The 142,147-nt window shown below is 49.9% G+C and overlaps 2 protein-coding genes, 4 long non-coding RNA genes and 1 other non-coding gene across 8 annotated transcripts; 4 read left to right on the forward strand and 3 right to left on the reverse strand.

Annotated features, from left to right (window-relative positions):
• Positions 1-206: 206 nt before the first annotated feature.
• On the forward strand, positions 207-16,859 carry RTRAF (RNA transcription, translation and transport factor). Its single transcript, XM_070630389.1, has 8 exons — positions 207-2,301; positions 3,044-3,168; positions 5,495-5,594; positions 10,949-11,035; positions 11,897-11,985; positions 13,887-13,955; positions 16,403-16,451; positions 16,571-16,859. The coding sequence occupies exons 1-8, from the start codon at positions 1,212-1,214 to the stop codon at positions 16,723-16,725; spliced, it is 1,764 nt and encodes a 587-aa protein (XP_070486490.1). The 5' UTR covers positions 207-1,211; the 3' UTR covers positions 16,726-16,859.
• Positions 16,860-16,976: 117 nt separating this feature from the next.
• Positions 16,977-62,589, reverse strand: NID2 (nidogen 2). The gene is made up of 21 exons (XM_070630382.1): positions 62,271-62,589; positions 61,520-61,825; positions 53,694-53,926; positions 48,310-49,028; positions 42,679-42,825; positions 42,026-42,271; positions 40,778-40,978; positions 39,288-39,518; positions 35,313-35,456; positions 34,508-34,636; positions 33,182-33,322; positions 28,070-28,189; positions 27,424-27,654; positions 24,770-24,991; positions 24,061-24,230; positions 22,294-22,423; positions 21,728-21,899; positions 20,811-20,968; positions 19,080-19,203; positions 17,885-17,997; positions 16,977-17,631 (listed from the first exon to the last, which is right to left on the reverse strand). Exons 1-21 carry the CDS (start codon positions 62,487-62,489, stop codon positions 17,621-17,623), a joined length of 4,167 nt encoding a protein of 1,388 aa, XP_070486483.1. The 5' UTR covers positions 62,490-62,589; the 3' UTR covers positions 16,977-17,620.
• A 22,733-nt stretch (positions 62,590-85,322) lies between these two features.
• On the reverse strand, positions 85,323-97,136 carry LOC103566676 (uncharacterized). 2 transcript variants are annotated; one of them, XR_011542994.1, is made up of 4 exons: positions 96,966-97,136; positions 95,547-95,713; positions 90,474-91,294; positions 85,323-87,022 (listed from the first exon to the last, which is right to left on the reverse strand). It is a non-coding gene; the product is annotated as an uncharacterized lncRNA (long non-coding RNA). The 2 variants fall into 2 exon arrangements; XR_548555.2 differs by lacking the exon at positions 95,547-95,713 and having other exon boundaries at positions 96,966-97,110.
• Positions 94,928-95,035, forward strand: LOC139078352 (U6 spliceosomal RNA). The gene has a single exon (XR_011531288.1). It is a non-coding gene; the product is annotated as a U6 spliceosomal RNA (small nuclear RNA).
• On the forward strand, positions 97,055-100,504 carry LOC139085027 (uncharacterized). Its single transcript, XR_011542998.1, has 2 exons — positions 97,055-97,189; positions 97,846-100,504. It is a non-coding gene; the product is annotated as an uncharacterized lncRNA (long non-coding RNA).
• On the reverse strand, positions 97,586-101,309 carry LOC139085025 (uncharacterized). The gene is made up of 2 exons (XR_011542997.1): positions 100,665-101,309; positions 97,586-97,968 (listed from the first exon to the last, which is right to left on the reverse strand). It is a non-coding gene; the product is annotated as an uncharacterized lncRNA (long non-coding RNA).
• A 13,043-nt stretch (positions 101,310-114,352) lies between these two features.
• LOC139083205 (uncharacterized) lies at positions 114,353-117,633 on the forward strand. Its single transcript, XR_011539744.1, has 3 exons — positions 114,353-114,778; positions 115,004-115,475; positions 116,927-117,633. It is a non-coding gene; the product is annotated as an uncharacterized lncRNA (long non-coding RNA).
• Positions 117,634-142,147: the final 24,514 nt, after the last annotated feature.

Here is a 142,147-nt window from a genome sequence, read left to right on the forward strand (position 1 = left end):
AAGCCTGGCGTGTAGTGGGCTGTACCATCCAGGTCTGTGTAAGTCACCCTGTGACGTTCATACGATGATGAAATCACCTAAGGATGCACCTCTCAGAACGTGTCCCCGTCATTAAGTGACACGTGACCATATTCTTCCTTTGATTTTTCAACTCTTTTTTTTTTAAAGATTGGCACCTGAGCTAACAACTGTTGCCAATCTTTTTTTTTTCTGCTTTTTTCCTCCCCAGATCCCCCCACTATATAGCTGTATATTTTAGCTGTGGCATGTGGGAAGCCGCCTCACTGTGGCATGACGAGTGGTGCCATGTCCACACCAGGATCCGAACCAGCGAAACCCTGGGCCGCAGAAGCAGATCGCGAGAACTTAACCACTTGGCCACGGGGCCGGCCCCCGATTTTTCAACTATTTAAAAATATATAAACCGTTCCTCTCTCTCATCTGCACTGAGCACTCTGTCTAGCACTGTCTTCCCCGTTTATTCACAGGGCTAATTCTTGACCTCCTTCACGTCTCTACATTTCACCTTCCCAATGAGGTCTGACAGGCCCATCCTGCACCATTTCCCACTGCCCCCACGTCCACTCCTCATTCACCTGACCTCGTTATGATTTTCCCACAGGACTTATCATCTTCCAAAGTACTAAATAACTTAGTTATAATGATACTGTTTCTCTTCCCTTGCCAGATGGCAGTCTCTCCCAGGGCTTGGTTTTGCGTCTAGGTTCACAGATGCGTCCAGGGCGCCTAGAAGATGGCCTCGCAGGCAGAGGACAGTTTTAACAACTTTGCTGAACAAACAGGTGGACTAATGACCCAGCAAACCTCGATCAACTATTAGACTGGAGAGCAGTTCGTTTGATGATAAAAGTTGGTTTTCCCTTCTGCAAGTGCATTCAGATACTTCATTTAAGACAGGCCAAAGGACTCCTTCAAATGTGCGCGGAAAAAGACAAAAAGACTTCCAAATAAAAAGAGGTTGAATGCTTACAACCTCCTGTACTTCTTTTCCAAAAGTAGCTTCGTCCTCTGCTCAGGTCTGGTGGGTCCCTCTCCCTACTTGGGGTGGCCATGGCTGGTGACCAGACAGTCTCAAGTGGCTACACCTTAGGGCCTGAAGAAGGGAGACAAGGTCAACTTAGTGTTTTGCATTAAAGGATCAATTCCAGAAAACAAGATTTAAAAGCTGCTTTTCCAAGCTTTGGGAAGAAATGCGTGACGCGCAGTTGCATATCCGTGTCCCTTTATCACCTCCCTTCCGTGGGCAGCTTGTTTCCTCCTTCCTTTCGGCGGGTCCTCCATCAATTGCCGGCCTACCGAGCCACCGCGTGCGGTCACGGCAGCGCCCCCAGAGCCGGGCCTCTCGTGCTCCGCGGCCTCTGGACGGGAGGCCGCAACGTGACCGCACACGCGGCCTTGTGCGACCCGGCGCCCTGGCCCCACACCACCGTCCGCCGTCGCCCCGGGACCCCCGGGCTCGCCCGCACCTGCGGCGCGCGGACGCGGACACGTGCGCGGCTACACGTGGGAGCGGCCCCTGGGCGCCCGCAGCCCGCCGCCCGGCCAGGCGCGCTCCGGCGCGTCCCTCCGCCCTCCCCCGCCTGTGCCCCCGGCCCAGCCCCGCGGCGCGCCCGCCCCGCCCGCACTCCGGGAGGAGGTCTTCAGCCGGCCACGCTCGCCTCCATCTAGAAGGCCCGGGACGGAGCGCCGGCCGCCGGGGCGGCGCGTGTGGAGGGGCAGGAGCGCGCGCCCGTGTCGGTGTGCGCGTGTCCGTGTCTTGCGCGCGCAGCCGGGGGAGGCCGCGGTCCCGGGACCCTCCGACTGGTCCGCGGGAAGCCCGGGCCTCGCGCCGCCAGCCAGGCCCCCGTGGCCCCGGAGCCGACGACGAGCGCGCCGGAGCCCGGGACCGCGACCCCGGCCAGGCGGAGGCGCCGGCCGCGCGCAGCGCCCACGGCGAGCACGTGGCACCCGCCCCGCCGCGTCTGTTTCTGCGCGACCAGGAAGCGCACAATAAAATTTGCTTGAGCGTCGACGTGCGCGACGTGGCCCCGCCTCCCTGGCCCGAGCCGCGATTGGTCGGCGTCCGCGGCGGCGGCCGGCCGGGAGCCACGATTGGCGGAAGCCACCGTCACTCCGGGGTGCCCCGCGCCGGCCCGCCCTCCGGCCGCGTCGCCCACGCCTGCGCGCGTCCCGCTCGCCTCCCGGTCCCGGCGGAGCCCGGGCCCGAGCGCAGCGGCACCATGTTCCGGCGCAAGCTGACGGCCCTGGACTACCACAACCCAGCGGGCTTCAACTGCCGGGGTGAGCGCGCCCGGCCCCGGCCTCGGCCCGCCCGGCCCCCGACCTCCGGCCCGCCCTGACCCCGGACCTCCGGCCTCCGGTCCCCAGACTCTGCGGCCCCCGGCCCCCCACCCACCCCGACCCCCGGCCTCCCCGGCCCCCGACCCTTCCGCCTCCGGTGCCCAGACTCTTTGGCCCCCGGCCCCGACCCTTCGGCCTCCAGTCCCTCCGCCCCTGGTCTCCGCCCGACCGCGGCGGCGCCGTCTGGGCCCGGGCTTCGTCCGCCCCGCCGTGCGCTGTGGGCGGCCCGGGAGTCGGGGTCCAGGCCGGCGGGGCGGACGGGGCGGCCCTCGGCCTCGCCCCGGAGGTGTGCTGCGTGGACGGCGGCGTGTCGGTCCCCTCCGGGCGGAGCGCTGCGGCGTGTCTGGTTCGGCCAGGTGTCCGCGCGCGGACGTTCCCCCGTGACTCCTCTCCGCCCGGGGAGCCGGGCCGCGCGGGCGCCGTTTCTCGCCGTTTCCCCGTCGCTGTCGGCCGCCCTCCCCGCAGCGCGCGGCCCCGCGGCCCCGACTGTCGCCTGGACGCGAGGCGCAGCAGGTGCCGCCCGCGGCCGCCCGCCGGGCCGGGGCTTGGGCTCGGGCCGCGGTGTGGACGCGGTTTCGGCTCCGCTGGGGGCCGCGCGGTCACCCGCTGTCGGGGGTTCGGTCCCGCAAAGGCGGCGTGCGGTCCCGCGCTTCGAGCGACGCGTGTCCTGTGCTTGTTGCAGATGAGACGGAGTTTAGGAACTTCATCGTGTGGCTTGAAGACCAGAAGATCAGACACTACAAAATCGAAGATAGAGGGAACTTAAGGAACATCCACAGCAGCGACTGGCCCAAGTTCTTTGAAAAGGTAACGGCACGGAGAGCTGTCCCGAAAGTCATATGGAGACGAGCTTGGAATTACTTTGTTGTTTGAAAATAAATGAAAATGGTAATGATCCGTGTCAGAAAAGCTGCATTTCAGGGATTTAACTTTTTCTTAGCGTGTTTCTCTGTTTTTAAAGCAAATTATTTACCAAACTTCCAGTACTAGATAGAAATAGTTTCGTACAGAAACACTGCGAGGTTTCAACAGTGACACACATTCTACAAATGGTAAAAATGGCCCAAATTAGAATTTTTACATTAGAATAAAAACGTGGCAGTAACACAGTTAGAGTATTATATTAACGTAGGACGTTACTGACGTGCTTGAGAATTAAGATGATGTCTTGTTGATGTCTCGTTATGCTTACGTAAGATACACAGATGTCACGTGTTGTGTACAATACAAATAATCTAAATAAAAAAAAGGTCTGTATGTGTGACTTATTGTGGCCAGAATAGTTGTCCCATTGATGTAGTTTAATTTTGGGAACATTTTTAGAATTATTTTCAAATTAGAATAAAAATCGATATTTTACAGTATCATTATTTACATTAAACATTTTCATTGCCTATGTTTGTTACTTTGATGAGTAAGGTATTTCGTTTTAAAAATATGAAAAGCAACTAAATTTTTCATTTGCTGGAGCAAAGCGATTAGGTACTTGACTTTCTCCTTAGAATCAGAGATTTTATGAATTAGAGAATTGTGTAAGTTACACACTAGCCCTGTGACCACGGGCGGGTTTACTACCCTTTCTGTGTCTCAGTGATGTTGTCAGTAAATGGGGTAATACCATACCTGTGTTGGGTGGCGTGTGCTGTTGGTGAGTGAGGCGCACCTGTTCACAGAGCTCGTGCTGTGTGCTCGTTGCTGCCATCGCCTCTACCACCACCGTTGCTACCCTGGCTTATTTTCCTTTGCTTTTAAAAAGTATTTTTGAAGTTTTTGATAGTCATCTTAAGACGAAATATATTGTTAGGATTTTATATTTGTTTATAGCAATCGTATCTTACTTATGGTTCATTCACGTGTACCAGACAGTGTAAATTTCCACGTGTGGAAGGGTATTTGAAGAATGTAAACACTCTCTGATGGGAACGCCAGAAGCAAGTTGCAGGATGCTGAGAGATGTTGGCACTTGCCGTGCAGACAGGCATTCTCCTGCACGTGGGCTCTTGGAATGATGACAGCGTTGCTCAAAGCGTATTTGGAACTTCTTCTAGAGTAACTTTTAGCTCATGAGACATCTTTTGAATACCCTTGATGTTGACAGTTTTCACACTTGGAAGGTGGACTTGGGTTTTGCATCGTGACCAAATCTTGTGTATGGGGTGTTGTTTTTAAAGCAAGGGGATACAATTTTTGTTTAAAAAATTAGTTACAGCTAAAAAGTGCTGGTTCTTTAACTATTTCCAAAGAGGAGTTCCAGCAGTTTTGAGTGATAGCATTGTTGCTAGAGTCAGATTTTAAACTCCTCGGAGACTCATGTGAAGGACGGTGCTCATTTGGATATGCAGCTTCGGCTTTTAGTATAACACTTGGTTGCATTCCACGCATGTGTCACGCGGCTTGCTGTGTTCAGTGGCATTCCGTGATGCAAAAGCTAAGGTTTAGGTAATAGTTGGTTTCTTTGTATGTCCTCTTTTCTAAAGTCCTTTCCATTTAATTGCTCTGCGTGCATCGAGACCTGATCAGGAAGTCTGGGTTCAGGCCCAGGTCCAGGTTGTGCTACATCGGCAGGGGTGAACCTATGGGCCCCAGTTTTCTGTGAGATGAGGAAGTTGTTCTGGGTCTGCAGTGCCCTACCTTGGAATCTGCAAAAGTAGAAATTTTAAAAAGCATGATGGAAGTGCTTAATTTTTTCTTAAGTGGTACACTGAAACGTTCCCTTCCTTTGGGTTATACACTTACATCAAAAGTTTAGTAATGTGAGGGCTGGCCTGGTGACGTAGTGGTTAAGTTCTCGTGCTCTGCTTTGGCGGCCTGGGGTTCCCTGGTTTGGATCCCTGGTGTGGACCTATGCACCGCTCATCAAGCCATGCTGTGGAGGTATCCCACATAGAAAGTAGAGGAAGATGGGCACAGATGTTAGCTCAGGGCCAGTCTTTCTCAGCAAAAACAGGAGGGTTGGCGGTGGATGTTAGCTCAGGGCTAATCTTCCTCGCCAAAAAATAAAAGTAAAAAAGTAAGTTTAGTAACGTATATGTTAAAAGAAATCCATAGAGATCCAAAGGTGTCATTCAGCTCTACCGTGTTGCGATTCTTTGTCTTTATAGTAATAATGAAACCAGATTTTCTTTCCTCACAGTACCTCAGAGATGTTAACTGTCCTTTCAAGATTCAAGATCGACAGGAAGCAATTGACTGGCTTCTTGGTTTAGCTGTTAGACTTGAATATGGAGATAACGGTATGTTTTGTGGGGAGTGTGTACTTACAGAGAGGGAGAGGAATGATGTGAAGGGGGAGTGGAAAATGGAGGAAACTAGCCAGTTTGTGTTTCTTTGTCCTGCATTTTATCCTTGTTCTTGTTAAGTTTCATACATCGTCATCTCCCTTTTCAGCATCCATTTAAAAGTTTACTTTTTGTTCATAACCGTTCTACTGTGTCCAGCTCCAAACCCCCAACGCCCGAATCGTCTAGGAAGGAATGTTCTTTTCTAAAATTAGAGTCTCTCTATTATCATCAGATGTTAATAGAAGTCCTGTCTCACCGGTGCTTCGATTGTTCTTTTAGGACTTGGAAACGGTGTCTTCTCACACAATAACCTCACTTCAGGTTTGCTGTCTCCCATAGTCTGCACCTTAGCTTTTCAGGTTAGATGTTGTTTGTGTCCCTGAACTGATAGGATTTCAGAGTGTTGGTTGCAGCAGGTAATTTTACAAGAGGCTAAAACACACATCTAACACCAATATGCACTATGGGCCAAACTGTATTTATTATGTTTAATGTTGTTTTTACAGACACTTGTACTGGAAGCTTTTGAGCATTGGTATCTTTGGTAAAAGGAATTTCCCAGTAAACTCATTGCCTCTCATTAGGCCGTTTCATTTTGAAAGGCCTGGCACCATCTGAGTGAAGATCCGACTGCCTTATCTTAGCTCCGTCCCCTGCGTTTGTCCGTTCTCTTAGGGGGCTCTCAGTTCCAGTCCTCTTGATCATTTGCTTTTGAAGCCTTTTTGTTTCTTTGCTTCTGCCTGTCCCTCCCGTCCTGTCTTTTCCCATCTCTGGTGTATCTTCTCCCTTCCCACGGTCTGACACCAGTTCAGGCTCTTGTCACTTTCTGCTCGGATTCCTGTGATGTCTTTCAGACTAGTCTCCCTGGCATCACCCTCTGTTCTTTGGCGGCCTGAGCTTGTTTGAAACGTAAATGTGTTAGAATGCTGCGCTTGTTTCCTAAGAACAGCTCCGGTTACGTGCTAGATCTGTTGCTTCCCAGTTCTCTAAAAGGAACTGCGGGCTCCTTAGCCTGGTGTTCAAGGCCTTTGATAGCTGGTGTCCGGTGTTCCTTAACAGACATCCAGCCAGACCGGAACAACGCTGTTTCCCGTGTGCAGCCCTGTTCTCCCCTCGCTGTCTTTGCTTACGCTCTTCCCTTGGCTTGTGTGCCGTCTCCGTCTGTCTCTTCATATCTGAGTCCTGCACGTCCTTGAAGATTCAGCTCAGAGGCCACCCAGCGGCAGTAGTGGTTCTTTCTGAACTTTTTAACTCTATACCCTTTAAGTCAGCCACCACTGTCCGTTTTGCTTACGTCTTACTTACCCCACCACATTGTAGGCTGATGCTCAGCTAGTTTCATCCATGGTACCTGTTAGTTTCCTGCTGCTGCTGTAACAACTCACGCCGCTCAAGGACTCAGAACACCAGTTACTATGTCACAGTTCTGGGGTCAGAAGTCCCACATGTGTCTTTCTGGACTAAGTCGGTTTGTCAGCGGGACTGCTTCCTTGTGGAGTTTGTAGGGGACAGTCCATTTCTTTGTCTTTTCTGCCTTCTAGAGAGGCTGCCTGCATTGTTTGCCGCTGGCCCCTTTATTTTCAGCTCTAGCAGCATACGTCTTCCAGGCTGTGTGCCTCTGCTCCATGGTCATGTCGTCTCCAACTCTGGTCCTCCTGCCTCCCCTCATAAAAACGCTGATTGTGCTGGGCCCATCTGGATAATCTACCAGCATAGTCTTCCAGGCTGTGCGCCTCTGCTCCATGATCATGTTGTCCCCAACTCTGGTCCTCCTGCCTCCACTCGTAAAGATGCTCTGTGCTGGGCCCACCTGGATAATCTAGGGTAGCCCCTGTTTCGAGGTCTTGGGTTTAGTGTGTCTGCAGAGTCTGTTTTGCTGTGTGGGGAGCATGTGAGTAGGGTCCAGGGACTGGGATCTGGACCCCTTTGGGCGGTGGGCGGTCATGGTGCTCGCTGTCCAGTACCTGACATAGCTTCTTTTTTTTTTTTTAAACTTTTTATTAAGATTATGATAGTTTACAATCTTGTGAAATTTCATTTGTACATTATTGTTAGTCATGTTGTAGGTGCACCACTTCATCCTTTGTGCCCTCCCCCCACTCTCCCTTTCCCCTGGCAACCGCCAATCTGACGTAGCTTCTTGATGCAGTAGACAGGCTTGTTGACTTTCATCAGTGTCTGGCAAGTGCTGGGCAGGGACGTTCACATACAGTGACGGGGAGCGTCAGCCAGCTGTTTTCTGCTGGTTCCCGCACGTAAATTTCTGAACCTTATGGCAGAAATCTTAAGGAAAGCTTGAATTTTTCTTTGCTTTCAATTTTAGTTTAAAAAGAAAATACTTGTGATTTGTTCCTTTAGAAATAACGCGTGACAGCGTTAGTTGACTTTTAGGGCCTTTAGCAAAGTTCTCTTCTGTCTGAGTTGGTGGAAACTCTCTGTTAGATGGTTTGTAGCAAAGTATTCTCCAGCTTTTCAAAAGTGTTTTTCAGCTATTCCCAGATAAAGTTTAGTCATGTCTCCATTTATTAATCTTACCTTATTTATTCCACTTGTCCCATTTTTATAATGCTGCAAGTTAGGTTCCCAGGGCACCAGGATCACTCGGTGTTGTGTGGTTGCGTGTCCCTGCGCATGGCTGAGTCTTCAGTGCGTCACTTCTCGGGGACAGCATGGTCCTTTTAGTGAATCAGAAAGACTGAGTTTGTGTCTGAAATATGGTAAATTTTTCGATATTGAAAAATTATATTTGAATTTTACTTGAAATTTTAGTTGAATTATAAGTGAAAAGGAAATGGTATCAGAAGTATATTAGAAGTGTAAACTAGAAGACAAGTTTTTATTTGGTCTCACAACTCAGAATTGCAAGGACAGGCTCCTTTGGAAGAGGGTTGAGGTGATGCTTTCCCTTCAGCAGGAGGCGCTGTCGCTCCTCTGCGGCTTTACCTTAACGCATCGCCTTCTCACCAACTTTTAAGTTACTTTAAAGTTTTATTCTTATTTGGTGAAACCGTTGTGAATTTTTATTATTTGTGCCTTTAACATTTTCTAAAGCCTTTTGCTACCTTGTCAATTAAGGTAACTAAAATCAGACTTAAATTTTTTTCTTATAACTTTTTTGGCATAATTTCAGATTTACAGAAAAATTGCAAGAATAGTACAAAGAACTTTCACATACCTAGATTCTGTAAATGTTAACGTGTGCTTCATTTACCTTACCCTTCTCTCTGTATGTACATACACTACACGGAGCTTTTTTCTAAACATGTGATGCTAAGTTGTGGGTGATTCTCTTTTGCCCTTAAGTCCTCTGTGCACATTTCCTAAAAACTACCTTGTCTTACATCCCTGCAGTACGCTACAGTACACTGTATCAGTACACTATGTACAGTACACTACAGTACAGTGTACCAGTATACTACACTGTATCAGTACAGTACACTATGTACACTACAGTATATCAGTATACTACACTGTATCAGTACAGTACAGCACACTATGTACACTATAGTATATCAGTACACTACACTGTATCAGTACAGTACAGCACACTATGTACACTACAGTATATCAGTACACTACGCTGTATCAGTACAGTACACTACAGTACAGTACACTGTGTATGCTACAGTACAGTGTATCAGTACACTACACTGTATCAGTACAGTACAGCACACTATGTACACTATAGTATATCAGTACACTACACTGTATCAGTACAGTACACTACAGTACAGTACACTGTGTATGCTACAGTACAGTGTATCAGTACACTACACTGTATCAGTACAGTACAGCACACTATGTACACTACAGTACAGTATACTACAGTACAGTGCACAACAGTACATCAGTACAGTACACTGCAGTACAGTACAATAAATTATCAAATCAGGAAGTTCCCTGTGGGGTCAGTACTATTGCTTTAGATCTTGTTCACGTTTCACCAGTTGTCTCACTAATTTTCTTTATAGCAAAACAAACAAAAACCATAAAGCTGGCCTGGGTCGAGCGCTGCGTTCAGTTGTTAACGTCTCTTCCGTCTGCAGTTCTGGACTGGGGCTGTCTTTACTTTGCTTTGTGATGCTGACGTTTATTTTGTAGAGGTCCCTTCGTTTGGGTCCATGCGGTGTTTCCCCACAGTCAGATTCAGGGCTTGTACTTCAGTCAGGAAGACACAGAAGGTACGTTGTTCCTGTGGGTGCCTCGCTGTCCCCAAAGACGGCACGTCCTTGTCACCCAGTCAAGACTTCTCCACCATGGAGTCACCACTCCCCTGCGTAGTAAACGCGTGTCTTGTGGGGAGACACCTGAGATGCTGTCAGTGAGCTCTGCCCTTGACTTGACCCCTGACTTGAGCATCCACTTGATGGTTCTCGCCTGAGTCGGCTGCTGTCTTGATGGCCGCCAGAAGGTTCTTTTGCATCCACCGTCGCTGCGTTCGCTCCTCAGCTTCTGGGTGAGGAGGAGCTGTCCCTGCTCTCCGGTGCACGTCTGTTGTGCATTTAGTCGGTGTGGGACCTGGCTCCTGCTTTACTCGGGCCACAGTCCTTCTTGTCCTCGTGTGTCATGGCGTTCACACTGTCCCGGGAGCTCCTTTAAGCTAACTCCTGTCTGACTTTTTCTGTCTGTCTAAATTTTAATGCTTTTGTTTTCCCTCTTGTTTCATTAGCAAATCATAGAAGCCCTGTAGCTAAAGATGGCATTTTGAGTATTGTTTAGTGAATTATTAAACATTTTTATTTGTAGTCTTTTTAAGTATTAAGTGTCTTTCAAGTAAAAAGAGTAAAGTCTAACCTTGGAATTCTGCATTTCAAGCCTCCATAAAATAAGGTTAGGTTTGTATATGATGGTGTATTTGAAGTGCTGATTTTTTAGAAAACAAAGTTTTTAGATTCCATATACAGCATTCAAAAGAAGATTTGGTAAGAAATTACTTTTTAGTGAGTTTGTATTTAATCTCATGTGACCTAGACTTACACTCCTCCCATCGACCTTAACCAAGTTTCAGAGGAAGCTATAAAAGTGGACTTCCTCTCCTAAAATTTAGATAGTCTTTGAAATGGTTTACTTGTAAAAATGTTAATGAAAAGATACTTAGGTCAGGTATTCCGGTAATCATTTTAGCTTAATCAAAAAGCTACAATCACATTGTCTTCTGTTAAATTTTTTATAGCAAAGTATAATTTTGATTGGATGACTTGTCTTATGCTTATAATCAGTTTGGCTCAGTTAAACTCAGTAAATAAGCCATGTTTGTTTTATTTTAAGTTGCAGTTCTACAAATTATATTTTTGCCTATTTTACAGCTGAAAAGTACAAGGACTTAGTACCTGATAATACAAAAAATGCTGACAATGCGGCTAAAAATGCAGAGCCATTGATTAATTTGGATGGTAAGTGTATGAAAGTGATCCTCAACATCTTTGGTTCCGTAAGTGTTTTTTACTTCCTAGAATGAAGTCTGGGTTTTGGTGAATTAATGATGCTTCCTGCAGACAGCATTTGTGTTAATGTCTTTTGCTGACAGTTATGATATGCCTTCTCCTTTGTCTTGTAGTTGAATAGCTAAATATTAAAAGGTTCTTCTTTGATCTCCTCATAGCAGTTTGGGGTTTTGATTTGTATTTAATCATGGTGGTGATTGTTTGCCATCCTGAGTGTAGAAATATTTTTTTAATCTAATGACACTATGAGACGAGTGGTACAATTTTCCGTTAAGTCCCAGATGTCTTTACGTAATAATTCTTTCTCTTTTTAAAAGCATGGAGATTCTAATAGTGTAGGTGATCATATGTTAAAGCTGCTTTCACTGACGGCACCCCCATGGCCTGTAATTCACGAGCCCCTTTGAGTTGGTACGTGGCTTCGATGCTCGAGACCTGCTGCTTAGAGAAAGGTTTTGGGAAAACTGTCCATTGAAGGATCTGTGTATTAATGTGGATAGTTTGGGGAAGAAATGTTAATTAAAAGTGCTGCATAATTGGGCATTGCAGGAAAAGGAACAGGACAAACCTGTGAGTTAATTTAGTCATTTATTGGATTGTTCCATTTGGCTGATTAATAGGAAAACCATTGATCGAATAGTTTACCTAATTGTTGGTGCCTTCTACACTCCTCTTGTAGCAGCGGTTTTAAGGTTTAAGAGATTTGTTGTTCCTGGAAAATTGAAACGTTTTTGTAAGTTTATGTGTTTACATGTATGTCTGTGTTATATGCTTGCGGGGCTGTACGTTTCCACGTTTAATCTCTCGTAGTCAACAATCCTGACTTTAAGGCTGGCGTGATGGCTCTGGCCAACCTCCTTCAGATCCAGCGTCACGACGACTACCTGGTGATGCTCAAGGTCAGCTCCACGTCCTGACCCCTGACAGAGACTGTGCATCAAACTCTCCATCTTCTGAAAAGTAACATTCATGCTTGAATGACTGACATGTGGAGGAATGTGAGGCGTGAAGTGGATTGTGTGATTCCGTGTGCCTGAGATTATCTGCTGACAGCTGATGCCAGAGTGTGCCCTCTGCGCCTGCCACTGTGCCGAGTCCTTTGGTCCTCCCAGCAGTCCTAGAGGCAGTGCACATCTGTTTTTAAAAACATGTAGATGAGGAAACTGGGACTTAACAGAGAGAGTGCCAGGAGGACTCGGACAGTGGCGGAGCCAGGATTGTGATCTGGGTGCGTCCCTTCCTGCTACATCACCCACTTCTGTTGATCAGTCCTGTTGACATGCTCTGTGGTCATTGAGGTAGGGAGAGGTGCCAAGTCAAGTAACAGTGAATTGGTCGAGAACATACACCCCAAAATCTCCGAGGAGTGAATGTCTCTGTCCTCTGAGTCCCCGTCCTAGACAGGCCCCTCATCTGTGCCTGCACTTCAGGGAAGCCCGTGGTCTGTGGAGCTCTCCTGTGTCTGAGAGGAAGCGTGTGCATGCAGTTGAGAAGAGGGACCACACCAAGAGCGGGTGGTCGTGCAGGGCTGGGGGCCAGTGCAGTGTCCTGGCCGGAGGGTGGTGCTTAAGATGCCAGACTGGGAAGTCACTTCAGAAGTTACTCTTGATCTTATGAGAAGTTAAAGAGCTTTCAGCTACACCCTGTGCATGTAAATCACTTTTCCGTAAACTAACTGAGTAAATAAATTTCACTCTTCTCATAAGAGGTCAAGCCGTGATTTATTCTCTTTTTTTGGAATTGTGTGTGTTCTGTTCCTAGCTTATTACAGCTGTCTAGGCTGAGTCTGAATGTAAACTCAGATTTTCTCAGCTCAGATTGAATACCAAGAGACAAAAGAGTTTTTAGTGAAATTTAGTTCTTTCAAAGGCTTGTTCCTTACTCAGGTGATTATATAAATTGCTTTGGAACAGTACCAGTGGTCATGTCAGCTTTAATCGTAGACTGAGTGAGAAGAGAAACAGACAGTGCTAGCATATTTTGGGTGCTCTCATTAGACTTTAAGAAGCCAATGGGAAAAGAATAAATTAGCTATGATCAAAAGCTTTATAAAATTCTATCCCAGCTCCATGTTTGTCCTTTGAGTTATTTTAAGAAGTGTTCAAATAGTACATGACAATGTGGGAAACATCTCCATAGGTTTGCCAAGTATGAGAATCAATATATTAACTGTTTGGCAGCCGGACTATTTAATATACTTGCAATCAGTGTAAAAGGTTGGTTTAATTATTCTTTTCAAATGTAGCATCCACTTGTGTCTGCCATGATAAAATGCCATGGTGAGGAAGAAAACAAGGGTGTTCTGTGAAAGATCTGAAAACATTTTACTGTAATTAAGTGGAAAAGGGAAGGACAGTGTGTATCATATGCTGCCTTTGTGTCAAGGATCGCACGTGTGTGTGCATGTGCATGAGCACGCTTGTGAGAGAGTGCTGGTGAGAACACGAGGACGGTGACAGTGGGGGTCGCTGGAGGGTGGCTGAGGCTTGGGTAGTACATGGTAGGTACAAACCTACTTTGTACCATGTATCCTCCTCCTTTTTAAAATTTTTTCCATGCACACGAATCACCTATTCAAAAAATGTTTCTATTTCTTGGGACCATCATTCCACATATTAAATACTAAAAGTGAGAACTTTCATTATAATAGCATGTTTAATTTTTAACTTTCTGGGGAGTTTGTTAATGAACTAGGTAATTCTAACGTCATCAGATTGGGCATCCTTATTCTGTAAACTCGGAGAGGAAAGGATGATAAACAGCCAATAAAATGTAAAAACAATATTTTTGGGTTTCCCAGGCAATTCGCATTTTGGTCCAGGAACGCCTGACGCAGGATGCAGTTGCTAAAGCAAATCAGACAAAAGAGGTACGTATCATCTTAGAAACGCTGAGTTAATTATCAGTGAAAGTTTCTTCTGGTATGGTCATGTGTTTAAAGTTTGCATGTATCTGCTTAAGATACGCGTTTGATGTTAGAGCTGCCGGAGAAAGGACAGCTTACTCCAGTGGGGTTGAATTTGATTCTTCAGGAAATCGTATCTAGTTGGTTTTGAGTGAGAGAAGAACTGCATGTGTGTCTAGCTTCTTGCCTTAGAGAAGTGACCGTGAGTGCATCCAGTCTCCCACCACGAGCCACAGTGGGGGCCAGGTGAAGTCTATTTAGAAGAACTTACTCCTGAGGTTCATGGGTTATTCTGACTAATTGCTGGAAATAAGGCAAACCTTCTCTTTGTAACTGATTTTCTTTTTTGACCTAAATCCGGTCCTTGCTATTTTGTTTCTTCAGAGAAATTCCTTCTCATTTTACTCTATTTTCTAGCATAAAACATGAGAAAGTAACTTGCCTAAGGTCACCTAGTTGGTAACTGGTTGAGCTTTGGCAGTTTGATTCAAGATCGTCCAACCTTAGGGTGGATGGGGACAGGGTCCTGTGTGGAGTCTGCACGAGCTGGTTGCCCACCCTGCACCCTTAGGGTGGATGGGGACAGGCTCCTGTGTGGAGTCTACACGAGCTGGTTGAACACTCTGCGCCCTTAGGGTGGATGGGGACAGGGTCCTGTGTGGAGTCTGCCTGGGCAGGTTCTTGGCCAGGTGTTGGGAGGTAGAGGCTGTGTTCATGTCAGGTCCAGGACACAGGTGACTGTGCCTGTCATTCTTAGTCCTGCTCTGTAGGCTCAGAGTTGAATACACCGTAGCTACCTTTTCCTTAACAATCTTGGGATATTTTTAGGTTCACTGTAGCAGAAATCAAATGTCCCTAAAGTCTCTTTGACTCTGCGACAGTGCAGAGCGTGTCCTTAGGGGTTCGCAGCTGCAGGTGTCTGGTAAAGCCCCCGTGGCGTGGACGTCCCTGTGAATGCCTTGGGCACAGCCACCATCCTGGGCTCTGCCCTCCTTCCCTCCCCCGCCTCCCAGTGTCTGCTGTCCTCTGACCTCATCTCCAGTGAGGCCCAGCAGTTTAAAGGTTGTGAATGCTGGGGCAGTGTAGTCCCTGAGAGACACTCGTTTCTTTTCCAGGTTCTCATTGGCTTATTAATTACGTATGAATCAGGCCACTGGACACTGGATTAAAGATCAGCTTATTTCCCCCACACTATAGAACAGACCATAATTGTTCCGGCATAATGAAGTCATTCACTCACTCAGCGAAATTGCCTTTGGTTTGAAGACAGTGCACATAAGGCATAGCCAAATCTTGTTGCTCTTGTTTGCAAGAAAAATTAGGTTTATCTTGAGTGCTCCAATCCTTCTTAATTTTAGCGTCCTCTCAAAGGCCGGCATGCTGTCATAATCCCACGGGGAAGTTTTCCAAGTGCAGGGCTCTGCCCTGTCGTCGTTCCTGACTAGCCCCTGGGCGTGCCGTCTCCTTCAGGGCAGCTGTTCCTGGGTGGTCTGCTGGCGGAAAGGAGGGCGGGGCCTCTGTGCCAGGCGGACGTGGAAAGCCACTCTGCCAGGCCTCTGCTGTTGCTCGCTGGACTTTTACGCCCACTTACTCCTCTCACCACGTGGTCGTTGCCAGCTCTTTAAGGCAGATGGCGCCAAGGGAGGTTTGTATTAATAAACAGGGCAAGAATTAAATCGTGAGAGCCTGGCAGTGTAAAGTTGGAAGGAAGTGACGTTTTACTGGTGATGATTTTACAGTATCACCAGCAGAAATTCTTGATGCCCGTCCTTGTCTTTGTATGATAGTGTGGTGTCGTCACAGCTGCCATCTTGGTAAATCTGAATATAGGTGCTGTCTGGTTAGCTAAGTGGTTTAGATCCTGTTCATTTTCCTAGACTATTTCAAAGTAACTTCCAAATGAACTATTGACAGTTAAATTATATGTAGATAATCTGGGAAACATGCATATTTTAGTAGATTTGTGCAATTTATAAAGACAGATCAGTGTGCTCAGAAGTCAACTTTCTTGAGGAAGGTAGGATTGAGTCCTAGTCCACGTGCCCTGTGCACAGCCGCCTCTGCCGGGAGGGGGCCCAGCCTGCCCGGCCCTCCCGTCCCACGTGCCCTGTGCACGGCTGCAGCCCACCCGGCCACTCCTCCGAGGCCGCCCTGATAGCACTGTTGCAGACAGGAGCCGTTCCTTTGCACACAGGTCATGGAGGACGGGCTGGGTCTGGAACTCGCTCCCCTGTGCGTCCTACTGGCCGTGGTGGGAGAGAAAGACTCCTCAGAAGGCAGGTGTAAAGAGAAGGTTCTCAGTCTCTGCGAGTGCAGCTAAGAGGGATGACACCACACACAGTTTGCTGCTTTTCAGTTTCAGAGGAGAAAAGCATGTTAACTGTGGTCTCATTTTATTCTTCTTTTTAAAGGGCCTGCCTGTTGCTTTAGACAAGCATATTCTTGGCTTTGACACAGGAGGTACGTGACTGTTTTGATTAATTCACACTAGTTTTAGAGACTCGGTGCCTGTTGGGCGGAAATGAGTAGTGGTCTTAAATAGAAAAGTTACTGATTATTGCGTGTTTCTCATGAAACAGATGCGGTTCTGAACGAAGCCGCTCAGATCCTGCGACTGCTACACATCGAGGAGCTGAGGGAGCTACAGACGAAGATCAACGAAGCCATCGTGGCCGTGCAGGCCATCATCGCCGACCCAAAGACAGACCACAGGCTGGGCAAGGTTGGGAGGTGAGCGCCACGGGGCATGGCTGCCCGCCTCGAGGGGCCGTCTGGAGCCAGGCACGCTCTGGCAGAATCCCAGAAAATCGACTGTGTGTAGACATTTACCACCATTGCTTTTTCTTTAATAAAGTTTGGGAAACTGGATTTTCCTTTTGACCGTGCGTTACGTTCACGTATCTGTATAATTAATCTGCTTCCTCCTTTGTGCTTAAGGTTCGTGCCAACCCCAGCTTTGTTACAGAGACAATACAGATCCTCAAATCGTAGGAAAACTTAAAATATTTTATTGGAGTAAACAGCTTATTGGAGAACTGTTACATCTTTGGTATTTATTTATAAATGTAGTAATTTTCTTTGGGTAATTCTAGAGAGGGATCAGAAAACACAAACTGAAACATTTTAGCACCTTTTAATATAAATAGAAATGCAGTGATGCAGAGGTAAAAAAAAAAAAAAAAAGAATTTGTGTTGGGAAACCATAAATGGTCTGTTCTCTCCCGCAAGTTCTGCAGAGCCTTCTCTGACCTTGTCAGGGTTCGCATCTTTAGAGCTGTATTTCTGTACTGGTCGCATGTGCTTTAATTTCTTGGCCAGACAAAATCCATAGCAAACATCAGAGTTAGTGTCTTAACAGTCTTAATTGGTTCTTACTTGAATGAATTTGACCTTTTAAATATCTTTATAAAAAGTTGCTTTAATAAGCAACAATTAAAATTCTATTACACTTTTTAAACTTGCAGTAACTTCGTAAAAATACAGTAGTAAAGGTTGAGGTATAAACTTTTCACAAGATACACTTAGTCGTTTGCGCTGGAAAGGTCCGTCCGCACGCTCGAAACTTGTGACGGCCGCTCCTCCTCCGCTTTCTGCAGTGACTCTGCAGTAAGGTCCTTCCGAGGCCGTGTTTACTTCCTTCCTGCGGGGAGAGGTGGGAGGGTCAGGGCTGCCGCAGCGTCTTGCAAGGGGAAACAGCCTGAGGGCTGGTCTCGGCCGTGCAGCTAAGCTAGGCAGACCTGAGGCAGTAAAGACGAGCCACTCGTGCTTGGCTATTAGCTTCCAGCTCAGTGGCTGTGTGGGGCCGCGGCCAGGATTGGGGCGGGAGGTGGTCTGGCAGTGGACAGACCCCTCTGCTGGCTGACACGGAGCGGCAGCCTGAGTGTGCGGCCTACCTGCTGGGCAGTAGGGGTGGACTGCTGTGATCCCATAGAGGTGGGAGCGCTGCTCCGGGAGGTACTCGTCCGTGAACTGGCCGCTGTCTCTGTCGACTGAGATCACACCGTCCCTGCAAAGCAAGAGGGAGTCTGTGTGATTTCAGGTCAGGGAGAAATGTCAGTTCCAAAGAGAAACCTCTGCCAGCCTCAAGAAGACATTTTTAAATTAATTTAACCAAATGAGTTTTGACTCAGAACCAGATGATTTGTCTCTCTGTGGTTCTCAAAGTGATCCCCAGACCAGCATCGTCCGGCAACTTATTAGAAGTGCAAATTGTTGGGCCCCACCTCACCCACTGAGTCACAAAATCTGAGACAGGGCCCAGCAGCACCTTCTACCAAGCCCTCAGTGATTGATTCCACACTCAGGTCTTAGGCCCACTGGTCCCTGTCCGCAGTTCTCAGTCCCAGCTGCACACTGGACTCAGTTGAGGGTCTCCCGAAGTACAGTGCCTGGGCCTCGTGCAGCCTAGTGAGCTCAACACATCAGGGAAACTAGTCTAAATTACCATATTTTCCATTCTCCCAGGTGGACAACTAAAATGTTCACAGAGTCATTAAAAAAAAATCAACTTATGGGGGCCGGCCCAGTAGCATAGTGGTTAAGTTCACACGCTCTGCTTCAGTGGCCCGAGGTTCATGGGTTCAGGTCCTGGGCATGGACCTACATACCCCTCATCAGCCATGCTGTGGTGGCATCCCACAGACAAAATAGAGGCAGATGGGCACTGATGTTAGCTCAGCGACAGTCTTCCTCAGGTAAAGAGAGGAAGACTGGCAACAGATGTTAGCTCAGGGCCAACCTTCCTCAACGACAACAAAAAAGTCAAATCATATAACTCACGGTAGCACTTAAGGGTACTTGTTTATTCTCTGAAGATCAGATTTAGATTAATTAACATGTTCCTTTTTGGATAGTTTATTACCAAATAGCTCTGCCACTTGTGAGCTACTTGTGAGCCGCAGGATTCCATTTCTGTGACTAAAAGCCTGATGTGAAAAGCAGCAACACTTGAATGATGTTATCTGCTTGTGAAGAGACAATGAAATGAAAACCTCAGCCAGGGCTACTGACTGGTCACCTATGGATGTCTGGTACCCATGGAGCGTCCCCAGGCCAGCGGCCATTCCCGCTGTCCCGCGCCTGGCTCACCTCCTCCAGTCTGTGTGGTAGAAGTGGCCCGCATAGCTGACCAGGCTGAAGGGGTAGTTGAGGCTGCTCTGAATGACACGCCGTCCGGCTCCATTGGGGAGGGTGCACTCCAGTCTTTTGGTTCCTTTTCAAACATCAAAGAAGGAAAGTTAGATACTTTCATACCATGAAGGAAAAAAGCTCCTCTGCCAAAAATAATAGTGTCAGGTCAGTCTCTTCCCAAAATAAACAGAGGTGGGCCAGGAAACAGGACGTTTCATTCCACCACAGGGATACAGATTACAAACTGAAGTTTTCCTGTTCTGTTACCAGTTTCAGTTGGTTTCATAGCATTCTGGTTTTTAACGGAATTTTAAACTCTTAATCCTTTTTTGGAAAAAAGAATCGCATTTACAGAAATCTGGCTAAGCTCCTCCCAAAGTAGGGCATTAGAAATAAATGTTTTTATAACTGATAGATTATAAAAAATCTTATAATTTTTATAACTTGTTTATAACTGATAGAATTTCAAGTGTTAGCTCATCAGTTGTTGTAAACGTGACATCTGGATAAATGCTTGCCCTTTGTAAACAATGGATAATAGCCAAGGCTGCCTTTTCACTAAAATCCTTAAATCTTTTTAAAGACTATTATTTTCTAGGTAGGAATACAAAGTAACTAAAACAGTGACGTGGCTCATATTTTTCAGGGAAAAGGAAGCAGTCTTGAAACTTTTGCAATAGCTAACACGTCAGGAATTTCCAAGTTTCACATTTCTCATGGAAGCCTGGTTTAAATTTCAAATACTTGTCAAAAATGTAACTTGTTTTGGAGAACTGGGCTGTAATAGTGACCATCTGCATCACAGTGCTTTATTGGATGACACAGCCTTTAAGAATAGCCTTGTCCGTGTTCTTTGGTGTATAACTCTACACAGCATCTTTTCTGTTGTGCTAGGAGTGCCATCACAGCAGGAAAACAGCCCGGGTCTTGGCCCCCAAACTCACTGCTGGGGGAGCCACCCCTCTTCAGAGAATGTCCTCCACAGAACAGCATGCTGCCTGGGAGGGCAACGGATCTTTACAAATGTCATACTGATGTCAAAAAGAGAAAAGGAGTAACTGAATAACCTCTTCATTTATCTGCGTTTGTCAAGCCAGCCCTGACGGTCTGGCAGTTAAAGTTCTGTGTGCTCCGCTTTGGCGGCCCAGGTTCGTTTCCTGGTTGTGGAACCACACCACCTGTCTGTCAGTAGCCATGCTGGGGTGGTGGCTCATGTAGAAGAACTAGAACGACTTATAAGTAGGATATACAACCATGCACTGGGGCTTTGTGGAGGGAGAAGAAAAGAGGAGGAAGATTAACAACAGATGTTAGCTTAGGGCAACTCTTCCCCTGCAAAAAAAAAAAAAAAAAAAAAGCCACACCCATATATGTTAAGTTTGTCAGTTCCAACAGTGGGTAATACTTCTCTTTAACTCAAAAAGTATTCCGAGTGCTCATGTGGGGGAAGGGGAGGCCATACAAAAACAAGTGGGACGCAGGACTGGCCCACAAACTTAGCACCTACTTCATGTACCCACGGCCCAAACCCCAGGAAGTTCATTGTAAGAATTGTCACAAATGTTCTTTAAAAAGTCATGTGCTGTACTATTAGAAATTTAAGCCAAAGGATGGAAATGATGGGATTGGGTCTGCTGGAGAGCTCGCGCCCCGTGGCGAGGTGTTCTGTCTGCGTTCCCCTGCGGTTACCTGCGTCTGCCCAGCAGAGCAATTTGGAGAATGCGTCAAAGGTTAGGCCGTTGGGCAGTCCAATGTCTTTATTCACCAGAATCCTCCTGTTTTCGCCCTCCAAAGACGACGTCTCAATTTTAGGAGCTTCTCGGTTCCAGTCTGTCCAGTACAAGTTGCTGTGAATAAATTAAATGGAACAGAGAAATACGTCTTCCTGTGCATAGAACCAGGTTTTGGAACCATCTTTGGAGCTTTTCACTAAGTACTTCTGAGTCAAAAACTCTTTGTTGAAAATTAGAGCTGCAAGTTTTCTTTCCTGATTTGAATGGGTTCTCTGGAATTTCATGCGGTAGAAGCCCCATTAAATACAGCAGGAGTTCCTCGAGGCACTGAGACCCCTCGGCTCTAACAAGGACTGAAACACGGCCCCAGCTGATGACTGCAGCAGCTGTCACGGACACGGAACACTTTTCTCTTGATTTTTGCTACAGTGCAAACGAGGCCAGAGAACTAAGAGGTGGGTGTCTGAGTTTTGGGTACCCACCATTTGACAGAGGTGAGCCCTACCGTCGTCTCAACACGAGTGTCCTCGTGTTCTCAAGGGCCCCCTCGCTCCAGTCTGTGCTCTGCGGGTGGGCCTGCTCCCCTGCTCTGAGCGGCCCGCCCTCCACGCTCTCTGAAGGCTCTGCACCCACACCGCACCGCAGTCCTGCTTAATCGTCAGTTCACCGTCAGCTCCTCCGGGTGGGAAGGAGGCTCCACGAGGGAGTCCATGTCCGGGAGGAGCAGCGCATGGCCCTGCAGACCCTCAGGAAATGCTGTCACACTTGTGCACCTGCGCTCCACGCTCCTGTCCTCCCCTCCCCACACTGCGTCTGAAACCCGAGGACTGCGAGTCGGGAGCTACAGGGGACAGGACAGGGAGCCCGGCTGACCCTCGGATGGGGTCCACGGCGATGGCACGGGGGTTCACCAGGTCCGTGTGGAAGAGGGCCTTGCGCTCGGAGCCATCCAGCCTGGCCCTCTCTATCTTATCCAGGCCACTGTCCGTCCAGTACATGGTTCTGCGCACGTGGTCGATGGCGAGTCCTTCGGGGCTCATCAGACCTGGAAACAGCAAAGGCAGGACTGGAGCATCTGCAGGGGTGAAGGTGGGCCTGGGGCAGAGAGGGAGGCTGTGCCTGAGCAGTGAAGTCCTGCGTCTGCGTCGCAGCACCAGGGATGGAGGGACAGATCCTCCGTCACTTCCTCTGCCACCTCAGTCTGCCCTGGACGACCAACCCCAGCCTCCGGGCACCCACAGCGTCAGCTGCGGCCACAGCATCCTGCTGGAGCCCCAGCACCCAGCAAGGCTCCAGGGGGATGGCTTCTCTCCCCTGCGTACACGAGTCCTATGCTCATGAGGACCTGCCCAGACCTCCACCTCCGAGGGTCAAAGCCAGGTTCCCTGGACGTTGCAGAACCCAGTGGGACAGGAAGCATGCTCCGGGGAAGTGCTGACCTGAGCTGATGATGGTCTCGGGCTCTGCCCCCGGCTCCAGGCTGGCCCGGCTGATCGTCCGTCCGGCAACGTCTGTCCAGTACACCATCCTCTCCCGGCAGTCGTAGTCGATTCCCACAACGATGGAGCCCTGCATGGACCAAACATAGAGTTGGACAAATTAGGACTTGGCATTTCCTGAGCTCACGCTCAGCTGCCTAACCCCTGGGGCACAGCGAGAACCCTGCACCGAGGCTCAGGGCTGCCTGCCTGGGGTTGAGATGTTACCACACTCTTTGGAAGAGCCTTGTAAAACTCACCAACACACAAGATCCACTCCCCTCTCTCCCGTGGAGACGAGGCCGCCCTGCCTGTGCAGCCCGCCTGCCTCTGCCTCGCCCTGCATGTGGCCTCGGCTGTACTCTTAGGTCCAGAAAGGCCGTGCCTGGTGGGCTGGGACTTGGGGATAGTGGTCCCCACCTTGTCTGCCCTCCTCCCTTATAGCTAAGTGACAGCCGAGTCTCCTTCCGAGTGCTCAGTCTGGACGCCCCTTCCACACCTTTAACAGTCCCTGCTTCCTTCCACTTCCAGCCAGACCCCCGACCTGGGAAGCCCACGACGTGCAGAGCCACAGCCAGGGCCACTGGCCGTCCCTGAGGCCGCCCAGCTGCCCGCTCGCCTCACAGGGCCTCGAGGGGCCACCTGATGTGACCCTGGCAGAGGGGCCAGCTCCTGTGGAAGGGGGGACGCGCACAGGCCTTGAAAGGCGAGCACGACTTTACTTGAGAATAGAGGCATGTGTGTCACGCACTCCCATGCGCCCCCACTGGCTATGCCAGACAGCAGCATCTCCTAGAGGAGAGGGTCCCGGTTCAAGCCAGCTTCCCGGAGATGTGCCCATAACCCGCTCCATTTCTCAGCCCCCCATCAGAGGCAGGTTCAGGCGGGCGGGGATGCCCTCTGGGACAGTCAGCGGGAGGGAGACAGTTTCTGAGTTTCCGCCCCTCGCGGAGGAACTCACGAAGCAGCACGCTCGGTTTGCCAAAGCAAAACCCATGGAAAACCTCAAATCTTGAGGAGGAAGAAAGCGCATCTTTCTCTGAACACTAGCTGCCTCAAGACTTGTCTGGAGCCAGGCAGGAGTCAGTTCCTCACAGGAGTCGGTGAAGCTCAGAGACAGATGGGCGAGCTCCCACCCAGTGTCGATGCCTCTCTGAAGCTCCCTTGTCCACTTCAGAGAGGACGTCCCTCCTCTGGGATGGAGTCCCCGACGTGCGGCTGCCGGCTCAGGAAGCAGCGACAGCCCCAGGGAAAGCTGTGTCCACCCCATCCCAGCACCACCCCGCCCCACGTCTCCATCTCTGAAGGTGTCAGAGACGCTCAGAGCAGAGAACCAGTCCACAGAGCCAGTGAGGGCGGCAACAAGGGGCATAGGTGACTGACTTCCACAGGGACGCGGCCGAGCATGAGCCACAGCCTGCAGCCAGCGCTCCTGCAGCTTATTCTCAGGACCTCTGGGGAGGTCAGTGGCCTCGGGTTCAGACTGTGTCAGTCTCCCCGGGGTCACCAGCCTCCTTAGCATCCTGACAACTCCTATTTCCCTTCCAGGGATCCAAGCCTATGAACTGGCTGGAGAAAGCGGCCCTGGCCAGTCAAACAGGGCTCGGCAGCAGAGCCATATGGTGGAGGCATCAGGCTCGGCAGATGCCCCCAGGACCCCCCAGCTCAGGCCCAGCCCACCCAGATCTGTGTCCCCCCTGCAGCCCGCCCCACGGGCATCCACATTACATGCAGCGACAGCAGGGTCCTGGCCGCGTCCTTCTGAAGCCTGGTGCCATTGAGGGGCAGGTGGCCGATCTGCTGGCCCTGGGCGTAGAGCAGGTAGGTGCCCACGGGTGGAGGGGTCACGTCAGGCCGGGGCGTGGGCCGGACCGTGGGGGGAGCGACTGTGGGGACACCTGCGGGGAAGAGGGACAGGAGCAGAGGAAGTGGAGCAGGTGGGCGGGAGAGCAAGGAAGGCCAGCTTCCCACACCTAGCACCTCCAGCACCCGGTTCTTCACCCCCCACAGCTGTGCTCCAGACTGGCCTCATGAGAAGCCCGAACCCTGAGGGTCTTCTCAGGGACCTCTTAGGGAAACCACTGCCAGTTACGAGGACGGAAGACAGAACACCCCCTTCCAACAACAGCAGGTTGGTGTTTTTCTTTTAAGGGAGGAAACCAGGGCCGGTTCTGTGTCGGCTCCCCTCTGGGCCCAGATGACGTGCGTCCTGTCACACTGGGGGGATTAACTGCACATTGAGCTGGACTCCAGATGTCCCATTACAGCGCCTGCTGCTGAGGGCACCAAACATGGATGCAAACGGGGACCTCGGGCGGGCCCAACTCAACCCAGTGGCACGTGACCGACTTCTCCGCGGGACCCACTGCCCCCACCCCCACCCCCACCCCTCCACCACAGCCCCTGGCAGCTGTGGCTGGGAGGGCATCCGGCTTACAGGCGGGGGTGGTGCCTGGCTGGGAGCGGGTGCCCGGCACCTCTCTGCCATCTCGGTCCACACACCAGCAGAAGTCACTCCTGCCGTGGCACTGCAGGGGGGTGAAGTGGCCCCACTCATCGCACTGGGGCACGTACTGGTCGTCCCCGGGCGCGCCCCCGTACAGCTCCAGCAGGGTTTCTCTCCAGCGCTCGCAAACGGTCCGGGGCCTCGGGGTGGGCTCTGAGCAGAGGGGGGACAAACAGCCTTCGGTTGTGAGCCAAGGACACAAGGACGCATGTAGCTCCGGATCCCCACACCCAGCCTCCTGGTCCTCCTCCCCTGTCCATCAGTGAGGCCCCAGCAGCCCGTGGATGCTGGGCCAGAGCAGTGACGGGCTCCAGGAGTCCTCCATGGGCACCAGAGGGTTCCGGGCTCCTGTCCCGGGGACAAGGGGATGGGGACGCAGGCTCCGTGCCTGGAAAGGGACCATCTTGCGCAGGCGCCAGGCCCCACAGACTGCCCCGCCCGGCCTCTGTGAGCGGTGGGGACATTCCCTGGGGACTCGGGGTCCATGTGATGCTTCCAACACTCCTGATCCTCTCCACCTGCTCCAGCGCCAGCGCCAGGCCCTGCTCCCTGTAGGTGGCCCGAGTGCCTTGGGAGGTGCTACTGAAGGCCCACCCTGCAGCCCGCAGTCCACCCCGGAAAACCGTCCTGAGTGGACGTGCCATGACCGGTGTGAGCACCGCAGGGTGGACGTGGACACTGGCTGTTGACACGCCAGCTCCCGCGTCCTCTGCCCACCTGTTCCGGGGATCATCTCACAGCGGATCCCTTTTCTGGGCTTCCCACCACGTTGCTCTGCTCTGGCCCCACTGTTTCCAGCTCTGCCCTCCCCACTGCCCGCCAGGCCCAGTGGCCGACTGGCCCAAGCTTCTGACCCACAGGAGCCGAGGTCTCGCGAAGGCCTCACGGGGAAGGCAAGGCTGGCTCCTCTCCCAGACGTGTCCCAGAGACCTGAGAGGGAGCGCCACCCCCTCCGACACACGCCCCTTGTGGGGCGGGGCTCCTGCAGAAGCACCCAGCACCCCAGCCCCATGTTCCAAACCAGAGGGTCTGTTCTTGGTTCGGGGACCACCCAGCAGGGCGCCCTCTTGTCTGGAACGTGGACCTAGCACCATCAGCTTCTGGGACCCGTGGCTCCTGCACCGTCGCCTTCCTCGCTGTTTGAGGTTGTGTCTCCACCCATCTGGGGCTTATTGCCCTCCTGTTTCTGGGTGGCAGGGCTTTAAACACTTTGAAACCTCAGGCACAGTGCTCTCCCGCTTCAAGCTGCCTCCCTGTGCTGATGAGACTAGTCAGAAACAGCAGCCACGGCCACGCAGCACTGAGCGAGGTCTGGGCCACGGGCGAGTGTGCACGGGGGACGTGCTCCTCCGTCAGTCCTCGCTTCTCATCCTCTCGGTTCCTTGTGAATCACTGTCCTCAACGCACGCGCCCAATAAACTTAACAGGGTCCCCAGCCATCTGATTTCTTCCAGGCCCAGCTGGAGTTAGAGCCCACGTTTCAAAGGGCAGGCACGTGGGAACAGAATTTCTCTGCCTTCTTTTTTGGATGGGTGAAGTCTTCTGAAAACAGGGCGCGGGGAGCCGGGAGCGCCACCGCAGCACCGGGTGTGCGTCTGGACCACGCGTCTCCAGTTTACCCACGTGAGTCAGAGCTGCTAAGGTCCTGGCTGTGACGTTAACATCACTGAGAGGGTCGGCACTTGTGGCAGTTCTCCAGCCTCACACTTCTGCCTTAAAAGCCAAGACTAGGATTTACGGAATCCTTTCAACAGTAAAATGGATCTTTGAACGACAAACTTGTGGATTCAGGAATTATTTTGGCTAAAATGGTATCAATCCAATCCTACATTCTTCATAATGAGGTTCTTCTGTATTTTAGAAAAAAAGTTCTTCCCACCTCTGAACGATTCAGCGAGGAACAGGACCCGCCTCGGCAGCCTGCGGTTGGTGAACTGTGCGCACAGGGTCACCGTGCCCCTGGACAGGGAGGCAGCGGCATCTCAGGTCGCACGGCTCACCAACAGCTCCCTGCCCCTCTCCCGAAGGTGCCTGGGCGACAGCCATCCCACCGACACGCAGGGCCTGGCCGGGGCCGACTCACTGACTTGGAGCAAACCAGCTGGAGCCGCCCACAGGTGTCATTCTTATTTTCCCTACTGACGTTAAAACAACCTCAGACTGTTTCCTGCCATTCAGGAGGCCGAGATGAGTGACGTAAAGTAATGGGGGGCAGTTTTCCTGTTAGACAAAAGGCTGGTCAGGCAGGAGCCTGCAGCTCCCAGGCCCCCCTCCACAGCGTGACAGACCCAGGCCACCTACAGACGCAGCCTCAGCTTGCAGCCCCGCCCTGGACAAGGGTCTGGGAGGCTGGGTCGAGGGGCAGCCGTGGTCGCACACCACGTGCACGTGTCTGTGTCCCCGTAACATGAACGTGCATGCGGGTGTCACTTATCGGCCGAGTCTCCTGGGAGGATGGGGCTGTGGAAGGACGGTGATCGGGCGAGTCAGCGTGATCTGGGCCCAGCTCCGCCCTGCCCCCCAGTCGGCACCTGCTTCTCAAGCTGCAGGCCCGAGCTGGTAGGGGTTCCTTGCTGTGGGCTCACCTGGGGGTCCACAGTGAGGTGGGGCAGAGCCCGGGCGAGTCTGGGAGCCGGGGACTTCATGGCCGTCAGGGTCCACGCACCAGCAGGAGCCAGTGCTGCTGTCACACTGCAGGGGCACGAAGTGGCCGTGCTCGTCACACTGGGGGACGTGGAGCTGGGCGCCTGGGACGGCAAGCTGCGCCTGGGCCTCGTGCTGCTGGCGTTCACAGGGTTTCAGTCCTGAGAGGGGGTCTTCCAGGACCAGGGCAAGGGACAGAAAGGAGGGACAAAAGGCATCATGACCCACCTGCCCTCCGCTGCCAGCCTCAGTCTCTGCCTGGTGCCAGCTGGGTCCTGGAGCTGCCACGGGGCGCCCCTCCCAGCTCAGGGGGCACCCGGCCCGCTGAGTCCACTCGTCTCAGCACGTCCCGTAACTCACACATAGCAGCAAAGCAGACCCCAGGCGGGACCCAGAGCTGCTGTGAGTAGGACGCTGGCGGGCATCCGCGGGCCTCCCCAAACACCACCCAGCAGCTGTCCGCCACCCTGACAGCTGAAGATCCACCAGCCAGGCCTCAGGCCCCACAGCACAGGTGGGTGGAAAGGCCGCAGAGAAACAGCGCCGAGGGGCGGGGGCTTCTGAGCCCGTCTGGCCTCCCGACCTTACCAGGTGCGCACCGGAGGCCGTCCCCATGGTAGCCGGGGCGGCAGCGGCAGGAGAAGGAGCCGGGGGTGTTGTGGCAGGAGGCTGCGGGGTGGCACGGGTCCTGAGAGCACTCGTCCACATCTGTAGAGTGGAGAGGGACGGAGGAGGCATGACCTCATGGTACAGCCCCACCGTGCAGCGCCCCACGCACGCGGGTCTACCCAGAAGGCCCTGGGCCCAGGTAGCCATGCTGTCCCCGAGGTCGAGCCCACAGAACGAGGCCAGGACTGAACGCCAGCGTGGAATCCGTGTGCCGCGTAGTCTAGAGCGTCTCATCCACCGTGCCTCTGGGAAGTCACAGCCTCAAACGAGCGTCTCGAGCGGGAACCGCGAGTCCCTCCCAGGGACACCACAGTGAGTGGACGTGACACTGGTCTCCCCTCGCTGTGGCCCACCTGCCCAGAGCTCTGACTTCAGATAGAAACCCTCACTTTCCCCTTCAGGAGAAACATAGTGTAAGAGAAACACTGTCCGCGGTTTTGGGAGAACACATGGAAGGAAACCTCACACACTCCAGGCCACGCTCCCCCACAGCTGCGAGGGTCAACCCCGCACTTCTCAGAACCACCACGTCGTGGACCTTCAGACAAAGCAACCGCATCCTTTACTTCATTTACTGCCGACAGCACCTGCCGACAGCAGCCAGGCTCCCCCTCCCAGAGAAGAACGAGCCATGCCTGTGGGAGCGCGGAGCCAGACGCCCGGGCTAAGAGCACGAGGAAGGCGAGGCCGGTCCAGCCAGGCCCCACTGAAACAAGACAAACGCCACACCGAGCCACGTCCAAAACGCCTGAACGTGTACACGACAGGAGAAGTCGCGGGAAACCCAGGACACAGGGTCCCAGGGCAGGGAACCTGTCACCTCGGTGCACAAAGCCCACAGCAGACACGCGACCCGGACGCCAGAGTCACGGCCCCGATGGGACGTGGATCACCCAGCCTCCCAGGTGACATCTGTGCCAGGACAGCCCAGGCGACATCATGTGTGCTGTGACCTCACTCCCCCGAGCCCCCAGGCGCCCCTCGCCCAGTGCCAGCTAGTGTCCCCTGCGCAGTGACACGGAGGGCACTCGCTCAGTCTCCTCGCAGTTTAGTCAACACGAGTCAGCTCCCTTAAGCCTGGACAGTCCTGGTGCTCAACACCCCCAGCAAAGGTCACCAGAGGCTTTGCCCCCGGCCCCAGGCCTCTGGCCTGTCCTTCCCACAAAGGCAGGATCCTGGGGGGAACTGTCTGCAGAGCTAGAAGCAAACAAGTGTTTCTGGTGAGCTCCTCAGCTCCCCAAATAAACCAAACAACCCGATTACAGCAGAAGCCTGGTCTCGGCCACACGGGCTTCCCGGTCACACGGGCCTCCTCGAGGTCGGCCGTCTGTCCCTCCAGCTCAGAGCCAGCCAGGAAGGGCTGGCGACTGTCCAGTCCTGGGGCCTGGGAGAAGCTGTGAGACCAAAGCTGTCAAGTGAGCATGCAGCCAAACGCAGGAAACTGAAGCTATTCAGGACACATGCTAAAGCACTCCTCGCGGCCACAGGAGCCCAGCAAGGACGGAAGCAGGAATTCCTGAGACCCGGGCCAGCTTCTAGAACCGTGGGTCAGCTCTCGGGGTTATTTTTGAACAAACAGGGGACTCCCCTGAGCTCCCAAGTTACTTATGTTCTTAGAGCCAAGGGCCTAGGAGTCTGACCAGCCTCCTCCCCACGGACACTGCAGTCGCGGGAGATAGGATGGTCAGGGACAAGCCTGGGAGATGTCCTGGAGAGACAAGAGCATCTGAGCAGGATGGCCCTGTCCCCAGAGAGCCAGAGGCAGCCGAGGCCCCTGCAGAGGAGTCTGGCGCCTAGCGGGCACCAGCAGCACAGCGAGAGGCCTTGTGTCAAGGGCTCTCCTCTGCATCCCAGGATGTCAGGGTCGGGAGACAGAGTGGGGCTGCCGTCAGCCCCGGACAAGGCGGGGCTGCCCTCGCAGCACTGGGGGTCGGGGCTCCGTTATGTCACAATCATAGTCAGGGTGTCTGGCTTCCAGGCCTGAGGTCCAGGCCACAAGGCCCTTGGCCACCCAGGGACGAAAGCCGGCCCAGGCTCGGCATGACTCTCACTCTATCGTCTGTCGAGCTGGTTAAAAACCTGTTTGAAACGCTCTGTTCTGAGCTCCCACGTTGGTGCTTCGACATTCTTCTCTCAGCCCTAACTCTGAGCCCACGCCCAAAACCGCTCAAACACTGAAATCTGCTCAAAACCACCCAGCCGAGTGCATGTGGGCCTGCCAGTGTGGCCGGTGTGGCTGGCGAGACCCTCTCTGGGGTTTAACAGATTTCTTTCATGCCGCTCTCCTCTCCCCCCGGGGCTGCAGCAACTTCATGGTTCCTGACCCGACATCCACATCTCGGAACAGGGACCAGAGAGGACCCTGTAAGCACCTCCTACATCCCTCCTGAGCGACCACAGCTGAGCCACGGGCCCCTGCTCAGCTCACTCCTCCCTGCAGAGCTCCCCACTCGGGATGTGCCAGGGTCACCAGGATCCAAGGCACAGACCCGCCTGGGAGGCATCCGCTCACACTGATCGGGGCCGCCATCCGTCCCGAGGGAGCGAGGCCAGAGGAGACAGCTCGACCTGGATGAGGATTCCCGCTGTGACCCCACTGATCAAGGGCCCACAGCCACGGGCAGCCACTCCAGGGAAGCCGGTTTTGAACAAACTGGCTGGAGGAAAACACACCCGTTTATTGCTGGTTTGATGGAGTAAAAAAGTGTGTGTGTGTATCCTTCAAGAACGCACTTACCACAAAACAGAGCCTTTACTTCTATTTCTCTCTACTTCTCCATTTTCTCTATTTATCCCTACGGTAACTGGGACACATGGATACTGTGGCATGCACACGCGTGTGTGCACGCATACACACACACATTCTACACCTACCTTGCTGCTCACCTTCGCGATTGCCCGGCCTGATGCGTGCACGGCTTAGGTCTTTAGGACGATGACCACCCTTTCTCTACCACCCAGGGCCGGATGTGTGGACGGCAGCCTCGAGAGTACCCCAGAGCTGCCTGTCTCCTGGCATTTGCCGTCCTGTGTACCCCCTTCCCTTGAGCACCTTGTGACCACACCCTGAAGCAGCACTGAGGGGACATCATCTCTGTGACTCTAACTCCATGTCGCTGGCAGACTTTCTGCTCCTGGTGGTGAAGTGAGCCACCCAGCTGGAGGGTCCACGCAGCAGAAGAGGAGGTCACTCCAGGAACAGCCAGCAAGGTCCCGAGGTCCTCAGTACTAGAGGACTGGTCCCTGCCAACAACCACATGTGCATCTTTCCAGCTGGGCCATCGGATGAGACCCCAAGTCTGCCGCACCCCTGGAGAGTCCCGGAGTAGAGGATGCGCTGAGCCAGCCCCTGACACTGATGTGGATCCAGAGAGAATCCCGAAAGCAGAGAACTGGAGATAAGACAGGGACAAGTGAAAATGGCAGAAATCACCAGAGGGCGGAATCACCCAGGATGGCAACACTGTGACTTCCCAACGTGGAAAAGCAGCCACTCTCAGGGTCCTAGCACAACCCCAGACAGGGGCCAGAGTCTGGCGGGACAAGCCGAAGTCAAAGGAGGGAGAGAGCAATTCCAGGAGGGAGGAGGGCCGGAGGTGGCCACCACAGCCCCATTCTGATGACTCACGTCACACACCTGCTCCGCCCTGAGCCAGGGACCGAGGGAGTTAGACACACAGAAGCCGATGTGTGCCAGCCGAGCAGCCAGATATTTGACAGGAGACCCTGCAGATGGGACCATTCTCGGCGCAGTCTCACTTCCTAGAGCCCAGTCATATGCTGAACGGAACTGAATGGAAAGTTCCACAGGTGTGGGCCTAACGGAACCATGAGTCCGCCCTCTGTGCCCAGCTGGCCGAGTGGACAAGCGTGTGAGCCACAGATGCACCTCCGTCTAGGCAGAGAGACACGCTCTGTCTCGGGAAAAACCACGGCTTTGATCGTTTCAGTGTAGACCACGTCTGCAAGGAAGCCACGCAGCAGAGCTTCTGTGCAGCAGAGGGGGAGACACCACCCATCAAGGAGCCGGGTCTAGACAGCAGCCCGCCTGCATGCATGGGCCGCACTGCCCAGCCTCTGCTGCCGGACGCTGGGGGGGCAGGACAGGACCAGACACAGGGTGAGGAGGAGGCCGGTCTGTCCAGACCCTGCGAGGCTCCCAGGGCCACAGGGCTGTTCCCAGCACACCCGCAGTGCCCCGGTGGCCGGGAGAAGACGAGCTACCTCTCGGGCCATGTGCCCCAAACTGACCGTCTCTACTCCAGACCCTCTCCCAGTATCCTCTCCTCTGCGTCTCACTTTACACAATTTGTGTGCATTACTGACAGACAGATGGCATGAAATTGCGTTTCCAATCACGTGTCATTGGGTACTTTGAAAACCTTCAATGGATTATATTATGCAGATTTCCTGAAAAATCTCCATGTTAACATACGGCTAATCCCAGTTTCATGAATGTTTATACCGAGTTATGCCTGGTTTTCCAGGAACGACCTCACACATCATTTCTAATTAATTTTGAACAGCCAGCCCTGCATTCTGGTCTCGTGATTCCATGAAATTCTGTACGAAGTCTTAAAGGAGGCAGATTTCTGGGAGACAAGTGCTGAGCCACTAGGCCGGTGCTAACGTCCTGCTCTGTCTATGGAGGCTCCGCCCCAGGCAGAGCAGGCAGGGAAGGAAGTAGAAGGGTCATAACTAAGTGCAGAGACACTTAACCCATCGCTCCAGCGGGGGAGCGGCTGCCAGAAATCAGCGCAGCAAGCAGGGGATGAGGCTGGTAACCAAAGGGACCGAGGGGACCTTCCTAGGGGAGAGCCGCCTCCCCGGCCCCTGCAGCCCACGGCTTGAGCACCGGTCACCACCGGCCGCACTCTCTGGCCCGGAGCGTCTCCACAAACACCCTGCTCCACCAGCCCAGCCCCTCCCGACCCAGCGGACCCCTTCCCTCTCTGCGCAGTCAGAGGAGGTCCTTTCTGAGGGTCCCGGCCCCACAGGGCCCTCCCGAGTCGCTGGGCCACGCGTACTCACCACTGCACTGGTGCCCATCGCCGCTGTAGCCGGGCAGGCAGGCGCAGCTGAAGGCGCCGCCCCCACGGGGGATGCACTGAGCCTGGCCGGGGGCGCAGGAGTGGCTGCCATCCTCGCAGGGGCTTGGGGGCGGGGCTACCACTGAAAGAGAAGGCCAGGCGTCCAGCTCAGGCCTGCCCGAGCCCTGCTCCTTGCGGCTGACATGCCCGCAGCCTCGGGACATCTGGGCTCACGGGCCACCCCAGAGCCGAAGGTCGGAACCTGATTCTAGAAGGATCTGGGGACTGTCTGTCTGCATATTAACCTTAGGAACGCTGCTCTGGTCTGCGGTGAGAACAGTGGATGTGAGGGTCAGCCCTCAAGACAGGGCTAGATGCAAGCTGTGCCTCCCCAGGACCAGTGCTCCACACACAACAAACGCACACATGCACCCACACACAAATGCACATGTGTGCACACACACATGCATGCATACACACGCACACACCCACACACGTGCATGCACACACATGCACCCCTGCACAGGAGCACACACACGCATATGCACACACACCTGCACATGCACACACACCTGCATACATGTGCACACACCCATATACTTGCACACACACATGCACACGCATATACCCACACATGCACACACAATACACTTGTGCACATGCATACACATGCACACACGCACACAAATGAACGTCTGCACACACCCGCACATGCACACGCACACACAAATGCATGTGCAAACACACCCACACATGTACACACACCCCGCTTGCATGGTCTCTACCGTTGTTGGACTCATCCTGCTGGGTTGAGAAGGGTACTTCTCCATCACCGCCCAGCTCTCCCAATGGGATGAATCTGGAATTCTAGTTTGTTTGGGTCCACCAGTCACAGTGTGTTTCTGGGACCCTAGAAAGGGCATGTGCATTACAGCTGGAGCTCCAAGCTGGCCAAGTGGACACGCGTCTCTGGATTACAAATCCTCTTCATTCTATTAGAGAAACACCTGACTCTCCCCAGAGCTGCTAGACATTATTAGAGGTTCAGTCTCATCATGTGATTGGGCCGGACATCGAGACACACAGCAGTCCTCACTGCAGGGAACACCCTTCAGTGACAACACAGAAACACCCGCCGAGGGGGACGACACAGAACACAAACAGGGCTGAGCGGAGCCAGCGCTTCAGGTATTTCAATCCAAACCATCTGTTTTCCAGACAACCACACAGCAGAGCTTCCGTCCATCAGAGGAAGGGGAAACCCTACGGGATGGAGACCCAGGTGCGGCACCATGTGGGCCACAACGGGGGAAGCTCGGGCACTTACCACGGCAGGTGTGCCCGTCGTCTGCAAACTCATACCCAGGCCGGCACTCACACCGGTAGCTCCCGGGCAGGTTGACACACATGGCGTTGGGGCCACAGCGGTGGAAGCCAGTCGCACACTCATTTACGTCTAAGAAGAAATGAGAACAGGAAAGTGCCCCTTGGTCAAGGTTCCCACGAGTGGAAGGTCTGAAAACTCAGTGTTTCCCACGACTCGAGGCTTCAACAGACCAGCGGCGGGTGGGCTGGACTGGCGTCGAAACGCAGGCTTTCTCAGCCCCAACATGGCTGCGTGTGCAGAGCATCACACACGAGAAGCACGCATTTCAAGTCACTCAAGTATGAGCCACAGGGAGACAAATTTTGAATAAGTATTCGGAGAATTCTTTAAACATTTAAAAAATAATAAACATTTAAAAGAAAAACACAAACAATTTTTCACTTAAGATGTAAAGAAATTTCCATTGCTGCTTTTTGGGATATAATGTGTTTCTGGAAGAACACAGTGTGTGAAATCTAAAGAAAAACAGAAAATGTACCATTTAGTAAATGTAAGAAATAACGCAGACTTAAAATTACAAAACTTAAGAACCCAAAATATGCAGGAATTGCAATAAATGTCTTTTTTCACAATCCCAGCCCCAAATACCCACCCCAGACCATCCTCTCAAACCAGAATATGCTTTGGTTTTAAAATAACCCTGTTTAGATGAACAGCGGCTAAACTCATTGATCAATGGAGATCACAGAGACAACAGACACTTGTCTCACAAACACGATGCTGGAGGCCCCGAGGAAGACCTCACCTGCACAGCTCCGTCCGTCTCCCTGGTACCCGGGTGCACACTCGCAGCTGTAGTCCACACCTGCCCCCGGGCGGCACCGGGCTGTCATGGCACATGCGTGGCTCCCGTCATAGCAAGGATTCACGGGGGTGGGCTCCGAGTCCCCTGCATGGTGGAGAGGAAATAAAAACAGCACACTCTGGCTGCTGAAAGAGGACAGCGCAGAAGGAAAGAGATGGGGTCCTTGGGACTGACCGTCACCGTCTGTCTGAGGGCCCCTGTGCCCTCACAGATGGATGTCCAGTCCAGGATGGACCGTCTGTGCTGTGGTTTGACTCCAGAGCAGCTGCCTCCGCCTGCCCCACAGACAGCCAGCCTTCTGCTGACAGGTGTGCGTCCAGGGAATGGAAGCATCCGGCACACGGCATCCTTGTATCTTAAAGCACTTCTGCTCCGGCATCTCATGCAACTCTGAGGCTAATTCTGAGGGGCCTGTTATCCCTGCCATCGGTAATTTTCACAAACCAGGAAAGCAAGCGAGAGACACTGGGAAAACTGCCCGAGCTCCAAGCCAGGAAGTGGCACGGCAGGACTCACCCCCCCGAACTTCTGCCTCTAACTTGAGCGATCTCCCACTAAAATTCACTACTTTATAGGTCAAATTTTAATTAACGAGGAGACCTTGCTTTTTAAAGATTTAGGAATGACTTTCGCAGAACTTATTTTTAGGGTCAGCCTTGCCGCAGACCTATCCTCCCGTAAGCAGCGATGACTTGACGTCTTGAGATCCTGCCTGAGTCTCAGTGTCTCTGAGTCGGCTGGGAAGCGGGTGCCAGGCTGAGTCCCTGATGAACACCCCTGTTTCTGGCAAAGTCCCACCATCGCTTTATGAGAGCACCCCAGTGTGCTCCCGCGGCAGAGCGCCCTATTAATTCCCATGTGACAGCCTGAAAAAAGCAGGGCCGCGGGTTTACCCCTGGTTCCCCTCGATGATGCTGGCTGAAGAGACAAAATCTCTGCCAAGGACCAGGGAACGGTTCCAGTCCTTTAACCCGGTGAACTTAAACACGTCAGCATGAGCCCATCCCCAAACCACGTGGCTCCTTGGGTGTCCTTGGACTCCCTTGCCCTCCCTCCAGGCCTCTTGCAGGCAGACTGGAAGCACATTGCTGGGGTTGGGGGTACAGGCCTCGTTCCTGAGTCAGCCCAGCTCGTGTTCCCATTAAGATCAGCAGGGTCACGTCCTTACGGAGGGCCCTTGTAGACAAAAACCTGACTCCCCTGTTATTATTCTCCATTTTAGGAGAAGATCCTGCACAAATAGGCCTGGCCCCTCCAGCCACAGGGGCAGTGAGCTTTGAAATGTCTTAATTTATAAACATGAGTGCTCAGCCTTCTCGTTCAGGGCTTTCCAGGGTTAGATTCTCACCGAGGCTGCTCCAGCAAAGGCAGGCGAGTCCACACGGACACGAGGGGCTCACACCCTGCCGGGCAGTGAAAGAGGAACACAGCACAGAAGTGGACTTGCCAACTCGATGGGACACTGGCCCAGTGAACTGAGGAGAGCCGTCCATACCTACGTGACACCGACCTAACCAGAGCTCCTGACGGGACTGGCCGCATAACCTGCAGAGCCCAGGGCAACAGAGAACGTGGAGCCCCTGGTTCACAGGTGACTCAGTCTCAGGATGACGATGGCAGAGCTCTCCCCAAGCAGAGCCCTCCTGAGCACACAGCCTGGCACCGAATTTGGTTTTGACAAACGGCAAACAATAGGATACTGGAGTATGTGAGAAAGCCATTTGGTGTAAATCTAATTCGGCCTGACTTTGTTTTTTCCAAAAGGGCCCGACGTGGCCATTGAGCGTGGATTATATCTGCTTTAAACATTTCCTATGGCAAAAACAAATGCCCTTAAGATAAAGGTGCAACTTCCCCCTACACTGGCATTTCCTTAAGGATAAGCATCTCTCCCGAGGCTAGGAACTGACTGCTGTGCTCACCTGTCACCACCCAGCTCACCTGTGACCGCCCAGCTCGAGACAACAGACCTGCCACCCTGCTGTGTCCACCGAGACAGCAGACCTCCCTGCTGTGTCCATCAATCACTGTGCCGACAGAGCAGTCTCGCGACTGTTGTAAAAGGGACATTTCAATCCTATGTGAAACATCCTCTTTGGGGGTATATAACCACTCTGTACACCCCACTTCTTTGGAGTACTCCATTCCTTTGTGGAAGGACTCTCCTGGGCTACATGGACCTCATATTTGGCTCAGAATAAGCTCAGCCCAATTTCCATTTATAGATCGGTTACGGATTACTTTCCCTGACAGTTTCCAAAAGCATTACTTTGAGAACACATTTCCAAGGCCATTTAGCTACTCCTTCTCCACGGCTTGTCAGCCTTTCTATTACAGTGAGAAGCAGCACCATCCTTCCTCAGACATCCTCCACTTCAGCCTCGCCCCCTGAAGCGGCTGAGCCTCCACAGAGGATCTGGAACTAATTTACTACTCGTTTGATCAAGAGGAAAGACGGCTTCCTTAAAGGAGCCGTCCATTCCACTCCACCACATGGCGAGCCCTGGAGAGGGAGCGAGGGCGGGAGGCTCCTGGGCCCGCTCGTGACCCCACAGAGGACGGCTGGCCCTGCGCTCCAGCACTGGGGGTGTGGCAGCAACTGCTCCCGAGGGGACTGAACCCAGGAGCCCCAACCAGGGGCCACAGCTGCACGAGCTCCAGCCAGATAACCGCCCTGGAGAAGTGGAGGCTCCGGAGGCTGCCTCACAGGCCCGGGAGGGGAAGAAAAGGACGGTTTACTTTCAGCGTTTTCCTTTGTTGTTTTTCTCCCGTTCAGGGAGAACGAGCAGTCCTGCTGTTCTCTCTAAGGGCGGAGGAAGCAGGGTTAGAACACACGTTCCCTCTTAGAGAACATGTCTGAATCAGGGCAGCCGAGGCGGGGCAGTCCCTGTGGAGACGCCAGGCCATGCTGGGCTCTGGAACTGGGGCCCCGTCCAGCTGCGACCAGGCCAATCACTCGTCTGCAGCGTGGGGAGAATCCCCCTGTCCACAGGGTGAGGCTGTCGTGGGCCTGAGCGAGGTGACTCACCAGGGCTCTTGGAACAGTGCCTGGCACCGAGCACGCCGCCCTCTGCTATTACTATTACTTCCTGCTGTTACTGACTCAGGTGGAAGGAAAATCATAAAATTCTGGAGGCACATTAGCAGCCCGGGACCGGGCGGCTTGCTGGCTGCCTCCACCCTGTGCTTCCCACCTGGCATCTCCCCCTACGATTCCAGAACCGAGGGGACCCCCGCTGGGCGCTCCTCACTATCCCCCCTTTCTACCACGGGCATCCACGCCCAGCAAAGGGCTAGACATCGAAAGGTGAAGGACGCTCTCCCCATTGTTTCTGCCTAAATCTCTCCTTGAGAAATCGCCAATAACAGTCTTTTCCCTTCTTCTGATGTACGTCTTCCTCTAAAACCAACGGACATTTTCATGCCATTAATTCACTTCCTGACAGTCCCAGCTTTGGGTGCCGGGCCTGCGCCCCGACCGAGTTTCCTCACGCAAACCCCCGCCAGCCGGTGGGCGCAGGACTCTCATCCTGAGTCGAGTCCTCCACCCCAGCCCCGTGGTCTGAAGCAATGCGCACCGGGCCTGGGGGAGGCACCCAGACTGCCTGTCGCCCTGACCCGCGCTGGGCCCGCTCGGCTCACAGGACCCACACGAGCTGTGGGGACACGTGTGGTCTTCCAGGGGACACTACTGCCGGTTTCCAGAATTGAAGCGCCCCTTCGCTCCGACACCGTCATCTCCTGTCCCCTGGCTTCCCTCCCTCCGTCCGGCCCCGAGGGCGGCCCTGCTTCGCTGGCCCTCACACCAGCCCCTCCCACAGCCCAATGACCCTTGGTGACCGTGAGACCCAGAAAGGATTGAAGAGAGGAGAGGTCACAGGCAATTTTCACCCAGCAGCAAAAAGGGGGCCGAACCTCCAGCAGGGCCGACGAGGCTGGTCAGGGCAAAGCGGAGCACGCCCTCGTCCTCGGCGTACCAGGCGAAGACGCGGTCCACGCTCAGCTGCTGCACCGTAGGCGCCGCGCGGGGCCGGGGCGCGTGCCTGCAGGCCTGGAAGGTGATGTTCTGCAGGACGCGGTAGGACCGCGTCTGGTTCACGGCCCCGGCCGCGAGGGCGTAGTCCCTGGAGCTCGCAGAGGTCACGGCTGTAAGGGGCACAGGCAGAAGGGCGGGTTTAGCGAGCACTCAGCACTGGGGCTTCCCGAGCGCAGCTTTCCACTGATTGCTGGAGCACATCCCCGGGAGGCGCCGACTGACACGAGAAGCCTGTCGTCCTAAGAACCCGCGCCAGCGCACGGGGGAGCAGAAGCGCTGTCATTACCGGGCAGGGGGCTCTGTGGGGGCCTCCTTGTCCCCCGGCCGCGCACACAGGGCCTGCTTCCCTCGGGGCCTCGTTCCCTGGCAGCGCACACGGGGCCCACAGGGCGCGTCAGAGACGCAGGAAGGCCCACAGCAGAGCTGGAGCTCCAGGCGCCCAGCTCCACCCCCCAGCTACAACCCGCCCATCCTCAGAGGCCACGGCCCCCACACCCTGCGCTTGAGTTTTGGGGAAGGAAGAAGGAAGCATCGTTTCTCTCCATCTCAGTGGGAGTCAGGCCCAGGCTGGTTTTCTGGCCACAGGCTATCCTGTGCACCATCCAGTCGCTGCCGCCCGTTCTCCTGCTGACTTCCAGCTCTGCCGTGGGAGAAGCCAGGGAGGGCAGTGAAGGGAAGGAGGGCAGGGAAGGGAGGGGCCAGAGGGCAGAACTCGAGGCTGGGCCGCCGGCCACCGAGGAGAGGCGGTGCCTCACACCCGCAGCTTACAGAACATGCCGCCACTCGCACAGAGAGGGTGTCACTGGCCTCTTCTGAGACCAGGAAATAGACTCCCGGAGGAGCGAGCTCCCCTGAGCGATCTAGACGGCAAATTGGGGTATGGATTCCCGCCTCCCAACCACGGAATAGCATTAGTGTCACAAGGGCGGGCAGCTCCTTGCTCTGTGATTTCACAGCAGCAGAAACGGCGACAGGACAAGTACGAATTCCAGTGATGGATACTTTTCCAAGGCCTGAGAGCAGGGTGGTTAAAACTATCATTATGCCATCACTGCCCACGCCAGACAAGGCCTTGCTGATGATGCTATTATTATTATTATTTGTGCGTCCCGGGCAGGGAACCTGAGGTTCCCGTGAAGGGCACGGGCACTCTGCTCACTTCACGGTGTATTCGATAACAACGGTAATAATAAAAATGATGGCGAGCCCCCTTCACGTGCCACGTGAGTCTAGGACGTTCCTCTAGTCACTCACTTGACCCTCCCCCGCAGTGGGCAGGCTGGGTCCCCCCCGGATCTCGTGAGAACTGGCCTCCACACCAGCGGGCAGGCTGGTTCCCCCCGGATCTCGTGAGAACTGGCCTCCACACCTGAGTCCGCGTAGTGGTAAAGCTCCTTGTAGGGCGCGACGTGCACCGTGAGGTTCGCGGGGATGTAGGGCGCCTGGCCTCGGATGTGGGTCCTGATGCTCAGGTAGTTCTCGGGGTCCAGCCCCTCCGCCGTCTGAGTGACGAGGAGCCGCTCCCCGCCCGGGTGGAACGTCACTTCCATGTCGTGGGTGAAGGCAGCGCCTGGAGGGAGGAATCGGGGCACGAAGAGGTGGGCGCCTCCCCGGGGACCGAGGGACTGCAGCGCTGCTCCCCCTCCTGGGTCTCCTGCGGCGGAGCCGACCCCAGACCAGGTGTATCAGCTGCTGCTCCGGCCACCCAGACTTCTATGGGGCGCGGTTTCATCCGCCACCTCCCCACCGCTTCTCCGTGCAGGAGCTCGCCTTTTGTGAGAAATAAACTCCTGGGAGCATCGCTGACTTTCTCTTTCTAAGGCTGCCAGACTTGAAAGAACAAAATCCCAGGAGCTCCTCTTGCATTTCCATTTCAGATCAATAATGGATATATTTTCAGTGTAAGTATGTCCCGTGCAGTATCCGGGACCCACCTATGCTAAGTTGTTCATTGTCTACCTGAAGTTCAAACGTACCGGGCGCACTGTGTGTTATCTACTTCTGACTCCAGGTTTATTCAAACCCAACTAAAAGCAAGACCCGGCACAGCTGGTGGTGGGGGACGGACGTCTCCAGGAGTGTGTGCAGTGAGAGGACCCCATTAGGAGACAAGCCTTCTCAGGGGGGAAGCCAGAAGGCGTCCCCCACTTGCTATGAAGGGTGGTCCTTAGACAGTACTGGCAGCTCCTGGGAGCTCGTCAGGGAAACAGCCAGGGACTGGCCCAGCATCCTGAGCCAAAATCGTACTTTCACAAGGGCTGGAGCTGCTGAAGTGCTGTCTGTACCATCGGAGGCCAGAGTTGGGGGAGGGGGCGCCCCTGCCCCGTGGAGTCCTTGGAACCCCACCAGCACATCCCCCACTAGACAGACGTGTGCACAACACTCAGAGTCTGACAAACCAGCTCCAACCAGCTGGGCTGAGACACGAATGCTCCAGATGGAGTCGTCCTTTCCCAGAACCACCTGGAGAACAGTTAGCAGAAACCACTGTCTTTCAAACACCGTCCCGCGAAGCCAAACCATCCCAGCCACCTCCAGACAGAAAACCCCATGTGTGGCCCTGGGTGCTGGACAGGCGAATCCGCTCTCACTGAATGAAGACCCAGAGCCTACTCACCTGTGAGGCTGAAGCCATTGGTCCAGCCTGGCTTTTCCAAAGCAAACAGCCAGCCAAACAGCCCTCCGATGGGCGTGAGAGGGAGGAGGGCACGGGCCGCGGGCTGCGGGATGTGGCTGATGGCCATGTAGGCTCTGCCGTCGTTGCTCACGATGTAAGCGTGCAGGTCCACGTCTGTGAAGTGCACGGGCGTGGGGCCCACGCGGAGGTGGCCGCTCACTTTCCCATTGACGCGATGAGGGGCCCCTGAAAGACAGCAAGGCAGTCAACCCGGACGTCCTCCCGCTAGGGCCAGGCACGGACGAAGCTCCGGGGGCAACTCCCAAGGCTCCACCTTTGCCGTTTTCACCATTCCCTGACCAACCAACCAACCATCCAAGTCCGAAACAGACCCGTCTTCGTCTCCCTTCTCCCTCCCGCCCACTTTGACTCAATGAGCTGGCTGGTGAGGGGAGGAAACCTTCCTGGTTAACCCTCAGACTGGTAAGTCAGCCCCAACATGCGCATTCCTCAGACATCCGCGGGGCCCTGCAGGCAGCTAGAGCTTCGGCTCAAAGAGTGGAGAAGCAGGGTCCACAGGCACAGACCCCAGAGGCTGCTGGAAGCCACAGCCGCAGCAAGACCCCCGAGCAGCCGGGCGCCACGCCACTCACCTTCCGGCAGACACTGCTGCCCATTTCCATAGAACCGGGACTGGCAGTGGCAGCAGAAGCCGGTGGCGTAGTCGGTGCAGAAGGCGTGCCGGGAGCACCGCCTGTGGTTGTGCTCGCAGGTCTCCTTGCCGGCGTTGTAGGTGAAGACTGGAAAGAGAAACAGCTGCATCAGAGGCCGCGGCGGCCCAGCGTCATGGCTGCCGCCTCCCAGGACGCGTCTGCACCACACAGCCGCGAGGTCGCAGTAAACACACGGGCTCCATGTCTACGAGGCGGGAATAACATTCAACCCAGGGACTGACTTGCTTTGTCTCCTGGCATGAAGGATGGCTGCCAGCTCCTGGCCGCTCTTGCAGCAAAGCTGGTGAGCGAGGATGAGCGGCCCCTCTGGGGACGAGGCCACGCTGAGGCCACCCAGGAGGCTGTCGGCCAAGCTGTCCCACTGCTGTCTCGTGGGTCACAAAGGCCACAGAGCAGCAACCTTACGTGGCTCAATCTGACAGTAAGGATTTCCTGAGAGGAAACCAGGGGCTAACAAATGGGGTCCACGTCTGACCACCCCTCCCTTCTCTCAGGTGGCCTCGAACTGGAAGACAAGGACCTCGTCTCACACCCAGGAAGGTTCTTCTGAGAGAAGGGCACGCATGCATGCACACACACACGCACACTCACACCCTTCATGCTCTGGGCCTTTGCCAGGCCCCTCGTCCTGGGTGTGACACAGGGGCGTCCCCACAGCAGTGGGAGCCTGGCCGGTCGCAGCTCCTCTGGAAGCCACGGTGTAAATGCACACTCCCCTAGTGGCTCCTTCAGCTCCCACTTACTCTGCCCATTACAAGAAGAAAGAGGGCCACCTGGGCTACCAAGACACAAAGGACCTGGAGCAGGTGCCATCGTCCCTAATAGAAATGGCCAAGGGGCCAGGGGCTTATGGACAAGAGAGGGCTCTGTCCCGACGATGGGGACGAAGCCAGTCCCAAGCACGGCCACTAGGAGGCAGAGGGTTGTGCACACGTCCCCCAACATCCCCAGAACCTGACAGCAAGGAGGATTCCAGCTCCAGAGCCGGACTCTGACGCTGCCGGGAGGTGCCAGCTCCCAAGGCAGACAGATGCCCTATCTCAGGAAAACCCGGTGGTGGCTGTGTTCCAGGTCCAGGTCTGAAAAGCAGGAAACCAGCAGGGAAGGAACAAATTAAAGATGTAAAGCTCGAGGCTTATGCGTGTTCCAGGGCAGAAGAGAAACGACGATGGAAGGAAGACGTGCACCGTGTAAGTAACGATGTAGCTGGAGAAGGAACTTGTAGCGGCAATAAAAACATAACAAGTTACCACTCCAATAGGCTTCACGGACGGATACTACTCTAGGGACTCTGCACGAGAGCAGGACTGTGTCTGTCCTGCTTTGCAGACAAACAAGCTAAGGCACAGACAGAAGGGACTCTCCTGAGGTCACACGGGCAGCAGGTGGTGGAGCTGGGATTGGAACCCAGGAAGTCCACCCGCGATTATGTCGCGGTGCAGTCCAGGCGCGTCTACCACGGGAGCAGGTTAGGGTCTGATCTGGTTTCGGGTTAATCAGCAAGCAGGGTTGAGCCACACTTCACAGATCAGGCTCGATGCTGGGGGATGGCGGGGAGTCCCCAGTGGTGTCACGGCTGGAAAAGACCCATGAGGAGGCAGCGGTGGCAGCAGCACTAACTCTTGGACAGAACTGGGAGCGGCTGGCAGATCCCGAGAAGTGGCGGGCCGAGGGGCTGGTGGGTGGACCGTCCAGCTCCAGTGGAACGTCTGGCTGGGCACTGGGAGGAGGAAGTCAGCGCCTAGGCATTCAGGGTGGGGCCTTGACTGCGGTGGAGAAACTCCAGTTGACAAAGAGAAAATCAGGCACGAACTGAATGTTATTTAAAACAAGAAAGTGACAGAAAACTCAAGCCAGAAAAAGGCTATGGATAATGATAAAAATATTGAGATGCTGCTGGAAGGAAAACTACGTCGCTGTCTGCCATGGATTTCAGAATGAGACAAAGCTCAGTTTAAGCAAAAGGAGCTCGGGTGTGTCAGTCCAGGTCCTCCAGCTTATATGTCACACTGGGCACGAAGAAGCCGCACCTGGAGGGACCAGCACACCAGAGGTTCCTCAGAGCATTAGCCCAGTCAGGACGCTCCTTCGGACCCACGGGACTGTGGGTGCGGAGGGTCCCAAGATCCAGGATACGGCTTGCAGCCTCGGATGCGCTGTGTCTGCCTCCAGGGTCAGGCGACACCCTTCTCACGCTCCACGGAAGGAACCGTGTGCTTCTTGATGTCCTCCGAGCACCAGGTGAGCTGATGCGGGTCCGAGGAGAGTCATTCTCAGGAAATTCAGGTAAAAATAAAACAGAGCTCCAAATACCGTTCTCCCAAATTAGAGCAACGATGGGTTTGCATTCCCCACATCTGTTATCTTGTGAAGACGTTCTCCAGCCCGATTCCTGTTCCGAGTGGATTAGGAGATGCACAGGGACGGGCTGAGGGAGCCCACAGATGTGGAGGGTCAGGTGAATGAGCTCAGCGGCTGGGCCAGGAGGCCCGGTTTCCCATGGCCGCAGCCGCCATGCCGGAGTCCGCCACACAGATGGCATTTTTTCCCAAATTACAGTCAGTGCCTGCGAAAGGCTTTCGTGAGGCTGAAACCGTAATTGTGGCGGTTAAATTAGGTTCTGGTACACTGGCCGGGGGCCTCTAAACAGTCCGTGTGGAACGCTGCATTCTCAGGATGGAGCTCTCTGGCCCAGAACACATGCCCGGCCCTGCATGAACCACGTGCCCTGCAGCCGTCCCCATGGCCAGAGCAGGGCTGGAGGCCACAGGGACGCCCCTCCTCGGGCCACATTCCCTGCTGCCGGCCATCTGGGGAGGCAGGAGGCCCACAGCCGAGGTGAGCCTGCGGGTCCGCACAGCAGGCGTCCCTCCCATTTCCAGTCGTCATGCAGACCGGGGCTCAATGAAGCTCATTGCGGCACCACCTCACCAGGTCTAACAATACCCAGGACCCTGCAGGTCAACCCCGTCCCACTGCCCATGACACACGGTCCCCACCATGGCCCTGGCCGCCCGCCCTCCATCTCCACATCCACTCTCACCCCTCCTCCTCCCCTCTGAACTCAGGGTCCGACCCCAGGCCTGGCTGGAGCCCTCGTCCTTCACACAGGCTCCCTGACCGCAACGACACCTGGGGCCCGGCTGTGTCCCCTGATGGCGGCAACAACCCTCCCTGTGGCCCTGGTTGCCCACTCAGACGTCGCTCCTCAGCCTCCCCCATCACGTGGGAAAAGCTCCAGCCAGCATCCCCGCGGGCACTCACACGCGTGGCAAGGAGGCCCAGGGGCCAGGCGGGAGCAGGTTGGCGCTGCATACCCGCTTCCCGCCCGTTCTGTGGGCTCTGGAAACAGAAGGCGAGGCCAGAACCTGGTGGGGCTGGATGTTCCTGCCACCGTGGACGTGACTGGAGAGAATCCGGGCTTCTCCCCAAAAGGAACGTCTGTGACAGATCCCAGAGGAAAAGACGGAAATGAGAGGAGGAGAGAGCGGGGCCGGTAAGCCTCATTTCTTGGTTCAACAAGATGAGCACGAAGCTCAAGGGGGAACCAGACGCAGGAGCCGCAGTCAGAATCCCAGCGTGGACGAGGCCGATGCTCCTCCATCTCACAGCCCAGGAAACGCCCGTGCCGCGGCCCACACCGCAGAGCAGAGCTGGGACCGAGCGCCAGTCCATGCCCGTCTGGGTCAACAGGAGCAGCACAGCTGAGGCCCTGTCCCAGAGGCTTCCCCAAGGGCCCGCCTTCCCTGATGGGGCCCACGTTGGGTTGGAAAACACAGAGCTCGCTCACGAGAAAATCCAGCCCTGAACAACGGCACGGTTCCAGCCTTCCTGACGCCGGGGGACACGGGCTCGCGCACCTGCTGCCGTGGCCGCGGCTGCCTCCTCTCCCAGGTTCAGAAGCTTGGAGGCGGATTTTCCTTCTGAACAGCTGAGGTAACTGGCTTTTCCACATGCATCTGCCATTTCCAGGAGGTCAGCTATAGACGCCCCCAGCGGCTGATCAATACCCGGTTCAGCCCCGGGCGGGCACGCTGCGCCTCTGTCCTCTGGCCAGGTCGCAGCCCTCCTCCACGGCCGCAGGCACTCGGCCTCCAGAGCCGGCGAGGGCGGGGTGGGGGGGGCCGTGCAGCCCTCCAACAGCGGACCCCTCAATAGTCACTCCGTGATCCACTTTTCAATATTCCAAGCTCTTCCGAGGGTGGGAGGTCTCAACCCACCGATGAAAAGACCATTTAGGACACATCTCCACCCCAAACCTCTCTGCTCAAAGTCGTTGATACATGGCTCTGAATTCTCTTCAGATACATAGAACTTGTGCGAAAATTCAGGACACCAAGGGTCAGTCTGAAGGCTTCCCACGAAATCAATCTTCACCTTGACGGGATGCGGCCCGAGGCACGAGGACCCCACATGCCCATTCTTCATCTCCACGCCTTAAATCTTCTGTAATTAGTAGCAGCTGCCACCCGCTATTAAGAGCCAGCTAATGTAGACACTGACTAAGAAATTCACTAACGCATTAATCCTCCCAACAAATTCAGGAGAAGTTGAGGCCTGGGGTGACCTCGGAGGCCTGGGACCCCCGTGAGCGTGGCGGCTGGGTTCAGACCTGCGTCTGCCCGCGCGCCTTCTTGTTGTGACTCAAGCCCCCTCCGTCACAAAGCAGTGTCTTGCATCCTGGAAGAGGCCGTTCTCCGAGCAGCTCCCACAGGTCAGCCCCTTGGAGGGACCCGGAGGCCACAAAAGCGATGGGAAACGGAAAAGGTGAAACCCAGGAGGCCCCGAGGAAAGCTTTCACCTCTGCCCCCCTCCTCCTGTTAGGGGTCAGACAGGCAACCCTGGGCGGACAGCAGGAAGGTGTGGTCACGCGCTGACACCGACTGGGAGCAAGGAGCTGCGCGACAAGTCTAGCGGGGATGGAAGGAGACGGCTCTGAGTCCTGTGAATTCGCCACCAGCCTCCTCCGGCCTCCGCGGCACTTCTCTCTGGTCGCTCGCGCTGATGACGGTGAGTCCTGAACCGAGAGCCTGGCCCCGGCGTGGCCAGGGAGGGAGCCCCAGCCGCACAGCCAGGAACTGGAAGCAACAGGACACGGATCCCCCTCTGCACACCACCAGGGGGCATGAGGGTCATCGTCCGTCTCAGCATGAGAGTCCGGAACGGCTGTCTGACCAGCACAACCAGCCAGTCAGCCAGGGCCTCCAGCCTCACAGGCACAGGCAGCCCCCAGGCTGGGGCCGGGCCTTGCTGGACCCTTGAGATGCCCCATCTCCCTCGAGGGCACAGCTGCACCCGCAGCCCATGCTCCCCGCCCCTGCATGAGGCTCATTTAAAAAAAACATTATTAATGGTCAAGAGATTCCAAACAGAATTCTCCTGCCAAGATTATTTGGCAAAGGAGACACTCTGTCTTCTGAAACGCAGTTTAAAAGTCAGCTCCAGGCTTCTTTCCACCAACCTTTCGCCCCCTCACTTGAGAAAATGTCCCTGCCCTGCTAACCGGCCTTTTTAAAACGAAACCTCAGACCCATTTCCTGACCCACTTACCCTCGGTGTTGGAGCCGATGTCATCTTCCACCCCCACCACTTGCCCCCCGTGGCCCAGGGGCGGGTGGTGGTCCAGCACGGGCCGATGTGGGGGGACATCCAGTCCTGAAGGTGGGGTCCCTGCAGCTGGGTGGGGCTGGAGGCTTCTGGTCTCAGGATGGGGAGCGGGGCCTTCCCGGGGAGGAGCGGGCGGGTGTCCTTCCGTCCCTGGTGGAGCCAGGCCCCCCGTCTCCAGCTGTTCAGAGGACTCCGTGGGGCCTTTTGCATCTGAGGCATCTGTCTCCCCCACAGGTCTCCCCTCTTCGGTTTGGGGGTCCAGGGTGGCAGACTCTGTGGCAGGGTAGAAGGGCCCACCGCTGGGTGTGGGATGTGGCAAGGGGGAGGCCAGGTCGGAATCCAGGGGAGACCCCCCACCTCCTAAAGGCCCTGGGTCGGCTTCCACGTGGAGGGGAACGTCCACACTGCTGTGGCCTTTCGCTGCCTCTTCTGGGTCGCCCGGCGGGTATTCGACTTCCTCCTCGTTCCCATCGTAATAATCCAGGTCGTCCTCTGCGTCGTCGCTCTCCAGGGCTGCAACGTGGCTGAAGGGCTGTCCTGGGGGTGCTGGAGTCTGGGCTGCGGAGAGGCCTCCCCCAGCCGCTGCCGGCCTGACGTTGTCCAGCGGGGAGGTGCTGCCAATGTGGAAGGCCCACACGCCAGGGACCCCCAGGTTGCTGTGTCTAAAGAGAGAGAAGCAGAGCATTGTAAGGAGTCTTGTCACAAAGGCGAGCAACATAGGTGACAAGGGACAGACCGTCGGGATCAGGCTCAGGTTTCACTGGAGTGAAAACCAAATTAGAGGAGACCCACACGTGGCTGAATTTTGATGTGAACTACCCCTCATTCACCCTTCAGGGTCAGAGGCCACAGCAAGTCAGAAACCTGCTACACGGGCCACATCGAACCCCAAATCTGGCTGTTTGAAAACAAACAAGCAATGTGGGGACATCTTATCCGTCCTCTACTTTTAGCACAATCGAGAAAACATACACTAAAGATTTCTGCCGAAGTCTTAAATAATGATGCCTGCAAGCTCCTGAGGGTTAGTTATATGCCACGTGCCCATCAGGACGATCACGCCCGATTTCACAAAAGGGCTCAGAGAGGTTACCAATTCTCTCAAGGCCACACAGCCCACAGCGGGCAGAGCTCGCACCTGAACTTAGCCCGTGCCGCCCGTGTCCACGTTACATTATGTCAGACAAATGGCATCCTGCAGTCAGGGCACGCCTGAATCACCACTTCTCATCGAACGTCATGTGGATGAATCAATTAACTAATGCACAGAGAACACTGAGTCAACGTAAAAAATTCAAAGAAATAGAAACGCCCAATTCTGAAGAAGTGTTGAGCAAATGCAGAAGAAAGTTAAGGGGAAAATAAGAAAGCTGTTTCACCAAAATGCCACAGTTTGCAGGTGACAGGTGTTCAGAAACATCTGGAAACAGCTCAATTTCTCCACTAGAAAAGAACACAGACCCCGTCTGGTGCTCCAGATACCCCAGGGAGCCACCATTTCAGAGTCAGTGACACGTAAGCTTTGTGAAACTAAGGACAAACTTGAACAAATGGGTCTGGCTGGCCCGACGGCACCAGTTTGCGTGTCCCTCTGCCGTGTGTACAAGACGTCGGGCTCCGGGTCTCCCGGCCCGGGGATTTCCACAAACGTCGGTCAGTGAGGAAGAGGGGATGACCAGTACGGTGGTCAGAATTCACTGAGTCATACAGAGACAGAGACTCCACTCAGTGGGCGGGTAGCCGTCACACCCACGTGAACTCCGACAGCAGTGATGTTTTTCAGTGCGATTCCGAGAACGTCACCCACTCAGAGTCCCTCTCCCCTACTCTGTGTGGTGTTGTAATTAACTGAGGAAACAGGAATCGAGACGGCAGGCTGTGATCCCCTGTGCAACGTGCTGCACAGCCTGGCAAGTCCTGAGAATTGACCGTGGTGCTTCTCCCCATGAAAGTCAGGAACGCCCTGACGGCGAGAGAATCCTGCAGGTCTGAGGACGCTGACTATCATCCATCAGAGGCTGTGCAGCTGCAAAGTTTCTTCTTGATGTTAGAAAGAGAAAACTATAACAGCTTCACAGAGTAGGAAAATACAAATTATGGCAGATGAAAGCTAAATAAAATAACCTCTAATTAAATATAAATCTTTCTCCTGGCCTTCGTCATCGTGTAGGATGCGGAGGTAGCCAATGTGAGTCTGTCCTAAATCCAAGGTGATTTGGAGAGCTCAGTGACGGAAAGAACTTAGTGTGTTTCCTAGAAGGAAAACAGAGCTGCGAGATGGGAGGACAGCGCCCCTCCCGGGCTTCAGGAGGACTGTCAGGAAGTCTCGCTGAGCGCGTGGCGTGGGCCACATCGTCAGCACCCGGTGGCCGCTGTCCTCCAGGAGACAGGCGTGTGCAGGCTCAACACAGCCCGTGAGCACTCGCAGAAGAAGAGCTATGAGACCACGAACAGGACAACGCACGACCCTCGAGCTTACGACGAGAAGCCGAGTTTGAGGAAGACAGAGGTTCCGCTGACGAGGAAACTGCTCTTCAGAGCGGCACACGGGCTGTGAGGAATGACTTTAAAATACTTAAGCAAAAAAGAAAAAAAAGATGAACATGGCGAAACGCTGACAACTTATAAATCCAGATGACGAGCCTCTGGGTGCTCATTCAGCTGTTCCCTCCCCTTTCCTGTGTATCTTTGAAAATTTAAATAATGAAAAGTAAAATAGAAGATTAAGCTGAGGAACATTTTTATAATTTGGAGGCAGAGAAGGCCTTTCTGAGAAGAACCAAAGACCTGAAATCCTAGAGGAAACGGCCAGAGACATTGACAAGCCTAAACTAACACCTTCCAGATCAAAGTGACTTTAAAGATGAAAAGCTGGATGCAAATATTCACAGCATATGGGAGGATTAATATCTTTACTATTTTTTTTTATTATTTATAAGAGTTCTTTGTAAACACCCCAATAGAAAATAGCAAAGAACAGGGACAGGTCGCAAAAAGAGACAGATAAATGGCTATTAAACATACGAGAAAGTGTTCAGTTTTACCAGTAATCAAAGAAGTTAGAGTGAAGATACGAGCATTTTATGCCTGTCATATCCGCAAAGGTTAAAAAGATAGTGGCTTGTAGGGACAGACTGTGCCGCACAGCTCTGCAACGCTGGCAAGGATGCGTGCTAACATACGGCAGAACGTCAAAGTGCGTAAATTCTTTCTCAGCAATTCTACTTTTAAGAATTTATTTTTAAGAGAAACGAAAATCTGAGCAGCATGTATTATGCTGTTTACTGCAAGAATATTAGTAAGAGGAAAACCAGAAACAGGTTAAACGTTCATCAATAAACTACTGTCTTAGTAACGCAGGACACATGAGATGCCTTAAAATGATCGTACAAACGACGTGTCACTGAACGATGTCCACAAGACGGCGACAAGTGGGAAAGGGCCACGTGGATGGTGAAAGAGCCATGTTGGTTTTAAAAATTGTCTACATACACCTGAGATCCTGGAAGGACTGCTAACACTTGCAGGAGTGACACCGGGTAATTTTTACCATCATTTTACATTATTCTGTATTGTTTGTACTTTATTTTATTTTTAACATTAGGCATGGATTACACTAAAGGAAAATCCCCATTGGTTATTTGGCCGCATAACTTATTCTGCTCTCAGCAAGCAACTTGGAGGTTTCTGGGAAGCAGCAAGATAAACATGAGGAAAGGCACAGAGGGAGGGGAATAGAAGTACATGCGTGTGCATGTGTGTCTGCTGCACACGTGTGCATGTGTGTGTATACGCGGCTGCATGTATGCGTGGCTGCATGCATGCATGAACGTATGTGTGCACGTGTATGAGTGCATGTGTACATGTGTGCATGTGTGACTGCACATGCGTGTCTACATGTGCATGTGTGTTAATTCTTAGGGGTCTTTGTGGCTGTGCGGGGAGCATGGCTGGCTCTTCTGCAGGCTTTTTGGCCCCCACGGCCTTCTGCACCCTGTGCAGACGTCGACAGTTACTCTGATGCTCTGGGATTCTTGTCTGTGTGTCTGTGTCTGTCTTCCCACGGGAGTACACACTGCCTGTGCACAGGCCTGTGCCTTGCACATCTTTGTATTTCAAGTGCTTGGTCCCCGTGAGCTCTCGATATGTCTGAGGAGCAGAGACTGTGGGCTCCAGAGCAGGCGAGGACGGTGGAACCAGGGGAGAGACAAGGAGCCAAGTTTCCTCCAGAGTCGAGAGTAAAGGCAGCCCAGATGGAGACCCGAGGATGCCAGTGTGGGTCACAGGACGGGGAAGGCCGGGGTCAGCACGGAACAAGTAGTCCAGAGCTCCACCTGCACTTGGATTTTGGCTTTGCCACTCAGTAACTCTGAGATCACAGGACCCTGACTTCCCCACACTCAACTGTCAAATTGAGAAAAGAGTAGAACTCCCCTCCCAGGATTCGTGTGGCTTTTAATTGAGACGACTTCTGGAGAGCGTTACACAGAGTTTGGCAAGTACTAAGCTCTCAACAAATGTCGGCTATGAGCCACCGTATTTGGGCAGGCCTGCTTTCCGGGAGCGGACACATGCGGTGTTCTAGCACCCAGAATGATGGGCCGGAAGCGGGAGGCAGCTGGGGGCTACGTTGCCGAGGGTTCTCTCCAGCTTCCAGACCAGTATTCAGCAAAGGGGGAAAAGCAAAGATATATTTTAAAGCCCTGAAATTAATAAATATTAGAGGTGCTGACTCATAAGCTGTGGGATGTGGACAGACGAGAGGCATAAAGGCTTCTTCTTGCGCCAGCAGAGCAGCCTCAGGGGGACCAGGGCTGTGCCGCCAGCCTGCCTTGTGGGCATCCAGGCTGTGCGTCTCAGATAACGAAGCCACAGAGGAATCCTGAGACTTCTAAAAGCCCAATAATCTGTCTGTTTCCCAAATTACACTACTCTTAATTTAACTTTTAACTTGTGTCTGTTTAAAAGACTGAATCACAACACGTCCTCCTGTGAAATGATCCACCTGGAAAAACCTCAATCCTGGCGGTTACACTGCTGGATATTTTTAAGTGGTTCCAAGAGCAATGTTTTCCATAGCAAGCCTCAGTGGCTCTGCGCGCGCACACACACACGTGCACACACACAGAGTTTCTGGAATCCACAGCCAACAGGGCAGGAAAAATAAAGGCCCTTTTCTGTGTTGGGGACTTGCTCCCCAGGGCTGGCCCAGCCCCGGTTCTGACCCAACGCCGCGCTCAGACAGCGCCCCGGTGCCACATAAGGGTCTCATGGCCTCGCAGGCAGGTACCGTGAGAGTCCCGAGGGCTCTCCCCCGCGTCACTTACTGGTAGAGATTCTTCACGGACTGCTCGGTGCTGGTCAGGCTGAAGTACGGCGCCTCTCCCTTCAGGCCGGTGGCCTCCCCACGGCAGAAGCCCACCCGGGCTGGGAGCTCGAGCTGGACGTTGTAAGACTCTTTGGGGCGAGTTCCAAAGAACTGAAGGCCGCCGGCAGGATAAAGAAAGAGGGCGTAGGTGTCGGACTCATCGGAGGCCAGAACTGCCTGGAAAGTGTTCCGCTGGGAGGAAAGGGAAATATTCTTAATAAACAAACAGAAAACAGAACTCAAGCGAAGCACTGTGAGTGCCAAGGGTGTCCCTTCTCAGGGTTTCTTGGGCTGTTCTTAGATGTGATATTCTTACCAGTCCTCTGCACGCTACAGGTAGAGCTTTATAAGCTACATTATTGTTTCACCATCTTTTACCCGTTCAGATCAACAGGTGAAATACACACAGGCAGAAAACACAGGCTAAAAACGTATTCTTTAAGGTTGCAAACTTCTCCCATCCAAACCTCTTCAGAGCTAAGAGCGAGCAGTGAAATAACTCGCCCTTCCCACAGCTCTGCCCATGTGGGCCCTGCGCCCCCGTCGACCCTCCTTCGCCCCCGTTGACTGAGGCCCCGTGGCCGGCAGGGGCTGCGCTGGGCTCGGCACGAGGCCCCTTGCTGCCCGCACAGCCTCACTGTCCTGTCTCTTCCACCAGCACCTCCACTTCAGAGACAGGAAACACATGGGGCTACCGGCTGCCAGAGGCCGGGGAGCGGGTCTGAGTGGCCCCAGAGCCGGCGCTGCAGCCTGATGCCATCCTGGCTCCTCCTGAGCCCCGGCCCAGGTGCCCTCCCAGGTTCAGACGCGTCCTCATCGGACTCTCCAGCATTCCCCGACTGTCCTGCACGTCCACACTTCCGTCCTTCTCTCATGTTCCCAGTGCCTGGAAACCCTGCTACCCTCTCCTGCGGCCCCGCTGGGGTTCGGCAGCTCCCTGCAGACTTGTTTCTGTTCTCCGACCCCCATAACACCTCTGTGGGTTTCTCATCAGATTCACCTTCTTCTCCTGGTTAGCTGTCCATGTGTTTGCAGCCTCCGTTCATTAGTTCCTTTGGACATTAATTCAAAGAACCTGCTGAGCACCAGGCCTCACGGGGGTGCCGTGGAAGCAAAGGCGGCCAGGACGGGGACTCCCAGCCTCGCGGCCAAGGAGCGAGATGCCACAGCCAGCCCGAGAGCCACTGAAGCAGGCGGCAGAGGCTGCGGAGGGCGTGTGCCGAGGTCGGTGGGAGTGTTGCAAGGTGCCTGGGAAGCTTCAGAAGCAGACGGAGCCAAAGCAGCCCAGAGAGAGACCTGGCCCGGCCGAACCAGCCTCAGACTCAGCACCTGCCCTACAGACGTGCTCCTCGAAGTCCAGCTGACTCGGATTTTCAAACACCGCCTTTTCCCTCTACTTCTGCCCAGAATCTCCCACCCCCATGACCCATTAACATGCTTGATTCTCTTACACAGATGTTACGTTTAGGGCTGAGCACACCTCTCCCTAAACCCCACCCCTTCTACGACAGAGCGGGGAACCTGGGGAGTATTTAAAAACTACGACTCCCCCTAAATAATGCAGCCTTCAGGAACATTATTTACTGGTAAGTAGTGTGATTTCACCATTTTGCTGGACAAACAGAATTCATCACATTTTACTCAGTGAGGCGGCAAACAAGAGGCTCCGCCCCGTTTTGCTCGTCCTGGGTCCTCCGCGTGGCCCTCAAGCTCTCCCCTAACCTTCTTGCTTTCAGCATTTGAAGTACAGTTTTGAGGTTTTGTGTTTAGGACAAAGGAATCTGGTGTTAAAATGCTTTTCAAGAAAAAGAGGTAACACACCACCTTTCTTCTCATTCTCTAACAGAGAAAGCCGCCTTGCTGCCTTCTCCTGGCTCAAACCTAAGACGGGGGGTGGGGGGTGGAGGGGAGGTGTCTAGTATATCGGTTATTGTTGTAGCTCTTGACTGTTTCATCAGCAGAGCTTGACTTTTCCAAAAGCAAAAGGCGAGGGTGTTTTCTAGAATTTCTCGAAGCTGGGGAGCCATAACCCCGGCCACAGAGGGACAGAGGCTGTGTGGGTCGTGTCTGAACCTGACACCCTGCAGCGTCCGTCCAGGGTGAGGCAGTAACTTCCAGCTCCCCTTTAGTGGGAATAAATAACATTCAGCTAGAGAAAGTAAAGAGCTCGAGGAAGAAGAACCTGCTTTAAAAACTGAGCTCTAGAGCTCCCGGTACCAACTGCCCACAATACACTCGAGAGAGGAGGAGATCCTGGCTGCAAGTTTAGAGACCGTCTGTCAGATAAGGGGCCCTGGAGATGGAAGGAACCGAGGGGGAGGGAGGAGGGGGAGGGGAGCAGCTCTGGGGCGAGGCTGCTTCCCTGTGCGGTCTGGGTATTCAGCTCTTTGTTGGCATCATTCAGTCAGTCAGCAAACACATACGTTTCTGTGAGAATTCACGCAGTGCCTTTCATATGCCACCCTGAGCTGCACTTGCTATGGGAGGCATTCGCTTAAAATATTGTCTCCACTGAAGCACGAAAATAGAAGGAGAATTTTAAACAAACTTTATGATGCCAAAGTACAGGTTGAGAGTCTGGATGTTTAAAAAGCACCCACACAGCAAATGGTCACTTTTACAGTTCTCTCTTGGGTCCATGAAGTTCTCTCAAGAGCCCACTTGGCCAAGTCTGGAGGGACCCCTCCCAGCACCCCTTGACCAGCCGGCTTCCAGACCGGAAAGGTCTTTGCATTCCTGCAGCTGAGCCTTTGCAAGAACCCCCCCACGCTGTCTCTGAAGGGAAACTCTCAGATGGGCTGCCAAACCCACAGAAGGGTCACCAGTTCCTGACCCCCCAGGATCCCGGAGGAGAGGGGCCCCCACCGGAGGAGGAGCAGCAGAGAGGGTCAGGCCGGCGGCTGCCGGGCTCCGAGGTTTCCATCCCATGACCAGGAAGGGAGAAGCCAGTGCCCTTGCAGACCAGGTGGGTCCTGACCCCTCGCGCAGAGGACACACCATCAGTGCTGACTGACGCCCGGCACAGCCACACAGACGGAGGCTGACCACGCCCCTGCACGAGTTTCTGGTTTCTGCAATCCATTAGTTAACGTCAGCCATCTGGCAAAAAATCAGAACAGTGCCGTCCCTGTTCCCAAAGGGCTTTGCTACAGTGGCTCACAAAAGTCACCATGAGAATTAAGAAAGTCAGCTCAGACAGGGTCCCGAGCTCTCCTTCCTGTCTCCTTAGGGTCAGTGCTTGCTCTGCTGTAGCATCACTGACTCTGGTTCCAGGGACGGGTGGACACTAACCTCCCCGTTAGTGTATTTCTCCATCTCCCATGACCTCTATCTACGTGGCTGTTACAGGCTGGATTTTCCCTCATCCAATTTTCTGCCCTATATCCTACAGATCCTGCCAAAAATTCAAATGCAGATAAACGCTCTGTTGCTGTCACATCCCTAACAAGACGCCCTTCCTGACGCTCAGTCCTCAGCAGAACTTCTGCATTTCCTTAACCAACCTCCACCCTCTCTGTTCCCGATGTCTGCAGAGCCGCGTCCCAGGCTCGGGGAAACCCCTCAGGACGGACGTGGACCTCCCCTCTTCCGGACTTCAGCTCCAGAGGTCAGGAAGCCACAACAAGGGCCCACTTCTGCCGCTCATTTCTCTCTGGATCCATCCCCCTGGGCGATGACCACCATGCTCTGAACTCGTCAACAAGCCCGTCCCCACACGGGGCCTCCTTGCTCGTCCTGCGTTACTGCCCCGACGCCCTCCGTCCACTCCTCCAGCCTCAGCTCGCAGCCCTTGGTTCTGCCTCCTTCCAAGACTCATTCCTTCAGCCCGTTCAGCCCAACAAATTCCAGGCTGGGAAAACATCCCCAGGCCACACAGATCTGTGTACCCTGCTCCCCAAACCCACCCCCGAAACAACAACAACAGGGCTCGCACGCCAAAAATGACCAGACTAGAGTGAGCACAGCCCTTGTCATGCGTCCCATCAACAGGTCTCTGGAGCTCACCACCGTGGCTGCTCTGCTCCGGGAGGGACCCCTGACGGTTGAGGGAGCCTCACATCCATTGAGCGATAAGCCTGGTTCCTGCTTGTTTAGACGAGTCACACCCGACGACCCAGCGTCAGGCCGACGTTCTCTCACGCCACAGCGACCATCTGGGGAAAGTGGAGCAGCTGTAACTGTTCTGGGTGGCGAAGACAGCCTTCCTCCAACATCTTCAGTTTCCAGTAACTGCACGTGAGGTTAGCATGCCAAGGCTCCAGAAAGCCGTGCAGAACCACACGGTCCCTCAAGCAGAGCACACTGCTGTCTGCAAAATCTGCCTCCAAAGAACCAGTAAAGCAAGAACTCAAGTCACAGGCTCTTAGAAGAACCGCCAACGTGGGTAATTGAAAAAACACCCTCTCTCCAAACAGAGCCCTCGCCTCCTTTCTAAATGAAACAAATCCTGCAGCCAGCACAGCATATGGCGGTGTCTGAAAATGATTTTAATTAGAAAGTAAAAGAGAGACAGAACCTACAAATATTCCTTACTCCCCCCAAAAGAGAGCAGACAGAAGCTGAAACTCAGAACACCTGTATTTACAGAGCCCTTCCGCACAGGACTTGCATCACAGCATCCCTACAAGAGGGAGAAATAGACGAACCAGGATCTGCTCCTATGAGGCCACAGCAGTGGAGCACAGACTGGCAGAGCATCCACACCCACCGGGTCTCAAGGACACAACAGCCACTTAAAAATGCCGTAGCCTTAGTTAATTCTCACAACTCCGTGAGGCGGGCGTTGCTGCCCCACTTTATAGGCCAGGAAATGAAGAGCGAGGCTGGGTCACTGCTTCCAAGTCCCCGGATCACCTTCCAGAAACGACTTCTTTCAGAATGTTTTTCTCTCACTGCCACTGTCTTCGCAACTCCTGAAAGCTAAGTAAGAAAAGCACTATTCCCGCACGACAGACGGACCTGAACCGTCACCTTGTCTGTACTGTAAATTTGGTTTCAAACAAGCCCTGGACTCTGGAGGTTCTGCTGTGACCACATCGCCCCGGAGCCCCTGCAGCCGCTGGTCTCTGGCTCGTCTCGCTCAACTCTGTCTTTCCTTCTTCTGTTGAAAAGCAAACAGCAGCAAACCCTCCTCAGAGCACAGGACCACTAACTTGGAATAACCAGGCATCAGGAGTGTCCTTGGCAGCCAACTGCACTCCAAGTTCATTCTGCCTCTGAATGAAACGTGGTCCCGAGGACACTCTGGCACTAAGATCACATCAGGACAGTAAGACTCAGGCCTTATTTATATAATCGGAAGTCTTGGAAAAGGCGCAACTATTGCTGTGTCTACTTATATCACTTCAGCCAAGAAAATGAGTCTTGCATGAAAAGTCTGTGTAGAAGGAACAAAAAAACTAAGAATCAACATTCTGTCTGCTAACCTGCCTTTGCCTCACCAAGAGCAGCATTCTGGACAATCGCTTTCTCTTGTATTTGCCGTTATCTGTGATACGCAAACAAGACCTCCTGTACTTATCTTGTGGGATTGTTGTGGGGAGAACTTGTGATAAAATACTTACAGAATTAACAAGACAGCCTGAACAAACGGCATGTATAACAATTGTCTCAGTTGAACCTTCTCAACACAGACAAGAACTCTCCGGGAAAAATATCAGTGCCCTGCTTAGAATCCTTCAAAGGCTGTCCACTGCCGAGGACCAAGTCCAAGCTCCCGGCAGTGTGAGGCCCCTCCCCGCGGCCTCCCGCCTCCTGTCGCACACCCTTCCTCTTCAGTAATAAGGTACCACACGTGGTGCCCCCACAGCACACTTCACAGCTCACGGTCATGCGTCAGATGCGCTGCCTTCTGCTGAGACAGTTCCACTCCACTCTGCTCGGCTGGGATTCAAAGCTACTGCCCGGATGGAGGCCCCTAACCAGGCAGGGCTGACTCAGTCTCCTCCAGTCTAGACGCTACACTCATCCTATTGAACATAACCGGTGTCCCTACTAAACTGCGGGGTCCCTGAGAGTAAAGAGTATGTCCCTCCCCAGTGTCTCTCTCAGTCTGAACAGACCGTGAGTGTGCCAAACGGTTTGCTGGATAATAAATCCCAACCAAGTTTAGATATAAATTACCTGCACACGCACACAAATGAATATGCCACATGTAAGATCAATGTTTAGGAAAAAAGACTGGAAGAAAACACAATAAAGTGATGGCAGTAACCTTTAGTTACTGGAATTATGATTAATGTCTATTATCCCATTTTCTAAATGTCTTATAGTTACATTACACTTAATTTTAAACAAGTTTTTAAAACTTATGAACAAAAATGAACGGATAAACGAATGCAACACAATGGGGGCCCCACCTCTTTCCTCGTTCTCACCCTCCCAGCCCAGAGCCGACACAAAGAAGGTGTGCGACCTGTTTGCATTGAATGTGTTCTGCTGAATACCTGAGATGTCAATTCCAAGTACTTGAAAAAACTATTCAATAAACAAAACTAGATGTTGCCTGACCAAAAAAAGAACAGCAAAAATATCCTAAGGTCAAATAATTTTTATTTCTAGATCTTCTTTGCTTACTACAGGCTTTAGGAAATATTTCTCGCCCAGAATGGCCGCCATCTGGACCACTCAGTGGGAGTGGGCAAGCTACTTCATCTCTCAGGGACGACAGGCATCATCCTTCTATCGCTAAGAAACAGTGATGAGTTAAAACAGAGAGAAATTCTAAGAGTGTCAGCCCGTGGAGTACGACACTTTAGCCTCAGGTGTAATTTCAAGGCAGGAAGCCCTTACCTACTGCAGGAATGAGGCAGTTCACCACGTGCCAGGCCACCCTGGCCCCACCTGACGGCCACGTGGAGTGCTTTCAATGTTGCTGCCAACCCCACTGACTGGAGCTCTGGGGCACTTTTACTTGCTCAGGGAGAGACTGTAAAACAAATTGAAGACGGCCTCCTGGAAACCAGGGAGCATGTAAACCAGCAGCTGGAGAGCAATTTGGCAAAAGCTGTCAAGAACCTTATAAAAAGTGCCTCCTTTCTGGCCCAACGATTCCACCTCCTGGAAAGTCAACTAAGGACAGAGGTTTGTGCAAAGATTCAGCTTAAAAAAAGTGCTTCACAAAACTACTTATCATGACGAAAAATTGGAAAGAATCTTAATGTTCTCTGGGCACAGTGATAAACCCACTGGGTAGAATACTATGCAGACATTAAAAACGGCATTGTAGAAATGTATTTATTGACATTGAAACATGTTCACAATATGCTATTTAGTTGGGGGGGGGGAGTGGGTTACAAACAGTATGTGCAGTGTGAACCCATCACTGTTAACAGATAGTGACAGACTCAGATAAGGTTAGGAAAAAACTCTGGAAGACACACAGGAAAATGTTTAAGACTGGTCATCTCTGAGTGGTAGGAAAATGAGTGGCTGTTCTTTTGTAAATTGCCTGTAGTGGCTGATGTTTTCCTTCAATTAACGTATAACCAGAAATAATGCTTGTATACTTAGAAGTGATTCTAAAAATAAACACCCAAACAGAAAACCAGCGTGGTCCGAGGGCCTCCGCATCTCACCGGGGCCCGCACCCCCCTACGCGGTCCCCCTCGCTGGAGGTGACCACTCAGACCCTCGGCGGAAGCCCCCGCTTCTTTCACTTCCAGGCCGCTTCGGCCCTGGCGCCACCAAGCGACACGAGGCTCTGAGGGGGCGAACACAGGGACCCCAGGCCTGGAACGCGCCCGCCCGCAGCCGGCGGCCCCGTCACTCACCCCCGTCACTCACCTCGCCCGAGGGCGGCGCCCCGCGCGCGGCCTCCTCATAGGCGCCCACCTGCGCCCACGTGGCCAGGAAGGCGTGGGTGGGCGCGAAGTGCGCGGCGCGCGGGAAGCCCGTGCGCACGTAGCGCGCGGCCAGGGCCAGCACCTCGGGGGACGTGTCCTCGCGGAACAGCACGCGGCCCCGGCCCTGGCTCGTGTCCACGTCCGCCAGGAAGGGCGCGATGGCCGGGAAGTCTGTGGGGAAACCGTCGTCCACGTACTGGGTCTCCCTGGGGAAGTCCTGGGTGGAGATGATGCCGTTGGTGCCCACCTGGGGGACGAGGGGGACAGAGGGACGGTCCGGACGTGCGCGCCACCGCGCTGCGCCAGAGGGAGGGGACCCGCGGGCCTGGGGCTGCCCCCGCCTCGGCCGGTCCCTCCCGCCCCGACCCAGCGCGCGGTCCTCCGAGCCCTGCGCCGCGCTCGCCCGTCCTCTCCTTCTCGCGCGACCGGGGACCCCGTATCCCTGGGGAGCCCCGCGTCCGGACGCGCAGCCTTCCCGCTCCCTCCCAGGCCCCCGCCCCGCCCTGCTCCGGCCGGGCCGCCTGGGGGAACGGACCCGCCACCCGGAGGTGGCAGCGCGGCGGGTCGTCGGCGGGGCGGGTCCCGGGCGCCAGGACCGCGGCGCGCGCCCCTCTCCAGGCAGCCCGGGGACCCGCCGCCCGACCGGGAGGACGCAGCGGGAGCTGCGGCCGCGCACCCGGGGCCGAACTCACGTAGAGGCGGCGGACCCGGGCCCCGTAGAAGCGCAGGGGCCGCGCCAGCTCCACCGCGCCCGAGCTCTCGTCGTCGCCGTCCCGCAGCAGCCGGTCCCCCCGCGCCGGGCCGTGCGGGAAGAGCTCGCCCGGGCGCAGCGCCCCCGCGCGCGGCCACAGCAGCGGCAGCCACAGCAGCAGCGGCAGCGCCGGCCGCACAGCCGCCCGGTCCCCCCGCATGCCGCCGGCCGAGGCTACGCCGCACAGCGCCCGGCGCACGCGGCTCGGACCTCGGCCCTCGGCTCTCGTCCCCCGGGCGGCGCCGCGCGCTCGGAGCTGGCCCACGGGGCGGGACCGCGGGGGGCGGGGCTATGGGCCCGAGGGCGGGGCTATACGGGCGGACCTGCGGGCAGGGGGCTACGGGGGCGGGCCTATGAGGGGCGGGCCCTGGGGGCGGTGCTATAAGGGCGGACTGGCGGGGCAGGGTCTGTGATGGGCGGGGCCTGGGGCGGGACCACGGTGGTGGGCGGGGCTATGGGCCCGGGGGCGGGGCTGTGCTGGGCGGGGCCCGGGCGGAGCTATACTGGTGGACCCGCGGGGCAGGGTCTGTGATGGGCGGGGCTTGGGGGGGGCGGGACCACGGTGGGCGGGGCTCCCCTGCGAGCGCGGACTGGCTGCGGCGCTCAGCCGGGGGCCAATCACGGCTCCAGGAGCGTCCTGCCGCGGCCGCCGTCAGGTCTGCGGACACGTGGTCCTCGTTACCCTGGCCCTGCCTGGCCGCCCAGGTTGCTCCGGGCCCTCGGCCCTCCGCCCGAGACCGCACAGCCCAGAGTGTGGCGGCGGCGCACAGGAGGGCCCAGGCGCGGGACAGCCCTGTCGGGCCTGCAGGGCTGGTGCAGCAGAGCGTTTACCGCTGCCGGGCCCCGCGCCCTCGTCCAGGGCGGGAAGCGCACCTCGTGCGAGGCGGGGGCTCCCTCCCAGGTTCCGTGCCCCCGAGGCCGCCGCCCCGGAGCACGGGCCACCCTGCCGGAACCCCCGCAGTCAGGGTGAGAGCATGTCTGCTCCCCGAGAGGGCTGTGAAAGGCGCCTGTGTGGTGGGCTCGTCTGAGGCGGGTGGGGGGGGGGGGCTGGGCACCAACAGACATGGGGGGCAGGGGTGAGGTGGGGGTCACCAGCAGACATGGGGGTCTGGGGTGGGGGGAGGCCACCAGCAGACATGGGGGGCCGGGGCAGGGGATGGGCACCAGCAGATATGGGGGGCCAGGTGGGTGGCCTGGCAGAGCCACTTTGAGGGACTGGACACCGAGACCTCGCAGCAGATGCAGGCTTGGGGAGCCTTGTCCACCATAAACATTGCTCTCCAAGCATCAGGAGCTGGTGGAGGTTTTATCACCATTCTTATTATTAAGAGCTTGACATTTCCCAGATCATCTGTTTTCTCTCCCAGACCCCCATGGGGTCCTTGGAAGCAAAGATATTTAAAAAGAAGGAAAAGAGCAAACCTTTGGAAGTGCCTTAAGGGGTGCTCAAAAGATTTTTCGTGTGAGTGTTTATTTCAGTTACACAAACCCTTTCAGGCCCACAGGCCATGCTTTGAAGATATCAGACTGTGAGACTCTCAAAATGGAAAATCGGCCCACAGCAGCTTGCTTCCTCAGCCTGGGGAGTGTGTATTTGGCGTTACAAAATGTGTTTGTGCGTGCACGTAGATGTCCTCATTTCTTGGGGGGTAGGTATTGTCCCTGTACGAGGAGGAAATGCAGGCTCAAAGACACGGCTGACTTGACTTGCCCTAAAGGTGCTCTTTGTTGTGAAGTCCGTCACCAGCTCTTCTGTGGCCTTTCCTCATCTCTCAGTTGAGCATAATGCTGTAATAATGGCCAACATTTATCTAGTGGTAACAAGCTATGGGCTAGTGGGTCAGGCAGACCCTCCGATGGCCCCCAGTGATGCCCATTTCTGGCAATCCCTCCCGTGTCACCCCCTCCCCTGGAGAGGCGCTGGCCTCGTGACCTCACCCAGAGAACATGGCCCTAGTGAGGAGCAGTCACTTCAGTCATTAGACCACATGTCTTGCTAGCAGACTCTCTCTCCCTGGCTTGGATGGAGCAAGCTGTTAGCTGGGGAGGCCCAGCGGCCGGGAACTGAGGGCAGCCTCTGGACAACAGCCAGCAAGGCACCGGATTCTGCCAACACCGTGTAAGTGAGCTTGTAGTGCATCCTTCCCCCGTCATGACTTGAGATGACCCCTTAGCTCTGGCTGACACTTTGGCTGCAGCCTTGTGAGAGACCCTGAGACGGAAGGTCCTGGGCCCACAGGAACTGTGAGCATCTAATACATGTGTGTTGTTTCAAGCTGCACACAACTTGCTGTTGTTATGCAGCAATAGGTAAGTGACACAGCTAAGGAAACCAAGCCTTAGAGGAGTAAAAATAAAAACAGTTGTTGTTACATGCTGGTAAGTACCAGAGCTGGGTTTGAACTCAGTCTGTCTGGCTGCTAAGCCTCTGCTCCCGAGCACCAAATCGCATTGCCACGGGCCCTGTGCAGGGCAGCTCTTTGACAGGGGACCACCCTGTCAGCTGACACTTGGTTCTCTAATGCGACCTCCAGTTTTGTCGTTTGGAACATCCACTGCTAGTCCCTCTACCTGTAGTGCCTTTCCCAGTCACCCTCATCGAGCCAACACTCACTCGTCCATCAAGACTTGAGTCAAAACCCTTCTCCTTCAGGAAGCCTTCCTGGAATCCACAGGCTAATGTAGATGCCCCTTCTTGTTCGTCAGCCCTGTGCCTGCCCTTACCCTGTCTGCAATCACAGGCACCTCTGTAGTCCCCGGTTGTCACATGTCCCCTCACCACCGCCGCCACAGCAGAGGGCAGGGACTGCATCCTGTTTAGGGCCTGCCACAACCCCTGCCTGGCTCATTGAAGAAGCCTGCAGAAATGTTTGTTGAATGAGTGAAGGTGAGCAAGCCAACATGGGGCCAGGATCCATGTCTGCTGGTCAAATGAAACGTCCTTCCCACTCCGCCCATCCTCCTAGTCTGACCTGAGTCTTGTAATCCTCTTTACCAGGCCGCCCAGCAGCTCATCTACCACTGTTCTCCCATTTCCTCCTTCTTTCATCCACCCAACGATTTCCTGCAAGGTCATAGGCGAACAACTCTGCAAGAAATAACAGAGCCCAAGATGTGACCCCTGACCTCACAGAGCTTGTGGTCCAATTGGGAAAACAAAGCATAATATGAGAAAGCAGCGACGCATGGATTTAGCTGCAAAACAGGCAGAAAGGACCCTTGACCAGGACGATATCGCTAATTTGAATCTGATGCATCTGAGCCCGAGGAACAGACCCCTAGGACGAGGCGTCCAGGCTCCTGTCTGCATAGGTGGCCACGTTCTCCCTGAAACACGAGGTTTGGACAGCTGTGCTGGAGCAGACGCTCCTTTGAGCTCTTGTTCTAATATTACTTTTAAAAGACTCTGTGGCACCAAAAGAGTGGTTTCTTCTTTGAAATGCCACTTTGTGTGCTGGGGAAAAGAAAAAATCTGTCATAGCTATTTCACTGGTCAGAGTCAACACTGAAGAAACACTTCTCTTGTAGCCACAGCTCCAGAGCAGAACTTCTGCGACCTGCGGGCTGGCCAGAGCCAGAGGCCCTTTCAGGCTGGAGGCCACAGAGCGCGTCCCCCGTGGAGTCCTGAGCCCTCTGGGACTGGGTCTTCACAGGAGAGCTGAGCACGGCTCGAGACATAAGATGCTTTGGGGGCAGGATTTTTTGCCCCAAGCCAGGGATGGTCCCAGACGCCTTGCCAACAGACCTCAGCCAGTCTCCACAGTTGTATTTTTGTGTGGTTCTATTTCTGTTATAAATACCAAGACTTCAGGAACGATGATACTTCCTGTTATGTTAATCAAGAGAATGAAAACATATTTGCCCCCCAGTGTGGCAGAGAGCTGTGGAGTTCAGGAGCAAGTTGCGTGTACAGTGCTGACTGGTGTGTGTACCTGCTGCTCTGGGGTGGGCTTGGCAGAGACGTCCTGGTTCCTGTTGCACATGGTGATTCTTCGCATAACTTTACGTCCATTAAATTCCAGGGCAGGTGTGCTCGCGTGCAGGAGAAAGAGATCTGTAAAAATGAGCACGTGTCCACAGACTCAGGCATGGTTGAAATTACGTCAGGCTGATGAAAACCACGCCCTCCTCAAGAATCCTGAGTAGGCCTGGGATGTCTCCGGAGGTCGCCTACATCCGAATGACCTCCACAAGCAGTCTAAGCCAGGCCTTCACTCGAGGTTTTAATTTATATCCGACTCACCGTTGAACGTCCCCTTGGGATGACCCCTCAAACCCATCGGGGGAAACTAGACCCACTGCTCACATTTCCTGAGCTCTCACTTTCAGTTAATGGCAACAGTATCCACTCTTCCTTTATCACCGTTGCCCTGTTTCGGGTCCTCGTCATCTCCCACCTGCCAGCTTTTGAGGCAGAAACTATAGGTTTGCTACCCGACACTCTTCCCAGCCTCCTCCCCCCTTGCACAGACCTACCACAGGAGCAGGAAGATTACTGCTTTCTCAGCTGCTCCTGCTCTTGCAGGGCCTTGGGCTGTGTCCACGGATGACGCACTGCAGGGCCTCAAGCTGTGACCAGTGATGACACACTGCGGGGCTGCAGGCTGTGTCCATGCGATGACACACTGCAGGACCTTGGTGGGTGTCTATGCTTTGACACACTCTGTTTTCTTTTTTCTGACACACTCTTATCTTCTCTGTATGTTTTTTTAGGTCGTTTTTCCCACAAGCCTGAGCATAGACAGGGAGATAGGTCTGCTGCTGGGATGTGAATGTGAGCCCCCCTGCCCGGCAGGACCGTCTCTTCCTCCTGCATCTTGTAGGCCTGGTGCAGGCCCTGCTACAAACTTCTAGGCCATTTAGTGAACTGTTGTTGATCTGAATTGGGAAAAATGTTGTAAACAAGTCCTACATAACCCTGCACACTTTCCTGCATAATCCACCCCCTGGTTCTTCACATGTTAGTTGTGTCCTGAATCGTTGCTGGAAAACGGGAACTAACAGTGCGGCTTCCATATGGGTGGACAAGAGCTCCTCACTGCTAATTGTCCCTGAGCGTGTCATGGCGAATGGCCTCGCGTTCCTCTAGAAGAATGGATGGTGCACAACGGTCCCTGCTCTCTTTCACCCTCTGTGACTCCCACCCGAGTACAGGCCGACCCGCACGCGTTAGCACTTAAAGATGTAACCTCGGTCTCCACCTTCCTCACGAGGACGTCGCTCCACCCAGATTACAGGTCCTCAGAGGTTCCGCTTCTCTTCCTCTCTGCCTCCCAGAGCTGCCACTCACGACGTTGAAGCCGCAGGGCCAGCCACCTTCCAGTGAGTGGAGAGCTGGCTGGAGCAGCCTCAGCGTGTGCTCTGTGTTGGGCAGTGGCGGGGCTCTGTTCCCAAAGGCTGTTGCCCTTGGCTTCATCTGCGCTTCTTCCTAGACATCCTGTGCTTCTCACCACACTGAGTCACTTCATTTCTGCTGCTGGCCATTGTTGCTTCCTCCAGAATTAGCACATGAGTCAGAACAATGCAAATCAAGCCAAAAATAACAACATCGAGCCTTAATTGAACCTTTATAATGTGCCAGGTTCTAGTTAAGGACCGACCATCTGTGCATGACTTCATTAATCCATTGAATGTGTCCAGTTTGCAGATAAAGAAACTGAGCTGAGAGCAGTTAAGCAACTTCATCAAGAACCCGGCCGGTGAGGGTTGAAACCAGAATTCAAACCCCAGTGGTCTGGCTCCAGGACCCCTGCTTTTAGCCTCCTAAGACTGTGAGTCTGATTCTCTGATAAATCACTCGCTTTACTTGGCAACACTGTGCGGGACCTCTAACTCTGCAATCCCGATAAAGGGCGTTAGTGCTGGTCTCTCCTATCACGTACGAAGCTGGATTGTGCTATCTTTAGTGAATACCGTCTCATGCATGCCTAGAGAATTATAAATATCTAAACTTGGTAGAGAGAACAGGACCTGGTCCCCTTAAGGAGTGTCCAGTCTGGATTTGGAGATGACAGAAGCTGTAATTTACTGAGTATTTGCTATGCAGTAGACACTGGAATGTGTTACTGCAATCCTTACCACACGCTACAGGAGTATTCTACAGACACTGTATAAATAGCTTACACTAGTCTCTTTGACCTAAGAAAAACCTGTTTATAAGTGAAGAATTGGTCGAACCTACTCTCGATATTTTCTCAAGATAAAGTGGCCTCGTCTACAGCTGTGGGGCAGCAGCAAGGTCTAGGCAAGTCCTTGAGGAGTCTGAGCAACACGATAGACTTTTGGGGGAATCCACGATCTCACCGTCTCTGTGGCCCCCTTCTGTGAGGAGTAGAATGACCCCTGGCCTGGGAAAGAATAAAAAGTCAGGCTTCTAAATGTTCCCGGTGACGTGTTGACCCTGTTCGTGAGCACCTGCGGCCTCCGGGGCTTTCCCTGACGAGCCACACAGAGACTGCTGTGTCAGGTGTCAGGCGGAGACTCCGACCAGGAATTAACCAAAACCCAGCCGTGGCAGTGGTCTCCCAGACACAGTCGACATTTGAAACACAGCCTACAGGGCATATTCTCTGTATTCCGTGCCTATTTTAAGTTATATCATCAGAAATAAATGTACTCAGATTATTTTACCTTACTAACTCCAAAAAATACCTTGACTGAGTTAAGATTTAATTTCATGCTTTCAACTTTTATGGACGGTCTTTATGAGAAAAGTCAATTTGATATACATTTCAGTATCTTTTATAAAAGTATATTCAAAGATTGTCTATTTTACCCCCGATGGGTTCCCAGCCCCCAGCACAATACCTGACATGTGGTTAACGTTCAGTAAATGTTTACTGCTCATACAGCTCAAAAGGTTCACGTCCTTGCCGCCTGGTCTCTTTTGTCACTGGCTCCTCCCCATCCTCCCTGCCTCCTCTCAAGTACAGGCTCTTAGCTCCTTTCCTTGTCATTAGACGATGTTCTAGTCTGTCCTGACCTCAGTCCACAGGCCCCCGTCTGCTCCAGTTCAGCTGCTGGAAAGCAAGCTTTCTGAAGTTCCTGCACGCGCCCCTTCCTTGCTCAAAGGCTCCCTGAGACCTGGCGTTCAGGATGAGTGTTTGATGTTATTCTTACATCTGCTTCCAACAATAACTACGCGGTATGAGGGAAGAGAAGTGGGAGCAGAGGCCGGACTGTGGCAGCTGTGAAAATTAGAACTAGGGACAGGATCGGGATGAGACACATAGCCTGCGCACCCTTCAGGTTGTGGGAATGGAAGAGTTATGGGTGAGAAAGCAGGTTAAAATGGCACAGCACGGCAGACAGGATTGTTTTATCTGTCAGTAAGAGACGCTCGTGAAGATAACTCCGGATCCTCCAACAGCTGCAGCACGTCAGAGAAATGAGCGCCTGTTTCAGAAAGACTTCTGTCACAGGTTCCTTCATCATCTCGCTAGCTCACAACAATCCTTACACTTGCAGAGGAGTTTGTGGTTTACAATGATTCACATGCGTGATCTCATGCAGCCCATCCCACATCCTTGAGAGAAGCTTGGTGTCCTCGTGGGGAGACCGAGTCACCCAGCTGGTGAGCGGCCGCGTGCGCCTGTGTTCTCTGCACCATGGGCTTTGTTTCCTGGCACATTCTTCATCCCTGTTCTCTTGAACTCAAGCCCTAGGCTTCAGATGCCAGTCTGGTGCCTGAGTCACACCCCACAGCTGTCCCCTCTGTCCACCAGCATCTGGAGGTCTGGAGGTACCATTCACTGGGCACTACACGTGGTAGCAGCACCAGCAGAAGTACTGACGTTAACATGTGTCCAATGTTTCATGCCCCGGGCCGGCATGCGTTATTTCATTCAATCCTCATAGCAACTCTGAGGTGAACAGTATTATTATCTCCTTTTACATCTGATGAACCAAGGCCCAGGGAAAGAAATTTGGCTAAGGATACACAGCTACCGAGTCATGAGGCTAAAATTTGAATCTGGGCAGACTGACTCAAAACCCTGAGCATTTAACATCATCACGCCGCATGCCTGGGAAATTTACAAACATCACCATCTTTCCGAATTCTCCTCCTGTGACAGCATTGTTTGCCTCCCTCCCCACATCTTAGGTTCACTCTGTCAACTGAATGAGCCGTGTGCTGATAACAGGGAGTCAGCAATTCAGGAACAACCCCGGCTTCATGTGCCCGTCAGCCCCATTACTGATTTGATCCAGTTGGGTTTCGTATATTTTTTCCCCCTCATTTCACAGATTCATGGCCTTTTAGGACTGGAAGGGGCCTGAAAAATCCTGTAATCCTCTTGTTTTAGCGTGACGTCTCTGACTCAGAAAGATTCGGCCATTCGTTCTGGCGTCGCAGGGCCAGCAGGAAGAGCATCGCATCCCCAGGTCCCCAGGCCAGTGATCACGCAGCCAAAGTGGCAGCCCTTCCGTCCCCACCGTGCAAGGGCGAACGGCGCAGGAGAGTGCACCTCCTCGTGGCTCTCCCTGAGCTCTCCTGGTTACCTCTTCAAAGACAAAGGATGCAGGAAGGGCTGATAGGCCGTGTTCATCTGACGTGGATGTGGAAGGACCAGGACCGCTGGACAGTTTGGGTTGAAGAGGTCTCCGTTTCACCCCGACTTGAGGCATCCAGCAGCCACAGCACACACACAGGGTCAAATGAGCAGCAGCCAGCTGCCCAGCGTGACTTTCCGGGGGAGGGAAGGGCTCCTGTTACAGGAGGGAAGTAAAGGACAGACACGTTGGGGGACTTCCCTCAGCACGACTCCTGCTATCCTGCCCCATGGAGGGCACCTCACTAGAGCATCTGGTGCATCTGGCCTCACCCAGGGTGCCAGGTGAAAGGCTTATGGACACAGGATGGGCTGCTTCGGCCGTTTCTATTTGTTAATAACCCTTGTGAATAGGGTGGCTACATTTCTAGGCTGAGCCAGAAAACAGACGGAGCAAGAAAAGGTCCACCTTCCAGCCTGAGGCCAGCACACGCTGTTGGCTGCGGTTTTCTCCTCCTTTCCTTCCCTCTTCTTAATGGCCCCTGCTTACGACAAGCAAACTTGAGGGAAGACATAATTGGAAACAGTGCTATTATCACGTCAAACACCACGCTGAAACCTAAAGGTCCAAGCCCACCTAAAGGTCACAGGTGCCCTCGGGAGCCCACCTGATCCATGCAGTCAGGGTCCCTAAGTGTCACAGGTGCACTCGGGAGCCCACCCGATCCACGCAGTCAGACTCCACAGAGCTGTCTGAGGAGAGAGAACCTCGCTTGCTCTTTCAAGGGCCTTCTTATTTTTTTAAATTGGCCCTGAGCTAACATCTGTTGACAATCTTTCTTTCTTCTTTTTTTCGTTCTCCCCAAATACCCCCGGTACATAGTTGTATGTTTTAGTTGTGAGTTCTTTTAGTTGTGGTATGTTGGCCGCCCCCTCAGCACTGCCTGAAGATCGGTGCCATGTCTGCACCCAGGATCTGAAGTGGTGGAACCCTGGGCCGCTGAAGCAGAGTGCGCGAACTCAACCACTGGGCCACGGGGCCAGCCCCTCAAGGGCCTACGTCACTCACAGTTTTGGTAAAAGGAAGTAGCAGCACAGGAATTTAAGACAAACACGTTCAAGCAACTTTGCATCTGATTCTCTGGTGGGGAAGACGGTGTGAAGGAGGCCCTGCCTGGCATTGGAGCCTTGGCGGACCTCGCCCACGCTCTGGAGAGTCCACTCCACCGTCCCAGAGGCGTGACGCCGACCTGCCCTCCACACCATCTGATTTACAGACAGAGTTTGCAGACTGCGACTGTGAACCCCATCCTTCCTCAGGTAGCAGGAACATCACAGATAATTTACACTTGGCTGCTGCCTTGTCAGTTTAAAAGCACTTTCTCTTAACTCCATCCAGAAAATTTACAGGATGAATTAAGACTTGAGAAGAGACTTTTTTTAAAAAACAAAACATGAGCTCTCCTTTCAATAATATTTTTTAGTTTTTTTTTTTTTTTTTGAGGAAGACCAGCCCTGAGCTAACATCTGCCACCAATCCTCCTCTTTTTGCTGAGGAAGACTGGCCCTGAGCTAACATCCGTGCCCATCTTCCTCTACTTTATATGTGGGACGCCTGCCACAGCATGGCTTGCCAAGGGGTGCCATGTTTGCACCCGGGATCCAAACCGCTGCGCCACCAGGCCGGCCCTTAAAGTTATTTTCAAATTTACATACAGTAACATCCACTTTCTTGGTGTACAGTTCTGTGAGTTTTGACAAATGCTTGGAGTTGTGTGACCACCGCCCCAGTGGAGACACAGAGCAGTTCCCTCTCCCTAAACCGTCAGCTAGTGCTTCCTCTTTCCTCACCCCAACCTGGTCCCGATACCACTCATCTCTTCCCCAGCCCTGCAGCGGTGCCTTTCCAGGCTGTCACCTGAATGGAATCACCTGGCTATTCTATTCGAGCTGGGCTTCCCTCATGGAGCACAACGCGGTGAGGTGTGTGTGTTGCTGCAATTGTCAACAGTCTCTCCTTTTTACTGTTGGGTCCCAGCCCCTTTTATGGGCGTACCACAGCCTGTCCATCCTTCCACCAGCTGAGGGATGCTGAGCTGTTTCCAGACGTTGGTGATTAGAAATAAAGCAGCGACGAACATTCATGTACAGGCGCATATGTGAAAATACATTTTCTTTCTCTTGTCTGACGACTGGAACTGCTGGTCATCTGCCAAGCGTACGTTTCACTTTATAAGAAGCTGCCCAGTTGTCTTCCAGAGCAGCTGTCCGTCTCACACCCACCAGCACTGTGTGACTGACTGGCTTCTCTGCGCCTCTCCAGCTTCCCTGTTGCCGCTGTTGTTACTTAAGCCATGGTGATGGATGTGCGGGGGCAGCTCGTTGCAGTTTTAATTTGTTCTTCTCTAATTATTAATGACGTTGAGTTTATTTTCATGTGCTTATATGCTTTTCATATGCTTACCATCTCTATATGCAGATTTTTAAAATAGTCTTTGTCTGATTTCAAATGTGATACCTGCTTGTCATAAAAATATTAAAATGTTACAGAAATGTTACATTGAATACAAGTTTCCTTTAATAATTTTACTTTCTAGTTATAGTTACTGTTAACAGCTTAGTACATATGCCTCCACATATTTCCCATGTATATGTAATATACGCAGTATTTATACGAGTGCAAAAGTGGTGGCATTTTATACACACTGTTTGAAAACTTAGAGCGCCTTCCACATCATAGTATTTAATTGTCTATTATGTTACATTTCTAATAAAACAGAAATTTTTTGGTTTTTGGGTAAAAAAGTCACATTTTGACAATTCCATATGTTTCAACACAATAGCAATTTATTTCTAGTATATTCAAGTACAATTTTAAAGTTGTATAAACTCCCTGATGAAATTACACATGGCTCATTTCCCAGCTTTGAACAGAGAATTATGTTACAGCAATAAGGACAGTTTTAGAAGGATATGAGCAGCTGAATTATGTGGAAATATGAAACCAGGTCCAGTTAATGCCATGCTTATGTCTTAAGAAGCCTGGCACACGGGTGGCTGCTGTATCCTAAGGAAGAGCGGGACTACGGAGAAATTTATCACACCGTATTATTGCTCACCAGGGCTTTTCATAATAAACTGACTCTGGTATGTACTCTTAAGTATTTCATTTCAAGGCAATTCCTTTCTGCGTCAATCACCCCCATGAACTCATAATATTCTCATGGGGGTTAAGTTACTATCAATGTCCTTTTCTTGGCGATCTCATAGAGAATAGATGTGCTAGCAAGAGAATGTGAATGATTTATCTCCTATGACTTAACCTCAGACCCTGCGCTTGCTTAAACTTGGGGAGGAAAATGGAAAATGCTGACAAGATGCTCATTCCTAAGTAGGAGATTCTTTTGGTCTTCTTAGCCACAGATAGGAATATTTCATGCTAGGAGGCTCTACAGAAGTAGGAAAGAGTAAGGAAACATCAGAGACCCGAGTGGGTGTTTCCTCTCCCCGTCTCCCAAGAGCACTTAATCTTTTGCTTTTCTAAGCAGATCCCTTGCAGCTGCTTAGCTCTCTGTTCATGCCAAGAACGCTTGTTTATGCTAACTGCACCCAAAGAATTCGTCTTACACAAGCTTTCTACTCAAGCTCTTTTGCGATCTCAGACCTTAGCACATCCCCGGGGACACAGGCCACGCTTTTCTTTCTCAACAGTCCTTCTGGTCAAAGGAGAACGTAGGGGATTTAGTTCCTTAAGCGTTAAGTCCTAACTTAGCAGTGCTTGTGGTCCGTGTGTGTCCATCGTGGGGAAACCTCCCTGAGCTGTGTCCACATCACCTCGGGGTGTCGGCCCCGGGAAGGGCCTGGAAGGACAGTTCAGCGCAGCTGGATTCAGGTGGTTTTCTATCCTAACCTCAAAACCAGCAAGAACCAAGAAGTCTCAGAAACAGAACAAAACAACTTGGCCAGGTGCTCCTGGAGGAGACTGGTTTCGGATATTCATCCATAAGTTTACAATTTTTTAGTTCCATGAAAAATACTTATTTTGGACATATTATTAAAGTGCTTGAAGATCAAAAAATTATGTATCATGTTTTTATCATCAAACCCCAAATTACACAGTAATTGAGCTAATTCTCAACTTTTAAGATTCTTCCTGAAAGCTCAAAGGCTGTGAACAAAAGAAGTTCCTGTTGTTTAGCTGCGTCTGTTCAACCCCAAACTCAACATTATATAAACACTTGGATCATGAAAGCCATTCACTTAAACTGTCTCAGCTGCTGCCACGAGGCAGTCAAAGCCAGGAAGGGCCGAGGGTCACGCAGCCGTTCGCTGGCTGAGGGTGGACTCAGTCCAGACGCTTAGATTTCTCCACGTTCTCTTCACTGAACACACTTGCTTTTCCCAGCTCATCCAGATTAAAGACATTACAAACACAGACGTTTGCTGTCACCCAGATACAAGTGACAGATACCTTTTTTGAGGCATTTATATAGATAAAACCATCTATGTCCAGTCTTACCTGGCTGACATTACTTCTCTCCAGCCTCATATTTATTTCCCAGTTTCTCCTGAAAAGCCTATCGTCTACAGGATTCAGAGTTAGGTCTAGCCTCACTTCACTCACTTGTGAGCTGTGTGACCTTCACCAAATTACTTAAACTCTCTGAGTCTCTGTTTCCTCACTTTGTGAAATAAGGAAAACAGCAGCAGTCTCCTCAAAATGGCTGCAGGGAAAATGGGGTGAGAAGATGCAGATGAAGCCTTTACGGCAGTGCCGGGCCAGGTGAAGGACCAGCAGCAGCGCTCCGAGAAGGCGCCCTACGAGAATAAGTGTACAGGAACAGGAACAACAGGGAGACTGGGAGCTTGCCACTCATGGGTGGGCAACACAAGTCCGCTCCAGGCTCCAAAGTGGGTTTGATGGACATAACATACACAGTAAGCTGTGGTGTGCGACACCAGGGACAGTCGATCTGGACACTTTGTCCCGATTCTGTTCAGGGAGGCTGCTGGTAGCTTGCGATCAGCCACGTTGGGCGTGTCTGCACCGCAGGACACTGGCAGGAGCTGTACTTCAGGCCTCCCCCACCCCAGACGCCGGCTGTGGACCGCTCACCCACTCACCACAGGCAGAGGCCAGTCCTGAAGTCACACGAACCCGGGTTTGGGTCCCAGCCTAAAGTCGGACACGGACTCGTGTACCCCAGCCCTCAGCTTTAAGCGGGGGGACACGGCAGGTAGTGTAATGACTGATGAACAGACCGAGTGACACAAGGCTCTGAGACACTCAGCACATGGGACCCAGGACCTGACAACAAAGGGCGGGTGGCAGTGGTGTCACTGCCGCAAAGTCTGGAGTATTTTAAATCAGCCTGATGGCGGGTATTTCACTGCTTTTGCACGATACTTAATCAAGACAGGAATGTGATTTTAGGGTGAACTTGTCGGCTTAGGTTAGGAAAGAATTCGTTTCATGGAAAAAATTTCTATTCAAGTTCTTTTATGTTTCTGTTTGAGAAAATATTTAAACAAATTCAAACATCTAAACAAGTCAGTTTTAGAGCCAGAATCCAAGTTCGCTGAGTCTCCTCTGAGCATTTCCAACAATGTCGGGCCCAAAGCCAGGACATGTTACCACCTTTGTGACGCCCCCCGCCTCACGGGCAGGCCTCCCCCAGAGAAAGGAATCTGAGGCAACGCCAGCCCGAGAATCTTCTCCCTTAGACTATCTTAAAGCTTTCATCTTTCTTTGTGGAAAAAGAAAGTAGCTAAAAACTTAGGATGTAACAAGCTTCAAAATATCAAAATGCACAGAGGCCAGGGAAAGAAATCTTCAAAATATAAAAGTCTGTGGCTTGGAGGGTGTGGCTGAAGGGCTGGGTCCAGGGTCCCCTTGTCCTGGCGCAGGAACAGCCCGGACAAGCACACCCCGGGCCCCAGGCCTCCCCTCAGCTCCCTCGCCATCAGGGGGAAGCTGGTCCCCCTCCTCGTGATGCCCTTGGCGCAGGCCTGCCCTCGTGGCTCAGGGCAGTCCAGCCGGGCAGCTGGATGAAGGGCCACCCGTTCATTTCTCACTCTGTTGCAGGGCCTGTGGGGGGCGGGGGGGCAGGAAAAGGACACTGCAGACGCGACTTCAGGGACCGGTGGCGCCCGGGTGCCACAGCCCGTCGGCTGGTGAAGGCAGGCTGTGGAAAGGGTGGTCCCCGCAGGTCCTCCGGGATTCTGGGAAGGCCTGTCGCTTACTCCTCATCCGCACCATCTCCTCCTCCTTCTGCTGGAGAAACTGTCAGGAACACACACGGTGCTCGGTGCGCCCTGGAGTGGGGGAGCCTTGAGACCTGCGTGGACAGCCGCCTCTCCACCCTTGCGCGAGGTTCCCCGGCACAGCTATGGCGCTGCTGGAACTCCAGGAGGGGAAATCCTTTTCCGAGGTTGCAGGGTTCACTGACTGACTGTTTAGAGTTCAGGGTTTTTACTTCCTTCCAGGTGCAATTCTCCCGGCCCACAGGGACCGCTGGTTCCCACCAACAAGACCTTAGACTCCGAGTCTCCTTCTCTGAGCCGAGTTCAGCAATTCTGCTTCTCCGGGCGATCCCGAGCGGAATTCCGACAAGCGTACCCCCACCCAGTGTCCAGGAACACTGGCCTCCCTCTGGATCCACATCTCCCTCTGCGGACGCTGGACCCCAGGGTCCGGCTCCAGGGGCCTCCCAGCATAAAGGGTCTCGTCTGAGTGTCTCCAGCCCTTGACTCTTCCCACTCACAGTCTCAGGCTGCAGGCCCAGCTGGGTCCTCACGGCTGCTGAGGATGCTCTGATCGTGCCTGTGCGCTCACTCCAGCGTCCACCACGCAGCCCAGGTTGGGCCTTTCCCACTCGCCGGCCTCTTGGCTCTTCTCTCCCCAACCCCACCAGCAGCACCGCTCTGCAGAGCCAGACAACTCCTGAGTCCCAGCACAGGAAGAGGGTGTGGGTTCACTAAGCATGATGTCAGTCGCTGCTCCCACTCTGCAGAGAACAGATCAGGATCGTTGCTGCTCAGGAACAACGAGTCCTTGAAGGCACCTGGCCCACCTCACCGTCAGGTGGGTGAACGCTCATGTCTGTGTGACACAGGTGAGGCAGTAGAGACTCAGAGACTGGACATGGTCCCCTCAAGACACAGAGCCAGCAGGCAGACTTCAGAGCAACGCCCTCTCCTCTTGACTCCCCACCTTCACAGGCTGACCACACATCCTCTCAATGGCCTTGAAATCTCCGTCGCTCTCACCTCCTTTCATTCAACAATGGTCAGCTGAGCACCCACTAGATGGTAGTGTCTCTAAAGAGATGCCCTGTAGAGAGCACCCACTACGTACAGCACATCTATGTGGCCAGCACAGAGGAGGCGCAGGAGCCGAGAAGATGCACAGCACACACCCATCCTCCAGGACCTCCCTCTCCTTCCCACAAGAACCCGGAAGTTAGCTTGTCCCATTTTAAACAACGAAGTCCTCTCATCCTCCCAAATTACACATTTTTATTTATTAAATGTGTTAACTGTGTTAAGTAAATGTCTCCTCTGAACTGTGTCAGTCTCTCCCACTATCAGTGATGAGCCTGGGCTGCTCAGCCCCACGTCTATACCAGGAGATTTCAGGACTGGCTACTCTCCTGGCTCCACCTGAGTCCCCAGAAAGCAGAGCCCGAAGCTGCTTTGTGTGTTTCTACTTCATCAGGGAGAGCAGACCCAGGCCGGGCACGTGAGACGAGGAGAGCAAGGCAGCGAGCGGAGGAGAGCCAACATGAGGACACTTGGCAGAGTCTTCCGCCGTTAAATTCAATGGACACCTTGATGTCGTTGGGACCATCCTTACAGAGCCCTGATATGAACTGCGTCTGGGGCAGGGATGAAGGTCAGAAGTTTGCCCCGGACCTCACCGACCTCTGCACTGCCAGGCTGCACCTGTGTGAGTGCGGAATCAGGGACCGTGCCAGCCGCGGCATCCACGGGGAGCCTGGGGCCGGGAAAGCGTCAGAGGAGGGGCCGGGTCGGCGTGCACTGGCTCTGTCGTCTGAGCCCACACGAGTGCTGATTCCACGGCGGGCGCGAGCAAGTCCAGGCGGCCCGACGCAGGTGTCCAACATGACGACCATCCTGCTCACCTGCCCTCATGGACACGGGGATGACACAGCTGCCTGCAGCTGACGGCCGCCCTTCTCCGCCTGAGGCTCTAAGCCGAATGAGCCCAGTGCTGAGCCTCTGGGTAACTGTGCTCAGAAAAACCCACATCTCAACAGCTCCTGGGGGTCAGGCTCGACTGATCACACAGCTGGCTGCATCTGTGAACGAGGGATGTTCGATGCCTTCCACTTCTGGACTTGAATTTTAATGACTAAACGCCTACTATCAGGAACTGAAACATAGATTCTCTGTGCAGAGGAGTGGTTTTACTGCAACTTAGTAGCAATGATCTTTATAGACTATTGGTCTGCTAATAAATTTTTAACAGAAAGAGTGGTTTAAGAATGAATCAATAAAAATCATCGACTTTGGCATATGTTTCCAATATTCAATTGATTATATCCATAATTCTGCACAACAGGTGTAGTTGCTCCCCTCTTCCTTGTTGGCAGAACCCTCATTTCGCTTCAGCAGCCACCTCTCCCCCAGCGGCTCATTGTCAGGTCCTGATTGGCCAAAGTCTGTCGAGGTGGTCCCTTCAGCTGGCAAGTGATTCATTCATTCTGGTCAGTGAGGGATGGAGGGGAGACAGCCAAGGGGCTTTTGGGAAACATTATACTTGATCGTAAAAACATAAACAAGGAGGAGGAATGGCTTTATTGCCACTGGATGTTGTTAAGTAAGAATGGGATGCCTGGAGCTTCTGCAGCCATCTTGTGACGAGAGGAGAGTCAGCCTGAAGATGAGGCTGACACACTAATGAGGCAGGGTGGAAAGCCAGAGAGACCCTGGGTTCTTGATGACGTTTTCTAGTCACTAGACTGACCGACTCTGGAACTGCCCCACCTGTGCATTTGTTACATAAAATAATAAATCCTTTATTGTCTGGGCATCTTGAGTCGGGATCCATGTTACCTGCAGTTGAAAGTGCCCTGATACAGCAAGTCAGATCAAGTGGTTTGCCTGGGTGCAGGTTACAATTAATTTATACTGGAGAGCAAAGCAGAAGGGGACACTGCTTAAGATCAGAAGTTCTACAGGAATTTTATTCAGATTTTTCCATGAGTTTGGTGGGAAATTAATATATCTTCCTTAAAAATTTTACAATCTAAAACCATCTGTTCTGTGCCACAGAGCCTTGGAATCGTGGAGTCTTGACGGCTCATCTATCTCTAGGTTAGACTAGACCCAGAATCTTTTCCTGAGGGCGAGTGTGGCTTTGGCCTTGTTCTGTCCACATGACCGTCCTGGTCAGGGTCCTTAATTTCAGTAAGAGGATCCTGATTCTTACCCTTGATTGGCTGCCAAAGCATTTGGATCTGGTTTGAAATTAGCAACCCAGAATATCTCCATTCCAAGCGTTTGCTAAATATTACAACTTCCAATTCTCTATGGCCCCAGACCGATGCAAAGCTCAGCTGGGAGAAGGGAGCTCGCCAAAAGGCACAGAACCCATCATTCTGCCGGAGATTAGCAACTTCGACTTTGGCTCCAGCAGACCCTCCAGCGACTGCAGCTGCACTGACAAGACACCCATCAGTCATAAAATTACCCTTCAAGGTTATGTTTTCAGCTGAAGAATTTTAAGGAAACAGCCATCTAAGGTCTGTATTATACGTAACCCTACTGAAGCCCCATAGGCCCACCGTGCTGCCCAGCAGCCCCCTCATCTGCCTGTACCGAAACCATGACCCACACCCTCCAGTCTCAGAGTGGTGCCAGCATCCACAGAGAAAATGCCAGAAACCAGCTAAGATGTCAAAATGCAGCAATCTCTGACTAATATTTCTCAAACACTGTGCAAGACACAGCCAACAGCCATGCTTCTTGAAACATTTTTCTCCTTGTGCTTCTCTCACGCCTCATGGCTCCCCCAAAAGCTCCCCAAAGGCCCCTCCACCAACCTGAGCTCACACGCCTCGTCCTCCCAATTAGTCATGAACAAAATCCAGGATAAAAAGAGGAGTCCGCAAAGGCACAATGCTCTTTAAACGGCAGAGGGGGAGAAGAAACTGAGTGAGCAAAGCCAGAACACTCTTCAGCAGCTGGGGAGTGGGAGAGGCTGGCCGCATTCACGCATTGGTACCTTTGCTCCATCAAAATCCCTGTAGGGACTCGACAGGACAGGACACGCCGTTACATCACTGTGTCCTCCTTCCGTGAACACAGGAAACTAGTCCAGCGTCAGGACCACGGAAGCCTGTGCTCCTCCTAAACAGCAGATTCATTTCTCTGGATACTGAGAGTCCTCTGCTGGAACTGCGCCTGTGCTGCACACGCCTCAGGAAGCCTAGAGCCAACTTCCCCCACAAGCCCCGGAACGCACAGTGTAAGCCCACGGTGTGCACACGCACGTGCTGACGGCACATCTGGAGTGGATATTTCCGAGGCTCACTTTTCTCATCTACCCACCCCCTCATCTATTTAGGCTCCATGTAATTTTATAGATGATTGCAGATCCTCGTGGAATGAGGGGATGTGTTGAATGAATGAATGAATGAACGAGAGCACACTCTTTCCTCTGGCCCACCCTTCACAAGGTCGAGCTTGCCTTTTCCACGTTCGCCCCGTCGTACCACAAGCCCACTTTGCCCGGGGCTCCCTGCTCCCTCCCAGTGCCCTGGATCGAAAGCTCCCTGGTCGTCTGTGTCCGTGCCTTCTCTTCCAGGCCTCACCAGGTCCTCCACTTCCCACTCGCTCGCTGCTGCTCGTCTGCCCCTTCCCGTCCGTCCTCAGGGACGTGTTCTCGCTAGGCCCTCGTCACGGCATCCTGGACCACTGCGACAATTTGCTAACCGATTTTCTCCACCACAGACCTTCTCCATCTGGATCATCCTTCAGATGCTGCATCCTTACTCCCAAAGCACCACCTGATGCATATAAACTCCTTTTTTTTGTCTTTCCTAAATTTAAGCCTCCAAATTCAAATTTTATAAAAAACCATTGATTCTTTTACATGTAAACTATCTTTGAGTTTTCCAGGTGGACCCTGGGTAACCAAAACGATTTATCCCCTCACCTCAGGAAAGGAGAGATGCTGAAGTAATAAGGTATGTTTCTCACTCTTATACTGTAATTAGGTCTATCAAGCATACACGCAACCAAAATAATTGTCAATGCCCACATTTTGGATCCAGCTGCCAGATGAGCCTTTTCATTTCTTAAGTAAAACCTAAACTAACACCCTACTTTGGACATATCCCTATGCTAATCCCTTCTCATGACTGGCACATAAAGGACAAGGTTACATCTTAAGGGCAGTTATTCAAAATCAGGAGCTCGTCAAAAGCCCGGCGTTTATGTCTCTCTACCGTCATCTAAGGCTCGCCCACCTCCCTTATCTGCTCGAGGCAGCCCGACAACGACCAACACTTTAGGCCACTTGGTTATCACTATGAAACTCCTGCGCTGTCTGCTCCTCACACACTGCCTGAAAGCTGCTCTGATCTGAGCTTAGCAACCTGACTTTCCCTTCCTCACGTGTGAGGGTCTCGCAGCATCTACGAGCCGCTCCGAGCTCGCCCAGCTCTGACCTGACTGCGGTTCAGCCCTGATGACAAACCCCGTGTTGATATTGTTTGCTGATGGCTCCCATCAGAAGAACAGTCCACGTAAGCTCTGTGCTGTCTGAATAGATTCTACACGTTCCATTACCAGTAACCGGATCTCCGCAGATAGCTCTGCACGACTACGCCACAATCAAGACAGCGGTCCATGATTCTGACATATTAGAAAGACAAAGCATTTTTCTTTCTTTTTTTTTTTTTTAGGAAGATTAGCCCTGAGCTAACTACTGCCAGTCCTCCTCTTTTTGCTGAGGAAGCCTGGCCCTGAGCTAACATCCGGGCCCATCTTCCTCTACTTTCTATGTGGGACGCCTACCACAGCATGGCGTGCCAAGCAGTGCCATGTTCGCACCCGGAATCCGAACCAGCAAACCCCGGGCCGCTGAGAAGCGGAACGTGCGCACTTAACCGCTGCGCCACCGGGCCGGCCCCACAAAGCGTTTTTCTAACTTCTTTGGACACTCCAACCAAAAATTTAAAAAGAAATTCATCTAAAGAAAACCTCAGTAACTCGGACTGAAGCCCAGTTTACTATTATACAAGACAAACAGCCCTTTCAGTGTTGATAACATTAAAGACGGCTGTTGAGTCTGATTCCTGAATAAAATGGACTTACTCAAATATAAAAATTTACTCCATAGGAAGAAAACGTAGTGAATGTTTCAAAATTTTCTCACATCCCTTAACGTCTTTCAAACCACGTCTCCAGGTTTTATACTCACGCACCAAAGATGCCCCAGCAACAGCAGCAGGCGCAAATGGGCTCAGACTTTACAAAACTTTGGGTGGGAAAAATTTACCTGAAAGACTCAACAGGTGGCCATATCTTGCCTTATCTATAATTATCATAATCCAGGAAGAAGTAGATGATTTTTCAAAAAATATCTCACTTGACAGTTAAAATCTTTAAACCATGTGATTCCTGAAAGGCCAAGAACATACAATGAGCTAATGCTATTTTATAATCAAAACTGTCCCAGTTTTCCCTCTTAATAGGATCTGTCAGAATCCCCATAAATCCTCACTGTATAAAACTACTGCTCAAGCCCTGCAAGGCTCGACTCGACTCTTCCTCTGACAGACTCCGTCTGGAGCAGATGTGAGCTGCGGTTCCAAAAGGGCCGTGGCTGAACTCACCACCACATGACACAGATTTGGGAGACCAAATATAGTCAGACAGAGTCCAGTGAGAGCCAGCCTTGGAACGACACAGAACGGGGCCATGCCGGGTACTCCTCACCACAGAGGCCGTTCCCAGGTGCCCACACACACATCGGTGACACCTTTGCCAGTAAGCACACTCGGACCGTCCCTCTGGATCCTCCAGTCTGGACCACTGCGTGTCTGACCCAGGCTCACCGAAGGCCTCGGGAAGCCGACTTCTCCTGGGAGTCACAGGCCCCCTTCCCGACCCTTGTGGACCAGAAGGGCGACCTCGGGTACAGATGGCTCCCTTCCAGGACCTTTGGATGAACATCTAGATTGGGTCACAGGAGTTAAGATTTATTGTTTGTCTTTTTCCTTTTTTCTTCTTTCCTCTTGTGTTAATCTCTTGTGCTCTCTTTTTAACTGCTTCCTTTCCTGGAAAATTCTCTAAACTCAATTTGCCTTTCTCAAAGAATTCCAGTGACCACCAAACTTTCTAAGTATTAAATTTGACATACAGTCTCAGAACTCACTAAAATATATATATTTTAACCTTGACACGTGTACATGCTTTAGTGGGATTCTGGGCCCTGCCGATTAGCTGCGGTAACTGGTGTTTCTCAGAGCCTCAAAGGGATCCAAGGATGTCAGAAAATAAGGAGACGTGACTAATTATGCAAACGGCTCCAATTATTCTCCAATAAAGCTTGCAGGAATCATTGCATGATTTTTTTAACTCTCCCAGGGATTTTGTCCTCCACAATTAGCCCAATTAAAGTCAGACTGTTATTAGTAGCTATTCCCATTAAACAGCACCACAGGAGATCCCCTTGAGTCTGTTCTTGAATAACGAAGCAGCCTTCTTGTCCACACCACACCAAGACGTGATCCGCTCGTTGGACACGGCGATCTAGTCTTTCTGAGTATTCAAAGCCAGTCTTTCGTGTGCTCACATTTTATTGACAGCTTTACATGGTAACTTACCAAGAGCTGTCTAACATGGTGGATTTCATTGGTTTACACAAGGATTCCTGACTACAAGGTAAGCTCAATAATTTACCTATGACAATGGCCCCAGGAGCAAATAAAAAACTCAAACTTGAGTTCCTCAAGAAATTCTTATAAACTTGTTGGCTAAAATCGCCCTAAATAATAAAATTGCCGGTCAACCAAGATGGAGTCTGATAATATTCAATGCATTTTATTGTGTTTGGGTAAATACATCAAAAAACACAATACAAGTAATCAATAAAAGGAATATAGTCATCTGGTTAATCAAAACTGATCAAACCAACCCTTTGAGACTTATTCTCCTGACTAGGCCTAGGCAGACTGAAAATTGAATGCGAATGGGCTCCAGCTTTTGTATTACTTGTAATTATCCTCATATGTTTGTCCTTCTGTGCCCTTTACTGATGACACTGCATCAAAAAGTGACTGAGGCCCTCACGGCGAACTGCCTCTCTCGGAGTTTAAGATTTATTGTTTGTCTCTTTCTTTTTTACTTCTTTCCTTTTTGTGTTAATCTCTTGTGCCCTCTTCTTAACTGCTTCTCTTGCTGTAAAATTCTCTGGACTAAATTCACCTTTCTCAAAGAATTGCAGAGACCACTAAACTTTCTAAATATTAAATTTGATATATGGCCAAAATACAAGACAAAATTGTGTGTTTGTTCATCGTCTCTCTCCTCTAGAAACACAAGTCCCGGGAGAAGAGGGCCTCTGCCTTGTTCACTGCTGCACCCTAAGAGCCGAGATGTAATAGTCCCTGACGTGACAGATGCTCGAGGAGCATTTGTTGAATGAACAGGTTTCCCTCCCCTGCACAGATGGAGAACTTCCAACTTGGAAGGACCAGCCCAGCTGGCCTCTTGATGGTGGCCATGTGGACGGCCCTGGCTGTGGCCACTCAGGGCAAGCAGCGCTCCACCGTCAGCAGAGACACCTCTGAGAGGCTGTCAGAACCAGGAGCTCGGAGTCCTGGCTTTGTCACCCTCTGCTGCTTCAATAAGCAAGACTGACCAAGACCCAGTCTTGGACACAAGTGCACATCTCTCCAAAGCCAAGACTTACTTGGGGAGAAAGACTTCGGATGAGAGTGGACTTCTGACAGCCAACTGCCATTGAGAGCTGGATATGTGTGTTACTGGGACCACAGCTGTTCACCAGCTTTGCACACTGGGGTCACACTTGTATTCTCCATTTTGAATAAGTACACTCAGCTCCCTGACTTGGCCGTGAATTCTCAAGGGAGTGTTTGGTATGAACTGGGAGTTTTGTTGGTTGATGATAAGAAAATAGCTCCTAGAGTTTTAAATCTAGAGAAATGAAGAAGAATTAAAAGTAAGCCAAGATCTTCCTATTTGACTCTATGCTTCACTCATAAGGCCCCTGAAAATAGTTTTTAAACCGTGTGATACTGGAAAATGCATCAGCAGGGAGGCTGACTGAATCAATATCATTAAACATCTGCTGTGATCTGGTGTGGTGTCTGCTTATTCATCCTTCAGGAAAGCCAAAAATAAGCTCCTTTTTTCTGCTTGTTATTCGGAGAACAGCCAGAAAAGAACCTGACCAAGAGTAAAGGGTTGAACTGAGCCACTGACTTCTCGTCTGACCCTGATTCCAACATTTAACTTCTTTTCAACTGTTTCCTCCTCTGTTACACAAGGATCACATTTGTCTGTGTCTCAGAGTTGTTATAAGATTGTACAATGTAGAAAGGCCCTTATGATATAACCTGTCCTATATAAAAAGTGTGCACGCACCCCTTCAGCCACTGAATGCATTTCAAGCAGTATTTACATTGTGAGCCATTTCTTGTCACTGAAGAAAGCAGATGGGCCTCTGCGGTACAAATTTATACAGACAACAAGGTCACTGCTTTGCAAATACATGTGGAAAGCAAAGAGCCCCCTGCACAAAGTGTTCTTGAGAGGGAAGCCCTTATTCCAGCTACAGCTCCAGAAGGATTTGCAGAAGAGAAACCACACCCTGGGGTCACTGAAAGTCAGTCTGGCTCCGGCCAGCAGCTCACCTGTTCCGTTTCGCTTCAGCGCCAGCTCATAGCAGGCAGCACTATCGCTGCTGATGCCAACAGATATCGCTCAGTTAACTCAGCTTCTGCTGATGCAGAGGACGCATCATCACGTGGGAAGTGTTTCTTACCGACTAGGCTCCTCTGAGGAGATGGAAAAGAGCTCTCTAGCATACCCCCTCCATGGTGGAATATGCAATGCTGCCGGATATCAATACAGAAACATGTGAAACCTCATGGCCCCTTCACACGGATGAGTGAGGAAGCACCTCCCCGGGTAGCTGCATGTCCTGGAAAGAAGAAGATGCCCCGGTATGAGAAGGAAGCGCTCCTCTTCCTGATGAATTCAGCCCAAGCCAGAGCACTCTGGCAAGCCCCCGTCAGCCTCCTTGGCTAACACCCCTTGTGCAGTGCACAAACCCTACAACTGCAGGGAATAATTTTTCAGCACTCGAGGACAGTCATTGTCACAGCCTGGCTTTCTAGCAATAACACTGTCCCACACATGTCTGTGTTTCAGAATTTACAAAGCACTTTCAACATGATCTCATATGCTTCCTTCAAGAATCACTTAAGGAGATAGTATTTCTATTTCCCAGATAAGGAGACTTAGATAAAGAAGTTAGGTAGGTTAAAGTATGTGGCTGGTGAGTGGCAAGGCCGGGCGCCAGCCTCCATGTCCCCTTCAGTGCTGCCTCCACAGCATCACGGCTGCTCCTTCTTTGTTCCCAGTTTAAACACAGGCTTATCTGGCTGCTTTTCATGCCTCTATCTCTCCCCACTCACATCATCTTTGTGGAGCCTCAGTCCCTGTCTTTTTAGAGCTTGGAGCTCCAAAATCCAGACACCACAACACAGGTCAACTCATGAGTCAACAGCCTCTGCCCGAGTGCACTGCAAGGGGATGGGGAACCAGACTGCAACCCTGAGCCTGCACGGAGCTCTGCTCTCGAGCTGACAGGACGCCCTTGCACAGAAGCTTGCCTGTGCTGGCTTCTCCCGAGGGTGCGGAATTACAATCCGACACCACAGTCTGACAACGTGGGGGATCAGAACTGGCCACCTCAAAACGTGTCTCTTTGGCTTATTCTTAAGAACAAAAGACGCTGAAAGAAACTTTGACCTTCCCCTTAACTGCCTAAAAGAATTTAAGATGGAAGGCCTGTTCCAGGAAGGAGCTAATACCAGAAGATAACATTGTCTACAGACGGCCCAGCAAACACTTGTTAACAAACATTGCTTCTCCATCTCTGTGCAAATTGCCTTCCTCCCCTTTGGAGACCCAAACCCCCACCCCAGCCTCCTCCTTTGTCTTTAGCTGAAGATGGTATTTAAGGTGGCGGCATTGGCCATTCTGATGAGTTACTCAGTTTTCCTGGGTTTCTCCCATATAAACATGTTGCAAAGCTTTGATTATCTCCTGTTATTCTGTCTCATGTCAATTTAATTCTTAGCTCAGCCAGAAGGACCCACAGGATAGAGGAATTGTCTTCCTCCCCTACAACAACATTCACTGTACTCTCAATGCCACCACACTTACCCTCAGCTTTCCTTACTTTGTACCTGCAGCATTTAATTTTAGATCCTAAATGCCCACTTCAACTTAATCATTTATCATATTAATTTTTAACTCTTTTTCTGACATTCCATTAGCAACTCTCTCCTGGTCCTGCTTGATGTAGTGGAATCTACAAATGTAGCCAAGGTAAGTTCAATGCTTGATTTCAAGTCACGTGGGGCATCTCCATTGTATCTTCTACTAGTGATGGAGCCCTCAGCAGGCACATTACACTGTGTGAGGCTACGACTGTAAACGCACGAGAGCAGGAGTCAGCAAGGGCCTGAGGGTGGATGTCTTAGGTTTTGCAACCCACACGGCCTCTGCTGCAACTACTCAACTCCGCCATTAGAGGCCCAAAGCAGCCACAGGCGCTCCACCAGCAAGCAGGTATGGCTGTGCCCATACGGCTTCATTTACTGACACTAAACTTTGAATTTCATATAATTTTCATCTCACAAAATATTATTTCCTTTTGATTTTTTTCCTGACCATTTAAACATCTAAAAACCATTCCCAGCTCGCAGACTGTACAAAAGCAGGCTACGATTTGGCAAGGTTTGCTAGCCCTGATTGACATATTGTGAGCTAGCTACATACCAGATAAGGGTTGATATCCAAAATATACAAAGAACTCATACAACTCAATTGCAAAAAGACCAAACAACCAAATTTTAAAAATGGGCAGAGGACTTGAATAGACATTTTTCTAAAGAAGACGTGCAAATGGCCAACAGGTACAAGAAAGATGCTCAGCATCACTAATCACAGGGAAAAGCAAATCAAAACCGCAATGAGACGTCACTTCACACATGCCAGAATGGTCATCATCAGAAAGACAAGAAATAACAAGGATGGCGAGGACGTGAGAAAAGGGGACCCTCGTGCACTGTGGGTGGGAACACAAACTGGGGCAACCACTATGGAAAACAGCATGGAGGATCCTCAAAAAGTTAAAAACAAAACTACCATATGACCCAACAATTCCATTTCCGGGAATATATTCAAAGGAAAAGAAATCACTATGTGGAAGAAACATGTGCACCCCCATATTCTTTGAAGCTATTATCATTTACAATACCCAAGACATGGAAAAAACATAGACATGGAAATAACATCGACAGATGAATGGATAAAGAAAATGTGGTGTGTACACACACACACACAGGAAAATTATTCAGCCACACAAAAAGAAGGAAATCCTGCCATCTGCAACAGCAGGATGGACCTTGAGGGCATTATGCTGAGCAAAATAAGTCATGGAAAGACAAATACTGTACGATCTCACTTATAGGTGGAATCTAAAAAAACCAAACTCATAGAAACAGAGAATAGACTGCTGATTGCCAGAGCTGGGGTGTGGTGGGGTGGGGTGGGGGGACTGGGTAAAAGCAGTCAAAAGACACAGACGCCTGTCTGAGACGCATGAGTCCCGGGATGTGAAGCGCAGCACGCTGCTAAAGTCAAGAACACTGCATCATACACTGAAAGCCAATGTAAAAGTAAATCTTAACAGCTCTCCGTCACAAAAAAGTTTGTAACTACGTGAGGTGACGGATTTTAACCAAACTTACCGTGGTGACCATTTCTCAATACACACACATATCAAGTCAGCATGGTGTGCACCCAAAACCAAGACAAAGTTACATGTCAATTACACTTCAACAAAACTGGAAAAGAAAAAATGTCTCCTCTCCTCCTTACATATTCCATTAATTCTACACACAGGTATGTATCCTAGATGATACATTTTTATGAAAAGCCATTAAAACATAAGTAAATAGGAACATTTTGTCAATTTTGGACGCCCAGGTAACTGAGCCCAGTCTGGGCAGCACCGTTTCTGCACTCATGAGTATCACATACAGAGATGGTCACCATTTAATGAAGAAGCGTTTGTTAAGCGTTTACTGTGAACTCAGATGAAGGGCACGTGAAAAAGGAAGATGTACCCCTTTCAGTGAACTAACACTTTGGTGGAGGATTATATTTAAAAATAAATAAAAATAAAACCATTCTCAGCTCACAGACTACAAAAGCAGGCAGGTGTGCTGGCCCTGACGTGGACATCAGTCCTTGTACTAGCACACTGAGCTCGGGACAACTGTGCCCCACCCCGTTCCCAGGCAGTAAAACCACTAGAATCAAGTCCTAAAGCCCAGAGGGAAAACTAATAAAAATACCTTCAATGAAATACAGTTCAAAGGCTCCCTTCATGTTTGATCACAGATTGCATTCATTTATTCACAGGAGGTTTCAGATTTTCATATTTCCCTTTTCTGTTCAAACTTCTGCTTGATGAAGCATCACAGAAAAAGCATGAGAAGACTCTGACTCCACGTTAACAATGAGCAGCTCCAGCATGAGCAATGGCTGTCCCTTGCTGCCTTTGGCCTGATGTCTGACCGGCCACACTGACGTTGCCTTCCTGTTTCAGGTCATTTTAATTCAGGTCCCACAGTCCAGGCCCCGGGTACTTGGTTTCTAGTTTGGTTGCATGCTTCTGTGAGTTAAATGTTTCGGATTCATGGCAGAGGGTTCTGGACAAATCCCTTTTCAAGAGGAATTTCAAGCTGGTAGGATGAATTGGGGAGAAGAATAAAGAAACGGAGAGATCACTTGTGCTGGAAAACGTAAAGTCTCCTCCCACACTACTGGCCTCATCAGGACTTGGACCTGAAAAAACTACACACTAGAAGATGAGAAACCTGTATCCTGTGGATTTGGCTATTCCGGGCTTTTGCTGTAAGGCCTGGATCACAGACTGCTGCCTAAGCCCTCCTGGGTTTCACAGGGCTGACTGGTGCCTTCCTTCCTTGTCTTGCTCAGTCCACCGTCGCCTCTGCTCCTCGCTGCTTCTGCCTCAACCAGGGATCTCTCAGCTTCTGCCCCTAACAGTTGCCTCCTCCTCCGTTGTGGTGGCTGTCCCATGGCAAAGTCTCTTTTTGAACTAGAGAGACTCTTCCCTCAGCATTCTGCTCTTTTCAAAGGGCAAAGTTGGGTACTTAGGGAGGAGAAGAATGCAAATTAAAACCAGAAGGCACTATGTTTCTGTATCAGATCAATAATGAATATATAATATAACGGAATAGACACATAATATATATATTCAATGTTGTAAAGGTGTCAGGAAACATTTTCACGAATTACAGGGGCACAGGAAGTCAGAACACTGGATGGCCTGGGGTACCATCTGCACATACGTCAAGGGCCTTGAAGCTGTTTGGTCCTTCACCCGCAGAAGAATCCTCAATATAGAAAAAAGCTTTCAGCACAAAGACATTCATTATAACATAATCACGGCAGAAAAAGGAAGCCCTAAATATCCAGCCATAGGGGAAGACTCAGTTAACTGAGCCGCATACAACTGATGAGTGGTGTAAGGACTTATAATACTACAAGGAAAAGTGAAAAAGCTGGATACACAGTTGTACGTACAGTATGACTCCCGCTTTTCAAAAGGATATTTGCACAGAAGCAAATTGGAAGAAAATATCCCAATAACTGGAAATTTCCTCCCCTGCTCTCTGCACTTGTGTGATGAGGGCGGCGGCACAGACAGTACTCACAACGTGTGATCCGTTAGTGGTGTACTAGAGTGTTCAGAGAAAAGAGCTGAACGTAAAGTTGCAGAAACAAGATGAATGCAATGATTAAAAAAACGAAAACTCCACATTAAGGGCATCAAATTTAAACACCGACAGGAGCCAGACATGGCCCCTTCCAAGGGGACTGCCTCTCCTCAGCTCCTGCCGTCTGGAATTGCAGATTCAATTTTTTCAAGAAAAACCATAACTCTGGATTTAATGTGAAATCTCTTCATTTTTGCATGTTAAAATCTAACTTAAATTATAAATATACTGCATGGGCCAAGTAAAATGTGCCAGATGTTTCTCTGGCCCAGAGGCTGCCTGTCTGCACCTTCTGCTGTACATTCAAGTAAATACACACATCACACGTGCACAACCTCAGACAGACTCCAGGCAAAGTGGAGATAGTCACGGTGGCTGGATGAAGGGACTCCAGTGACTCCTATTGTTTTCTACACTCCCATATGTTATAAATTTTCTTTAATATGCACTATCCTTTTATACTGGAAGCTTTAAGGCATTATTTTTTCACCAAAGTACAGAGGTTTTTTTTTTTTCTTGGTGAGGAAGATTAGCCCTGAGCTAACATCTGTGCCAATCTTCCTCTATTTTGTATGTGGGACACCTCCACAGCACGGCTGATGAGTGGAGTAGCTCTATGCCTGGGATCTGAACCCATGAACTTGGGCCGCTGAAGCGGAGTATGCAGAATTAACTACTTGGCCGTGGTGCTGGACCCCAGAGTTTATCTTTTTTTGAAGATTTCTCAAGATCTGGAGCTTCCTTTTCTCTTTTTTTTAGGCAATTCTTTTCTTTTCTTTCTTTTTTTTTTCTTTGCAGGGGAAGATTCACCCTAAGCTAACATCTGTTGCCAATCTTCCTCCTTTTTTCTTCCTTTTTCCCTCAAAGCCCCAGTACAGAGTTGTGTATAGTTGTAAGTTCCTCTGGTTCTTCTCTGTGAGCTGCCACCACAGCATGGCTGCCCACAGACGAGTGACGTGGTTCCACGCCCAGGAACTGAACCCAGGCCGCCAAAGCAGAGTGTGCGGAACTCTAATGGCTAGGCCAGCAGGGCTTGCTCTGGAGCTCTTTTTCTTATTTCTCTCTACATACTATAGGCATTAAATTAAGCTTTTAATTGTTCTTAAATAGATGTTACAGAAACCACTGACAGATCATACATAGATACAAGACTTAGAGACACCAGCATAAACAATGACAACCATGAAAGTGGACAGTCAGGTGGGACGTCATTCCCACGTTGCTGCCAGTCACCCTTGCTCTCCCCAGCCCTTTGCCTTCATCCCTCTGAAACCCATTAGAAAGAATTGTGTCCCTTGAGCTGACTTCATTACAAGAGAGCAGCCGAGGAGGAGGAGGGGGGCAGCAGCTAAGCTTATGAGAACTTAGCATAATGCAGGAAGAGTTGATGGCTTGGAGAAAGATGTCAGGGAAATAATCCGTAACCAATCTATAAATGAAAATTTGGGAGAGTTTATCCTGAGCTGAAATCTGAGGACTATGGCCCGGGGCCTTTCTTCCCGAAGCAAGAAAGGGCACCAAAGAAGTGAGGTATACAGAGTGGTTATTTACCCCCAAACAGGGTGTTTCACATATGATTGAAATGTCCCTCCCACAATAGTCATGAGATTGCCCTATCGGCACAGCACTTGATGGACACAGCAGGTAGTGGGTCTGCTATCTCCAAGGGCGCAGCAGGAGGCAAGTCTATTGTCTTGAGCTGGGAGGTCACAGGTGAGTGGAGCAATCAGTTTCTAGCCTAAGGAAAGATGCTTAATCCTTAAGGAGATGCCAACATTGGGAGGGGGAGGGAAGTTGCACCTTTATCTCAAGGGCCTTTGTTCTTGCCATAGGGAATGTCTGAAGCAGATACGCAATGCATGCTCAACAGCCACAGTCAGGCCCTTTTGGAAAAATAAGGTCAAGCCGAATTAGGTTTACACCAAATGGCTTCCTCATATCCTCCAATATATCCTATTGCTTGCCATTTCTATTCTGTCAAAGTGAAAGATTTTACTCTTACCTTGAATTATTTTACAAAACTTTGAAAGCTGAGCTGTTTCTCCAGACATTAAAAAAAAAATGGGGAGCAAAAGACCATCTGCAGTTCTACTCAGGACAGGGCTGCAGATGTCGGAGAAAAGGCAGAAGGAAGTTGCATTCGCTTTTCTGCAATTCAAGACACTAAGGGCCCTTTTAATTTCCTTTACATTTTCCTTCTAAGTTCAAAGGGATGGTTCACGTTTCACTTTGTGCTTAGAGGTGGCAGGAGTCTATTCTCATTCATTCTTTTGCTTCTCCTTGAGAATGGCCCCTGTTTCCAGGGCTGCTCTAGAGCCTGGGGGGTGGGGGTGGGACTTCCTGCCTCATCTGACAGAGAAGTGTTTGGAGAGGTGGGTTTCCCGGAGTCCTAGGGCACTGGGGGGCCGGGGGTCGTGAGGTGAGGTGGCTGGGGGAAGGGTTTGTACACCTCGGAACTTCTGCCGGGACTGCCTGGTGTTTCCTGGATTTGTCCCCAAACGGTTACATGGTTTGTCTCAGTGATGTGCTGGTAAACGTTTAACGACCAGTTCTCTGAGGAAAAGAACCTTGATTTACTGCATCTGCTGATTTTTGTGGTGTAAACACTCCCACTCTAGCTGATTTCCAGCCACCAACCTGCCGTGCAGAGCCAGGAAGAGACGCAGTGCACTCCTCCAGCTCACCTTAGCTCCTGTGCTGCCACACAGCCAAGCCCAGGGGTTGCTGCTTCCCAGCGAGGAGCTCAGCCTGGAAGACCTCCGTGCGGGAAGTCCAGCTCTACCCTCTGATGCTGCTTTGACCTCTTTGTTAGAACAGTCTTACGCCATGATCTTTCTCAGCGAGTCAGATTGCTATATGTCTCTTCCTATATTTTATCTTTTTCACTGCATTGATTTTATTTCTTTACTGTTGTTTATTTCAGATGGGGGACACTGAATTTGAGTCGCTCCTTCCCTCAAAAGGGTAGGGAGGTCATGCCATGGTCAGCAATAAGAGGTCCTCTCGTGCTCACTTCGCAGCACGAATACTAAAAGTGGAACGACACAGAGAAGACGAGCATGGCCTCTGCACAGGAAAGGCATGGAAATTCGTGAAAAGTGTTCCACATTTATCTAGGAACCACCTATCCATCTGGTGGTTCCGGATCACTCAGACAGATGCTTAGGCTGAGGATGGCTTTTTTCTCTAACTCTGAGTTAATTCTGTCCCCGTGTCACCATCCTAAGTCTTCTCAGAAATCATTGAAATGACATGGCTGGAACGTGTATTGGGTTTAAAGTCCAAGTCTGACTCCACCACTGGCTTCCTGTGTGACCTGCCACATGTCACTGAAGCCTCTCAGGAACTTTATTTTTCCTAAATTGAACCTCAAGCAAGAAAAGGTCGCTCAATCCTGACTCACACCGGCAAAATACAATGAATGGAAAATTCTCTCCGTTGGATCTGCCCTTTCCTCCCCAACCAGGGCTCTACAGTAAGAGAACCTACGGGCCCTTGGGGATGAGGAACGACCGTTGCTTCCAGCTTGTGTTGATTTGTACTCTGTCAGGAAGCACAGATCCCAAGCTCATCAGAGACTGCTTAACTTCCATAGGAAGCACACAGGAGGAAATTCCTCTTTACCTGTGCTGGACACACCACTGCTGCGACCCTACGTTTCACGCCTTTTCTCTACACAGACATGCCTGGACCTTTGCTGTCTTCTTTGTCACTTCTTTGTGTCTTCTTCCTTGCCATCTTTGTGTTAAGCCCCTTCATTTACCACCAACCTCTAAGTATTTATGAAATGACTTAAAAATTAAGGAGAGAGAGAGAGAAAAAGAGGTCTTCTCAATTCATTTAAAACAGTTACGAGGGTCAAAATAACAATATATTTGTTTAATTTTTACTATGAAAGTAAAATATGTTCTTTGCAGAATATTAAGAAATATGGTTAGCAAAAGAAGAAGAAAATAAGCAAAATGAAATAAATAAAAACCACCCATAATTCTAACAACCAGATATAACCACTGTAAATAACTGGCATATTTCTTTCTAGACATACACATAACGTTAGTGTTCACAAAATGAGTTCATACCGGACATCCTGTTTGGCAACCCTCTCCTTTCTACGTCAATAAACACTTTTTGTTTTGGGGTTTTTTTGAGGAAGATTAGCCCTGAGCTAACATCTGCTGCCAATTCTCCTCTTTTTTTTTTTTTTTTTGCTGAGGAAGACTGGCCCTGAGCTAACATCCGTGCCCACCTTCCTCTACTTTACATGTGGGACGCCTGCCACAGCATGGCTTGCCAAGCGGTGCCATATCCATACCCGGGATCCGAACCAGCAAACCACGGGCCTCAGAAGCGGAATGTGTGAACCTAAACGCTGCGTCACTGCACCAGCCCAATAAACACATTTTTATTGTATCACTTTTAATGGTTGCAGGGTGAGTATTCCATTATACTGACATACCTTGTTTAACGAATACCCTATAGTTGGGCATTGAGGCTGTTTCTTCTATTTTGCATCTTTGTACTTGCATTTTCATATATTTGTGTGATTTTTCTTCTAGGCTAAATTTCTGAAAATGTAACTGCTTGATCAAAGAGTCCCAGATTTTTTTAGACTTTTGATTGGGCTGCCAAATCAAAGCTATAGATTACAAGGCTGGGGAAGTGAAGCCGGGTGCATCTGGAAGGAGTTTAACTTAACTGACAGAACGCTATTATACAGTGGGAACAGGAAATAACTTGTACTTAAAATGACCGCTGAGGGAGGAGGGGAAAAGGAGGCCCGACCTTAACCCAGAAAAGGATTTCCTAGAAAGGTGGAAGAAGGCCCGAGCAGGACCCCGGAAGGCGGTGTGTCGCGATCTGCTGTCTGAGACCTCAGAGGTTGGCGCTTCGGAACCACGCTCAGCCGCCTCCTGAGAGATCAGGAACACCAGCTCTGCGTCCAGACTGGGGCCGCGCCCTGGGTGACGGGCTCCTGCCGCAGCCCTGCTGGTCAGACGCCCCCACTCGGGGGCTCAGAACACCCGGCTCTGTCCCCCTCCTCACCGCCCTGCAGTGGTGGCAGCAGCTCCTCCAGACTGAGGCCAGACACAGGATGCAGGAAGCAGGAAGCAGGATGCAGGATGCAGGATGCAGGATGCGGAGCTCCCTGGGCATCCTCCTCCAGGACCACTGAAGGACCGCAGCTGCCGGGGCGGGACTAAGGCCGCTGCCCTCAAGATGGCGTCGGACTGTCACGTGGACTCCTCTGTCCATACCCATTGGCCAAAGTGAGTCACGTGGCAAGCCCACCGGAAGGGCGGGGAGGGGGCATGGGCTGAACGCGGGCTGGGGGCTGCGGTGCTACCCGGGCGGGGTCCAAGGGGCGGTCGCTGGGGTCCCCTTGACGGTGGCCAGGGAGAAAAGTGCAGACGCGGACAGCGCGGAGGCACGGAGCCGGGCAGCTGGCTGTGTACCTCCCTGGCGGAAGCCCCGCGCCGCCCCTGACCACCGCCGGGTCGCCCCGAGGAAGGGCTCACAGCGCTGCCGGCCACGTGGGTCCTGGTTGGCGGGCCTGCCGTTTCTACATAGGATCTGGGAGGGCTTTCTTTAAGAAGAGAAGTGCAGAATTACAAATATAAAATTAGATTAAAAAGTGTTTAAGATGAAAAAAGAAACCACAATCACACATTTTGAAAAAATTTATATTACCAACAAAAATAACCCCAAATCCGGAAAAATGAGATCTTTTAATTAACCAACTACTTGACACACCTCTACAATCTGTTTTTCTGCATTTTTTGGCTGTAAATGTTTTGGTGATCTGTATTTGACAACAATTTTATAATATCCTTTCGATAGAGAGAAGAGAGAGATTTAGTTATTCCTCTAGCATGGTGGATTCTGACTGTATATTTCAAACTTGTTTCTGCTCCACAACCCTCAGGCTTGCAGCACCGGGCACCCGGGGCCATGTTCATAGCGTGATACCACCACTGGCCCTGGACCTTCACGTTGGATGAATTAAGGCACCCGTCAGAAAGAGCATTCCTGGAAACAACGCAGATGTCTGTCAAGTGGTAAATGGATGAACAAAATAAAATGTTTAGCTATAAAAAGGAATAAAGTACCGATTCATAGTACAACATGGATGAATCTTGAAAACATTATGCTAAGTGAAAGAAGCCAGACACAAAAGGCCACGTATTTTATGATTCCATTTATATGAAATGTCCAGAATAAGCAAATTCATAGAGACAGAAAGTGGCTTGGGAAAGGATTAAGAGATTAGGAGCTGGCTGGCAGTAGGAGGAGGGAAGAGAGAGTAATGGGGTTTCTTTTGGGGGGTGGTGAAAGTGTTCTAGAATTAGATAGTAGTGATAGTTGCACAGCCTTGTGAATATACTAAAATCAGTGAATTTTATGCTTTAAGAGGGTAAATTTTATGGTATATGAATTATATCTCAATTTTAAAAAAAGGACATTCCTGAAAGTCATTCCTGCGTTCAAACAGCTGGAAATAACTGTAGCCAGAAGTGCCTGCACACTGTGTAAATACATCATACGGAACCCAACTCAATGTATCTTGAACTTAACGTCCCTTTAGCCAGATACCAAAATACCCTTGGCTGCCACACGAGGTGAAAACATGGTGCTGGGGGAAGTCAGCACAGCAGGAAACATTGGTTTTACTTTTGCAAACTTTATAAAAACATACGACCAAGTGAACACAATGTCAGGGCCCTGAAAGGGGCCCGTGCAAATGAGGGCTCTGAAGTTTAAGTACCAAGTTAATCCTTTCATGCCCAGTCATTCCCCTCCCCACCCCCACCCCTGTGAGGGCCACACACATTTAAAGTTTAGAAAATGGTCAAGTGGTCTTGAATCTTTTTTTTCTCACTGAGGAAGATTTGCCCTGAGCTAACATCTGTGCCAATTTTCCTCTTTTTTTGTTTGAGGAAGATTTGCCCTGACCTAACATCCATGTCAATCCTCGCCTACTTTTTATGTGAGATGCCACAACAGCATGGCTGATGAGTGGTGTAGGTCCCCGCCTGGGATCCGGACCAGTGAACCAAGGCGGCTGAAGTGGAGCATGCCGAACTTGAATCACTACGCCACAGGGCTGTCCCCCGTGAATCTTTTTATATGGCTTCTTGAAGGAAACAAAGCAATAATTTCTTAACTAAGGTATTAAATCCTATTTACCTTGTACCTGAATAGACTGACACACTTCCCCTGGAAGGAAAAAAAGCTTATTTTCCTTGTCCAGGACTTTGCAATTTTTTCCTTCTCCATGAAATAGAGAGTAGCCTCTGATTGGGGTCTCTCTCAGTAGGGTCTGCCCCTGCCCAGAGGATCAAAGGACAAATTTCATTTCACCACCAAGGCCTGAGGAGAATTCCAGAGCCCTCTGCACTCTTTGCACTGATGACTCAGTCCCTGGGCTGGCGCTCCGGCTCCTGGAATCCCCTCTGTGTTGCCCTGATCGCCTCGTGGAGCTGGCTGGCTCTTGCTCAGCTGGTTTGGACTCAGGTGTCCATAAATTCTCCAGCTTCCTGGAACCAAACCGTTTCTCAGCCCAGAGGAAGCAGCTCTGCCAGATCCGGGGGCTTGAAATTCACTTATTTTAGGGTTATATAATTCCAAATTCCAAAGCATCAGTAAAGATATTTTTCTGACTTTATGTTTCTGACTTTGAGTCACCCATTTCCCAATGACCAAAAAATATTCTTTTGCGTGCAAACTTCTAACCTTCCACTCAGGTATTAACAAAAAATCATGTTTAAGAAAAATAAATTGTCCCTGCTTCCTAACCAAATTTTCACTTCCTCTTCTCATCTCATTTTCAGCAAAGATGTGTGAGTAAACACTAGTCTCAGTGCCACCAGAGGGTTGGCTCCCGGGACACCTGGCTGGTTTAGCCAAAACTGAGACTTTCTTTCAAAATGGTGGACCAGGTACAAGTTGCACTGCCCTGCAGATTCCTAGAAACAGTGTGCTTAAAAACTGGGTTAAGAATTTGGTCATAAATAACTTAAAGAATAAAAGTTGAGGAGGTTGGATTGAAAAGGACATCTGTAGTGCAGACTCCTCTGAGGCCTCTGAGAAGGCAGGAGCGGACTAAGAGGAGTGTGCACCTGGAAGCTGCATAAACTCTCTGCAGGAAGGGGTCCAAGGCCACAGACAGGGTGTAGATTCTATGGCAACAGAGCCGGGCAGCGATGGTGGAGTGTCCGCCTCCAGGCTCCATCAGGGCAGAGGCAGGGCAGCAGGTGGCCGATGACCTTAGGAGGGAGTGATGAGAACAAACATCTAAGAGACTAACCACTAAGCTTCCCTGCCAGGTGATGCATCCTGTTCTTTCTCTTCCTGAAAGCACGCCAGATGCAAGTCACAAGGGCAGCTCTCGTGTCTTTCCCAGGCAGGCTATGCAAACAGATGCGACAGAGCATCTCACAGGGAATCTCAACCACAGAGACAAGCCTGCAACCAAGAAACACGGAGTAGTCTAGAAAATCAACTCCACGATTGGAGACAATGAACTAAAGAAATGGAAAACTTATGTGTGATAAAATAAAGTTGGTGGAACAATCAAAACAGCGCTGAAGGACTAGAACCCCCTTTCTTCTTTCTCAGGCCACAAGTCTTTCCCTTTCTTCCATTGCAATCCATTCCTCAATTGGGCACTCCCACTATAGTAGGAACATTTTAAAGACATTTCTGTATTTTCCCAAGTAAAAGATATTTGGGGAAAAAACTTGCCTTAGGGTGAGGAGGGTTTGCACACCTCCTTCGTTTCCCCATTTCCTGTTTTGAAGAAGGGGCTCCCCTCTATCCACAGGTGAGGCACCGTCGTCATCGCTCTCCAAGGCAACTGCTCCGGCTTGCTAACGCTTTCTGCTGTCTCCAGGCTCCACGCCGCCCGTCCTCTTGTTCATTCTCTGTGCTTGAGCCAAATTGAACTTTCTACAATGTGAAATCTGTTTACATCACTCTGGCTGCTCAAACGCTTTCAATGTCTCCTCTTAGCCCTTTGTATCCAGTTAACTTTCCTTAAAATGGCCCACAGGACCTTGCGGATCTGGGTCCAGCCTTTCTGTCCAGACTCACCTCGTGACACCTCACAGCCATTCCCCCATCCCCTTTGTCCATGACGCACCCAGAGCAAACTCCTGTCACGTGTCCTCTCTTCAGCAGGCTGTTTTCTCTGCTAAGGACAGTTTTCCCTTCCCTTTTCACAAGGCCGGCTCCTATTATGCTTCATGTTTCAGCTCTGGGAAGCCTCCCTGGGCCCCTGGAGCCAGCGGTGCCTCTTCTGTGCCCCGATGGCGCTCTGTACCTCGCTCTGCATTTCCTCCTCTGGACCATGTGTTTTCTTGTCTGTGTCTGCTCTGCCAGATCAGCCCCAGAGCAGAGGCTTCTTTGTCCTCTCTGTCGTCTGCACACGGAGCGTGGGCTGCACACAACGGAACCGTTTGAATAGATAAGCTGTTTGACACCCATGTCTGTGCTTTTGCAGTACACAGTGAACAGATTAGAGCCCAGAAGAAGCATGGCCGTTTTCTACTTCTTTTACAGAATGTATTTGCAGGCTGTTCTCAGACCTGCCTTGACTTGTAGATCATCTATATTTATTCAGTAAATTTATTCAACAAGTACTGTGGAGGGCCAGGAATACTCACATGCTGGATACAGAAATAAAAGGGACAGACCCACATCCTCACTCGTGTGGAGTCTAATTTTACAGGAAATTACATGGCCACCACCCTCCTCTTCCCCACCAAGACCAGTTTGCCGTTGTGCTGGAGTCCTCCCCAGCTGCTAGCTGATGAGTCCTGCTGGGATAGGACACTCTGTTTCATAGCCATATTTCTGGCTTCTATTTCATTTTTACTTTTAAACTGTTCATTATGGAAGTTTTCAAACATAGACAAAAGTAGAGAGAATAGGATAATGAAACCCCACATACCTAATACATCAACATGTGGCCATGTCATCTCATTTCTACCTCTCACACACTGCCCCACTACCCCCTGGATTATTTTAAAGCAAAACTAGACATCCAGCCGCTTCATCCATGAATCCCTTCTGAAGGAGGAGGTTTTCACATGGACTTGGAGAAAGGTTGGGCCTCGGTTGGGTGGAGGGAAGCAGCGTGGCTTCCTAAGTGGGAATGGAAGCACAAGGGAAGCCTGGGCAGGAAATGAACACTGTATACACAGAATCAGAGGAAACTATTCTGGATGGAGAGAAGGTTGGACAGATCAGGTGGAAATGATTACAAAGGGTTTCAAATGCCATCCTGAGGATATGGCTTCTTGCAGAGAAGCTGTAGTTAGACATTCATACAAGGTTGTTAAGTGTGATGTGAGTGAAGCGGTGTTTGAGTGAGAACCATCTGGGTGGGAGTGGGCCCTGGGGACCCAAGGAACAAAATGAAAGAGGGCTCATTATTATAATCCTCCCCAGCAGGGCCAGGCCATGTGGTGATGGTAGAAATGGAGGGAGGGATGGGCTAGGATGCATTTTAAAGGTTGAAAGGAGAGAATTCATTGCCTGGCTCCATAGAGTGGTTAAGGAAAGAATAAGAGATGGCTACAAGGCTCCACATCTGGGAAGCTGGGGGACTGGAAGTGTCATTCACAAAGTCAAAGACAATGGGAGCGAGAATCTCTTTGGGGATTATAAACTTGATTTTGGATTTAATAATGGGATATCCAAATACAAATTTCTAGGAGTCTATTGACTTATAGAACTTGGGTGAAAATGATAAGATGTCCGTTTATCCAACTCAAATGGATAGTTGAGGTCAGCTAGTCTTTATTAGTTTTATGCACAGAGAAGGAAAGGGAAAGAGGGAGAGAGGATGGGAAGAGAGAGGAAGGAAAAGGGAAGGGAGGAGAGAACAGGGGAAGGTGGGGCGAGGAGGAGAGAGAAAAGGAGAGAAAAAGAGCAAGTCAGGAAGAAGAGAAGTCGTGGCTAAGACAGAAGACTGGGTAAAAGTACCAGGATGGTGAAATAATCTCAGAAGACCAAGAGGAGCTCCTTTCTAAAAAGAGAAATTTTGGTCTTTAGTGAGACTGGCGGTTGGAAAAGCCCACTGAATATGCATGAGGTCATGTACTGCACATTCATGACATTCACAAGGCCACATTCAATCTGCTGACCCTGAGGGCAGAGCACAAGGCTCTCTTGTTCCCCCTGGTCCTGGCCTCGGAGAGAAGGAGCCGTCTGTGCTGGGAGAGTTTTAATTCTTGAATCAGGCTAGTTATTAGCTGCGTTGTGAAAATAGGCTAGTTTTCAGAAACTGGAGAATTCATTTCTGCTTATAGTCACTGTAGTAAGTAGATGGTGGGTAACAGGCTTGGGAGAAAAATGGTCCCCAATTTGGGGTCAGGGGTGAAGGGGCAAAGCCAGGACTCACCAGTGAAGAACCAGCCTGGTTCTTCCAACCACCGGGTGTGGAAGGAATGAGTTGTACCTCAACCGGCACAATTTGGGTGCCTCCTTCAGTGATGTCAGGAAAATAAGTCCCGTATGTCACCATGTAAGACAAACTGAAGTCCTACAAATCCCATTAGTCATGGGAAATTTCACCATGGAGTGGATTAGGTGGCACTATGAATACAGAGAGATGGCAGGCAGTTCTTTTTTTTTTTTTTTTTGAGGAAGATTAGCCCTGAGCTAACTGCTGCCAATCCTCCTCTTTTTGCTGAGGAAGGCTGGCCTTAAGCTAACATCCATGCCCAGCTTCCTCTGCTTTACACATGGGACACCTACCACAGCATGGCTTTTTGCCAAGTGGTGCCATGTCCGCACCCGGGATCTGAACTGGCGAACCCCAGGCTGCCGAGAAGTGGAACGTGCGAACTTAACCGCTGCACCACCGGGCTGGCCCTGGCAGGCAGTTCTAAAACGAGTGTCAGGGAATTGGGATTCACTTGCACGTTTCCAGAATCACGTGGAAGAAAGGTGTCCAGCTTCTAGAAAGCTGGTAGCAAGAATACATAGAGAAATGGAACTACGTAGAGGACGTGGTTAGTTCATCAGATTATTTTGTTCATTTAAATTTTCTTTTGGAAATATCCAGTTCCCTTTTTTCCTTATTCTATGTTTACCAAGATTTACTTTCCCTATTGTTTTTTAAACTATGCTTATTTAGAGATAAATTAGATTTTAACTATTAATTTAATTTATAATTATTTTATTAATTATTCCTGAAGAATTTATCTTTTTCTTTATTTTGTAAAACTTTATTGATAGAAAATGTCAAACGTAGAAGTGGAAAGAATAGTATAATGAACTCCCATGTACCTAAGCGCAAATTTATCAGTAGTTTTAAAAAACTATTCTCCTTTCTTTCTTTCTTTCTCATTCTTTTTTAATTTCTTCCTGGAGCATTTTAGAGCAAATCTCAGACATCATATTAACTCACCTGGAAATACTTCAACATGCATCTATCTTTTATTGATAAGAGCTTTAAAAAATGGCAATCATGCCATTTTGATAATAATACAACTAAAATTAATTCCTTTATGTAAGTGAATACTAAGTCTATATTCAATGTATTTTTGAGCGATGAGTTGGTGCCTAGTGACTTCCAAAGATGATCAATGGCATATTTTTAAAATCCCTATAAACTCATGAGCTTTTAGATATCTGATATGTTCTAATTCTTTTTTAATGCTCAAATTGCTGCATCTTCATCCAGCGGGAGCCTCTTAAGTTGGCTTTGTGTCCTTTTGGTGCAACCCTGTTTGTTCTGAAAGATTTTCTTGCTTCTTCTTTGACATAAAACAACGTCCCAGCCTCACCTCTTAATTTCCTGCGCTAGAGGTGGAGTCAGGCCTTTTCTCAGAGCTCTGGTTCCTCTGGTGGGGGTGGTGCGCAGGACCACGATGGGAACTCCCGCTGTGCTGGTTGATACTGCACTGTCGTTGCTTCCAGGCCTTTTCAAGAGACAGAGCAGCGAAATTTGTGTTTTTTAATTTACTTTAAGAGAAAAAAAAAATGAGTTCATACTGATATTTCCTAATCAAATGTGAGATTATGGGATTTTTACTTAACTTCTTTGATTTTATACTCATTTCAATAATCGTACTGTTATTAGTAATACTGATGTTTTAGTATCTCTTATTTTTGAATCAACAGCCAAGGTTTACTAGGTATTTAAGAAAACCTGAATAGTGAAAATGGAAACAATAAAAGGAATGAAAGAAAACATCAATGCAAAACGGAACTATGATTAATATCCTCAAAGACATAAGAGACGATATTGCCTCCACGACGGAATTACTGCAAAGAAGTTTTAACTTATGTTAAATGTGTTGTATACTGAAGCTAATAAGTAATTATGTTGATGTCATAGAAACTGAACTATTCAGCAAAGAAGAAACAAGATACAAATGTAAAATCAAATAAGTAAAGCCCTGTAATCATGAATTTAAATTGGAAATATCAATAGGAATTCAGTTTTTCTCCTTTTCCAAAGTATATATTTTTTTACTGTTTTCGCTGAAAAATCCACAAAACAATGACAATTCAGTAGAAAGAATACCCCTCATGCCTAGATGGCTGTCTCTCAACCATTCCCCCATGAAAAGGAGCTGGGATCCTTGGGAAAATCCCGCAAGGATGCAATAAGCCAAGTGGAGGATATGGGAACTTCCACAGAAACTTATGACCAAATTTCTGCTACAAATAAATGGCATAAGCAGAGAGAGGAAAAAATCCACATTGTGTGTGGATCTTGTGGTATAATAAGAAATATATTTGTTCTTTGTCCATGATTATATGATATTAAAAGTTACTAATTTTATTATATCTGATAATAGTATTATTAAAAAAAAGTCCTTATCTGCTAGCAATATATTCCGAAGTTTTTACAGTTGAAATGATATGATATTTGGGAATGCTTTAATATACTCTTGGGAAAAAGTGGAGGAGGAGTAAGTGAAAGAAATTTGGCAAAATAAATATTGAAGCTAGGTGGTGCGGGCTCAACATACTACCCTCTCGATTTTTTTTGTACGTTTGAAAATGACCTTAATAAAAAAGATTTCTTAAAAAAAGACTATTTAGAAACACTAAAGAAGACTCAAATGGAGAGATATAAGGATGCTTAAAAAGTAATTAATTAGATTAATTAAAGGAGTAGGAGAAAGCAAGAGAGAATCCAGCCCGAATCCGTGTCTCAGGGTCCAGCAAGCAGCAGGGCAGAAGGGCACCCCCGAAGTTTCCACGCTCGCCCTTCCCCCCGCCTCGGGGAGGTCGGGACCTGGCCTGGCTCCAGACATCCCCTGGCACTCAGGCCCCCTCGCCTCTGGCCTGCTGGTGGGAACCCCTTCTGCAGCTGGCTGCAGCTGCAGCCCCATAGCTCACAGAGCCCTTTTGGAGACGCGTGAGTAGCTGGTCACATTCTCCACATTTTTATGCAGATGACATTGCCAGGGTGGAGGCTGGGGGCTGGGGGTGGCGGCGGATTAGGAAATCACCAGGGCAGCTCAGGAAAAAGGCCTCCCCGAGGAGCCCCGCAGGAAACCAGCACAAACTCGTGTCCCTTCTGGTGTGTTCCCTCGCCACGATGGTGAGCTGCTGGGTCAGGCTGCAGGGTCCCCTCCTCCAGCTGCAGATCCCCTTCTGCCACCTCCCCACAGCTGTTGTGTCTCCCTCTGCCCCCTGCTGCAGGGTCCTCTGCTGCAGGGGGACCGTCCCATCTCGAGAATTCCCGGTGTTTCCTGGCGGCCAGTAGTGATTCATTTTTATCCCCTTGAATCTTCTTCGTGGCCAGAGCATTGTTTCCCATATCCTTCCCGCCCCCAGGAAAGAACAAAAGGCTGCGTCTACTCAGGACCGTCACTGCCCATACATGGCCGGGGCCAAGGGCTCCTCCAGCTCCCGTAGCTTCCACGGAACGTTTTGAGATGGACGCTGACGGTCGGGTACATTTGCTTTCCTGCTGCAGTGAGATGTGTTGTGTGACTCATCTGTTCCCTGAGATTTCCAGTTATAGTCATGAAATCTGGCTGTACCCCCGTGCAAACGCTCATGTTTATAAGAAGTAACTAAGTGCTCTGCCACATTTTCAGAGCTAAAGCTATGTTTCCTGTCCCATGAGTTTGTAAACTCAGCAAAATAAAGCTTTCTGTTGCAAGTCAGCCATGCTTGAGAAGTCGGAATAGTTGAAATAAGTGCTAAATAAGGCAGGTTTGAGTAAGTTCTAACTCAAGAATTTCATCTTCTCACTTCTACCTCAAACTATGGCCACATCTACGGGACTTTCAGCAGTGTTTTATTTTGCCTTGTGATCTCAAACAGAGCCACACTCAAGTTTTAGCAAATCTGAAGGATGAAAAAGTGACCTAAGCCACCCAGAATTAGATTTGCAGCAGAGGGCAAATGGGACTCTCAGAATCACAGAGTTAGGGGCAGACAGACTGTGGCTGGCGTTTGCTGTCTCCGTTCACAGGCGAGAAAATTAAAGTCCAAAGAGAGTTGTGTTTTGCCTAAGGTCACAGAGATGGCAAGTGAAACCAAGTTCGAAACCAGGTTTGCCACAAAAGGCCCCAAACCCCTGCCTCACTCAAGTCCACTTCTGAAGCGTCCTCCTTCCTGGTCCCCACCTCCTCGCTGGTCTCTCTCGTCCCTTCCCCGTCCTCATACTGCCACCTGCCATGGCCCCCTCCCCTGCCGCATGCCTCCGGCTGTGTCTCTCCTGGCTCAGACTGCTCAGTGGTCATGGCTGTCCCCAGTGGCACTTCCATCACATCACACTGCCCTCACGCGCCCCTCCCAGACCACGCGGAAGAGTCGCTGCCCCCGAAGCAAGCTCTGTGTTTACCTGCGTCTTTTTCCACACATTTTCTCCACCCAGAAGATTATTCCTCTTTATCTTTACCAGGCAAGATCCTCCTACCTTTGAGAGGCCCAGTTCAGATGCCACTTCCTCCACAAACCCTGCATCGACTCTCCTAAGTGAACCCCATTTCTCCCCTCTTGGTCTCCCTGCACTGTATACTGTGGGCTTCTACTTTACGCTTCCATCTCGCATAATGAGATTAACCATAGTTAATTATGAGCATTCTGCTCCTTCCTCCTGGATTATAAACTGTTTTAAGCCAAAGACCAGATCTCGTTTATGGCCCCAGCAGAGTTATTTGCTCAGAGTAAACATCAAAAAAATTTTATTAAATTGGGTTAAAATCCGTTATCTTTGGAAATCCAATAGCATGCAGACATGCAATTCTAAAGAGCTGAAATTAAGTATTTTATATGTTTCTACCCTTGACGTTATTAGGATACTGAAAGACATTTCTATCTCCCACAATGTGTCATGGATAAATATAGGGAGGATTATTTTTCCTTTGTTATTTCTTTAGATCTTGCTCAATAAAAAGTTCAACTAAACGTACGTTTGTTGAACACTTAACAAGCATTGCCAATCATCCCTCTCCGCGGTTAAAGAAAGTTACAGAAAGACGAACAACTTTAGGAACTAGACTTGATAGGAATCAGAAGATTGTGGGTCTAATTCAGGCTATACCAAATTTCTGTCAGAGTGACCTTGGACAAATCCTTTAATCCCTATTCATCTTCCTGTTCATTCATTCACTATCAGTAAAAAGGACTATCATAAAAGGTGGGTTCCTTTGTGGACACGGATGTCACCCAGGTCCAATAGGTTTGTAGACCAATTCTGCAAATGTTTATGGTATGAATTAAAGCAGTGGTTCCCGAAGGGTAGCCCTCAGACCATAGCTTCTACTGGGAACTTGGTAGAAATGCACATTCTCGGGCCCACTCTAAAATGACTGAATCAGAAACACTGGCTCCTTGGTTTGGGGAGACTGGGTTCTGGTGCCTCCTGGTCTCCACGTGGAAGGTGGTGCTGGTCCTGTGGGAGGCTGTGCAGGGGTACTTCTGCTCCATCCTCCCAGCTCGTTTTCCAGGCACCTAGAGGGATCTCGCACAGCACTTTTAAGCAATTCTGCTTTGGACCGCGCCACACGCCAATAACACCCAGCCTGCTTTCCTCACAGAGGTAGGGTCTGAGGCTCCACGGACATCTGATTATGAAACTGCTTTGACCATTTGATCATACAAATGCTAACACTGTTGAAGCTGCCACGTCTTTAGGGGAGGAGTTGTATAAATGAGGAAACTGAGTAAATGGAAGAGACGCTGATGACAGATGACGTCAACCACTCTCAGCCTTGAAGAAATTGCCATTTGATTGCACACACTGCTTCCTTCCTTTGATTTTATCCTCTTGCCTGTTTATACTTGAAACAAAGATACAACAAGTGGGGAGAGTGCAGACACAGCAGCTTAAAAGGAAGCCGGGTGCCCATGACCAGGATACGGCCACTTCACTCGCCTGGCAGAGATTAAAAACAGCACCTCTGAGGTTTCCACTGGAAGAGGTGCTGCCTTTGACTCAAGCAAACATGAATCTCCTACGCCCACAACTCCCGCCACTTGAATAAGGATCTGAACCGTCTGCATGTAGTTCAGAGCCCTCATCCGCCACACACGAGAATCCCCCTCTGCAGTCCTGCCTCAGCGGGACAGACGCGGTGTTTGCTAAATGCCGAATTGGTTGGCTTCTTCCATTTCTTGCCTCCCTCCTCTAACAGGCGGCCTGTGGAGAACGACGTTCCAGAAGGAGCATTTAGTAGCTCAGCAGATGGCCTTGAATCATAAAGTCCAAGTCTTAGTTAGGCTCCTGCTATTTACTATCCGCCGGTGGGTAAATCTCGTCTTGACCTCATTTTCCTCAGGGTATTTGAGTGGACCCTGTGGTATTTGTGAGCTATAAAACAGTTACAATATAAGGTGATATTGTCATACTGCTGTTAGCAAAGCATAGACAGCCGAGTAAAATTATCTTGGTCGAGATCTTTTGTTTTCTAAAGAAGAGAGTGTGCAGATGAAGGAGAAAGCGTGTTTATCTGTAGTGATAGAAGGACAAGACGTCCACATCCTTGATCATCTATTCAAAACACGGTGGCGTTAGTGGTTAGCGGTTGTCGGCGTCCCGTGTCTGCTCGGCACCGTCTGTGGTGACATATTGCTTAGGTCGAAGTATGTGGAGAAAATCCATACAGAGAAGCGGTTGGAAACGGGAGCGGTGTCGCAACAGCTTCTCAGATACGCTTGTGGCTGTGGATCCTTGACAGTTCACCAAATACCAAAACTAGTTTATTAGGGATTAGTGATAATATGGGATCTGAGACCAAATCAGTGAGCTCTTCGTGCTTGGTTACAGTGAAACCCGTTGATCTATCTTGCGCTTTGAATAGATCTTTCAGTCAGGCGTAGGGCGAAATAGTGGTTCACTGAGTTACACAGATCTTCAAAACCTTGACGCGTTTCATTGTACAATTTCAAAAATACGAAATTCATTAATATCACCATCAAATTCATCAAAAAAGTAACAACTTCGAATATAGGGAACTTGCAAAGCTCACTGTGATAGATACAAGTTTTCCCGATTTCTAATTTTCACTTGAAAGCTCAAATTTTATCATTGGCAGAAATACTGTTAGTTGTTTTCCTTAAAGGGACAAGCTCACTTTATTTTTGAGAAAATATCTGCCAAATACTGAAGTCTGAGAAACCATAATTCTCTTGGCCAGACTTTCTTTCTTAAACGAAAAATGGTATTCCACAAGAAGGGAATCTTGTTCAGGTTGCACAAATGTTTTCCTTCCAGTGACCGTCCTCCACCTTCTGACACAGCAGAGCCTCACGTGGGCTCCCATTTTGTCACACTGCGTGTTAAAACGAGGCGAGCTCAAGGGTCGAGATTTAATAAAATGAATCACTTCACTGCTTGATTAAGGACACTCAGGTGAAACGCACATTTTTTAATTGCAGATTTTTGGTGGTGAAGAATACATCAACTGCCAACAATAGTTTGGTGCCAGCATCTTGATTCATGGTGAGATGCCAGCAGTTTTAATCTCCATCATTTCTGGGCTGTTGGTACAGATAACAACCCAGAGAAAATTTTAGGCCAATTCTGTCTTGGTAGCAGCGTGAAGATAGTTTGATTTCATGGGCTGCCTGAAAGGATCTCAGGACCCCCAGGATCTGGGAGCCACGTTTTGAGAATCATGGCTCTAGATAGCCTTCCTGCCTCGGGGATGGCCCTGTAATTCCCTCTAAGGCCCCTCGTGAAGAGCGAGCCTGAACCAGATCACACAGAGACGCTGGAAAAGAACCAGGGAGGCCAGCAGCGCTTCCACAAGGGTCCTTCAGAGGGAAACTCTTGTCCTCTCCTGCTCCCTGGCGGTCACCATCAATCACAGCAGGTAGCACGGCAGGACCTTCGCAGAATGGCTTCCTGGCTGATGTGGCGGTAGTGTTCTTGACAGCCACGCTTCCTGCAGCCACTTTTAGATCTAAGTGTGTTTGATTCTTTAGTGACTGGCACCCAGGACAATGAACTGCTATCGTGATAAAACCCGAGGATAAAATCTCTGGTGACAATCGCTGGTGTCACTTACATGTGAGGTGTTCCTGCCGCCAGTCTCCCAGCAGCCCCAGGGCTCAGCTGCTGGCTGACCTGTCCACTGAGGAACAAACTACAATCCCAGAGTGTTCTCTTGATTTTCTATCCAGAAAGCAATCTTTTTAAAAAACTGCTCCGAGGGTCCTCACGTATCATAAAGTAGGCAGACCGGGATTAAAGGCTGTCCCTGTGCCTCATTCTCTTTTCACTGAGTCTCATGAAGAAAGACAAAGTCCGCATACAGAGGCTCCAAGGACGGCCTCTTCACACTTCAGACGCAGATATCGGAGACTGACCGGGAGACCAGGGTTACGGGAGGTGTCCCCATGGTGGCAAGCTGGTGCCCCAGTGGAGACCTGAGGGGAGGGGACAGGCAGGGGACAGGCGGGAGAGAAGCAGAGCCCTGCCTCTCATCCTCTCCCCTCTTACCAAGCCACCGCGTGGCGAGGTGACAGGAAAGGGCAGGGGGAGCTGCGTGCACACAGCTCAGAGAAGACGGAGAGAGAAGGGAAGAGATGCCACGGGGTCAGGTGTGGAGGGGCCGTCTCCTCATGGTCTCCCGGCCCTTCCTGCAGGCTGTCCACACAGAAGGAGCTGAAGGCCATGGGGACTGTGCCTAACAGACCACTCGGAGCCTGTGTGGCTCAGCCTGGGAGCTGGGATGAAATAGTGGGAGCTGGGAGGCCGACAACTGGAGTCGTTTGTCACAGCCTCTGATCCAGTCTGCCCAACGTCAAAGGCAGCCGAGAGGTTAGGGGCAAAGCCAAGTCTTTACTGGTCTCCCTCTGGGCCCTGCATGCTCTCCCAACACATCTCCAGGCTCCAGCCCACCTCGGAATGTTCTAGCAAACAGCTTGCCAGCCCGACCACCCATCAGGTCTCATCCGGACGTCTCTGACCGCCCAGGACGTGGCCACTGCTCCCGGCACCTGCGCTCACTGAGGTTTACACTCATCGCCCCTATGCTGCCACCTAGCTGCCCTGTCTCCGCCAAGCTGCACGCCTGTGTTGTATTCCTGGCTTCCCATGCGGCGTCTGCAGACGGCAGGCCAACCTCGAGACATCAGAGAGTTCTAGGGTCCAGCTTCGACTGTGAACTCTTGGGTCACCTGAACGTACTTCCTTCTGAGGAATTCTTCTCATGCCCCAGACACAGCTCAGCACTGCCCTCTTGCCCTCTTGCAGTCTTCCTTCCCTGATGCACCCATCCCGCGAACACTTGGTCCTGCCTCTGTGGCTGTGGTCCATTGTCTGTGCTGATGGTGGTGCGTATCTCACTGGCCTGCAGGAGATTCAGCTCACGGTGTGTGCGTCTTCCCCACTGGAGTTCACGCCACGTGAAGGCCCTCCCAGCCCTGTTCCCTCGTAATTACCTGACATAGAAGTCACTGTAAAAGGGGCATTAATTTCACGCCTCCCAGGAGAGAAAACCAAGTTTTCCTCTTGGAAATGAAGACTTTGGTGTGACCGACAGAGGCATGGCTCAGGCAGGAATGTAATGTAAAGCACCACTTTTGACTGTAACTCTCAAAAAGGATTTGACTCAAAAAAGTCATTTAGGGGCATGCCTGGTGTACTGGTTAAGTTCACATGTTCCACTTTGGTGGCCTGGGGTTCATGGGTTCAGATCCCAGGCGCGGACCTACCCACAGCTCATCAGCCATGCTCTGGAGGCATCCCACATACAAAATAGAGGAAGATCGGCACAGATGTTAGCTCAGGGACAATCTTCCTCACCAAAGAAAGAGAAAAAAGTCATTTAAAGTGAATTTTGCTGAAGTAACCTATTTATTCACTGACTTTCATCGTAATGCCAAAGAAGCATTCAGAGCCCAAGGGGAATTGGAGGCCTGCTGCGGTAGACACAGATATCACACACAGACAGATCCAGTGTGGATCCCACCTCTGCTCCTTATTCCTTGGACAAATTACTTAACCTAATAATTGTTGTCAGGCTGGCAGAGAGATCAGACATGAATGGAATAATTATTATTATTGTTCTGTAATCAGTGAGCAGACAAAAACATTCTGTAAGAAATAAAATATGTAATTGGGGTACATCCAGAAGTTAGGGATATACTCAAATGGCATTTATGACTGTTATTATCCTTTACAATTATTATTTACAGTGACTATTATTTTTATTATTTTTAAGACTCTTTTAGTTGCAAAGATGAGAAGCAAGTTCGAACAGGTTAAGCACAAAGAGAACTGTTAAGTCCCAAGTCCGGGGCGTCTGGGGTGTCTAGTTTCAGGCATGTAGGGCTGCAGAGGTTCAAGTCGTCCCTCGACAGCAGGAGGCAGAGGTTCAAGTCGTCCCTCCACAGCGGGAGGCAGAGGTTCAAGTCGTCCCTCCACAGCGGGAGGCAGAGGTTCAAGTCGTCCCTCCACAGCAGGAGGCAGAGGTTCAAGTCGTCTCCTCAGAGCTCTGACTCGCTCTCCACACCCAGGGCAGCCTTTCTCTGTAGCGGGTGTAAGAGGACCGTCAGCAGCCCTGCCCCTCATCCCATGAGCTTAGCAAATCCAGAGGGAAATAGAACCAAATCCTCATGACCTGGATGAGGAGAGACCAAGTGAGAACCCCATGCAATGGGGAGGGAGAAGGTCAGAACTCCAGGGATGAGGAGCGACAAGGTCAGAACCCCAGGGATAAACAGGGACCAGGTGAGAACCCCAGAGATGGGGAGGGACCAGATCAGAACCCCAGGGATGAGGAGGACCAGGTTAGACCCTCAGGAGATGGTGAGGGACCTCAGTTATTACCTCAGGCGATGAGAAGGGAACAGCCCAGAGCCCCAGGGATGGGGAGGGACCAAAGGGAAGCTGGGCAGTTTTATCAGAGAAAGAGAGAACAATTCTTTCCAGGCAAAAGCAGGAGATGCGTGCTCCAACCAGTCTGAATCAATTAGGTTTCATTGTTCTTTGTTTTCAAGGCATGCCCAGGATGTGCCACCTTCTTTCCCCCAGACCTCAGAGATCCCGACTCTTGATGCCTCTCCTAATAGACACATAATTTGCTTGAATTATGGTGATAATGACTAGCATATATTGGACTTGCCGTGTGCGGGTGCTGTGTAGGCTTTACATAGATTGACTCCTCTCACCTCCCCACTCCTCTGTGAGGAGGGCACCATCATCTCCTTGATTCGGATGGAGACAGACAGGCACTGAGGGTTAAGTCAGTTGCACATGGGGTGCAGTCGGGACTCTCCCCGGGATTCCTACAGAAGAGGCTACATCTGAACCACGACAGCACCTGCCCTGGACCACGCACACGTTACATCATCTACAGCGTATGCCTTTCTTTATGCCGCAGCCTCCAGCCCCTGCAGGGTGACTGAGCAGAGCAGATGCTGCCACTGTAAGTTAATCTGTAGTTAATAGAAGAGATGGCAAACTATCCTTTCCCTCCCAGTGGCAAATTCCTGCTGCCCCATCCCCTCGCAGCCCCCTGGCTTCCTCCCTCACCGTCTGGCTCTTCTCCCACCACAGCAACCACTTCCCGAGGGAACCACTTTTCTCAGTCCTCCATAGCCTCACCTCTGATTTCTGCAGCGTCTGGCACGTTCAACTCTATTTCTTACAGCCCTCAGGTTCCCACAGTCAGCCTTGCTCTGGTTCACATCCTGCCTCGCTGTGGCTGCTCCATCTCCCCGTGGCTCCTCCTTCCCCTCCTGCCTGTCTGGGAGGACGTCCCATTTCAGTTCCGGCTCCTTCGACTCATCCATCACTGTGTCTCTGAAGCCACAGCTCTGTTCTGGGGTCCTGGCAGATGACAGTGGTGACAAAGAGGAAGCTCCTAGGCCCTAGGGATGGGGCCCTCCTTCAGAGTTGCCCTCCTTGCCGAGAAGTGATGCCTGGCCCTGGGAAATGAACAGTGGCCTGGCCTGGTCAGGAAAGGCTGCAGCTCGTGGAACAGCCTGCAGACAAGCTACCCGGCTCCTGGTGGTCATTTCCACAGCAGGAAGCTGCCTGGGAGCCCTAAAGCCAGTGGGTCTTCAGGTCCTTCAAGATTTGCTGCCTCCTCACCCAGAACTGTGTGGTCCTGTGGCCTTTAGGTATGTCTGCTGCCTCCCTGCCTCTCCTCTCCACCTCTGTTTTATGGAGTGGAAAGAATAATGAAATCAAGACCAGAAATTCTGGGTCTGCGTTGGCTCTACCGCGAATGAACTCCCTCCATAGGCTTGTTTCTCATCAATGATATAAGAGGTGGGTCGTCTCGTCTCGAAGACCCTTTATCCCATGGTAAGGAGGCCTCACCACCTGTCTGCCTCAGGAATGGGGAGCCATTAGGGCAGACCTCCAGCAGCTCTTGGCCAAAGGATGAGGGAGTTTCGTGAGGTCCTCAATTGGAGGAGACAGTAAAGCTGGAACAGCATGTCTCTTTGGGGCCTAAAAGCTCTATAAGCACTTAGAGATCAAGGGTCTAAGGTCAACCAAAGAGCTATGGGGCCAGGGAAAAGCTTACTGTCAGCTCTGCCAGCAGCACACACCAGTGGAAGCAGTGGAACAGCTGAGCAAACACAATCACAACTTGCAAAGTTTGTAGGATAATGATTTATAAGAAGGAAACAGCCCACACCCCTGGGGTCTCTGTGCGTAGGATCTGTACCTGAGAATTTTATCCTGGATTATACTAAAGAACAACTGGAGTTTCAAAGTTTCTGCCAGTTCTTTGTTTCTTTCATGATAAAGTCATAAAGCAAATAATTCCTTGGTTAGTTGAGCCAAAAATGAATTCTTTTTTTTTTAGATTGGCGCCTGAGCTAACAACTGCTGCCAATCTTCTTTTTTTTCTTCTGCTTTCTCTCCTCAAAGCCCCCCAGTACATAGTTGTGTATTTCAGTTGTGGGTCCTTCTAGCTGTGCTATATGGGACGCCACCTCAGCATGGCCTGCTGAGCCGTGCCACATCTGTGCCCAGCATCCGAACCAGTGAAACCCTGGGCCGCAGAAGGAGAGTGCACAAACTTAACCACTTGCCCACAGGGCCGGTCCCCCAAAATGAATTCTTATACATGCCAAGTCAGGAGCAAACCTCGTTCAGAAAGGCAAGAGAGAGCTGGAACACTTTGCATGACTTTGGAAGTCATCCTCAGACACTGGGGAGAAAGATGGGGGTGGGAGGTGGGCAGTTCAAGTGACATCAGAAGAGGGTAGGTGGAGTCAAAGAGCAATTTTCTGGAGCAGGGATGGTAGATCAGTAAAAATTATCTTGCAGGGGCCGGCCCAGCGGTGTAGTGGTTAAGTTTGGTGTGCTCCACTTCTGCGGCCTGGCGTTCACGAGTTCAGATGCTGGGCGTGGACCTACATTACTCATCAAGGCAATGCTGTGGCTGTGACCCAGATACAAAAAATAGAGGAAGATGGGCACAGATGTTAGCTCAGGGTCAATCTTCCTCACCAAAAAAATTCTTGTAATAGTAATGTCTGATGCTCAATTGTTGTTTTCTTCCTTGAGCTGCAATTAACCTCCATTATCTCATTATTTTTGAAAATGGTTATAACAGGCAACAGTCAATGGAACTTTGGGGCAATGAAGAAAAACAGGTGGTGCCCACTGTGGAACAGAGTGGGTCTACAAGAAAAGACAGCAGCTGGAGAAGGGATAGTTGTGAACAAGAAGTGGTGGAGACTGGGAGAGAAAACGGAGGATGAGGTTGAAGACACAGGAGAGAGAGAAAAAGTAGTAGAGAAACAGCCCTGAGAAGCAGGGACCGGAACCCATGACATCAAGGAAGGGCTCACCTTGCCCAGGAGGAAGGCCCTCTCTTCCTTGGCCCCTGTCTCAGCAATTGGCACCACTAATCTGAATCCGCCCTCATTTCCAGGCTTCCACGTAGGGCATCCTATCTGGGCGAACCATTTTTCAGATTTTTTCACTATTGTCTGCCCTCTGCGCCTTAGTAAAATATGCCTGTCTTGTGTCCTAGTCCCTAAAGACTTTATCTGCTTTGCTTCTCATGATGCCAACCAGCTAAAAAACATAATACCCTAGGACACACTGTCCAACACGGTAGCCACTGGCTGCACGTGGCTACTGAGCACTTGAAATGTGGCTGGTCTGAGTTGAGGTGTGCCATAAATGCTTAATGCACACAGATTGTGAAGGTTTAGTGTGAAAAAAATGTAAAATATCTCAATAATATATGGATTAGTGTTGAAGTGATAATGTTTTGGATATATTGGTTTCAATAAAGTATATTATTAAAATTAATTTCACTTATTTCTTTTTACTTTTTAAGATATGGCTAATAGAAAATTTAAATTGTGTATGTTGCTCGCGTTAGCTTTCTCCTGGAAAGCAGCAGTCTAGACTACCGGGTAGTGGACTGGGCGCACAGCCACAGTGCCCACCAGACCATGGCCCCTCCTGTGGGAAACTGCTGGGGATATTCTTGAACCTGTGACCCCACCCCTCGCACCCCGGCCACTTCCTCCAGCAGCTTCCTGAGAAAGAGTGCATGATAGGTGACACTTTCAGTTTTTGCATAACCAGAAAATATCTTTATTTTACCCTCCACATTTGATTAATAGATAGATGAATATAACGTTTCACTCAGATTTGGAAAGCATCACCACGTGGCTGTTCGCCAGCACCTTGAAGGTCAATGCTGTTCTAACTTCCAACCCCAGGGTGCGCTGGTTGTTTTCCGTAGCTGTTTTCCCACCTGAAAGGCCCCCTCCGCTCTTTATCAGCGTGGGCGCTGTAGCTGCTGTGGTTTCTGTGTGTCTGTGCGTGCTGAACATTTTATGGGCCATTTCAATCAGGAAACTCATGTCCTTTTGTTCTCATGTACTTTGTTGATGCTTTCCTCCCTTTCATTTTCTCTTCTTTTTTCTCTGGATGTTGAAACTCCTTGATTGAGCTTTTATTTTTGTAGTTTTTGATTCTTATTGTCCATTTCTTTAACATTTTATTTTATATTCTGAAAAAAATTTTCAGCTTTATCTTTCAATCCATCTACTGAATGTTTACTATTCAGTACATTCCCATTCTCAAATTGTTTCTTCTTACGGCATCTATTTCTTAATTCACGGATGCGGTATCTTCTTTTGTCTTTCTGAAGATAGCAATTATAGATTGCTGTCTTTTAGTTTTCATCTGCTCTCTGCGTCTGTCTCCGTGTTTCTCCTGAGTTCTGAGTGGTTTGTGGCTCACATTTCTGCAGCTTGTCCCCAGCTCCCGTCCACTGTTTTCTATTCTCCAAATCTCTTCAGCAACATGTTGAAGTGGATCTTCAGTTTTACTATTTATCAGAATCTACTGTTTGGCATTGGGTTAGTCCTGGCCTTTGAAAGTCCCAAAAAGCTAATACTTTACAGCATACTTTCTGTCATCTGTGAAGCTGCGTGCAATCAATCGTCAGGGGACCGAGTTATCATTATATGAGACGAGGTCAACAACGTCAGTAACATGAATAAGGCTGGTCATCAAGACATTGTCAGTATCTGAACATTCACTTTAAAATATGTAGCTGTAACTTGAGGTAGAAAATTTCCTTCTGCTCATCATATATTTAAATTCTCTCAGTTTACCAAAGTATATATGTGTATTTCTTACTGCAAAAGCAAAATGCTGCAATAATTAATGATTGTGGAAATTATTCATTGTACCCACAAGACAAAGAATTTTCAAAAAGTTAAACGGGGAAATACGTTAATAGTTAATATGGATATTAAGAGAAGATGCATTAGTTGGAGAATTTTATGAAGCAAAATACGTCCTTTTGAAACAACAAATATTTATGAAGATTTAAATAATAATGCAAAGCAGAATAATAGGAATTTAATCTTTAATCTCTAATCTTTGTAGAATTGTTTGTACACAGCTATTTGGAACAGATGAAATAACTTATAGAAATTGTATTTTATTTTTAGTTATTTAACTCCATTTAGACCATAAATCTTTCAAAAAAAATGTTCTATTTGTGAATTGCTCACATCTTGTGAAAATGGGGACAAAGCAGAATATCAGCTCTGCAACTTAAAAATTTTATAAGAAAGAAACAATCGTGAGCTCGGAGCCGTAGCACGCATGCTGACTCATCTTCTAACCAGTCATAATAAAGAGTGAAAAGCACATGAAGAAAGGAGAACTGTTTCCAATAATCAAACGTATCATTTGTGGTAATCAAATTTCGAACAGCAGAATGTTCAAGACTGCCTTAAGAAGACAATGCTTCATAATTTTGAGTCTACAGAGGCCAAAAATGTAAGTGGAAACTTGTCAATTTTTGCTGTGTACTGACAACATTTTCAATAGTTGAACACAAAAGTTTTTTTGCAATTTGCCTAAGCTATGAATGATAGGTACAAATTTCCATCTAGAAAAACGAGGTGTATCGGTTCAGTGAATTTGGGGCCTGTTGGGCTGGAAATGCCACATACAAAGATAGTGTGAGACTTGCACATATTGAAACAGCTTCTTTAACACAGAAAGGCTCCCATTTCCATCTTAAATCAACAAGATGAGCATGTTCCTGGCAAGACAGCTCCTAATTCCCTGGGATGCAGCACCCTCTCCTGCTGGCTGCCAGGACATCAGTGACCATATTCTGCGCCGTGATTGCACTCTGAAGACGGCGAACAGAACGTCACCTGCCTGTGGTTCCTGAGTCTTCTGTAGTCTCTGCTGTGGCTGTAACGTTGTCAATGACGACTGCCTGGCACTTTAATTCACTGTTTTCCTTTATATAAATATTTCTTCCAGTCCGATTTCCTGTGGCTTTAATCGTGTGAGACCCAGAGTAAAGTGAGGCAGAGTCAGCAAGAGCAGCGCTCATCCACCCTGCGGTCACACAGGACGCGTCTGAGTCTGAGATGGACGCAGAAAGACTGCGTGTTGTAAAGTAACACAGCGCAGAACATAATTCAAGAGCTTCTTTTTTGGTAGTCCAGCAGGACAAAAATTCCGCAGTTGCTGAGAAAGCCGTGGGCCTCCTGAGTGTGAAGAGGGCACCAGACTGCTGTGGCTGGAGAGGCAAGAGCCATCACAGGCCCCCTGCCGTAAAGAGGCTCTGCGCTTCCAGCGCGGCCGGTGCTGAAACTGGAGGGCGAGCAGCGAAGGCCGAGATGCAGACTGCAGTTCAAACCTACGCACGCATTTTTAACTTTCAGAGGCAACTGCATCGATCTATTGCCATATTTCCAGATGACGATCTAAGAACATCTTTTCTCAGGTGGCAAACCATTAAATGCCTACCTGTCCCCTAGAAAAGAAAGAAACAAAGAAGGGAAGAAAGAAAAATAAAGCCAGTAACATTGTCTGTTTCTGAAAGTACTTAAGCATCTGTCTCAGGAAGCGGTCTGCTTCACCGTCGATCACCATCCGTCACATCAATGAAGGGTTATGTGCAGGCATCGAAGGGGACAGCTGTGGACTTCAGGCGGCAACTAGCAGAGAGTGAGAGAGACTTGATGACTTAGAGACAGCACCCGAGGGGCAACATCTGACGCTGGTAGAGCTAGTCAGGACGCCACGACCACTCGTCTTGCTGGAACTGCTGCCACACTGCAGCTCCTCCCCTCCTCTAACCAGTGCTCCTGCTGCAAGCTCGCTGCCCCCTCAAGCTCTCAGAAGCCCCCGTGAGCAGTGCAGAGACCCCCAGGCCATCCACAGCTGACAGTGCCGAGAACTGCGTTTCTGCCCAATAGTGGCCAACTTCTACTGTTTGACAAATGACATTTATCATAATAAAATGGAAATAATAATTAAAATTTGGTAAACTTCAGGTTTGTTTCCATATCCCAGAAATTCAACAAACGATGGTGATATGTGGTGTTGGCCCTGGCTTTGGACAAATGCCGGTTTCAGCATTCCTCCACTCAGCATCTGTGTGCCTGTATCTCCATTTTCCTTCTGTCCTTGTGGACTTTTGAAAATTCCTTGACTGTCATCCGGTGGGATGTTGAAAGGGAGCAAAAATAAAGACATGTGATTTGGGGGGAACACTATGTTTTTAAACCTCAGCGATTTCCGTAATAACATGGTCATAATAATAGTTGACACATCAGTGCTCCTGAAGTCCCTCTGTGTGCTTCGACGTGGTGGCGTCTCTCAGACGGAACCCTCAGGCTGCTCGCCTGGCAGCTGGCCTGGGAACCACACAGCGGGACTCCACAAACGCCGGCTCTGGGTCTGTGCTCTGACCGTTGCTCTGCTGCTCCCTGACCAGCCTTTCTGTCACGTTCTCTGCAACACGATCTTTAGTTACTACTTTGCACTCCGTTGTGTGGATAAATAACAACTTGTTTACTAAATCTCCCAGACTTGAACGTCTAGCCCGTTCCTAGTATTCTCCTGTAAGCAATGTTCACTGGGTCTAACCAGAGCCAAGCTTTGTGCCATCTGGCGGCTTCCTTGACTCAAGGATGTGCATTTTGACCTCGGCCACCTAGAGTGGCTGTCAAACAGGGCGGGCCTCGCGCAGCACTGCCGCCCCACGTGCCAGGACCTCGCTCTCCGACACCGACCAGCGCATCACACGTCCGTCTGCAGGTTCCACAGCTTGCTGGTTACACCCCACAGCGCGCCTCCCTGGCAGCGCTCGCTCCCCAGCAGCACGTATGTGTGCACACAGCTCGTCGTCTCGGTGGGACAATTCTAACTCAGCACGGAGGGAAGCCAGCAATCCAAAGCCTTGAGTTGCTAGCCGACGCTGTTTGGGCTTTCTCAGCTTCCAGGCACGTCTCCGTCTGTCTCCTCAGAACCCTTCCTTTCCTGTTCCTGCTCAACGCTGTTCCTCCTGTTGGTGGAACCACCAGGACTGCGATCTTCAACACTTTGACCTAAAATACGGAAAGTTCTCCTGGTTCACCCTGACAAGGCTGAGGTGTCACCCACAGAGAACACGGCAGCCACTTGCCATGCTGCGAGGCTGTTCAAAACCTGTGTAAACCCTGCCCATATCGGGGGAATCTCCGTCTTTTAAATCCTGGTCTCCCTAGTGTAACGCCAGACGCTGCCTTTCCCAGACGTCCTTGAGACTAGAACACGCGATGTGACCCGGATTCCTCCAATCAGACACAAGTGATTTGCCTCAGAAGAGAACGGCAGGAAGAGCTCGCCTGTCTGCCCTGAGGAGAGGTGGGGCGGGGGCAGGAGCAAAGTCTAGGTGCTGTGAAAGTTTTGTTTCCGGATCTGGATGGTGGTTCTGTGGAAGTTTGCTATGGAATAATTCTTTTATGTTTGTGCAATTTTTACTTGTGTTATTCATCAGTTAAAAAAAAAAAAGGTTTTAAAAACTCAGTTCTGGGCCAGCCCTGATGGCCTAGTGGTTAAAGTTTTGTGCGCTCCACTTAGGCGGCCTGGGTTCAGGTCCCGGGCGCAAAACCACACCACCCACATGTCAGTGCCCTGCTGTTGTTGCCACTTGTTCAGAACTAGAACAACTTACAACCAGGATATACAACTATGTACTGGGGCTCCGGGGAGGAAAACAAAAGAAGAGAGGAAGATTGGCAACAGATGTTAGCTCAGGGGAATGTTTCCAGCAAAAAAAAAAAAAAGAACATAATTAACAAAAACCAAACCCTCAATCCTGGCAAAGAGAGGGAGAGACATGGAGCCTCCAGGAGGCAGACGGGTCCTGGCAGTCGCCCCGAGCCCTGTGTGAGCAGTGTGAGCTGCAGGCCTCTGTTCAGCACATTCCGTGGGAGCAATCCTGCGGGCAATTTGGGCATAGGTCTGAGCATACAGCCTCCAAGACTGTTTCTCTGGCCCTCCCAGTGTTCCGTCAGCCACCGAATATCCTTTAGCAAATGCTCTTCCTGCTCTAACCAGCTAGAGAGGGTTTTGGTGGCAACTAGGAGCTGTGGCTGATACAAGGGAATTCAGGTTCTTTTCAGGCCAGAACTTAACTTGACCCTGAAGACACTGTCCTGGGGCCACCAGAATGCTGGCTCGGTGGTCCCACCAGCCTCTTAGAATTCCCCTGTTCTACAGTCAGAGCATGTGGGTTGAAATTACACATAGTACCCTCTCACGCTTTCAGTTGATGATTATTACTTTCTCTGAAAGGCATAAATTTTTGTACAGTGATCTCCATTGTTTTTCCTTTCCTAACTGCTCCCCAGAAAATACGTGTACGCTCCCTGCCCCAACCATGGCAACTGGGAGAGCAAGGAGTACGTGCAAGTCACGACACGCTGGTCCATCACTAGACGGTGAGCTTCACGGGCAGAGATGTCCTGTCCATTTTGTCCAGTGCTCCAGCCTGGCATCTAGGGAGGTGCCTGGCACATGTCAGGCACCCAGTACACGTTGTGAGATGAAGGGACATCTGCCCTGAATGCATTCTTCCATTGGTGCATCCAGCAGAGAGCAGATGTTTACAGAGACCGACATGCTGGTGAAGGCTGGCATGCTGGTGAAGGGACCGCACTGCCTGGAAGAGGTTCAGAACGAGTGCTTACTCCAGAAACATTGTTCTCACCTCAGAGTATATTTGTTGCCCCTGGGAGCCCACTTGGAGCTTTTCTTTAATGGAGATGTGGGGCAGTGCAGGCAGGAGGTTGTTTATCAAGAAGCAATGCCTCGGGGCTGGCCCGGTGGCGCAGCAGTTAAGTGTGCACAGTCCGCTTCGGCGGCCCGGGGTTCACTGGTTCCGATCCCGGGTGCGGACATGGCACCACGTGGCAGGCCATGCTGTGGTAGGCGTCCCACATATAAAGTAGAGGAAGATGGGCACGGATGTTAGCTCAGGGCCAGGCTTCCTCAGCAAAAACAGGAGGATTGGCAGCAGATGTTAGCTCAAGGCTAATTTTCCTCAGAAAACAAAAAAAATGAAGCAATGCCTTCCCTCTATCGACTCAGTTCCAGCCCAAATGGGACCAAATGGGAGGGAGGCAGCGGCAATGTGGAATGGTAGATGAGATAACAGGCATGCACCCACCTCTTCTGTCCAGGCTAGTGCCCTGTTAATGCCTGTGAGCCAGCTTTGACCATGAATTCGGCAACACTGCCATGGTGGACAGCAACGAGATCCTCTTACTCCCCAATGGCTTTTCTTCAGACTTTGAATTAAGCCCACTAAATGATCTGGCCCCCATATTATCCTGACTCCTCTGTGATCTGGCCTTGCCTGCCTCTGGTTGCCCTGCAGCTGCCTCCTCCCCTCCGAGCCCACCGGCCTCCAGCACAAGCTTGCCCCACACTCCATCCATTCATTCTCTCTTCTAGGAACGTTCTCTCCACTGATCTTGGTCTCATTGCTTCCTTTTTCATCATTGAAATTCAATTTAAATGTCACCTCCTCAAAGAGTCCCCCCTTGGCCACCCAAACAGAGGGAGCCCTCCCACCACTTCTTCCTCTCATGATCTTGTTCAGCTTGTAGCAGCACATGACGCTTCCACACCTGAAATTCCTCTCGTGTCTAACATTCTTCCTCCATCCTTCTTTCCTCTCCTTCTCTGCCTCCCTTTTTCCTTCTTTCCTTCCTTCTCTCTCTCTTTGTCTGCTTTCTCCACTGGGTCCTCAGCCCTAGTGAAGCAGGATCTGGTTCGCCTGTGTGTCTCCAGCGTCTGAAACAATGCTTCACATTCAACAGAGACACAACACACATGTGCTTAAAGAGTACGCTAATCTAGACCTTTGAAAGCTGAGGCTGACGTGGCCCCCTTCCGGCGTTTACTGTTACAGGCCTTAGGTTGAGCAATTTTGGCAGGATTTTCAAATTCCAGAGAAACTGTGCATAATGAAAAACTGAGCTTCCTGAGAAATTGCCTGTTGGCCTTGTGGTCTGGGATATCAGCGGCAGAAGGATTGTGAAGACAGGAAGTGGTTGGGCAAGATGACAGCTAACCTTATAGTTAACATGTCTGGGTGACGAAGAGTAAAGTCAGCATGATGCTGTCCAGAGCATCAGTGTATCCCTTGCGAATGGGAAAATTAGAAAAACTCGGTGTCTTTCCCACGAAGCTCGGGGACGACCATGCACACAGCGTGCTCCCCTTCCCGGGGGCCAGCACCGCATTCCTGCTCTTGCCCTCGCAGTGGCCCTGGGGGACAGCCTGATGGTGTCCCCACCTGAGCTCAGTGACACCAAGCAGTTTGCTGAAAGATGCAGCGCCAACTCTGCCTTCAGAGCAGCAGGGACTTTTGTCAGCCTCAGAAATGAACAGCAATAATAGTGTGTGTGGGATATGAGGGTAAGAGGCCTTAGCAACCTTTTCTTATTTGCTCTTTTTTTCTGGTTCATAGCACAACTCCGGAAAAGGGTTCCCAGCGACTCCAAGGCTGGAAGATGATGACTCCGTTCCCAGCCCCGCAGCCCACCAGCGTGGCAGTGGACAAGCCACCCAAGACCATAGACGAGAAAGGCCACAGACCATCGGGAATGTCTCTTCGGCTCAAGATAATTTTCAGCAAAATGGTCAGAATACAAAGGGTCTGGGTATCTTCCTGGTTGATTGTGGAAGATCAGCCTGGTCACATGGGCGGCAGCCGAGCGAGGGACAGAGTCTGAGACACTCACCCCACGACGTGGAAGACACCTGGTGACCGTCTGGCAGAAGAATAAGTCCACAAGGTGAGTCCCAACACCAGCTGGAAGGCGCGCTGTCCCCGTGCACCCAGGCAGCTGTGCCGTGACTCTGACGAGGCCCGCGCTGCAGGGCCCTCGCTACACGGGCCCCTTTCAAGGCTCTGTGCCTAATTTTGTATATTTTCTATGTTTTATCTTACAGAAAGGTCCGAAGTTACGTAAACTTCAGGCCTCACAAAATCTGGTCAGTTCATGCATGTCCCCTATGGGCAGAAGAACTAAAAGTTAAATAGCCCTGAGAAAGCCCACAGAAAATTAGTCCTTCTGAGGATCTGTGCCTCTACACCCCAAGTCTGCTCAGCCATCTCCACTCCTGCGTAGGGTTAGGCTGGGCTGGTGTTGTTAATCAAGCATAACACAAAAATGAGAACTTAAGCACATTTTTGTTAGTCATTTAATGTGTTTTGGATTCTAACTTTTGAGGTGACAAATAGAAATGGCAAGCAATAGGATATATTGGAGTATATGAGGAAGCCATTTGGTGTAAGCCTAATTTGGCCTGACCTTGTTTTTCCAAAAGGGCCTGATCATGGCTGTTGAGCACGTGTTGCATATCTGCTTTAAACATTTCCTATGGCAAGAACAAAGGCCCTTGAGACAAAGGTGCAACTTCTCTCCCCCTCCCAACTTTGGCATTTCCTTAAAGATTAAGCGTCTTTCCTTAGGCTAGGAACTGATTGCTGCACTCACCTGTGACCACCCAGCTCAAGACAATAGACTGCCATCCTGCTGTTTCCATCAATCGCTGTGCTGACAGAGCAGTCTCATGACTATTGTAAAAGGGACATTTCAATACTATGTAAAGCATCCTGTTTGGGGGTATAGAACCACTCTGTGCACCTCACTTCTTTGGTGCCCTGTCTTCCTTCGGGAAGAAAGGCCCCAGGCCATGGTCCTCACATTTTAGCTCAGAATAAACTCACCCAAATTTTCATTTATAGATTGGTTATGGATTATTTTTGTCAACAGAGGTTATCAAAATAGATTTCAATAAGACAAAAAATGATACTGTATTTTCATTCTAGATATGAAAACAATGAACTTGAGCATGCTGTCAGTCTCAGTTCTTACCCCAGGATTTTGTGGTTTGAATTGGCTCTCACATAAAATAAATCCCATTCCTTCTTTATTTTGTGACTTGGCAATAAATAATAGAGAAGATCGAGGGGAAATGCTATGGTGTTACTAACGTTATTCTAACTGAGCCCATTTTGCACAGAACTTTTTAAACATTAACTACTGTTCACACCTAGTTATAAAAGCAATGAGTAGGGAGCATTTGTATTCTAACTGTTCCCAAAATGATGTGCAACACTGGATGGGACACATAGAAACTGGTGGAGCAGTTGCCTTGCCAGTCAGACACGCAGGAATCAACGTGGGAAATGGGGCATCGAGAGGTCGTCACGCCTGCTGGAGTAATGTGCATTAACATCTTCAGAGTCTGTGTTTTATGAAGGCGCTGCGGCAGCCAGAGTCGTCAGAGCAGTGGAACAGTGAGCTTTGCTCTCCTTCTGGCCGGTCTAAACCGGGGGTTCTCAGAATCTTAGATTCACAAGTTACTATTGATGCGGGGTCGGTGAGCTGAGGAGTCGAAAGAAAGATTTCTTGGACTCTCAAGATCTGGCAGCAGTGCTCTTTTATTTAGAGAATAGTGTGGAATAGCATGGGGACAGGGCCCATGGGCAATCAGAGCTGCTGCGTGGGGACAGGACCCACAGGCAGGAGGAGCTGCTGCTGTAACCACTGCTGCTGCAAACACGGGTGGAGAGTAAGGCTAAATTTAAGGCACAGGCATGTGAGTTATCTCTTTACAAGACAAAGGAAAGAATATGTAAAAAGAGTTGTTAAAATGGTATCAGTGCTGCTAGGGGTCTGGTTATTGGGTGGTCCTATAACTTTTAGATAAGAATCAAACTGGATTAAGTAAATGGCAGAAGCCACCACTTAAATATTATCTTCAGCTAAAGACAAAGGAGGATGTTGGGGGGAGGGGTCAGTTACATGAGGTTGCCAGACAGTAAACAACTTAGGTCCTTGTCTTCCCCATTAAGAGTTTCCAGAGATAAGGCCATCCCACCTTCCTCCTGGTGCAGAGAGAGACAACCCCCCAAAGATGGAGACTTCCTTCACAAATGCAAACGTATCTCAAAGGGCAAGCAAATTCCACTCCTTGGAGCCTGCTTCTCATCTGCAGTCTTAAAATTAACCAGCCTAAAATCCTCATCACTATTAAGAAAGAGAAAAAAGTGGAAAACACATCCTGTGCTCCTAGTATTTTTTTTTTTCACTTTTCTATTTCCTGTTAAAGCTGAGTGGTGTGTGTGTGTGTAGGTCAGGTCTCTTCAAAACATAATTTTAACCGCAGATCTCAGTAACAACAGCCTTATCTCCACGCAATCACGAGCTACATCACTCTGCTCCCCACCCTCCACTTCCCCACAAACTCAGCACCGCCCCGTGCGCATCTCACAGTGTCTGTGGTGAATCTCTTCTGCCCAAAAGAGGGTCCTAATGCAGGAGGGGAAGAGGGAGAAATGCAAGAAACACTACCTCCAGTACCGTCACCACCCGCCAACCACTGAGGCGCCTCACGGCCACCCTCCACCCTAGGAAGAAAGAGCCCAGAGGGAGAGGCAGAGACCATTATCCCTCATGAACACAGATGCAAAAGCCCTTAAAAATATTAGCAAACAGAACTCCGCATATATAAAAAGAATTTACATCATGACCAAGCGGGTTCTCCCAGGGATCCAACATGGTTCAATATATGAAAATCAGTCTGTGAAACCCACCATATTAAGAGGCTAAAAAAGAAAAAGAAATCACGTAATGAGATCAGTTGATAAAGAAAAATCATCTGGCAAATTCAACACCAATTCATGACATAAAAAAACTCTCGGAAAAACAGGAGTAGAGAACTTCTACAACTTGATAACAAGCATCTGCAAAAGCCCTAAAGCTCACACTATGCCTGATAGTGAAAGAATGAGCTTTTCTCCTCAGAGCAGGAGCCAGGCAAGGACGTCCACTCTCGCTCAACATAATGCTGGAAGTTCTATTTGGTGCATTAGGACAAGAAAAGGAAATGAGATGCGTACAGAACAAAAAGAAGAAATAAAACTGTCCCTACTTGCGATCACATATGCAGAAAATCCCAAGGAACCCACCAAAAACTCTCCCAGAACTAAAGGAGCATAAACACACAAAATCAACTTTATTTCTATATACTAGCAATGAACACACGAACACCACAATTATAATCCTTCAACAAAAAGGGAGTACTTAGCTGTGAATCTAACAAAACACGTGCAGGACTCGTATGCTGAAACCTACACAAACCTGACGGAAGAAATCCGGGAAGATCCAACACATGGAGAGACACGCTGTGCTCGTGGACTGGAAGATAACTTAGCAAAAGTGTCAGTTCTCCCAAATGGGTGCTGAGCCTTCATGCAGTTCCTGTCAAAATCTCAAGAAGGTTTCTTTGTAGATATAGACAAGATTATTTTAAAATTTATATGGAGAGAAAAGTCACTAGAATAGCTAAAACAATTGTGAAAAAGAAGAATAAACTGGGAGGAATCAGTCTACCCAATTTCAGGACTTACTATGTAGCTACAGTTATCAAACTGTGTGTAATGGCGGAGGGATAGACACACAGACGATAGGACAGAGTAGGAAACTCAGAAGTGGGCCTATGCAAATGTGGCCAAATGATTTCTTGACAAAGATGAACAAGTAATTCAATGGAGAAGAGGTAGCTTTCTCAACAAACGGTGCTTGAAGCAATTGCACACCCACAGACAAGAAAGGGACAGTGACAGAAACCTCACGCCGTACACCACAACTAACTCCAAGTGGTCAGGGAATTAAGGGCTAACATGAAACTATAAAACTCTCAGGTCAAAAATAGGATCACATCTTTGGGATCTAGGACTAAGCAGAGATTTCTTCAACTTGACACCAAAAGCAAGATCCATAAAAGGAAATATTGATTAAATTGAACTTGATCAAAATTGAAAACTTTTACTCCAGGAAAGTCCTGGTAAGAAAATGAAAAGACAAGCCTCATAGTGGGGAAAAATATTTACAAACCACGTATCTGACAAAGGACCAGACTAGGATTTACAATAAATAAAGAATTCTGAAAACAGTAAAAAAGCAAACAATCCCTGGGCAAAAGACATGAAAAGACATTTCACCAGAGATGACGCACAGATGGCAAGGAAGTCCATGACAGGTGTTGAACATCAGCCAGGAGAGAAATGCAAACTAAAACCACAGTGGGACACCACTACACACTTATCAAGATGGCTAAGATAAAAAATAGCGATGGCATCCAACGCTGGAGAGGATATGAAGAAACCAAATCATTTGTGCATTGCTGGTAGGAATGCAAAAACGGTGCAACCAATGGGGGAAACAGTTTGACAGTTTCTCTGAAAACTGAACATGCAACAAATATGCAACCCAACAATTGCATTTCTACGCATTTTATCCCAGAGAAATGAAGACTTTATTCACACAAAAATCTGCACATTAATGCTTATAGTATCTTTATTCATAGTTGCCCCAAAAATGGAAATAACCTAGATGTCCTTCAATGGGTGAATGACTAAATAAACTGTGCTACTTCCATACCATGGAATATTATTCAGCAAGGCCGAGGAATGACTGATTGAAATATGCAACAGCCTGAACGAACCACCAGAGAATTATGCTGAGAGGAAAAAGCCAGTCTCAAAGGCTTTTTCATCCACATATAGATGTGTGATTCCATTTCTATTACATTCTGGAAATGACAAAATCAAGAAATGGAGAACAGATTAGGGGTTTTCAGGGATTGAGGAAGAGGTGGGTGTGGAGGAAAGTGGTTGTGGTTATATATGGCAACGTGAGCAATCCTGTGTGATGCAACCGTCCCCTCTCTTGACTCTATTGATGTCAGCATCCTGGTTGTGACATTATACTATAGTTTTGCAACATGTTACCATTGAGGGCAACTGGGAAAGGGGTACAGAGGATCTCTCTGTGTTGTTCCTTACAACTGCATGTGAATCTACAATTACCCTCAAAATAAAAAGTTTAATTTAAAAAATAAAAATTAAAATCATCATTTCAACCTCAGCTCTCTGTAAGAACTGCCTTATCTCCACGGCATCCTATTGTATATCATGCCTCTCTCCACCCCACCTCATCCAACCCACAGACAAACCACACAGTATCTGTGGTTTATTTTTCTTGATCAAAATTGATCCTAACGGGATGAGGGGACAGAGAGAGACACACACATAAAAAGTGCCTCCACCAGAACCAGTCAACCGGTTATGCTCCTCATGGCTGAGGCTCCCTCCCACCCTGGGAGGAATGATGCTCCCGGAGGTCGAGTCAAAGGTCAGGGATCCATCCAGGCTTGGCTCATGGTCCCACGACGTGTCTGGGTGCTGGCTGACTCCCTGGCCACCTCCGATGCTGCTCGCTGCCCTGCTATCCTGCTTCCCTTTCTCCTGGCCACACCTGCTTCTTACCTTTGATGTTGGTTTTCCTGTTCTTTGTCCAACAATTGTCTTACCGTTTCTCTCCTCTCTTTTGGGAACATACAGGCCTTTTGAGATTTGGTAAGAATTGCACTTACTGCTTGTGTTACTAACAAAAGGAATATAGTCGGAGAAGAAACGAAGACAGCATTGCTCCCCCATGCCTCAGTTTCCTCCCTTTGATTTAGACCAGGTAGAGGAAGACAGGGCTTGCCATTCGATGCTCCAGCAGCTGCCCACTCTGGTTGTGCGTGATGACCCCTGAAAGTGCGGGGCTTTTCAGTAAACACCGAAGACTGGCCCTGCTCCACCTCCATCAACTCAGAACTCCGGGGCTGGGGCCAAGCAGGGGTGTCCTCATAAAGCTCCAAAGATTATTCTGATACCCAGGCACTGTTGAGAACCATAATTCCACAGAAAGCACTAAAAGAGCATTCCTCTCTAGTTCAGAGGAAAAACAGACGCTGTGTAAATTTATACGAGGTCGCCAGGCTCCTGGGTCAGCAGGACCCTCAGGCAGGACGTCTGGGACGGGAAGAGCTGGGTACAAGGGCAGGGCTGACTCCAGGAGGTGTCGGTCTTTACGAGGAATAAAACGTTCCTGAATAAACTAGAAGGAAGGCACAGATCTATCGCGTTACAGGGGAAACTCGAGGGGCCCTGCCCTGTGGGAGCTGCCTTGCCTGCTCTGGAGTAAGCATCAGCAAACGTGTACAGAATACTGACTTGAAGGGGCCCGTGTCAGTCTGCTGGGGCTGCCGTAACACAGTTCCATAGACTGGGCGGCTTACACGGCAGGAATGGATTCTCACAGTTCCAGAGGCTGGATGTTTGAAATCAAGGGGTGGGCAGGCTTGGTTCCTTCTGAGGGCTGGGAGGGAAGGATCTGGCCCAGACCCCACCAGCTTCTGCAGCCTCAGACGTTCCCTGGCTCGTCAATGGCTATATTCTCCCTGTATCTCTTCACGCGACCTCCTCCCTGTGTTCATGTCTGTCTCTGTGTCCAAATTTCTCCTTTTTATAAGGACATCAGACGCATTGGATTAGGGGCCCATCGACTCCAGTGTGACCTCATCTTAAGTAAACACATCTGCAATGACCCTATTTCCAAGTGGGATGACGTTATGAAGTATTGGGATTAGCACTTCAGCATATGAATTTTGAGGGGCACACTTCAACACTTAGGAGGGTCATGTTTTAGCCAGCACGGCGGTGTCCACTTGGCTGGTATGGCTTTGGGACGAAGAGAAGGATAAGAATTTGGAGTTTCAGGGAAAGGAGCTGGGGGCGTTCAAGAGGGCGGGGTGGGTGGTGATTCAGGAGGACCGAAGAGAATGAGGAGACAGACGGGAAAATGAACGTTGGTGAGAGAATTATCCAGGAAGAGGGAGGGAGGAGAGAGGTATGGCCCCACCAGACCCCTCGTCCCTGGACGCCACTGGCACTGACCAGGATGGAATAGTCTGCCGAAGCCGTGGATGGAGAGGAGAGGCAGGCAATGTCCAGTCACGAGGGGACGAGAGTGGACAGGACCAGGCTCCTGACAACAATTCCCCTCAGAGGGACTGCAGGAAACTCCCTCAATTCTGCTTTTAATACCATGATATTTGGATTATTTAATTTTTTAAAAAGTTATAGACATTTAAAAACATTAATGAAATAATAAGAAGTTAACTGCTTTCTAATATCATTTACCACGGTAAATTTACCATTACAAGAGGAAAACCAATAAATCCACTTTAGCCTTTTTGTAGGGATCTGGTTAAAAGGTGCACACTGCATAATTACAGACATGGTTACTCAAGAAAGGAGGTAATATTCAATACCAGTTCCACTTTACTTTGTATTGACTAGCACATTTTCTTCTGAAAAGCTGAAATAGTCATGCATTCTTTCTTCTGGGCTGATCATACACAAAGATAGACGATATTAATATCAGGTTTTACAGGTGCCCAGAGAGATCAAGCTCCTGCCTGATGTGGCCAGTCCACATCACAGCTGCAGCTCAGACCTGTCGGGTGTCTGCGTTACCTGAATGGCTGCGTTTGTGCAAAGGGATGGGCGCCTCTGAGAGCCACATTAAAATTCTACGTAATTTAGGTCTGAGTTTTATAAGCAAATCAAGACACCAGTATAATTCTAAGTACAGAAAGACAGGAAGATCACTATATAATTGCCTGGATTGAAAATATGCAGTTGGGAAAAAAACTGAGATGCTATCAGTAAACACACGTGAGACGGCTGTGCGCTGCTCCCCTCCCTGGTTCTCGGGCCAGCTCTCCTCACAGCCCAGCTCTGCTGCTGGACGGTCCACCCAGTCTGCCTGACTCATCACCATGGTGCTGCCATGTTTATGTCTTCGACCCAGGCAGAGCCTGGCTAATACAAAATACTTTCCCTTTGTGAGCACATATTTGATACAGTGTTGTCCTTTATTAAGCTTTATGTTTTTGCACATCTCGTGATGTTTATTTATTATAAGAAATATTTGGCACTTAAAAAAACAACTATCTTTCTTAAAAGATGAATTAAAATGACTAATTTTGGGCATTTTCTGCGAGTTTGATTGGATCTTGGTAAGTCTCCAAATTCCTCGATAAATAAATTAAACTTGTTAGGATGAAAGTCAATTTTACATTGCAAAAGAATTGTTCACAAGTATCTCTGAGGCACTGACTGCTCGAGAGCCCTCTGAAAATTCATCTTATGGTGCTCTGATGCTGTGAGTTTGGTTGGTCCTAAGATTGTCTTTCAGCAGGTAAATTAATTCAGACCTGGATTTTGTAACCATGTTTAAAAAAATCCCCCCCAAATTCTGTTTTTTAGGAAGTTTCTAACTTGAACGTGAGGTTCATCTTTCTTCAGGCAACTTCCACATAAGGAAAATTATTTTTAGAAGAGAGCTTGCGTTTTCACGGTTTCTAAGTTGTTAAAACTGGTTCAATATCCGGTTTCAATTCTTGTGTCAAATGTCAGAATGGCACAAACCTTTAATGTTGTGAGTAATCTGTAGACGGATGAAATAGTAGATTGAATGTTGAGTCAATAAGCAGTAAACTTTGGTTTCAGTACTATGTCTTTCACACATTTGGAAGAAAAAAATAGTTTTAGATGAAAAAGTCTAATGTAAAATATGAGATGAGTGTAGATCATCAAAGATAAGGCCTGTGCACCTGCCTCTTTTCATTAGTGTGTTTGGTGTTTTGGTGGAAACTGCCTAAAGTTATATTTTTTAGGGTCTTAAGACGGCTTTGTTTCTCACACTATGCATCTCAGACACGAACACGGCACCAGGCAAGGGTTCACTTCCTCCTGGGAACTGCAGGGAATCAAGGTGTTGAAGAGTGCAACCTGGGTCTTGTTAACAGGAGCAGCAGGGGAGAACACACAGCAGCTCACAAAGACAGCATTTACTTGGAAATGTGTCACTCTGAATTAATATGAGTTTCTCTAAAAAGTATTAAGTAATCACTTAATATCATGTTGTAAGTGTCTGTTTGATTTGTCGAATTTTCTATTTCTTTTTTTTCAAATATTTTATAGAGATCATAATGGTTTATAAACTTGTGTAATTTCAGGTGTACATTATTATTTATCAATTTCTGTATAGACTGCATTGTGCTCACTAGCAGTAGTCTAATTTTTGTCCATCACCATAGCTCTGTGCCCCTTCATCCCATTCGTCCAGCCCCCTACCCCCTTCCCCTCTGGTAATCACTAATCTGTTCTCTTTGTCCATGTGCTTGTTTACCTTCCACATATGAGAGAAATCATACGGTATTTGCCTTTCTCTGTCTGGCTTATTTTGCTTAACATAATATCCTCTAGGTCCATCCATGTTGGTGCGAATGGGACAAGTTTGTCTTTTTTATGGCTGAGTAGTATTCCATTGTATGTATATACACCACATCTTCTTTATCCATTCATCAGCTGATGGGCACTTGTGTTGCTTTGACATCTTGGCTATTGTGAATAATGCTGCAATGAACATAGGGGTGCATAAGTCTCTTTGAATTGTTGATTTCAAGTTCTTTGGATAAATACCCAGTAGTGGGGTAGCTGGAACATATGGTATTTCTAGTCTTAACTTTTTGAGAAATATTCATACTGTTTTCCATAGTGGCTGCACTAGTTTGCATTCCCACGAGCAGTGTATGAGGGTTCCCTTTTCTCCACATCCTCTCCATCATTTGTTGTTTTTTGTCTTGGTAATTATAGCTATTCTGACAGGTGTAAGGTGGTATTTCGTTGTAGTTTTGATTTGCATTTCCCTGATGATTAGTGATATTGAACATCTTTTCGTGTGTCTGTTGGCCAGCTGTATATCTTCTTTGGGAAAAATGTCTCTTCATATGCTCTGCCCATTTTTTGATTGGGTTGTTTGTTCTTTTGTTGTTGAGTTGTATGAGTTCTTTATATATTTTGGAAATTAACCCTTGGCAGATATATGATTTGCAAATATTTTCTCCCAGTTGGTGTGTTGTCTTTTCATTTTGTTGCTGGTTTCCTTTGCCTTGCAGAAGCTCTTTAGTCTGATGAAGTCCCACTTGTTTATTTTTTCTTTTGTTTCCCTTGCCTGAGTAGATAGGGTGTCTGAAAAGATGCTGAGAAGACCAATGTCAAATAGTGTACTGCCTATGTTTTCTTCTAGGAGTTTTATGGTTTCAGGTTTTACATTAAAGCTTTTAATCCATTTTGAGTTAATGTTTGTTTATGGTGCAAGATATTGGTCTATTTTCATTCTTTTGCAAATGTCTGTCCATCTTCCCCAACATCATTTATTGAAGAGACTTTCATTTCTCCATTGTATGTTCTTGGCTCCTTTGTCGAAGATTAGCTCTCCACAGATGTGTGGTTTTATTTCTGGGCTTTCAATTCTGTTCCATTGTTCTGTGTGTCTGTTTTTGTGCCAGTATCATGCTGTTTTGATTACTACAATTTTGAAGTCAGGGATTGTGATGCCTCCAGCTTTGTTCTTTTTTCTCAGGATTGCTTTGGCTATTTGAAGTCTTTTGTTGTTCCATGAAAATTTTAGGATTCTTTGTTCTATTTCCATGAAGAATGTCATTGGGATTCTGATTGGGATTGCATTGAATCTGTACATTGCTTTAGGTGATATGGACATTCTAACTATGTTTGTTCTTCCAGTCTGTGAGCATGGAACATCTCTCCATTTCTTTATGTCCTCTTCAATTTCTTTCAATAATGTCTTACAGTTTTCAGTGTACAGGTCTTTCACTTTTTTGGTTAAATTTATTCCTGGATATTTTAGTCTTTTTGTTGCAATTGTAAATGGGATTGTATTCTTGAATTCTCTTTTTGCTAGTTCATTCTTAGTGTATAGAAATGCAACTGATGTTTGTAAGTTGATTTTGTACCCTTCAACTTTGCTGTAGCCATTGCTTATTTCTGAGAGTCTTCTGATGGATGCTTTAGGGTTTTCTATATGAAGAATCATGTCATCTGCAAACAGCAAGAGTTTCATTTCTTCCTTTCCAATTTGGATTCCTTCTTTCTTTTGCTTGCCTAATTGCTCTGGCGCATACCTCCAGTACTATGTTGAATAGGAGTGGCAAGAGTGGGCATCCTTGTTTTGTTCCTGTTCTCAGAGGGACAGGTTTTCATTTTTCACTGTTGAGTATGATGTTGGCTGTGGGTTTGTCATATATGGGCTTTATTATGTTGAGGAACTTTCCTTCTATACTCATTTTACTGCGAGTTTTTATCATAAATGTATGTTGGATCTTGTCAAATGCTTTTTATGCATCTATTGAAATGATCCCATGGTTTTTAGTCCTCATTTTGTTGATGTGTTGTATCACATTGATTGATTTGCAGATGTTGATCCAACCCTGTGTCCATGGAATAAATCCCACTTGGTCATGATATATGATCCTTTTAATGTATCGTTGTATTTGGTTTGCCATTATTTTGTTGAGGATTTTTGCATCTATGTTCATCAGTGATATTGGCCTATAATTTTCCCTCTTTGTGTTGTCCTTGTCTAGTTTTGGTATCAGGGTTATGTCAGCCTCATAGAATGAGTTAGGAAGCATTCTGTCTTCTTCAACTCTTTGGAATAGTTTGAGAAGGATAAGTATTCAGTCTTCTTTGAATGTTTGATAGAATTCTCCAGAGAAGCCATCTTGTTTTTTTTGGAGGTTTTTGATTTCTGTTTCAATTTCATTACTTGTGATTGGTTATTCAGAGTCTCTATTTGTTCTTGATTCAGTTTGGGAGGTTGTATTAGTCTAAGGATTCATCCGTTTCTTCTAGGTTATCCAGTTTGTTGGCATACAGTTTTTCATAGTATTCTCTTATAATCCTTTGTATTTCTGTGGTATCTGTTGTAATTTCTCCTCTTTCATCTCTAATTTTATTTATTTGAGCCTTCTCTCTTTTTTCTTAGTGAGTCTCGCTAAGGGTTTGTCAATTTTTTTATCTTCTTGAAGAACAACCTCTTAGTTTCACTGATCCTCTCTACTGCTTTTTTAGTCTCTATTTCAGTTATTTCTGTTCTAATTTTTATTATTTCCCTCCCTCTGCTGATGTTGGGTTTTGTTTGTTCTTCTTTTTCTAGTTCTGTTAGGTGTAGTTCAAGATTGCTTATGTGAGATCTTTCTTGTTTATTAAGGTGGACCTGTATTGCTATGAATTTCCCTCTTATAACTGCTTTTGCAGCATTCTATAAAGTTAATATGTTGTATTTGCATTTTCATTTGTCTCCAGGTATTTTTTTAAATTTATCCTTTGATTTCTTCATTGATCCAATAGTTGTTTCTAATTTTCTACTTCTTATTTTAGCAATGGCTTATTTAGTACCACTAACTTATCTATACTTTATATTATGAAATCTCACTCCACTTATTCTGTGATTTCTGATGATGTCTGGTTTTGTTCCAAAAGCCCAAATGTATACTTTTGTAAGCACTTTATCTTAACCATTGCTTCCCTCCAGTAGCATCTAAGACCAATAAGCTGGCCAAATCATGTTTTTGTCCTCATTTAAAAATGAGAAATGAAGTCATGATGTTTTTCTGATCACTGTCCACTGAAAAGGCCTAGAAGCAACAGTCAATTTGCTGAAATAAGAACAACTAATGCTCTCAATATCCACTAAAGGAACCAGGGCCCCTTGGATAAATTAATGGCAGATTCCAGGTCTGAGAAAGGAAATTCACAAGATGAACTTGGACCGTCTTGTCACATCAGGAAAAAAGGACACAATTGAAGAATGTTAGAGACAAATTGAAAAGTTTCTTACTGGTTAAAGATGGACCAATTTGGGGCTGGCCCCGTGGCCGAGTGGTTGGGTTCGCACGCTCTGCTGCAGGCGGCCCAGTGTTTCGTTGGTTCGAGTCCTGGGCGCGGACATGGCGCTGCTCGTCGGACCGCGCTGGGACGGCGTCCCACATGCCACAACTAGAAGAACCCACAACGAAGAATACACAACTATGTACCGGGGGGCTTTGGGGAGAAAAAAAAAGGAAAAAATAAAAATAAAATAAGATCTTAAAGATGGACCAATTTAACCATCAGAAATAATACCACGTTTAAAATATATCATGTTAGAACCCATGAGTCCATAATAATATGTTGTTTTGAAAATCAGTGGTCACCTTTGGAGATTGCTAGAACACTAATGCGTTAATGTGAAAAATGGTAAATCAAAGGATAGAAGCAGGCATTTGTTCTGCCTTTCCTAAAATGCACTGAATTCCAGCTACTACAGACAGAAGGAATGATATCATTAAAATATCACCCATTTCCATCCCCTAATAAATAGTGGGTCTTCACTGCTAAAGTTATGGGGTGAAAAGCCAGCGGGGAACATTAGAAGGCATGAGTAGTCTAACAACACCTGAACCTACAGATCGATCTTCACCTCACAGAGACACCCAGGCACCATTGCCTCCCAACGTGACACAGGAGGCGGTACAAGCATACCTATGAACCTGCATGTCAAATCCAGAATGTGGGTAATTTACCAGACAAATGACCAATGGGGCAACTGGTGTGAATTAAAAGACATTTTAAGAAACTTAACAAAATGGAATGCATGGACCTTGTTTGGATCCTGACATTCGTGAGACAATTGGGAAATTTGAACACTGAGTGGATATTGGACAATATTAAGTATGACAGATATTAAGGAAATTAGAATATGTTTTGATATATTTATTTTTAGAGAAAATAGCATCCTGGTTATATTAAACAAAAGGGAGCTCTTGTCTTCATATTCATACACAGTGATGTGTTGATGGAAGAAATGACGTAATACCTGAGATTTGCTTAAACTAGTCTGTTGAGGTATGGAGAGTGTGAAGTCAGTTGTTGTGTAACGTGGGCTTATTAAACTGCTTTCTCTCTTTTTTGAATATTTGAAATTTTCCATAATAAAAAGTTTTGAAGCCAGACAAAATACCCATCCATTCACTCCTTCTTTTGACAAATACTTGGGTGCGCCCCATGTGTAAGGTTCTAAACCAGGTGCTGGGCATGCCAACAAGGTAAAGACTCCTGGCATGTTCATTTTTCTTGTGTCACTTACATTTACTCTGGTGGGGGAAGAAGAAGATTGCTAAATAATGTGATAAACACAGAGATGAAAAGAAGTGCCAGAGGGACATGGACCAAGCAAGTAATTCTGATGGGGAGCGGCCCACGTGGGTTGAAAAAAGTTTCATGAGAGAGAGAACAGTTGAACTGGGCCATGAGGAGCAGTAGTATTTGAATGGTCACATCCTGTTGGGAGACAGTTGAGGGGCCCTTCCTGGAGTTCCTCATTATCTTTCTTTTATTTGTTAACATACATTAAAATTCATTATTTTTGGTGTTCAGTTCTGTGAATTTTGACAAATGCATAAAATTATGTAACCACCATCACAATGAAGATACAGAACAGTCTTATCACCTCAAAAAAAACTTCCCCTTGTGGTCAAATCCTCCCAGCGTTTGCCCGTGGCTACTGATCTGTGCACATCACAGTGGTTTTGCCTTTTCCACGTCACACAAATGGAAACATCAGTATGTAGCTGCTGAGTCTGTCTTCTTTCACTTAGCATGGAGATTCATCCATGTTGTGGAGAATATCAACAGTTCATTCCTTCTTATTGCTGAATAATATTCCATTTTATGGATATACCACAGTTCATTTATCTGTCCTCCAGCTGATGGACACTTGGGCTGTTTCCAATTTGGGGCCGTTATAAATAAAGTGCTATAAACATTCACTTACGGGTTTTGTGTGAATGCAGGTGCTCATTTCACCTGGGTAAAGACCTAGAGTGGAATTGCTGGGCTGGGTTCTAGGTATGTTTCACTTTAAGAGAAACCGCCAAACTGTCTCCAAAGCGTCTGTGGTATTTTGCAAACATCCGCGCAGGAGGGCTGCTCTGCCTCCTTTTTGCGTGGTCCCAGCAGTTTTGCTTTGTTTTGTTCATTTTAGCATTCTGACAGGAAAACTGTGGTATCTCTCTGTGGTTTTAATTAGCATTCCCCTGAGGATGTGGAGCTGGAGGGCTGGTTGATACGATCGCTTTTCTCTTGCTGGTCCCCTTTCTAACGTCTACACAGGCTGCTCCAGAGCCTCCGGCTCCTCTCCGTCTCCATTTGCTCACCTCACTCTCCAAGAACACAGGTGTGGTCAAGCACGAAGTCCTTGACTTTCCTCTCTTATGCTTCCAAACTTAAAAAAAAAATTGTCCCCAAATCTGCTTTTCCAGAGAGGGCGATGTCTCTTCCTCCCAAGGCCAGCCCGTTCTCTCTGTGCCTATTGCCTCCCCAGCTCCCATCTCTAGGGTCTCAATACTGAATAGAAACAAGAAACTTCTTTTCTGCCAGTCTCTCTGCTGGCTCCTCCGCTACAGCCAACTCCCCCTCTGGACAAGACCTTTTGTCCACTTGATCAGTGACTCTCAAACTTTCGCATGTTCCAGAATCACCTGGAGAGCTAATTAAAGCCCAGAGCATTGGGCGCTCTCCAGACTTCCTGATGTAGTCGGTCTGGGGTGGGGCTGAGAAGGTGCATTTTTAAGTTTGCGCGTGATGCTGATGCTGCCGGGCAGGGACCACCCTCAGAGAAACCCTGCTTCATGTGAGTGACAAGGTGAGAGTTTCAGGACATCAAGAGACGAGTCTGAGGGTCCCTACTTCCCTTTTATCTCTGTGTAAGACAAGGCTATCGTCAGCTCTCTGCTAGCAAGATGAGAATGTTTGGGCTGTCTGGAAAGAAGGGATAGACACGATGACTTTGCTTGCAACACGGTCAGACTCTAGGAGTGAAACCAAGTTGGGAGGCTTTCTGACGCTGCTCCCTCCAAGGCCACATCCAGTCATAACTCCATCAGTTCATCTGAGGCTGGGTCAACCGCAGGCTCGCTCTAAAGTACCTCAAATCAGGAAAAAGTAACACGTCTCAGGCATTTCCCAAGCTTTTGGTTTGTCTCTCCTTGTTACAATGTGTACGAGTTGTCCTCTTGGAAAGGTGCACACAGATCTGTACGTGTTCTACTTAATAATAAAAAAACACAATAGTCACATTTGCTCACCCCATTTGTTTTCCGAAAGAAAGGAGAAATAATTCATTTCATTGTGACTATTAAGGGAGTTTCCAGCCTATAAAGGGATATTTAGGCAAGCATC

Source organism: Equus przewalskii, chromosome 1 (assembly GCF_037783145.1).
Source record: "Equus przewalskii isolate Varuska chromosome 1, EquPr2, whole genome shotgun sequence".
Classification (NCBI taxonomy): Eukaryota; Metazoa; Chordata; class Mammalia; order Perissodactyla; family Equidae; genus Equus; species Equus przewalskii.

Excerpts from the sequence above, each read along its gene's own strand:
- RTRAF (XM_070630389.1), top strand. The coding sequence starts at position 1,212 with ATGCGTGACGCGCAGTTGCATATCCGTGTCCCTTTATCACCTCCCTTC. Across the intron at positions 3,169-5,494 it reads GGCCCAAGTTCTTTGAAAAG|TACCTCAGAGATGTTAACTG; the intron begins GTAACGGCACGG and ends CTTTCCTCACAG. Across the intron at positions 16,452-16,570 it reads TCTTGGCTTTGACACAGGAG|ATGCGGTTCTGAACGAAGCC; the intron begins GTACGTGACTGT and ends CTCATGAAACAG.
- NID2 (XM_070630382.1), bottom strand. The coding sequence starts at position 62,489 with ATGCGGGGGGACCGGGCGGCTGTGCGGCCGGCGCTGCCGCTGCTGCTG. Across the intron at positions 27,655-28,069 it reads CGGCCTCCGGTGCGCACCTG|ACCCCCTCTCAGGACTGAAA; the intron begins GTAAGGTCGGGA and ends TGGTCCTGGAAG. Across the intron at positions 24,231-24,769 it reads GCCAGGCACCACCCCCGCCT|GTGTCCCCACAGTCGCTCCC; the intron begins GTAAGCCGGATG and ends TCTTCCCCGCAG.